Source organism: Rana temporaria, chromosome 4, assembly GCF_905171775.1.
Source record: "Rana temporaria chromosome 4, aRanTem1.1, whole genome shotgun sequence".
Classification (NCBI taxonomy): Eukaryota; Metazoa; Chordata; class Amphibia; order Anura; family Ranidae; genus Rana; species Rana temporaria.
In genome coordinates this window covers 240,875,857-241,020,035 of record NC_053492.1, presented here as the reverse complement: position 1 = coordinate 241,020,035, position 144,179 = coordinate 240,875,857, and the positions used below count along the sequence as shown (strand labels likewise).

At 43.1% G+C, this 144,179-nt stretch overlaps 3 protein-coding genes across 3 annotated transcripts in view; all 3 read right to left on the bottom strand.

The window, feature by feature from the left end:
* SLC35A1 (solute carrier family 35 member A1) overlaps positions 1–36,140 on the bottom strand; it is a 42,678-nt gene extending 6,538 nt beyond the window's left edge. The window contains exons 1-5 of the mRNA XM_040350078.1: positions 36,036–36,140; positions 25,683–25,860; positions 14,295–14,454; positions 13,553–13,705; positions 4,381–4,447 (exon numbers count right to left, since the gene is read on the bottom strand). Of these exons, the coding sequence (XP_040206012.1) occupies positions 4,381–4,447; positions 13,553–13,705; positions 14,295–14,454; positions 25,683–25,860; positions 36,036–36,048 (571 nt within the window). The 5' untranslated portion in view covers positions 36,049–36,140. The remainder of the gene's footprint in view (positions 1–4,380; positions 4,448–13,552; positions 13,706–14,294; positions 14,455–25,682; positions 25,861–36,035) is intronic.
* A 9,558-nt stretch (positions 36,141–45,698) lies between these two features.
* On the bottom strand, positions 45,699–104,034 carry CFAP206 (cilia and flagella associated protein 206). The gene is made up of 13 exons (XM_040350077.1): positions 103,922–104,034; positions 93,606–93,714; positions 90,650–90,733; positions 86,736–86,826; positions 84,999–85,187; positions 84,523–84,681; positions 79,858–80,066; positions 77,036–77,155; positions 75,363–75,561; positions 70,780–70,920; positions 66,301–66,494; positions 55,525–55,668; positions 45,699–46,139 (listed from the first exon to the last, which is right to left on the bottom strand). The coding sequence occupies exons 2-13, from the start codon at positions 93,711–93,713 to the stop codon at positions 45,906–45,908; spliced, it is 1,872 nt and encodes a 623-aa protein (XP_040206011.1). The 5' UTR covers position 93,714; positions 103,922–104,034; the 3' UTR covers positions 45,699–45,905.
* An 11,755-nt stretch (positions 104,035–115,789) lies between these two features.
* Positions 115,790–133,745, bottom strand: LOC120937099. Its single transcript, XM_040350076.1, has 7 exons — positions 133,651–133,745; positions 132,614–132,685; positions 130,455–130,538; positions 126,778–126,860; positions 124,795–125,235; positions 119,099–119,150; positions 115,790–116,940 (listed from the first exon to the last, which is right to left on the bottom strand). The coding sequence occupies exons 2-7, from the start codon at positions 132,677–132,679 to the stop codon at positions 116,848–116,850; spliced, it is 819 nt and encodes a 272-aa protein (XP_040206010.1). The 5' UTR covers positions 132,680–132,685; positions 133,651–133,745; the 3' UTR covers positions 115,790–116,847.
* Between the last annotated feature and the right edge of the window lie 10,434 nt (positions 133,746–144,179).

Below are 144,179 nucleotides of genomic sequence, written 5' to 3'. Positions count from 1 at the left end.
TTACCACTGGTTTCTGATCTCTAAGAAAATCCAGGACTGTCTTACAAGCCGGTAGGTATTTAAGGTAGAAAAGACTATGGGGTTGATTTACTAAAAAGCAAATTCACTTTGCACAAGTGCACTTGAAAGTGAAATAGGAAGTGCAGTCACTGTAGATCTAAAATGAGGGGAAGCTCTGCTGATTTTATCGTCCAATCATTTGCAAGCTAAAATGCCTTTTTTTCCCCTGTATGTCCCCCTCAGATCTACAGAGACTGCACTTCTAAGTGCATTTGTAGTACAAAGTGGATTTGCCTTTACAAGTAAATCAACCCCTATGTCTCTGTTGCCATAAAAGCTTTTTCCCGGTCTGCGGTAATTTATCGGACAACCCTGGCATCTGTAGAATAAAAATAGGATGAAGTAATTCCCATGTGCATCTATGGGATTTAGATCATCCAAGTCCAGTTGACTGGAAACAAAGAAAATTCCAGACCAAGAAGACACACTGGAGGAGGCAGCGGGAAAGAAGAGCATCGCATGGAAATAAGTTAATAAAGCAATTTGTAAATACACTGATGCCTGCACATTATGGCAAGAGCTCACGGGAGCCCCAAACAGTAAAGTCCCACTTTAGAGGGAACCTATCAGAATAAAATGGTGGGATTTACCATTGCTAACCCCAATATTATTATTCTGATCCTGTTAACTGGTTGTGTCAGACTTTTCAAATTTCACTGGTTGCACACTTGTTCAAGTTATTTTTTATTTAATTTTTTAAAACAAACCAAAATAAAGAAAAAAAAAGGCATAACACCACAAAACAGTCAAAGACACAGGTTCATGAAATAAACATAGTATAAAAAACATTTAAAATCCAGAGGAGTTCCACATTGTACATACAGGGCCAGATCCTCAAAAGAGATACGACGGAGTAACTGCTGTTACTCCGTCATATCCCTGTTCCTAACTATGGAACTGATCCACAGAATCAGTTTTCCATAGTTAGGCAGAAGATCCGGCATGTTAAGGGACTTACACTGCCGGATCTTAGGATGCAGTACCGCATCCGCAGCTGGGGGCATTTCGTGTCGAAATGCCGCCTCGGGTATGCAAATTAGCACTTACGGGGATCCACAAAGCTTTTCAGCTTCGTTTTTTCTCCGTAAGTTTTAGTTTGCAAACGCAAAATTAGGGCTGCTTTTACAAAGTGTAAACTGTTTACACCTTGTAAAAACAGACCCTTCTGTCCAGCGACGCAATTTATTTTTTGATTTGAATTTTTTTTTTCGCGCCGTATCTTTTTTTTTTTCCCGACGCAACTTTATTGACCCGTCTCAATCCACAAAGCTCGGCGTAACGTAATTTTGCGCTATGCACGTCGGGAAAATGACGTCACGAGCATGCGCAGTATGGCCGGCACGGGAGCGCGCCTAATTTAAATGGGAATCGCCCCCATGAAAATAGGAACGCCTTGCGCCGGCGGAATTTAAGTTACACAGCCCAAAATTTCTAGGTAAGTGCTTTGTGGATCGGGCACTTAGGTAGAAATTTTAAGGCAGTGTAACTTAATTTTTTCCATCTAAGTTACGCCGGATCTTTGTGGATTACTCCCACAGTTTCCAGCTTTCATTGCATAAAAAAAGGGAAAAGAAAATATAAGACAAACCCCAATCTTTAAAGCATGGATACCTTTTCCATTTTTCCTCCTGTGTTCAAAAGTCTACCAGACCTCTCAATAAAAAGCTGCATTCTGTACCTCTGCTTTAATATTTCCCTAATTTGATTATTAGACAAAACTTTTGAGGTTTTTCTTTTCCAAGAAAGATACGACGATTAAAAACACTTTTGTTTCTGGCCCTTCTCTTATCCACACCTTAAGATCAGCTTACTGTTGAATGAAAGGCCACAGAGTCCGCCTTTGGAAGCTGCTTTGCCTGCCCAAACCTGAATTTACTAAGGCAGTGGTACAGGTGACCATGCATACTGTCTCTGCTGTGGCATCCACAATAAATGCTTCTGCTTCAGAGATTAACCAGATAGACTTGCTCTCCTGAGGAGGCTTGGGAATGATGCGCTTGCTCACTATAGAAATTAAACTTCCTAGAGATGCAGGCACTGGCAACTATCTGTTTAAAAATGAGGCGGAAGCTTCCCATGCATTTTTTTTTTTAAACAAAGAACGTCCACCTTTCTGTTTATTGGATGTTTAAATTATCTAAAGCCCTCAAAAGGAGGGATCAAATGTTTTAGACACCATGGTGATGTAGGAAACCAATTTGGGGGCACTTGACTTCTTCAAAGACAAATCTTTCCACAACCGTTGGAAAAATGTGCCTATTTACTGGGTCTTTCCATTCCCTGAAATTATTATTTTTTTTTACATCAGGCGCACAGTTAAATATCGATCTTTGGTTTCCTAGAAACCTCTTGTCTGCTTTTGGATCTGCTCTCTGGAATATATCACTTTGACATAGAGTCCACCTCTACTTTGGCTTACTCAGGTTCCTAGGCAGTGGCGCTTGCGCAGGTCCCACTGCCTGCAGAAGATGAGCATGCCAATTAAAGTTTTCAGAACTCAACAGAAAGACTAAAATGAAGAGGGAATTTTCTGATTTAGAGAGCCTATCAAACCCTTAAAGCAAAAAAGTCTCTGTCCACACAACTTTTTCGAGACACAACTGGCACAGGCATTTCTTCCACAAGCTTGAGATCCACAACTTTCACGTCTCTTTTTGGTCTCCTTGATGGTCTGTAAGACAGCAAGGAGACACAGCCAAAACAGCCCTTGGTACCCAACATGCAGGGGTAGGATGGGGGAATGGGCCAAGGACACTACCACAACATAACCTCCACTCTGTGTACCCATGCCAGAAGGGAGTGCAAGATTATGCAAAGGGGGAGTCTTACCAGTATGGAACCGATGCCCTGCTTTGCAGGAGCTGCTGCCTATGATTCCTCTATAGCAAAGATTATAACACAGTGGAGGAGATCTGGACCATCTAATGTCCACTGATCCTGCACAGTCACTTAAGGCTAGAAGGCATGTGTGCCTCAACAAGACAGGACCGACGGCCAAATGGACACCACCTACCTCCCTCCTGTCCAGTTGCACTGGAAGTGCATCAGGTGCACGTGCCTATGCACTCCAGCCTGGACAGCAGTATCCCACAGACATCACTTCCAGGCACCATTACCCTCAGTCGTAGGACCCACTGGCAGTGCATCATCGGCCCACGTTAATGTTGTCTCCTACTGCTGCATGATTTCAGGGCCCGCCTATGGCAAGGAGAGACCAGGCCACCATTGTGCGCTCCACAGGAAGACTGCTTTCAAGGATGAGCACTGGGTCAAGGCCAGGTACCTATGCAAGTTAAAACCCTATCCCTCACACAAGCGCCCACAGTATGGGAGCTGGGAGAGCTTAATGGGACAGAGGTCCATAAGCCCTGAGAAGACCATGTGCACAAGAGCAGGCACTACCAACAAGAAGGTAGACAGAGTCAGGAAAAGGTCATAGAAGAAGAAAAGTATAGGTTGTGACCTCCCTTCCTTCATTCCCACTGCCTTAGGATTGCTATGTCCCCATGGCGTGCAATTCTAGTCTTCAGCTGTCTGGCCTCTGCAGCTCATCCACTGGAGAAAAAAGAAATCAAACCAGAAGCTGGTACATGGAGTGTTTGCAGGAGGCAAGAAACACAAGAGTGGAATGTGATGGCTATAGGGGGACTTATAAACTCCCTGATCTTGTGTTTCTTATAGGTGAGTGGAGCTATTTCTCCAATGAACTGTCCTGGAGGATCATTTGGGAAATCGTAAATGTGGTATGTGAGGTTATGCATTTGCATATGATACACAAAGACTACCAAATTATGCAGTGTACGCTTTTGTTAAAATAAGTAAAATAATTTGGTTCACACCAGAAGAGGTGGGACTGCGTTGGGTGGCTATTCTGGCACAGCTCCACCGCAAGGACAAGGCAAAATGATTGTCTCCTAGGTGCCTCTTTTTTTTCTTCAGCTCAGCGTGAGGCTATCCACTGCCTTGCACCGCGTAGCTCGGCGATTAAACTGTATGAGTTGTTTGTGTGACATCTCAATAAAGATTGTATTAAAAAAAAAAGAAAAAAGGAAACTGTGCGATCCACTGAACTCAACGCATCATCACGGCACTAAACTCAGCCAGATCACGCTGCACACCAGCCTTAATGTTCAGGAAAAAAAATTATATGATAACGGGGCAACATTCCACTCAAGCTTTTTCCCTGTACAGGGGACAGACAGATAAATGTCAATACTAAATATAAATTCATTACATGTATGAAACAAAATTACACCATACCATGGAATCAACACACAAAGTCTTACAGTTACAAGAGATAAAACTGCAAATGACATATACCGGCAAATCCTGAGCACAGCACCGCAACAGCCACAGCAGCAAATCCCAACATATGATTTTGTTCAATCTGTGAATTGACAAAATGTAAAGTTCACTATACTAATTATTCTGTTAGGTACGCTAACTCCTATCACCATGACATCACTGCTTTCTTATGACATTTTTTTAAAATACAGTGGCTATAAAAAGTCTACACACCCCTGTTAAAAATGTAAGGTTTCTGTGATGTAAAAAAATTAGACAAAGATAAATAATATAAGAGCTTCTTCCACCTTTATTGTGACTATATAAACTGTACAACTCAATTGAAATAAAAAAAAGTAAAAATAAAAAAATAAAAACAATGTGGTTGCATAAGTGTGCACACCCTCTTATTACTGGGGTAGTAGCTGTGTTCAGATTCAAACTCATGTTAAATAGGAGTCAGTACACACCTACCATCATTTAAAGTGCCTTATTAACCCCAAATAAAGTTCAGCTGTTTTAGTAGGTCTTTCCTGACATTTCCTTAGTCGCATCCTACAGCAAAAGCCATGGTCCACAGAGAGTTTCCAGAGCATCAGAGGGATCTCATTGTTATCGATGAGAAGAAGGGTACAAAAGAATTTCCAAGGCATTGGATATACCATGGACTGTCATCAAGTGGGGAAAATATGGCACAACAGTGACATTATCAAGAACTGAACGTCCCTCCAAAATTGATGAAAAGGCGAAAGGAAAACTTGTCAGGGAGCTGCCAAGAGGCCTACAGAAACATTAAAGGAGCTGCAGGAATATCTGGAAAGTGTGTGGTACTTGAGACAACAATCTCCCGTTTTCTTTATATGTCTGGGCTATGGGATAGAGTGGCAAGGAGGAAGCCTTTTCTTACAAAGAAAAACATCCAAGCCCGGATACATTTTGCAAAAACACATGTGAAGTCTCCCAAAAGCATGTGGGAAAATGTGTTATGGTCTGATGAAACCAAGGTTGAACTTTTTGGCCATAATTCCAAAAGATATGTTTGGCGCAAAAACACTGCACTTTACCAAAATAACTTCATACCCACAGTGAAGCATGGTGGTGGCCGCATCATGCTTTGGGGCTGTTTTTCTTCAGCTGGAACAGGGGTCTTAGTCAAGGCAGATGGAATTTTGAACAGTTCTAAATACCAGTCAATGTTGGCACATCTTTCAGCATTACAACGACCCAAAGCATACATCCAAATCAACAAATGAATGTCTTGACCAGAAGAAGATTAAAGTTTTGGAATGGCACAGCCAGAGCCCAGACGTGAATCCGATTGAAAATCTGTGAGGTGATCTGAAGAGGGCTGTGCATAGGAGATGCCCTCAAAATCTGATAGATTGGGAGTATTTTTGCAAAGAAGAGTGGTCAAATATTGCCAAGTCAAGATGTGCCATGCTGATAGACTCATACCCAAAAAGTGCTGAGTGCTGTAATAAAATCAAAAAGGTGCTTCAACAAAGTATTAGTTTAAGGGTGTGCATACTTATGCAACCATATTTTTATTTATTTTATTTTTTTACTTTCCTACAACTAAAAGATTTCAGTTTGATGTTCATTTGAGCTGTACAGTTTATAGGTCACATTAAAAAGGTGGAAAAAGTTCTGAAATGATTTATCTTTGTCTCATTTTTTTATATCACAGAAACCTTTTATATCCACTGTATGTAGATTTGCTATATACATACATTATACATTTTTAGGAGTTGGCAGAAAGTGCAGGTTAACCTAGCAACAGCCAAAACTTTTATATTTTGGATACAGCTGATCATAACAAAAACACACTCCCATCTATGTAGTACCCAAGATAAAAAAAAAACATACACATCACAGTCCACACATAGCATGCCTTTCTGCATCACATCTGCCACACTCCCCTCCAATAATTTACATCACACAGGAAGACCCCCTGTGAAGGGGACAGAAACCTTTTTAAATGTTTGGCCCTCCCCATTAAATGCTTTTGTAACGCTTCACATAGCAGGTCAGCTGTGCTTTGAAAAGTCCAGGCATGCTGCATCTTTGGTGCAGTTTTTCAAAAGTGCACCAAAAAGGCACCTTTTATTGTGCGTCAATGGGAACACATCAAAAGAGCATCAGTGTTAATGGGCCCTAACAGATTCCTCCATCCATGCTAAACAGGACACATGGACAAATCTCTCACTGCAGCTTTTGTATGCTGATAGCTAGTCCCGCCCTCAACAGATTGGATGCAGGCGCCATTAAGCTGTCAATTTTCCAGCAGTTCCTTCAATTTCTCAATAAAATGGTGTTGGACAGAAGGGTGCCGATAGGGCCACCCACCAAGAAAATTCTCAGCAAGTTCATCAGTATGGCCAGCTTAAGCAGCAACATAGTGAACGTAGTCATACTTCTAGATTGTAAGCTCTAACAAGCAGGGCCCTCTGATCCCTCCTGTATTGATTCGTATTGTGACTGTACTGTCTTCCCTGATGTAAAGCGCTGCGCAAACTGTTGGCGCTATATAAATCCTGTATAATAAAAATTAGGGTTGTCCCGATACCACTTTTTTAGGACCGAGTACAAGTACCGATACTTTTTTTCATGTAGTCGCCGATACCGAATACCGATACTTTTTTTAAATGTCATGTGACAGTTTTCAAACCACAATACAGACTAAGGATATTTTCTTTAGAATTATGAAGAACTCTAACTCAAGACATTATAAAAGAATAAAAATGAGTAAAAATGAATAAAAATGTTTTATTTGCTTGTCACGCAGTAGTAAAAAACTCAAAGAATTTTCATAGAACATGTTGATAAATACAAAAAAAGTATTCTATTTAGGTATCGGGAGCATTTGCGCGAGTACGAGTACTCCCGCAAATACTCGGTATCGGTCCCGATACCGATACTAGTATCGGTATCTGGACAACCCTAATAAAAATACACATTCAGGTTTACCAGATCTGATAAGAAGCAATGAGAGCTATTAAATTCATAGTATGACCGTCTACTCAGCATTACATTCCAAGTACAACCTAAAAGTCGCATATGTATATACAGTACCTTGAAAAAGTATTCATACCCCCTGAACTTCTCCACATTTTGTTACAATCAAAAAAATGTAAGTATTTTATTTGGATTTTTTGTGATAGACCAACACAAAGTGGCACACAATTGTGAAGTGGAAGGAAAATGGTAAATGGTTTTCAATTTTTTTTTACAAATAAATATGTGAAAAGTGCGGCATCCATTTGTATTCAGCCCCCGAGTCAATACTTTGTAGAACCAGCTTTGCTGCAATTACAACTGCAAGTCTTTTTGGGGAAGTCTCTACCAGCTTTGCACATCTAAAGGGTGACATTTTTGCCCATTCTTCTTTGCAAAATAGCTCAAGCTCTATCAGATTGGATAGTGAGTGTCTGTGAACAGCAATTTTCAAGTCTTGCCACAGATTCTCAATTGGATTTAGGTCTGGACTTTAACTGGGCCATTCTAACACTTGAATATGCTTTGATCTAAAGTATTCCATTGTAGCTCTCGCTGAATGTTTAGGGTTGCGTTCTGCTGGAAGGTGAACCCCCCACCCAAGTCTCAAGTCTTTTGCAGACTCTAACAAGTTTTTTTCTAAGATTGCCCTGTACAGTATTTGGCTCCATCCATCTTCCCATCAAAAGAAGAGAGAAATGTGATTGGGACTTTGGTAGCATACAGGTCTCCATCCCCGATAATATGGACAAAAAGGGGCAAATAGGGACAGGCGGACAGTGGGACTTTGAATGAAACACAGCACTTGGGTTGGATGAGACAATCAATATACAATAAATAGCTTGTTCATTCATAACAGACTGGAGCATAATGCATATAATGACATTCATGTTAACATCAATAAATATAGTACAAGATAAACTAAAACATGATTGGTAAATCACAATAGAGATCATAAAGTTGATGGCATGGTAGACAATATAACACATGATTAACGTAAATGTCAGCAGAAAACCCAGGAGTGTATGATATAGTAACATTGCATGATGAATTGATAACTCAACCAATAATTAAAACCCATACGGACCACGTAGTTGCTGTAATAAAACATTGAATAAGAGGCTCTACGCGTTTCATGGAGTAATATCCACTCATCAGGAGCTAATTGGGGATACCTATAATATAAAATTATTTAATTAATGGTAATTAATTAAAACAGGAAGAGAGGGAACAAGAACTATAATCGTCACACTCTTACCTGAAGATAAATTGAGAAATAGAATAGGAGGGTTACTGCCAATGTTAGGAGCTAAAAATTATTATGAATAAACAAGCTATTTATTGTATATTGATTGTCTCATCCAACCCAAGTGCTGTGTTTCATTCAAAGTCCTACTGTCCGCCTGTCCCTATTTGCCCCTTTTTGTCCATCTTCCCATCAACTCTGACCAGCTTCCTCGTCCCTGCTGAAGAAAAGCATCCCCATAACATGCGGCTGCCACCACATGTTTCACAGTGGGGATGGTGTGTTCAGGGTGATGTGCAGTGTTAGTTTTCCACCCCACATAGCGTTTTTATTGTAGGCCAAAAAGTTAATTTTGGTCTCATCTGACCAGAGCACCTTCTTCTGCATGTTTGCCGTGTCCCCCACATGGCTTCTCGCAAACTGCAAATGGGACTTCTTATGGCTTTCTTTCAACAATGGCTTTCTTTTTGCGACTCTTTCATAAAGGTCAGATTTGTGGAGTACACGACTAATAGTTGTCCTGTGGACAGATTCTCCCACTTGAGCTGTGGATCTCTGCAGCTCCTCTAGAGTTACCATGGGCCTCTTGGCTGTTTCTATGATTAATGCTCTCCTTGCCTGACCTGTCAGTTTAGGTGGACGGCCATGTTTTGGTAGGTTTGAAGTTGTGCCATACTCTTTCCATTTTTTGATGATGTATTGAACGGTGCTCCTTGAGATCTTCAAAGCTTGGGATATTTTTTATTTTTTAAAACCTAACCATGCTTTAAACTTCTCCACAACTTTATCCCTGACCTTTCTGGTATGTTTCTTGGTTTTTCATGATGCAGTTTGTTCACTAGAGTTCTCTAACAAACCTCTGAGAACCTCACAGAACAGCTGTATTTATTTATACTGAGATTAAAATTACTCACAGGTGGACTCTATTCACTAATTTAAAAAATATATACATTTTCCTTCCACTTCACAATTATGTGCCACTTTGTGTTGGTCTATCACATAAAATCCCAATAAAATACATTTACGTTTTTGATTGCAACATGACTAAATGTGGAAAATTTCAAGGGGTATGAATACTTTAAGGAACTGTAAATAATGCACCTCTTTGCTTAATATAAAATTACTGGTTCTGACATTGTGGCTATGCTGAATGTTACATCATCATTATTCCATGAGTCAACTATGTAAACAACTTATTTTGAAATTAGTGGAATATGTGTCCACCCTATCCCAAAAAAACTTTGGGAAGCAGGCCAAAACTATGACATTTAATACAGTAGTGTCACTGTCCCAATACATGGAGGGACAAAGCTAGGCAGAATACACCTGGAAAATTGTATTCTTACCGATTAGTGTAATACAGCTGAGAACAGAGTTCTAAACAGTTATATTTTGTCGTGTGTGGTTTAAGTTACAGTTGTGTCCCAGAGTTAATATTTGGCTTCATGCAATATGCACAGTATACTGTGATGTGACATGGCTAAACGCATAAAACATACACAGAATAAACGAATAAAAGGTTCATTTGTTAAAGGTCAAGTGTTTTTTCTGCCCTTAGTTAACAATTCAGTTCCTGCTATGGAACAGGACACCTGGGAATAGTCACCACACCTTCTATATAAACATGGCAATGTCTATACCTAAAGGAATCAACAAATGCTTTGCACAGGTATTTCAAGTACACCTGTCATCAGAACATATTTTTAAGCTGCCATTGCTGGCCTTTACTGTTGAGAATATTAGTTCCCTGGCTTTCATACTTTGATTAAATAAACTAGGACAAAGGGAACAAGAGTTCTGATACTTTTCTGAAAATCATTTACAACATGCTTGTTCAAGGATTGGGACTAACACACATTAAAAGCTAGGCATAGACAGGCAACTAGTATTTTTAGGAGGTCAGCAATGGCAGCTCGTGTCTCTGATGACAGGTTTACGTTAAAGTGTATGAAAAATATAAATCGCGCTACCTCAACCACCCTTCTTGCCGGACACAAGCATATGCAAGTGGGTGATCTATGGTGCCCCTGGAAGAAGTACGTTTATTACGAAACGGACGTAGGGCGAGCGGCGCGCTGTCGTCACCCATGAAGCTCCTGACGTTCCCCCAGTGGACGGGTGCCTGAGAGTTTTGTGTACCGGCCGGCACATTAGATTCAAGGCAAATTTTAATCTGCATAATTGTAAGTGCAATTTTAACCTTTTTAAATACATTTCTACACATTTAATGCACTACGTGGAGCTGTCACTGTTTTTACATGGTGGGCATTGATACTGCTGAAATTTCCTGAAGAACGAGATCCAACAGGACTGCATATCCGAAACTGCGAGATTGGGACCTATTACATGCCGTTTCTGATCCCCTGTAATAAGGGATCGTGGGAATTCGGTAAGAGGCCAATTTACAAGTTTGGTGGAGGAGATATCACGTTTCCCTTTGGACAAGTTTACAACCAATCTGCAATGTGGCACAGATACCAGGGCTGTGGAGTCGGTAGATAAATGTTCCGACTCCTCAGTTTTATGTACTTCCGACTCCGACTCCTCTGTATTAATATGCAAATGTATTCTATACATTCCTTGAGGGAAAGAAACGCAACCTACCACAGGACTACTGGCTGGGAAGCCAACAGTCTACTGTATTGCACAGTTTAAGCAAAAGACAAACACAATGAAAACAAAGTTTTTTATTCTAAAACATGATTTTCCTAGGAGAATCCCATAGTCATGTTTAAAGTTTAAGCTAACAATCGGAGTTTACAAGTTTTTATAGCCTTAGCTAAATGACAGCAGTTTTTTCCAATGGTTTACAGCTTCAGTCTTGAACTATTGGCCCTCCATTCCCTTCACTTATACAAGTGTCTCACTCTCTAGTCCTGCAAAAAACATATTTATTTAATCCCTTATCAGTGAGAGGCTAGGTTACACATGGACGCTGCGTTCCCTGTAAAAGCAGAACACAACACTATGGAAAGTATAAGTATTGCAGCTCCTAATTGTGCGTTGCGTGCCATATAGTGAAGCACATGAAAAGCATGCTTCTTCACGGTCACTTAACATGTTCGTTTTGCGGTTACGTGAGGCACTACATGCATTGGTCTTTATTCTTACAGTAGAGAAGTCATTAATTATAACTTTTTGTGAATTGGGACATTTAAACTTGCTTTTTTTTTTTATTCCAATCTAAATTTAGTAGGAGTCGGAGTCGGTGCATTGTTTGCAGACTCCGACTCCAGGTACCCAAAATTTCCCCCGACTCCTCGACTCCGACTCCACAGCCCTGACAGATACACAGGTGTTTGACATACTACCTGCCATCTAATGGACTTTCTGCGGTTAACATTTTGGACTATTAACTAATTCATAGCCAAAGTTCATATCTAGCTAATGTCTTTTTTAATTTAAGTGTTTTTCGTTTGTTTGGTTTTCACTTGTAAATCACCATCACTGGTGTGGGATTCTGAGGTGGCTGCATGCTGCACCCTAGTGGCCAATATAGGTCGCTCCTGACATAGCAGCCAGCTTTTATATCACCATAAATCACCCACTTGCATATGCTTGTGTCCGGCAAGAAGGGTGGTTGAGGTAGCGCGATTTATATTTTTCCTATGTTTGTTTCTTGTAGTTATTGTTTACATGATAATCGCAGCACCTAGAGGGATTAGAATGTGACTACGTTGCAGTTCTCTTTCCCCTTTTCACATTTTTTGGTATTTTTTAGCGCAGTTTCTTTCCATTTTTCCTTACTTTAAAGTGTCACTAAACCCATAGCATAAAAAAACTATCAATACATGGTGTATTACATGCTGTTCATACTCAGTCACTATGAGATACCTTTTCTGTATTCTGCAAAAAACCTGGTTGATTCTGCTCTTCTCTATCTCCCACTTCTGTCCAAGTCATCTAAGGATTTTGCAGAGCAGTGTTGGCAACTCTGCACATGCTCAGTTTTCAGTGAGATTCTATTCTGAGCATTTCCTCCCTCCCTCTCAGCAGCCCATATGACTACAGGTATACATAATTCTACTTTAGCATTACACTACTTTTTTCTGCGTTTTTGGGAGCACATAGTATGCGCTCCCAAATATAATATTAATTAGTGAATACAATTTTTTTACCCCTAAAAATTTAACATTTTGCAGTTGGGATTCATTTAGGCCCTGTTTACACCTATGAATCAAAACACATGTTACTTGGCATCCCACTGTTTGCAATAGGTCTGATTCACATATATGCACTGTAGTATATCATGTAGAATATCCAGGTACATTTTTTATAGCAGTGTGCAGCAAGGAGTTTGAAATTGGAAGACAATTGGAGCACATGAAAAAATGCAGAATACAAACTTTATCATGAGCTGCAATGTATGTCCTCGGAACAGCCACATCCTCTTACCCTAGCTATGTTTGGAAAATGATGCATAATGCACCTAAATGCATGAAAACACATAGGTTTAAAGACAGCTTACATAAAATGGGAACATAACAGAACATAATATTATTCCAATTCTCACATTTATTATTGTAATTTAGTCTGAGATGTACACCAATGAAAGCATATGTCACAAACATTTTGGGGTCCCATTGGATCATCACTATGTTGGGCATATAAGAATGTCTGGGAGGCAGAAAGGCAAGCTTTGACGCTACCAGGAACTTAAGAGCTTTGCCCACCAGAAAGGCCTGGTATTCTTTTTATCTCTGGATAAGTGTAAGTTAATAAACATGAACAGGTTATACATTTTGCTGATCTAGTATATTTGTGCTCTAATATACAGTATATTTGTATTGTCTGTCTTCTAGCTAAAAACACTAAACAGGTTTAGTCTAAGAACCAGGGACAAATAAAGCAGTCTATCAATTGTGGGCAAAGTTTGTAAAAAAAATTAAGTCTATAAAGTTTCATTCAGCATATTAAAAAGGAAAGAAAAAAACATTATAAATACAAACAACAAGTGAAGATACTTGCCTGAACCTTGGTAGTCTCTCCTGGACCATATTGGACTAGAGTGACCCCTCCACACAGAATGAAAACAGAAAGCCACTGAAGTTTGCTTAAAGTGCGGTTTAACATTAAAACTGTACATAAAGCTGTGCATGGGATTTTCAACTGATAAGTCACCTAAAAAGATGGAAAAAATACATGGGGGGTGAACAAGTTTAGGATTTTGCTGCATACATTCTTAAAGGACAAGTTCACCTTTTTGGAACGTTACATGTTCCACCCTTATTTAAGGGTAACACGTCCAGCTGCTGTAGCCTCTCCCACCCACTTCTCAGTGACCACGATCGGGCATATTTAAGGGTGCCCGCTGTCACAATTTGAAAAGAACACGGCCTTGCACATCATTCATTCACAGTCCTCAGTAAATGGGAAACTACAAGTTGTGCTGTTGAGCGCTCTGGTAGTTCATCCACTCTTCCTGACAGTGTGCATCTGTCTGCCCATATGAGATACGAGCAGACAGATACACTGACAAGTCTGTAGGAGTCCTGCATGGCACCAGCGATCTGCTGACCATGGGTACAAGGCTTTCCAGGTTCCAAGTAAAAAAAAATTATATAAAAAAAAAAGGCCCTTTTTTTTTACCTACAAAAATATGTACATTTATATTATTTCTTTAAAAAGGTGAACGTATCCTTTAAAGGTCATATAGTATTAGAAAATGTATTTATTACTCTCCTAAGCACTTTCTATCACTTCTACTTACCTGGTACACAGCTGCATCAAGATTACTAAGAGCCAAAAAGGCCATATTGTTCTGTAAAGCATACACCAGGGAAGGTATAGCCAACTTCATCATCTCCATTGGACTTTCCAACACATTCTCCTTTAAGGAACTGATCAGTCTACTAACACTGCCAGTTTCTCTATGGAAAATAAACAGTATATTATTTCATTTTCAAAACATTAATTTATTTATTAAACAATATTAAACAATAAATGGAAAATAAAACTCCAGTTTACTAAACTATATGTGGCGCTCATATTCTATAAGTGTTTAAATGCCCAGAGAAATGTTAAATTATATTTTTTCAAAGAGGGACAGATTTGATGAAGTGAACTTGCATGAGGGCCGACCATTTTGCCTGACATTCTTTGAACCATTAAAGTTTGGTCTAAGTGTGTTAGTCCGCGCACTAGATAGATAGATCTCTCTTTTGTGGCCCCCAACGAATCCCTGAGCCAGCAGATTACATACATGAGAATCTTCCGTTTACTCAGTGGCCTCTTTAATACAAAGTCACTTTACTTAATCAATCATCGGGGGGGCTTATTAAACCAGAATGCGGGCCGCGATTGGCCTGTGGGCTGGACTGCTCACAGGCCCATCACGGCCCGCATTCCGGATTAGAACATTGATTAGGGTTTTTTATTGCGTTCTGTGCTTCTGTTAGGGAGATTCACCTTAAACATTATGAGTGAAAGTAAAAGGAAATCCCAAATTTTGGGTTGTCCCCAGAAAAGTAATAGGGGGGAAATATTCCAATGGGGACACTAGTTCTGGTGACCTTGTGGACCCCAAGGGATTGCTTTAATTTGCAGGGATTTCCTCTCACTTCCTGTATTAACTATAGGACAGGAAGTGATTGGAAATCGCCCCAATGGGACACAGATGTAAAAAAAAAAAAAAAAAACACGGACAAGGTTTTTAAACCTATCCTTAATCCATCGAAAATGTTTTGCATATAGTTCTGCTTTAAAAAAAAAAAAAAAGGTAAAATATATTGATTTTGGGTTTACTTTAAATACTGATGTTTTCTTTGTTCCTTTGTTTTACAGAAATAATTTTTTTTTTTTTTATAATTCTTTATTTTGTATATCTTCTTTTCTCTTTTCCTCTGTTCCTTCCACAGACATGACACAATAGGTACAGCTTTTACAATCTCTACATCATTATAACATTCATTGAGATCTTCACCTTAACATCTCATAAACTCTATTTTACAGCCTTATAACATTCCTTGTAATCTTCACCTTAGCATCTCATATACTCTATATTTCCGCCTCCTATTACATTTCTAATCTCCTCTGTACTGGCCCAGGTCCCCTATCCTTGGTGAACCCGCTATTTTCGTCTGCTATCCTCCAAGGGGGTGTTCTAAGCCCGAGGAAATGTTAATCGTCCACCCAAAAATCCTCCCTCCCTCCCCACCCAAAAATAAAAAAAAAAAAAAATATAAAAAAAAAAAAAAAAAAAAAAAACAAGAGAAAAAAAAAAAAAAAAAAAAAAAAAAAGAAGGAATGCATCTGTCCCCGGTCTCTCCCCCGTCTCTCCCCCCTCCCCCCCCCTATAAGCTCCGCTCCCTATATTCAATGAATGGAGTCCAGGTCCTCCAATAGGTCTCCTCTCGTTCCTGTATTCCCATTGTGAGGTTTTCCATCATCTGTATCTCATTTATTCTGCTAAGCCATTGCAGTTTTGTTGGGGAGGCGGTACTCTTCCATAGGATAGGTATACACGCCTTTGCGGCTGTTATCAAGTGACGGATTAGAGATTGTTTATAGTTTTCCATTGATATGGGAATGTCGAGTAGCAAGAACGCCGCAGGTCTGTCTCCTAAGTTTATCCCGGTAATTTCCCGGATTGTCTCCGAGACCATCCTCCAGAATTCTCTTATCACCAGACATTCCCAGAATATGTGTACCATGGTGCCCTCCTCTTTCTGACATCTCCAGCAAATTTTTGACGTAGTGGGAAAAAAACGATTTAGTATTGTTGGTGTCCTGTACCACCTTGTCATAACTTTATATCCCCCCTCCTGGTACCTAGATGCGATTGAGGCTTTATGTATAAATGCAAAGATCTTATTTTTCTGAGTATCTGAAAACTTAACGCCCAGATCCCTTTCCCATGCCTGTATGAAGACAAGCTCTCGTGGCGCCTTTGATTCGATCAATAAGGTATACATATATGATAGCATATGTCTCGATGGTTCTTTTTTTAAACAGATTTCCTCAAATTTGGACGGAGTCCCTATTTCTGCCTCGTGGGTCTTCAGAGATCCTAAAAACGTTCTCAACTGATTACGTCTCCATATATCTAAGTCTTCCCCATATACCAGTTCTAAATCTTCGTTCTGCATTACGTGGTTCTCTCTCATGAAATGTATCAGCCTGCAGGCTCCCTTCCGTCTCAAGTTATTGAAATAACGGTCTTTTAACCCTGGCCCAAAGCTCGGGTTTCCTAGGATAGGTGTCATAGGGCCGATACACTTCACCAGATTCGTATTCTTACACGCCCGCCTGGTAACTCTAAGTGTGGCCCTTATCATCGGGTGTTTCTTTGCGCTCTGAGGTATCTTATTCTCCCCCAACCACGCCAGACCTTCTATAGGGATACTACTGGCTTCTTGTTCCAGATTGACCCAGGGTTTGTCAGCCTGTTGTGTGCACCAATCCACTACTCGTGCTAGATGAGAGGCATCATAGTACCCCATTGGATCTGGGAGGCCCACCCCTCCTTTATCTTTGGGTAGAGTCAGTATATTTCTCCGGACTCTGGCCGGTTTTCCAGCCCAAATGAACTTCATAAACTTTGCTCGTATATCTCTCAGGAATCCCATCGGCAATGTTATGGGAAGGGTCTGCAGAAGATAGATTAGCCTTGGCATCGTGTTCATTTTTATTATATTTATTCGGCCAAACCATGAGAATGTTTCTTTATCCCATTTTTGTAAATCTAGCTTTATTTGTTTTATCAGGGGTATAAAGTTTAATTCAAATATCCTGCCCAATTTCCTGGGTATCTTCGTCCCTAAATATTCCACATGGGAATCTGTCCATCTAAAAGAGAAACTACCGGCCAACTGATGCCGTAATCCACTGTTCACCTCAATTCCCATTGCTTCCGATTTGTTGTAGTTGACTTTAAAATTGGAAATTTTTCCATATCTTTTTATCTCTGCTAATAAGCAGGGGAGCGATGTTATCGGGGACGTTAATGTGAACAGTAGATCATCAGCATACGCTGCCACCTTATAGTCGTCTTCCCCAACCCGTATACCCCTTATATCGCTGTTTGCTCTAATAGTTCTTAAAAAGGGCTCCAGGGAAAGAATAAATATAATTGGGGATAGGGGGCATCCCTGTCGGGTTCCATTATGGATAGGGAAGGGATCTGATTTTTTCTCATTAATCCTCACTCTTGCCGATGGGCAGGAGTATAGGCTTGTGATCCAGTTCAGTAAGCCCTTCCCCAAACCAATATGTGATAGCATGACTTTTAGATATCCCCATTCCACCCTGTCAAAGGCTTTTTCCGCATCAGCGGATATCAAAACTACGGACTGGTGGCGTTGTTGTGCTAAATATATTGTGCTTATTATCCTTTGGGTATTCTCTCTCCCTTCTCTGCCCGGGGTGAAACCCACTTGATCTGGGTGTATCAGGGCGGGGATATACGGCAACAGTCTATCTGCCAGTATCTTCGCCAGGATTTTTAAATCGACATCTAGCAAGGATATTGGCCGATAACTTGAACACTCGGCGGGATCTTTCCCATCCTTGGGAATCACCACAATCTCGGCCATTAAGGTTTCCGCTGGCATCCTCTGTCCTTCGCGGATCGAATTAAAAGCCGCAACGAACCTAGGTGCCAGTTTTTCCGCAAAAATTTTGTAATACCGCAGGGTATAACCATCAGGACCCGGCGCCTTTCCCGCTTTTAATGCTCCTAAGGCTCCCAGAAATTCTTCAACTGTAATCGGGCCATCTATCATTTCTGCTTCTTCTGTAGGTATCTTTGGCATCTTTGAAGACAATAGATATTCCTTGGCCCTTTCCTCCCTTTCTGCAGTATTAATTCTTCCACCCTGCCTCTCCAAATTATATAAGTTTAGATAATAGACTCTAAATGCTTCAGCTATTTGCTGTGTTGAGCTCACCAGTACATTCCCCTGCGTTCTAATTTTTTCGATCTGGTTGCGGGATCTCGTATCTCTGAGTGCGTTCGCCAGTAACCTGCTGGGTTTATTCCCGAATTCGTAAAAAGTTCTTTTACACCTGCTCAATTTGGCTTTTGCTTTGTCCGTTAGCATAAGATTTAATTTTTCCCGCAAGCCCGCCAACTTTTCCCCTATCTGATGTGTCTGTAATTTCTTATGTGCTGTTTCCAGAAGTTGGATTTCCCCCAGCAGACTATCCAGTTTAGCACTCAGATTACGTTTTCTATGTGCCCCCAATGAGATTAGTACCCCTCTTAGGTAGCATTTATGTGTTTCCCAGATATTCATAGGCAGTGTTTCATCTGAGTCGTTAATAGAGAAGAAATTGTCTAATTCCCTAGCTATCTGCTTCTCATAATCCGGATCTTTTAAGAGTGTCTCATTAACTCTCCAATTCCATTCTCGTGGCCCCCTTTCTCCCCATTCTATACTGCAATTGGTTGGCGCATGATCGGATATCGTAAAAGATCCTATTGCTGCTCCTCGTAATCTTGAAAGAATGTTCTGATCTATAAAGATATAATCTATCCTTGTGTATGTTTTGTGTTTCGCAGAAAAAAAACTATAATCCTTGTCATGCGGATGGGTCATCCTCCAGCTATCTATTACCTGAGTTTCTTTCAATAGACACCTAGCTTTCCGTAGTTTTGTGTTGGAGATATGAGACACTCCCCTTGATACATCTATCACTGGGTCTAATGCTATATTTAGATCACCCCCCATGATAAGGAACCCCTCTTTATGTTGTTGTACCATTTCCAGATATTTTCCCAATGCGACTGTAGGGTCTTCATTGGGTAAATATAAGTTCACCAGAGTAACTTTTTGATTCCCTAACTCCCCTTTTACGATTAGCATCCGGCCTACATCGTCCGTAATTACATTTGATTCCTTCCAAATCATTTGTTTTGAAAGCAAGATTGCCACTCCATTCGCCTTCGATGTCTGCGAGGCACCATGGTATACAGTCGGAAAACTTTGATTTCCCAATCTGGGTATTTTATCTTTTCGAAAATGGGTCTCTTGTAAAAAGGTTACTTGTGCCTTAATCCTGCTAAGTTCTGCCAATAATTTAGTACGTTTTTCTGGGCTATTTAAGCCTTTGACATTATATGAAGTAAAATTAATTATATCCGTTTTTGTCATCTTTCTACTCTAGTGTAGGGGATTACCCTTTAACCTCACAAGGGGGCTCGAAGATACCAAGGAGGATGGGAGGGGAGAAGGGGGAGAGAGAAAGGCCGCGACCCCAATTTTAGACAGACAGAAAAAAAAAAAAAAAAAAAAAAAAGAACCCCCCTACCCCTATTCCCCGTATCTCGAGGACTGGTCACACGCCCCAATGCCCGAGTAATTTCACTTCCTTTCCCCTCCCCCGCGGCTCCAACCCGCGTCCCCTCGCTACTCTGGAGGCGGATCGCTGTTGGACCTAGACGGGACGGGGAACGAGAGAGAGAAAAAAAAAAAAAAAAAAAAAAAAAACCCCAGGGAGAGGGGAAAATCCCCTTTCCCTTTATTTAACGCCTCCGGTCTACCTCCAACTGGAGGGGAGGCGTTTTCGGTGGGGAGAGTGTATGTGCAGAAAAGAGCGAGGACAACGCGTCGGGAGCTCCCCCGCGTTTGCCCGCGCGCACCCCTTCATACGTTTCACATTGACTTTATGTTAACCATGTATCTCTTCACCCCAGCTTTAAGGATACCCCTTTATTCCGAAGATCCCCCTCTGACAATCTCCGCCCCTAGATTTCCCAAAGCATGCCCCCCCAAAAAAAAAAAAAGAAAAGAGGGGGGAAACATAGAGGGACGAGGGAGGGGGAGGAAGAGAGAAAAAGGCGAACCTATAGAACCAAAAGAAAAAAAAAAAAAAAATGGCACATGTGCCTTTCCTCCCCCCCTCTGGGCCCGCTCCCCCCCCCCCCCCCCCCCCCCATGAAAAAAAAAAAAAAAAAAAAAAATATAAGAAAATTCCTATATACTGTTGAGGGAAAATATACATTTTGCATCTCATCCTTCTGCCATATTAGCTTCTTCTGGCATATATAAATTTCTGTAAGCATTTCCTCATCAGTATCATGCAACATAGCTTACAACCCTGTTTCTACCTTATTCTATCTTATTCTTAGTCCTCATTAAAAGGTATAGTTCCATGGTGCATTGCTATACAACATCATAAAAAAAAAGACAACATAATAAAAAAAAAAAAAAAAAACCCAGATATTTTACTACCGTCTGAGAGCTTGGCCTTCAAACCTTTTAATTTCCCCCCTACCTACCCCTTCCTAGCCCCACTTCGGCCCAAGCCCCTTTAACCCTTATATCCTATCTATTCCCTATCACTTCTATCCCCGTGTCCATGCTTCACTCCGATGTGTTTTTAGTGAAGGCTTAAAAACCTGCCTTATCTCCAAAAAAAAAAAAACAATACACACATAGAAGGGGAGCACAGAAAGGCCCCATTTATCCTTGTGATTATATTTAATTTAGTTTTAATATCCCTTTTGTATAACACTTATTTTATAAACCCTTTATACCCCTATGGTGCTATTTAACCTACCCCCACCCCCCCTCTCTCCTCCCCCTCCCCCCCCCCTCTCCACAAGCCTTTAACCCCCCCCCTTATTACCCACCCTAAGATACCCCCCAGACCACACACATCCCCCCCTCCCCCCCTCCCCTAGAGAAAAAAAAAAGTATACATTCCTATTACCCCCCCCCCCCCCCTCTTAGGCCTCAGGCGGGGCATCTGATCTTCTACTAATTTTTATGGCACCAGGGCGCCCCTTAATGGGGGGTCATTCTAGCATTTTCCTCTACTTTTTCGCTCCCACCACGCTTCCCTCCAAAAAAAAAAAAAAAAAAAAAAAAGGGAGAGGGAGGGAGGGGGGGGACGACCCCCGCCTATCTCTCCCAGACACCTTGTTTGGATCTTAATCCCTCATTCCATTTTCACTATCATTTTCACTTTTCATTTTCACTTTCACTTGTATCAATTTGTATTTAACCGGTATACAACAGTATTCTGGGTCCCTCCCCCCCCCCTCCAAAAAAAAAAAAAAAAAAAAAACACTAAAAAGAAAAAAAAAAAAAACACAGGCAGAGTCCCGATATTCTAGTTCAGACCCCCTGAAAAAAAAAAAAAAAAAAACGTATGGGGGTAAGATGTCCAAATGCCCTCCATTTCTCTTCACCCTTTCCAGAGGGATTTCTCCTCTTGTCTTCACATAGGCCCATTGTTACGATCCCCAGTCTCCCTTTGTCTTTTTAGAGCTAGTATCGATCCAACAGTATGGGTGATTCTAACCAATTTGGAACTTCAATAGGATCTGTTCCCAGAAACTGAAAAAGTTCTGTTAGTTGTGCGGGGGACCTTAGATTGAAGTTCTGCCCTGCTTTTTTAACGATCACTGCCAGGGGGTACCCCCATCGGTATGTAGCTTCTTTAAGGCGTATGTATTCCAGCAAGGGTTTTAACATTCGTCTTCTCCATTTTGTGAGCCTACATAGATCCGGATAGACCTGTATGTCGACACCCTCCCACTTTATCACTCCCTCATTCCATGCAGCTCGCATTATATCTTCCTTCACCCTGAAAAAATGTACTCTGCACACCACATCTCTAGGGCCTCCTTGGGCTGGGGAACGAAAAGTAGGGACTTTGTGGACCCGGTCCAGTTCAATTGGTGTATCAACAGGGTTATTCAGAATTTGATTAAATATGGACATGGCCGCCTCTCTCAGAGCGGGACCCTCCAAATTTTCAGGGACCCCCTTAATTCTGATGTTATTCCGCCTGCTTCTGTCCTCAGCCTCCTCAGAATGTAGCTGTATCATAGCCAACTGTTGGTGCTGTCTCGCATGCTCCTCTTCCATATTCCCCATTCTCTGCTCCAGTCTACAATTTAGCTCTTCTAAGTATGTAGCTTTAAGCTCAGCCTTTGCTACCCCAGCACGTACCTCCTCAATTTCCTCTCTCAGTGCCCCCATAATGCCTTTGATCAGAGACTGTATGTCCTCCTTTGTGGGGAGAGCCTTAATAAGTGCTCTTAGCTGCTCCATGTCAGTTCTGGACTCTTGTCCCTTCTCCTCCTGTATCTCATGTAGTTGTGGGGGCATATTGTTATAACCCAGACATACCTCTGTCACCAGCAGCTTGTTAGTCTCTGCTTCCGTGGAGCAATCTCTCCCCCTGGACATACCTCTGTTCTGTGTGGGTGTCACCGCCGCCGCTGGAAGCGATACCTCTGATAGAGAATCTCCTCCACACGCCATCGTATTTCCAGCAGCTGCCATCTCCTGCAAATCTCTCGTGCTGGTGGTGTTCCCGGCGACCGCCGCTGACTGCAACGCCGCGTCCGTCTTCGCCCTGAGATAGCGGGTGATGTATGAGTGAGCTTGAGTGCTGGGTGCTCGAGTAGTCCTTCCGGGTCGTCTTCCGCGACGCGACATGTGCCGCTGCAGGCTGCCCTCCCTGGGACACACGGTCTGCTTAACCTCAGCGCGCTCTAAGCATATACTGGCCGCTCTCGCTGGGTTGCTCTGCGGTGGACGCTTCAGTCCACTATCAGTCGGTCAGCTGTTGGGTGCACGCAAGGATCGCGCTAGGGGCTCCTCACATTCCTCCTCACTCCTCCATACTCAGACCACTCCCCCCGGAAGCGGAAACCACCGACTTCATGGGTATGAGATACCTTTTCCCAGAAATAATTTTCAACATGAATAAAGCAATGGATTGTCATAAGCTTTGAATCAAATGTAAAATTAAGAACGTTTAAACCAAACCTACCAGCCTTTTTAATATTTCAAAACTAAAAAGGTCTGTTTAAGTAAAGGGCATGATCACAAGGTTCCCATTCTGGAGCAAAGCTCAGCCCCCAGCCCCACTATTTGTACAAGCTGGAATTTTTTGTATATACCTGAGATCCCAGCTTCACCCACATTGGGCTATAATTAATCCCAATGTGGGTGGAACATGTCAAAAGAGTGTAACCGATGGGCTGGGATCTGATCTGAAGCCCGTTTTTCTTAGTCTGGAGTTCAATACAGTGTGTGGCAATACCTGAATGTCAGATTATATTTTGGCAAGAGATGTGCTCTATCTCTGCCAGCACCTGAATACAGAATGTAAACCTGGGAGATGCATACTGCAGGCTTGGAGCAGCGCAGATCTTTTATTGTATTGTATAGTGTATTTCCAAACAGAAAATAAGGGGCACAATATTGATTGATTGGGAAGGAATACAAATTGAAGGACAAGTTATCCTTTAAGTGAGAGCCATGGAGCTCATTGAAGTGAATTGTATGTAAAGGAGTAGTACACCACTGACTATTTAATGGAAGGGTACAGTAGTATTACATTGAACAGGCATGAACATACTAATTATCGACACCAAAAATCTGTAGCCATTTTACAAATTAACATATTCAGTATGTGTTAAAACAAGCATTGTTGTATGAACAAGTCCCTATTAACATGCTGCATGATTTCCAAAATATAATGTTAATTCAAGAGAACCTGCTGATATATGGGTTAATCACGTTCCAAGGATGTAGGTTATTAGCATTTAATTTAATCAAATGATCTGTAGGAGGCTGGAAAGTAATATGGTTATAGGTTACCTGCAGCAGCAGTAAGAAGTCCAATCAGCTCAGGTATATTAGCAGAAACTGACCTTTGAACCGACATACCAGCTGATCAGTATTTATGAAATATCGCATGTGTGTGCAATTATTGATTTCTTTCCAACATTTGAAAATTTAATTTCTAACTGCAAAATGTGCAAAGAGATACACTTCCCAAATGTATAAATATGCCAATGAAGGTGCAGTAAAAAAAAAAAAATCAAAAATGTAAATATGGGGGGCACCCCTCAACCAAATAAATACCATTGTGGAGCATATGCTCATGGTATTTTGACTCCCATCGTATGGATGATGATGAGTTCCCTATGTGGTAAAATCATCCGTTTCTATCTACATATTACAGGAGACATAAGAGAGGAAACCGCACACATTATGGGGTATACACAATGTACAAGTGTGTCCACATCATATACAGCACTGCACTCATATACACTCTGAAGGGATGGCATATGCAAACCTGTGCAGTCCCTTCAGAGCTCCGTGCCGCAGAAGTGACATCATCATGGCTCAGCCAATCAAATGAAGGATGCCCGCAAACCCACAACGAAGACTGGGTAAAGATGGAAGCCCTGACAGCGCGCCACTGGAGGTCTTCGTTCTAAGGAAAACATTTGATAATGTGCTAGTATGTGATGCAGGGTTTTTTTTTTTTTTATCTATAAGACTGTGGTTTAATACAGATTTAACATAGCTTGTAGGCAATCTGCAAATGTAATTTTACCCAGGAGTGGCTGCTATTTTGTACGCTGCCAATGATATGGTCAGAGGAGCAGGGCATAGGGTATACACCCTAGAAATTTCTAGGGCTGAAACTAATCGATTATGGAAATAGTGGTCAACTATTTTCATAATCGATTAATCGGCCTGCATACAGAATACATTATTTGTTTACATATCAGGAAATACAGTGCAGAACACATACAGCTCAGTACACCATCCATAAATGTCAGCAAGTGCCTGAGAACTTGTGAATGTGAGAGGAGCAATGCCTCATGGGAGTCCTGGGCAGGTTACCACTGCATAGAGATTTTTAAGAATAAATTGCCTTTTTTTTTAATATACTTTACATATTAACTAAATTATACATCACACTTTAAGGTAATTATCCGATTCATCAATTAGTTGGCCGATTAATCGAAACAATAATTGATTATCAAAATAATCATTAGAAATTTCATTTACACACATATACAATAGTACATACAGCTACTTTGTGATTTACACACTCCTCCCACACCGCACAATTCAGAGAGTGAAACTATTGATGTTAGATACGGAATATCTTTCTGGGCCACTGACCTAGAACAAACATGCCTCCTCTTCCATCAGAAACTATAGCAACATTTTTAAAGCATTTATAAACCAATTTTCTAACTGTAGTCAAACACACCCAGGTCAAGCTAAATCATTTTTTCGTTAGCAAAAAAAAAAAAAGGAAAAAAACATTTTTGCGCACAGTGTTGTCACTTTTTTGGATAGCATAACAGAATAATAAGAAATGTGGGACTTACTTTCCCAGGATAACCACACTCACTGATAACTTTATAACTTCTGTCACACAAACAGCCGTAGTAGAAAAGTACATTTCCGTTGTTACTGTTCTTGTGTATCGTAGAGCTACAGTATATGCAGCAGCCACCAGAGTCATTACCAACAAACAATACAGCTTAAAAAGCAAGCTGACATTCTCTGTGGAAAAGAAAAAAAAAGAGAGACAAATTAAATAATATCACATTACGGTGAATACATACTTGAGTTGTAAATTCAAAAGTACAAAAGGTATTTTCTTGAATGAAGAACCTTCTGAGCTATAAATCTCCAAAGCAGAAGTTGATCCAAAAAGATTGAGAATGGGTATTACTGACTCCGACCTTGCTTGGGAGATTACCCCTATGCTTGGTGTGACCGATAGCCAGTAAGGATGAGCTCCGGCGTGTTCGCACACCCCACGTGCACAGCCCGCCAGGAAGTCGGCACTGCGCTAATCACAGGCAGTGAGACATTTACTGATCTCTGCAGCCGCGCATCGGAAAATGTCTCAATGCCTGTGATAAGCGCAGTGCCGACTTCCTGGCGGGCTCTGCACATGGGCTTTGCAAACATGCCGGAGCTCCTCCCTAAAAACCCTCCTACTGCCATGTTTGGCAACCCGTTGTCCGTGGGCGGGCCGATGGGTCCATTGCAAACACAGCTTTGCCGATCCTTCCCTCCAGCCTCCACCGCTCTCATCTTAAAAGCAGAGAGTGGGAACACAGTGGCAGCACAGCCCTGAATGAGAGCAGGAACTGCAGCGGTCAAAGGATAAGGGAACATTATTATTATTATACAGGATTTATATAGTGCCAACAGTTTGCACAGTGCTTTATAATGTAGAGGGGGGACAATACAATTACATTACAGTTCATACAGCAGGGCCCTGCTTGTGGAGCTTACAATATAAAGGGAGGGGTAGCTGGTATAAAAGGCAATAGCTGTGTGGCTGGATCTGAACTGTCCACAGCAATTACAACTTCAAAAAAACTCACCATGCCTCTTACTAAATACTTTGGAATGTCTACTTTCTAGAAAGGTGTCATTTGGGGGGTATTTGTACTTTCCTAGCTTGTTAGGGTCTCAAGAAATGAGATAGGCCATCAGTACATCAGGTGTGATCAATTTTCAGATATTGGCACCATAGATTGTGGACTCTATAACTTTCACAAAGACCAAATAATATACACTGATTTGGGGTATTTTTACAAAAAATATGTAGCAGTAAAAATGTTGGCCAAAATTTACGAAGAAAAATTATCAATTTGCAAAAGGTTATAACAGATATAAAGAAAAATACTTTTTTACAACATTTTTGGTCTTTTTTCATTTAGAGCACAACAATTTTAAAACGCATAGGTGATTAAATACCACCAAAAGAAAGCTCTATTTGTGTGATAAAAAGGACAATTTCACATGGGTACAAATGTTGCATGACTGAGTAGTTATTCAAAATGTGAGAGTGCTGAAAGCTGAAAACTGGTCTGGTTAGGAAGGGGGTTTAAGTGCCCAGTGGGCAAGTGGTTAATGGATTCAAAAACCAGTTACATTCCTGGAATGCCGGGACTGCCAACTTGCTTGTGTACTCAACCAAACTGTCAAACCATCAAATGGCTGGTGTCATAACTGATCACATGGGCAGCATCATGACATTTGAAGATCAAACCGAAGCAGCTTCCTTGGGTGTAAAGGATAGGTGTGTTTAATTCCGCTTTAGGGGCTGTCAGCAGATTGACCTCTACAAACTCAGCAGTGCCTAAAAATGGAAAGCAACTGAGCATGGGAAGAGCAGGGTGCAAGTGTATCATTGGCGCTTATTTTTAATGTTTTACATAGCTATACCTGCAAAAGGAGCCAACCTGAAAGAATCTAGTAGAACTTATTGTCTGACTTAAAGGGTCACTAAAGGATAAAAAAAAAAAATCTTTAAAATAACAAACATGTTATACTTACCTCCACTGTGCAGTTCGTTTTGCACAGAGTGGCCCCGATTCACTTCTTCTGGGGTCCCTCGGCGGCTGTCTCTGGTCCTCCCCGCAAGAACTCATCACCTTCATGCGAGAGAGCTCGCATGGTGATGAGTCCTTGCGGGCGCGCTACCGTGATACAGCGAGCGGCCATAACGGCTCACTGTATCACTCGGCCCCGCCCCTTTGGCGCGCCGCGTCACTGGATGTGATTGACAGCAGCGCCAGCCAATCGCTGCGCTCAATCCATCCGCTCTAGCCAATCAGCGGCCAGGCTGAGTGGCGAAGAGGATCTCGGGACCGAGCGGGGGACTTTCGAGGAGTCAGGTAAGTAAACGGGGGCTGGGGGGGGGGGGCGGTATCATCAGATGTTTTTTCACCTCAATGCATAGATTGCATTAAGGTGAAAAAAAAATTTCCTTTACAACTCCTTTAACTGCTTGCCGACCAGCCGCCGCCGCAATTTTACGGCGGCAGGTCAGCTCTGCTGGGCGAGAGCACGTAGCTATACGTCACCTCGCCCAGCAGCCAATAGGGGCGCGTGCGTCCCCCGGTCATCCCTGACTCCCATGCCCGGCGGGCGCGATCGCCGCCGAGCACCCACGATTGCTCGTTACAGAGCGAGGACCGGGAGCTGTGCGTGTAAACACACATCTCCCGGTCCTGTCAGGGGAGAAATGCTTGACCGTCTGTTCATACAATGTATGAACAGCGATCAGTCATTTCCCCTAGTGAGGCCACCCCCCTACAGTTAGAACACACCCAGGGTACATACTTAACCCCTTCCCCGCCCCCTAGTGTTAACCCCTTCCCTGCCAGTGGCATTTTTATAGTAATAGTTTTATAATATACTACAACAAAAATAGGATTTTTGTACTCACCGTAAAATCCATTTCTCTGAGTTCATGGATGGACACAGCAGCAATTGACCTTAGGGTATTATCCTCCCTTTTAGGAGATTGACTAGGCAGAAACATGTTAAGTGTTAAACACATGTTAAGTGTTAAACACTCCACACAGTACAGTACCTCCCAGGGGGCGGTTCCCCCGGGTACATTCCCCACTCTCTGCTCTGGAGCCCCAGTTCGTAACAAGCAGTACAAACAAAGGAGGGGTTGGTGCTGTGTCCGTCCATGAACTCAGAGAAATGGATTTTACGGTGAGTACAAAAATCCTATTTTCTCTTCCGTTCATGGACGGACACAGCAGCAATTGACCTTAGGGACGTCCCCAAGCAGTGTCAAAAAAAATCGAGGGGTGGGAAAACACAGCAAACCAACTTCACCCCAAACAACCCAGAGCTCCTCAACAGAGGAACTCCAACCTTAAACAGCCGCCTGCAAAACCTTGCGGCCGAAGGAAGCATCTGAAGATGCACACACATCCACCTTGTAAAACTTTGAGAAGGTGTGGACCGACGACCAGGTCGCTGCCTTACACACCTGTAAAACAGACGCTTGATGGCGGAAAGCCCAAGAGGCACCAATTGCCCTGGTCGAATGCGCCGTAATCGGGAAGGGGGTGCCCGCCCCTTTAGGGCATAGACCCGAAGCACGACCTGCCTGATCCACCTAGAAATGGTGGCCGACGAGACCGCCAGACCCTTCTTAGGACCAGTCACCGACACAAACAGTAAATCCGACCTCCGAAACGGAGCCTTCGCAGACAGGTAAACTCGTAGGGCTCGAACCACGTCCAAGGAATACAACGCAGCCTCTTTTGAGTTCGCCGGCCAAGGACACAGGTATGGAAGAACAAATGTCCTCATTAAGGTAAAAGGCCGAAACAACGACGGCTGCGGACGCAGCACCACCTTATCCCTGTGGATGACCAAATAGGAAGTTTTGCACAAGACAAGGCCGCCAATTCAGACACCCCTCAGACCGATGCAATTGCCACCAGAAAAACCATGTTCTGGCAAAAAACGGATTTCCCTAATGCCCTCAAACAGAGGCTTTTGAAGCACAGAGAGGACTAAATTCAAGTCCCATGGAGGCAGTGGAGGACGCACAGGAGTGCGCCGCCAAGGGTCGCTGAAAGAGAACAGCCAAGGCCGAAATCTGACCCTTAATCGTACTTAAGGCGAGAGCCTGAGCCACTCCACGCTGTAAGAACAGCAGAATCCGGGACATCACGTATGTACAGGGGTGCCAATTCATCTCCTCACATCTAGAGATGTAAGCCTTCCACGTAAGATGGTAAATCGTCCGGGAAGTAGACTTCCGCACTCGCAGCATGGTCGAGATTACCGAATCCGACAGGCCCCGGTCCCTTAGCACCTGGCTCTCAATAGCCACGCCGTTAAAGCCAACGACTGTAAAGCAGGATGAAAGATAGGACCTTGCGACAGAAGATCCTCTCGCAGTGGCAGGCGCCACGGAACATCTGCCACCAGACTCAACAGATCTGCGTACCAGGGACGGCGAGGCCAATCCAGAGCAATTAGGATTGTTGATATCCACTCGGCTTCCAAGGAAGAAGCTTCAGAGGAGGGAAAGCGTAGATTAAGCGATAGTGACCCCACGGCGCCACCAACGCGTCTGACGCGTCCGCTTACGGGTCTCTTGACCTGGCCACGAACCGTGACACCTTCCGATTGAGTCGGGATGCCAGAAGATTTACGTCTGGATTACCCCATTTCAGACAAGGACTCTGAAACACCTCCGGGTGCAGCGACCATTCTCCTTGGTCTAGCGTTTGACGACTTAGGTAGTCCGCCTGCCAGTTCTGTACACCCGGAATGTAAACAGCCGAAAGAGCCGGAACGTTCTTTTCGGTCCACCGAAGGATGTGAGCGGCTTCTGCCGCTGCAGCCGAGCTCCGTGTGCCCCCTTGATGATTGACATACGCCACAGCCGTGGCGTTGTCTGACTGAATCCTGACCGGGCGGCCCTGCAGTCTCAGAGACCACTTGGAGATGCACAGCCTGATTGCCCGGAGTTCTAGGACATTGATTGGCCGGCGGGATTCTTACCGAGTCCAGCGCCCCTGGGCTGACTGAACACCCCAGACACCCCCCCCAGCCGGAGAGACTGGCATCCGTCGTGACCAGCGTCCAATGGCACTGCAGGAACGACTTCCCGGCCCGAAGCACCGGAGAGGTCAGCTACCACACTAGGGAGGACCTGACCAGGCGACTCACCCGGACTTGGTAATACAGAGACAAAGGGAGCTTGTCCCAATGCGACAGAATTTCTCTCTGCAACACACGAGTGTGATATTGAGCATACGGAACCGCCTCGAAGGAGGCCACCATCAGACCCAGAACTCGCATGCAAAAGCGAAGCGACGACCACTTATGGGTCGCCAACTGCTTCACCGCAATTTGCAGTATCTGTAGTTTTTCCGTGGGAAGAAAAACTCTTGCCTCCGAGGAATCCAGGACCAACCCCAGGTATTCCAGGCGCTGAGACGGTACCAACACCGACTTCTGAACATTTAGCAGCCAACCGAATTCCCGGAGAGTGTGGCAGGTGATAGACACATCCACCTTTAACTCTGAGCTTGAAGAAGCTCTCAGGAGCAGGTCGTCCAGGTATCCTACAATAGCGATCCCGCGCTGCCTCAGCAGGGCCAGAATCGGAGCAAGCACCTTGGTGAAAACCCTTGGCGCCGAGGCCAGGCCGAAAGGGAGGGCCACAAATTGAAAGTGGTCCTCTCCAATCGCAAAGCGCAGAAATCTCTGGTGCTTTGCGCATATTGGGATATCCAAGGACGCCAGGAAGTCCCCTTGATAGAGTGCCGCTACTAGAGAGCCGACTCCATCCTGAACTTTTCACTTTGACAAAACAGTTGAGGGCCTTGAGATCCAGGATTGGACGGACCCCTTCCTACTTGGGGACGACAAACAGATTGGAGTAAAACCCCTGAAACCGTTCCAGTAAAGGAACCGGCACGATCACCCCCCTGACCAGCAGATCCTAAACAGCCCCAAACAGGGCCTGCCGACGACCCGGAGGAAGCTGGAGGTTGGAAGGAAAAAACTGTTTGGCGGACAAGAGAAAAATTCTATCTTGTACCCCGAGGAAACTACTTCGCAAACCCACTGGTCGGAAAGAAGAGACATCCACCGAGCCGCAAATTCGCGAAGCCGGCCACCCACCCGAGAGACGGGCGGGGGCAGACCTTCATGCGGAAGCAGGTTTTTCCGCAAGCTTGTTGGGCTTGCGGAACCAGGGGTGCTTCTGCCCTTCAGCAGGCGCCTTAGTGCCCTGGGAACGTTTACCTGCCGCACCGGGCGGACAAAAAAAACGCTTGGGGGCGGTAAAGGAGGGCCCCTGCCTACGGCGAGGCTACTTACCTTTACCAGATTGTGGGAGCAGAGTGCTCTTACCTCCCGTTGCATCTTTTATGATGTCATCTAGAGAAGCCCCAAAAAGCCATTCACCCTTAAAGGGTAAGTCCACCAAGGCCTTCTTAGAAGACTGGTCCGCAGACCAACACTTCAGCCAGACAAGGCGGCGCAACACCACCGCGTAGGCGAAGGCCCTGGAGAGCAAGGGAAGCGTATCCAGGGCTGACTCACAGACAAATTTTAAGCGCTGACCCTGATGCAGAGTCATCCTCACTGTCCCTGTGGACTAGGCCTGCATCCTCTGACACCTTGGAACCAGGGCCGGGAGCAGTAGCTGGGCCCGATTCCGTGTCAGAGGCATCCCCAGAAGAAGGCGGGGGGAGGGGGCGCTTTTTACCCCCCCTCTGGCCACACGCCGCTTCAATCCTGGCAACAAACGCCTCAAGGACTGCCGTCATAGCATCCACAGAGGCCGCAGGAACAGACACACTAAGGGTTAACTCTGGCATGTCTGGGGGAGAAGCATCCGAATCGGACGCCATGCTGACCCACTCCAATGCCACCCTGGGACTGGGACCGGCCGCTAGGGGTGTCAAATTTAATCGCTGCATCGATGCATCACGATTCGGGGGTGCCCGATGCGGCACCGATGCATGCGACTGTGATAATCGATGTTTAGCCCCGCCCCGTCCCTCCCGGGAGAGCGCTCCGTACAGATGTTACCTTCTCTGTAACAGCCGACATTGAAATCGTCTCCGTGTTCTGAAAGAGGAAGAATATTCCCTCCCACCACCAGGTGGCGCTGTGTGTGACCGTCCTGCTCCGTGTATGTGGCCAGGGAATGACGTAGTGGGTTAAAGCTGATGGCAGCTTCCTTAACATGTGTATGGAGATAATACGGGATGCAGGGCAGTGTGCCCAAATCTAACAGGACCTGGGGCTCAGTTCAGTCTCTTTGGTGGCATTGAAGCTGGAGGAGTTTGCAAAGTGAGTAATAGTCAGCCAGTGCCGTATAGCACCATTCCCTGCTCACCCTGTATTCATATTACACATACTGTATATAGCTGCTGTGTGAGGCAAGTTCCATAGTCAGTTATCACTAATTCTATAGAAGACAACCAGCAGGACCTACTACAAATCATTTGAACAAATTACATTTAGGTAATCTATTAAGGCTAGCTTCACATTTGTGCACTGTAGGAACGCATGCAAAATCACACAATGCATACAAAAACATAGTATTTTTTCAGGCACACAGCATCCCCCATGCACACAAAGTGTGTGATAAAGTGTCATGTGTTTTGGTGTGCTACGAATTATAAAGCATCATGCACTTTTGTGCGATTTTTCAAGCTGCCCTAAGCGTGATCCACAAAACTACTCTGTTGCACCTGCATAAGTGTGAGTGGGGCCTGAAAAAAATCAGTGGGTAAAGTGCAGCGGGCAGTGTTACCCATCAGATTTCAGCTTCCTGGGACTGAATCTGGGAACTATTGAAGTAGAACTGAACTGCACCAATTTGGGTTCTTTAACATGTGTGACCGTCTCCTGTAGCATGTCGGCAGTCTCTGATCGTCTCCTGTAGCATGTCGGCAGTCTCTGATCGTCTCCTGTAGCATGTCGGCAGTCTCTGATCGTCTCCTGTAGCATGTCGGCAGTCTCTGATCGTCTCCTGTACCATGTCGGCAGTCTCTGATCGTCTCCTGTACCATGTCGGCAGTCTCTGATCGTCTCCTGTACCATGTCGGCAGTCTCTGATCGTCTCCTGTACCATGTCGGCAGTCTCTGATCGTCTCCTGTACCATGTCGGCAGTCTCTGATCGTCTCCTGTACCATGTCGGCAGTCTCTGATCGTCTCCTGTACCATGTCGGCAGTCTCTGATCGTCTCCTGTACCATGTCCGCAGTCTCTGATCGTCTCCTGTACCATGTCCGCAGTCTCTAATCGTCTCCTTTACTATGCCCGCAGTCTCTAATCATCTCCTTTACCACGTCTGCAGTCTCTGATCATCTCCTTTAGTATTTTGGGGGGGGGGAAGAGCCATACGCACTCGCGCTGCAATCGTGATGCATCGCGGAATCGAATCGAAGACTTGATAATCGTAATCGCATCGAATCGTGAGACCGGTGAAGATGCGCAGCCCTACCGGCCACAGCAGAGAACAGGGGACCCCCCAGAGGACTCACCACCCGACCAGGCCTGTATGCTGCTGTCTGCCCCAGAGCGCTGCTCCCTGCTGTGCCGTCCCTCAAGAAGAGTGCTTGAGCCATTTGCGCCGTTATTCTAGCCACTAGGTGCAAAAAAAAACGTCCAAAATGTCCGACATGCAAAAAGAGCATGCGGGCTACAAGAAAATGGCCGCTGAACTCTAATAAAGGCGCCCGGCACCGCCAAAATGGCGGTCACGATTCACAGTAAAAACACCACATACAGTGAACACAGTGCAAACACCCAGGACCCCCGGGCATGCCCCACCCCCCTGCACACACGGCAGAAAAACAGCACCCCCAAGCCACTGGATGGAGCCCCCCAGGCGGACCCCCCACCTCACGGCCGACCCCGCCTCCCAGAACATGGGGAAAGAAGGGAGAGGAAGGGAGAGAGGAAAGCAGGGCGGACCCCCAATCGACCTCCCCAGGAATGCACCAGCCGCATCACCCTGCAAAAGCAAGGGGACTGCTACTTACCCATCCTGCGACCACCGGCTGGAGGCATCCCGGACAGAACCAACGTCCGCTTACGGCATGGCTGTCGGCCCGGCACACTGTGACACAGACGTAGAGCCCGGTCATATGCGTGCCCTGGAGCGTATAGCTCACCGGCCACCCCTGGAGCAACGGGGTATGTCGTGGACGGCCCAGCGCGTAGCTAAAGGCCGGCACACGCTCAATGGCCAAACTTGGGGGGACTACAAGGATCGAGGATCCAGCCTGTCACCCAGTCGCCAGTTGATTGAAGATCCAAAAATGCAGGAAAACAAAAAGAAAAGCAAGAACATTGCAAAAGAAAAACCCCCAGAGCACATGGGCCCAGAGGAGCCATGTCATCTCCTTGCTAGGCAGAAAAAAACTGGGGCTGCAGAGCAGAGAGTGGGGGATGTACCCGGGGGAACCGCCCCCTGGGAGTGTGGAGTGTTTAACACTTAACAAGCTGTTTTTTCTGCCTAGTCAATCTCCTAACAGGGAGGATAATACCCTAAGGTCAATTGCTGCTGTGTCTGTCCATGAACGGAAGAGAAAAGAGAATTTCATATGGATACAGTGTTGTCCGACTACGCAATTGTCATTCAAAGTGTGACAGCTGAAAATTGGCCTGGGCAGGAAGGGGGTATATGTTCAGCAGGCAAGTGGTTAAGGTTACCATATTAGCTCTAGATCTCTGTACCATACTATGCAATCTGCTTTTGATCTACCCTCAAGGGCTTACCGGATATTACACAAACTGAATGGATTATTTAGGTGTGTACTCCTATTATAGTCTTAGTAAATGTAAAGTGGACTGTGTAATCAGACAGTATATTGTATAGCTAGCTTTACATTCGTGGCCACTATGAAGATCAACCTGTCACTGTTCGGGGTAACCTCTGGCATAACCCTGATTGATACCTGTAGGTTTGGCAGATGTTCTCAGTATTATATCTGTAAATAATGATCCCAGTACTGACTGTGGAACACACACTACTCCCCCCTGGTATAAAGAAGCACATATACTTAGGATAGGAGTCCTATGATGAGATCTGACATCTCTCACCCACAAAAACAGATCAGCCATGTATACTGGACACCAATAGAAGTCTCTACTGGTCCACAAGACTGATACCATCCCAGCACCAAAGAATTACAGTAACACTTCACTGCACCGCAGTACTGCCAGTCTTATCTATGAAGAAAGCTCATTGCACCACAAAGCAGCAGTCAGCCTTCTCTTCTGTACGCCCAGCCATTCACACACACTACTTTCTATGGAGTGTATACTCCCATTAATTCCATGTCTCACACACTCTATAACGAGACACTACAGCTACTTCCCATAGCCTGTTCTGTCCCAGCACTAGGAGTATAGGTAGAACTCACCCCGGGCTGCCATAGCAATGTGTACACCACGGCACTCAATTCCATATGCACACACTCACATCAGCGGAACCCGGAAGTGACGTTCCCTGTCCTGCGAGGCTGGGCTCTGCCTAAGAGGCGGAGGGATACTCTGCTGTGGGCGGAGGGAACACTTACTAGAAATGTAAGCGGATGTGGAGGTGTCTGACAGTGCGTGAGAAGATGTACTAAGCTTCTATACAGGTCTTGGGGGCAGCTCACGGATTGTCAGTTTAATGGAAGCAGTGAGTTGTGGATGTGATAAAAGATTCAAGAACAAATCGCTTTATTGCACAGTGACAACAACACTACATTTGCTCTGGTGCACAGTGACACTAATGCTACATTTGCTCTGGTGCACAGTGACACTAATGCTACATTTGCTCTGGTGCACAGTGACACTAATGCTACATTTGCTCTGGTGCACAGTGACAACAACACTACATTTGCTCTGGTGCACAGTGACAACAACACTACATTTGCTCTGGTGCACAGTGACACTAATGCTACATTTGCTCTGGTGCACAGTGACACTAATGCTACATTTGCTCTGGTGCACAGTGACACTAATGCTACATTTGCTCTGGTGCACAGTGACACTAATGCTACATTTGCTCTGGTGCACAGTGACACTAATGCTACATTTGCTCTGGTGCACAGTGACAACAACACTACATTTGCTCTGGTGCACAGTGACAACAACACTACATTTGCTCTGGTGCACAGTGACACTAATGCTACATTTGCTCTGGTGCACAGTGACACTAATGCTACATTTGCTCTGGTGCACAGTGACACTAATGCTACATTTGCTCTGGTGCACAGTGACACTAATGCTACATTTGCTCTGGTGCACAGTGACAACAACACTACATTTGCTCTGGTGCACAGTGACAACAACACTACATTTGCTCTGGTGCACAGTGACAACAACACTACATTTGCTCTGGTGCACAGTGACAACAACACTACATTTGCTCTGGTGCACAGTGACAACAACACTACATTTGCTCTGGTGCACAGTGACAACAACACTACATTTGCTCTGGTGCACAGTGACAACAACACTACATTTGCTCTGGTGCACAGTGACAACACTACATTTTTAACCACTTAAGATCAAGCCTATTTTTTAGACTCAGTGGGACAGATCCACAAAGAGAGTACGCCGGCGTATCTACTGATACGCCGGCATACTTTAAAAATTCCCGCGTCGTATCTTTGTTTTGAATCCTCAAAACAAGATACGACGGCATCTGGGTTAGAGTCCTCAAAACCCAGATGCCGTCGTATCTTGTTTTGAGGATTCAAAACAAAGATACGACGCGGGAAATTTTAAAGTACGCCGGCGTATCAGTAGATACGCCGGCGTACTCTCTTTGTGGATCTGTCCCACTGAGTCTAAAAAATAGGCTTGATCTTAAGTGGTTAAAAATGTAGTGTTGTCACTGTGCACCAGAGCACTGTCTTAGATGCAATTCTTCGGCGTCCGCTGGGTGGCGTTCCCGTCATTTTCCGCGTCGAGTATGCAAATTAGCTATTTCCGACGATCCACAAACGTACGAGCGGCCGTCTCATTCTTTTACGTCGTCTCTAGTCGGCTTTTTTCGGCGTATAGTTAAAGCTGCTATCTGGTGGCGTACGCAATGTTAAGTATGGCCGTCGTTCCCGCGTATAATTTTAAAATTGTTATTTTGTTTGCGTAAGTCGTCCGTGAATCGTGCTGGACGTAATTTACGTCCACGTCAAAACAATGACGTCCTTGCGACGTCATTTAGCGCAATGCACGGCAGGAAATTTAGGGACTGCGCATGCGCAGTTCGTTCGGCACGGGGACGCGCTTCATTTAAATGAAACACGCCCCCTACTCGCCACATTTGAATTGCGCGCCATTACGCCGCGAGAGATACACTACGCCGCCGTAACTTACGGCGCAAATTCTTTGTGGATTCGAAGCTGGGAAAAGTAAGTTACAGCGGCGTAGCGTATCTCACATACGCTGCGCCCATGCAATTGTTTGTGAATCTGCCCCTGTGTTTACAAGTTAAAATATATATATATATATTTTTTTTGCTAGAAAATTACTTAGAACCCCCAAACATTTTATATTTTTTTCTAACACCCCAGAGAATAAAATGGCGGTCGTTTCAATACTTTTCAGTCACACAGTATTTGTGCAGCGGTCTTACAAGGGCACTTTTATTGAAAAAATTAATAAAATACATTTTTATTAAATAAATAAATAAATAAGACAACAGCAAAGTTAGCTAAAAAAAATTATATTGTGAAAGATGATGTTACGTCGAGTAAATTGATACCCAACGTGTCACGCTTCAAAATTTTGCCCGCTCGTGGAATGGCGACAAACTTGCTCTGGTGCACATTAACAACACTACATTTGCTTCTATGGACATTTCACTGTGATGCCACTACATTTGCTTCCATGGACAGTGACAACATAGGATTTCAGACCCCATTAGGCCCCCCAGATCCTTTTTCTCTCAGCAGGGGATCCGTTTACAGATTCCCTGCAGAGCAGAGCAGCCAGATGACAGGTCCATGTCCACGCCACTTATGCAGTGGGGACACAGACACAGCCCACTCTGCTTTATGGGCAGTCAGATGTAGAGTCAGACTAGCTGTCTGTTCACTGCCGACTGCCCCCTGATGCAATCCAGCCAGACAGAGAGGAATAGATCCTGTTCAGTTTGTTTTTGCTGGATCAGATTGGAAGCAGCCAGGTGTAAATGGACACAAGTCCTTATACATTAAGGTAACCAGATTTTTAAAAAGAAATCCGGGGACATATTTTATTTTTTACTAGTATTGGCGGCAATCAGCGACTCTCTGCCCATCGTCTGTCTGCCTCACAGCCTGTCAAGTCTTACTCTCCGGGCCCCGGCTACTACTTGGTAGGGAGTGGAGGAAAATCGATCCACCAGAGAAGGCAAGGAGATAAGCAGGCAGACGGCTGGCCGGGACTTGAGCCAAGGCAGAAGAACATGCGAGCGGTGCTAAATGGGCATGCACCCGAAACTGAAGAAATATTCCCTCTGCTCTGACCAGCACATGATCATCAGAAAGGGGCACAGATAATGGAAAAAAAATACACCCCCCTAAGCTAGTAGGTGCGGGGGTGTGTAATTCTGAATTTATTTATTTTTAGTCTACACTGACTGTATTTGAAATTGTCCCCAGCCCCTGTTCAAATCCAATCTGGGGACAGACTTGGTCCGGTGACAGTGTCCTCAAACCAGGGACTGTCCCCTGAAACTGGGGATGTCTGGTCACCCTATTATACATCCCACTGCCTATAGAGAAAAATTGAGGGTCTGCCTAAAAAAAAGCGGACAGGAGGACCTAATCGGATCTATTGTATGAAAGGGGCCTAAGGCACCCAAACGACAGCAACAAAAACAACCTGAAATGAAAAGCAAGTAATGAAATAAACAAGACAAGAATATTGGAAAATCTTAGGCCTTCATTGGGGTAAAAAGCAGATACATTTAACCAATAACTGTATTTAAAAAAAAAAAAAATGATATCCATGACATTGCCCACATGGCTTCTCGCAAACTGAAAACAGGACTTTATATGGTTTTCTTTCAGCAATGGCTTTCTTCTTGCCACTCTTCCATAATGGCCAGATTTGTGGAGTGCACAACTAATAGTTGTCCTGTGGATAGATTCTCCCACCTGAGCTGTGGATCTCTGCAGTTCCTCCAGATTTACCATGGGCCTCTTGGCTGTTTCTCTGATTAATGCTCTCCTGGCCCGGCCTGTCAGTTTAGCTGGACGCCCATCTCTTTGTAGGTTTGCAGTTGTGTCATACTCTTTTCATTTTCAGATGATACAGTGCTCCGTGAGATGTTCAAAGCTTGGGATATTTTTTTTATAACCTGACCTTTCTGGTGTGTTCCCTGACCTTCATAATGCTGAGATTAAATTACACGCAGGTGGACTGTATTTATTAGGTGACTTCTGAAGCTAATTGGTTCCATGAGATTTTAGTTAGGGGGTATCAGAGTAAAGGGGACTGAATACAAATGCACTGCACACTTTTTACATATTTACTTGTAAATAAAATTGAAAACCATCTATCATTTTCCTTCCACTTCACAATTATGTGCCACTTTGTGTTGGTCTATTACATAAAATTCCAATAAAATAAATTTACATTTTTGGTTGTAACATGACAAAATGTGGAAAATGTCAAGGGGTATGAATACTTTTTAAACGCACTGTATAGCTAGGAGCTGTCACATCTAAAGGAGCACATTCACTTTTTTTCTGGGCTCTGTCTATAGCTCAGGCCCCGTACACACGTCCGAGGAACTCGACAGGCAAAACTCATCGTTTTGCTCGTCGAGTTCTGTGTGAAGCCGCCGAGGATCTCGGCGAGCCAACTTTCCTCATTGAACAACGAGGAAATAGAGAACATGTTCTCTATTTGGCTCGACGAGGAACTCGTCGGCTTCCTCGGCCGAAAGTGTACACACGCCGGGTTTCTCGGCAGAATTCAGCTCTGATCGAGTTTCTGGCTGAATTCTGCCGAGAAACTCGGTCGTGTGTACGGGGCCTAAGAGTAAGTTGAACTTTGCGTCGGACCGGAGAGCTTGTGGTAGTTACAAACGTAATAGGCTACTTTGACCACCTCAACGCTGGACACTTTTACCCCTTCTTGGCCAGGCCAATTTTCAGATTTCAGTGGTGTCACTCTTTGAATGACAGTTACCCAGGTCTTGTTCACATCTGGTGATTTGGGATCTTGGGCAGAATCACTGCGATTCAGCCCGCAATTCTGAATTGCAATGCAAAAGTGGCAATATGCATCACGTGTGTTTAAGTACCATTTATTTTATTGGCACCTAAACGTGATGCTGTGATTGTTGTGCCACAAATCACATGCCAAAACAGCATCACGCAACGCTTGTTGCCCAAAAGAAGTTCCTTCTCCCTTTTGGGCAACAAGCTACATGCAATGCAGTCTGCTGTGTCATTTATTGCACGAAATTCATAGCAAAAGTAAACCGAGTAAATGGCACCCAACCACTCGTAGTGTCATTTCGAATTGCAGAGATTCTGCCTGAGATCCCAAATTGCCAGATGTGAACGGGGCCATAGTCATGCAACACTGTACCCAAACTAAATTTTTATAATTTTTTGAGACAGATAGAACTTTTGTTTGGTGGCATTTAATCACCACAGTTTTTTTTTTCTTGCTATACAAATGAAAAAATATTGACCGTTTGGAAAAAATAAAAAAAAGTTTCTGTTTGCAAATAAATAACCTTTCTTCATAAATTCAGGCCAAAATGTATTCTGGTTAATTTTTTTGGTAAAAATAACCCAAATCAGTGTATATTATTTAATCTGTGTGAAAGTTAAAGACCCGGAATTACATACATCGGCACATATTTATGCCACCGTAGCGTATCTCTTTTACGCTATGCCGGCGCAGCGCACAGATGCAAGCACTGGATTCACAAAGCACTTGCTCCCACTCGCTGTTAAAGATACGCTGGGTTTCCTCGGCGTAAGCCAGCGTAGGTGGAAGTGGGCGTGAGCCATGCTAATGAGGCGTGACCCCATGCAAATGATGGGCCAAGCGTCATAGAAGTACTTAAAATGAACGGCGCATGCGCCGTCCCGTGGCCGCATCCCAGTGCACATGCTCAGAATCACGTCGAAACAACTACCCAAGATACGTCGAATCACTGCCTACGACGTGAACTTAACCTACGCTAGTCATATTCACGTACAACGTAAACGACAAAAGATACGACGGCTTGTGTTCCCTGGTCCATACCTTTGCATGAGTTGCGCCTACTATATGGAGAATAACTTTAAGCCGGACCTACGACTTACGCAAACCGCGTATATTATGCGCCGGGCGCAACTACGTTCGTGAATCGGCGTATCTCCCTCATTTGCATATGTGCATAGAAAATCAATGGGAGCGGCAAATGCACCCAGCGTAAATATGCGCAGACGATATGCCGGTGTAGGAAAGTTACGTCGGTCGGATGAAGCCTATTTTCAGGCGTATGTCAGTTTATGGGCACGGCACATAGATACGACGGCGCATACTTACACTTACGCAGCGTATCTGGAGATACGTCGGCGTAAGTGCTTTGTGAATCCGGGCCATAGAGTCTACAATCTATGGTAAACCAGGTCTTTTCTGACACTTTTTGTATAGAGAAAAACAGCATTTTTGCAAAAAAAAAATTACTTAGAACCATAAACAGTATATATTTTTTAGCAAATGCCCTAGAGAATAAAATGGTGGGTTTTGCATTTTTTTTTATGTCACGTGGTATTTACAGAGCAGTTTTTCAAATGCATTTTTTGGGGAAAAATACACATGAATACATGAATTTTAATGCATACAAACGCAGTATATAAAAAAGGAATAACCCCCTTAGGATTGGGAGTTTATGGGCTCAAGGAATGTACAAAAATAAAGTATTGTAGTAATAAATATTTATTGATATCCAAAATGTGTTAAAGAAGAAGTCCAGCCTGAGCTTGTTTGGCTGGGCTTCTCCTATGGGTCACAGTAGTGCACCCATTTTCAGCAGAGAGCGGACTGAAGTCCACTCTCTGCTGATGTCACAGGAATCAGTCCAGGAACCGCATTATCACGACAATAAAGTCTGGATTAGCCAGGTGCCTGGACTGATATCCATCTCAGCCTCTCAGCGAGCCACGAGAGCCTGAGATGGCTGCTTCCCGCCCCTTCACAGATCAGCGCTCCAATGAAGACGGGGGGCAGAGCGGGGAGTTGCTGAGTGGGGACACTCTAATACAGGAGGTGTGTTACTGGCCAGATCACAAGGTGAAAACAGTGAGCTCCCACCCTGTCCCAGGGACTTTATGTGGTATGTCAACCTTGATTCAAGGGAACATTTGTTTATGATTATTCTTCATTATATTTCGCTTGAGTTCTGTGACTAAGCGGATATGTGTTTAATTTTATTATATATTTCAGTGTTTATTTGAATTTAATAAAGATTTGTTTATTCATCTTTAAATCAATAAAATGCTGCAGCCATTTATATGATTATTTGTGTGTGTTTTTTTCTATTTATTCAAATTTATTAAATAATTGTTATATTCGAGTTACTATAATGGTGCAGCCTTCTGTCCCATGTATAGTAATAGGACTTGAATGCAATAAATGAAGTCTTGAGAATATACCATAAGTTTTATCTGCAAAGGTGGCTTTACAACTGTCTGAATCACTTCTATTGACCAGCTGGGAGCTTGCTAAAGCATATGTAAACGGCCACAAGTTTGTTTATGCTTTACTGTGCACTCCCTGCGCTTCATTTGTCTGTTGGAATTGTGGGTTTAAACTCAGTGTAAAGTCTCTATAGGTCAGTGTTGGAGCTTGCACGACATTCTCTCCTTTACCATATCAGTGTTCAGGCTTAATCACTGCATCCTGGAAGGAAGAGGACATCCTCCCCTATCCCCATGAAGCACCATGTACAGTATTTTAGAGGTCTGTCCGATGAATAGATACAGTAAGCAGGGAGCATGGGAAAAGCAAGTATCAGTGAGTGGTGGAATTAGAGAACCTGCCACTGCCTATTTGCCCTCAATAGAACAGTAGTTTATAAGAAGTAAATGCATCAATTGGCAGACTCGGTATGTGGAAGGCATATGTACACTCCTACAAGTAGACAAAAAAACACATAGGCAGTTAAAATATATACTGCATGGAGTTTAATACATGTTCTTAATGCACAAAGTCACCAATGTTATCTTTGCATCTTTTAAAGTAGAAGTCCACCCTAAAAAGTCCACCCTAAAACTAAAATCCCTGCATCTACAGACACCCACGATCTAATACTAACCTATCTAGCCCTGTAAAGCAAAAAATCACTATACATATCTTTTCTGCAGCCGATCCAACTCGATCCCGCGCTGAGCTGTCAGCCGCAGCTTCGCTGTGGAGGCGGTTGCAGAGGACATGTCCAACAACGGAAGCCCCATAGTAACTCTATGAGTGACGTCACTCCCCATTAATTTCACAGCTGCTGCCACTGGAGATCGGACTGTAGCAGCTTCAGAAAAAGCATGTATACTGATTTCTTCTTTACAGGGCTAGATAGGCTAGTCTAATGCCCTGTACACACGAGCAGAATTTCCGTCGGAAAAAAGTTGAATGGTTTTTCCGACGGAATTCCGCTGAAGCTTGGCTTGCATAGACACGGTCACACAAAAGTTCTCTGAACTTTCTAGCGTTACGAACGCGGTGACGTACAACACTAAGATGAGAAAAAGCAGTTCAATGCTTCCGAGCATGTGTCGAATTGTTTCTGCGCATGCATGTTTTTTTTCCCCATAGGAATTGCATACAGACACGCGGATTTTCCGATAGGAATTTTTTCCCGTCTGAAAAATTGAGAACCTGCTCTCAAACTTTTGCTGGTGGAAATTTCGACAGCAAAATTCTGATGGAGCATACACACGGTTGGAATTTCCGATGAAAAGCTCACATGAGACTTTTGCTGGCGGAAATTCCGCTCGTGTGTATGGGGCATTAGAATGTGGATGTCTGTAGATGCAGGGATTTTAGTTATAGGGTGGACCTACACTTTAAAGTAGTCTAAATCAGCCAGACTCTCTTTGACAGTCAAATACCAATTCTATGTTACAATGCTATTATGATTAATTTACAAGAAAATACACAGCGTTTGTGGCTTATAATGACCTAATAGGAAATACACTATATTACCAAAAGTATTAGGATGCCTGCCTTTACTCACACATGAACTTTAATGGCATCCCAGTCTTAGTCAGTAGATTTAATATTGAGTTGGCCCACCCTTTGCAGCTGTAACTCTTCTGGGAAGGCTATCCACAAGGTTTAGGAGTGTGTGCACGGGTGGAATGGGAAGGGGCCACCCCCAAACGTTTCCCACAAAGTTGGAAGCATGAAATTGTCCAAAATGTCTTGGTATGCTGATGTCTTAAGAGTTCCCCTCACTGGAACTAAGGGGCCAAGTCCAACCCCTGAAAAACAGCCCCACACCATAATCCCCCCTCCACCAAATGATTTGGACCAGTGCATAAAGCAAGGTCCATAAAAACATGGATGAGCAAGTTTGGGGTGGAGAAACTTGACTGGCCTCAAACCGATAGAACACCTTTGGGAGGAATTAAAGCGGAGACTGCAAACCAGGCCTTCTTGTCCACATCAGTGCCCGACCTCACAAATGCGCTTCTGGAAGAATGGTCAAACATTCCCATAGACACACTCCTAAACCTTGTGCACAGCCTTCCCAGAAGAGTTGAAGCTGTTATAGCTGCAAAGGGTGGGCCAACTCAATATTGAACCCTACGAACTAAGACTGGATGCCGTTAAAGAATATGTGCGTGTGAAGGCAGGCGTCCCAATACTTATTGTAATATAGTGTATGTATCACATGAGTGGCTGCATTCTTACTTGAGGCGAGTGTCGTTGGTCGTTTTTACAGGCTTTTCTTAGCGTTTGTAATAGATTTTTTTTTTTTTATGTTTTTGCAGGGGTTGATTTACTTAAGGCAAACAGGCTATGCACTGCAAGTGCAGTTGCTCTAGATCTGAGGGGAACATGCAAGAAAAAAAAAAATTATTGGACGATAGCATTCAGCAGAGCTTCCTCTAATTTCAAAGCTTCCCCTCAGATCTAGTGCAACTGCACTTGCCTTTAGAAAATCAACCTCAATATGTGCATTTTTCAGGTGTTCCCAATGAAGTCTATTGGCGCCAAATTGCATAAAGCTTGTAGCTCGAAAGAAGCTCATGTACTTTTGTTTTGAAGCTTCAAGCTACAAACACTCGGATGCGAATGGGGCCTTAGGATTCTTCAATATCTCTGGTTAGATTTACTTTAACCATGTTTGTCGGCTTTAATAAACCACATCCACGAAGACCAGCTAGAAAAACTTGAGGTTTAGGGACGTTGCTTGAATTGTCCTGTTTTGTCTGAGTGCTCACTTGCTTTGGAAGATACACCTGTGAAAAGTTCTCTCTTCTCATGTGGCTACCATGAGTCTGCATTGAGTGTGTCACTTTCTGTCGCAAATTGGTCTGCAAGAAACAAAATGGAAACAGTGTGATCACAACAACTTTTGAAGAAATGATATCCAAACTCTAGCCAGAAAAATTGTATCTGCTCCTGTGAATACCCCAAAAATACTAAAAGAAAAGACTAGGAGGTATGGCTTCTCAGCTCATAGTGGTAGTAGTTCTGCAAGACTGCTTGTGTCATCATGTATCAAGGCACACAATAGGGGCCAGATCCACGTACCTCGGCGTAAATATAGGCGGGCGTAGCGTATCTCAGATACACTATGCCGCCGTAACTTAGAGAGGAGGATCCTTATCCACAAAGAATAAGTTACGGCGGTGTAGTCGAAATGCGTCGGCGTAAGGGCGCGAAATTCAAATGACTAAGATGTGGGCGTGTTTTATGGTAATTCAACTTGACCCCACCCTAAATGCCGTTTTTTTTTAATGGCGCATGCGCCGTCCGTGGGGCTATCCCAGTGCGCCTGCTCGAAATCACGTCGCAAATAGTCAATGCTTTCGACGTGAACGTAATTTACGCAAAGCCCTATTTGCGAAGGTTTTACGCAAACAACGTAAACGACGGAAAATTTGACGCTGGCCCGACGTCCATACTTAACATTGCGTACGCCTCATAGACCCAGGGGTAACGTTACGCCGAAAAAAGCCTTACGTAAACGACGTAAAAAAATGCGCCGGCCGGACGTACGTTCTGAGAATCGGCGTATCTAGCTAATTTGCATACTCTACGCGAAAATCAACGGAAGCGCCACCTAGCGGCCAGCGTAAATTTGCACCTAAGATCCGACGGCGTACTGAGGCCCCGTACACACAAGAGGATTATCCGCTGGAAACGGTCCTCCGGACCGTTTCCGCGGATAAATCCTCTGGCGGATTTGGATCTGATGGTTGTACTAACCATCAGATCGAAATCCGCGTGGAATACATCCGCGGTGACGTGGCCGCGCCGTCGCCGCAATGATGACGCGGCGACATGCGCAACGCTGTAAGATAAAGACTTCCACGCATGCGTCGAATCATTACGACGCATGCGAGGGAGGGAATCGGACGGATTGATCCGGTGAGTCTGTACAGACCACCGGATCAATCCGCTGGACTGGATTCCAGCAGATGGATTTTCTAGCATGCTAGAAAATTTTTATCCGCTGGAAATCCATCAGCCCGAAAAAAATCCGCGGATAAATATCCGCTAGGCCGTACACACCACAGGATCTATCTGCTGGAACTGATCTGCAGATAAATACCAGTGGATAGATCCTCTCGTGTGTACGGGGCCTAAGACGTACGTCAGTCGGATCTAGCCCCCATTCAGGCGGATCTTGTTTTGTGGATTCAAAACAAAGATACGCCGGAGCATCCTAGAAGTTACGCGGCGTATCAATAGATACGTCGACGTAACTTCTTTGTGGATCTGGCCCTAGGAGTCAGAAAGCACAGTAGTAAAGATGTTGTAAATGAACACACATTTCTTTTGTTAGTAAGTTGTTTTAACTAGTGATCTATAGCTGAGTGAAACAGTCAAGTTGCTCCACCGTAAACAAACTCATCCATGTCTTTATGGACCTTGCTTTGTGCACTGGTCCAAATCATTTGGTGGAGGGGGGATTATGGTGTGGGATTGTTTTTCAGGGGTTGGGATTGGCCCCTTAGTTCAAGTGAAGGGAACCCTTAAAGCGTCAGCATACCAAGACATTTTGGACAATTTCATGCTCCCAACATTGTGGGAACAGTTTGGGGACGGCCCCTTCCTGTCCCAACATGACTGCACACCAGTGCACAAAGCAAGGTCCATAAAGACACGGATGAGTGAGTTTGGGATGGAGGAACTTGACTAGCTTGCACATAGTCCTGATTTAGCAAGGTCTAAACTAAACTGTATTGTTAAAGATTCCCCTGCTTTTAAGACTTGAAGCAACAATCTCAGTTAGGAAGTTCAGCTTCTTTGGCACTACCTAAAACCTACAATCTGTGCTGGATTTTTAACTTTTCTAATCTCCACACTCAGTTTCTGTGGGATTATCTACTGCTTAAGGGTTGAGCGTAAACAGGTTTGCAGGTATTTGCTGACAAATACCTGCAAACCTGTTTACGCTCAACCCTTAAGTATACCTAAAGGTTCGTACACACGGTCGGACATCCAACAAAATTTCCCTTGGATTTTTGACTTAATTGATTTGTCCGATCACACCCATAGCATACACACGCTCTGACTTTTCTGCAAACTTTTCTAACACTTTCCCAACATCACGTGGTTTTACTTGCTCTTTACCGCCACCCTTTGGTTAACTTCTGCTATTGTTGGTTGAGTTTAACATTGGTTCTGAGCATGCGCATTTGTACTTTTTCCAAAAGTCCGATGGTTTGCTGTACACACGGTCGCACTTTGCACAATCGGACTTTTCGGAACAGAAAGTTGGTCCGTTCACAGACCCAACTTTTTGTCCGATTGAAGCCAAAAAAGTTGGTCCGATGGAACGTACACACGGTCGGACAAATACGAAAAGTGCCGGATTTTGAAGTTGGTTGGGCAAAAGTCCGACCGTGTGTACGGGGCTTAAGGCTCCTATCATTTTTTTCTGACTACCATTCAGATACATCACAGCTTTTGCTGTGGAATTTATTTTAAATTGGGTCATGGAGGATACTTATATGTCCTGTCTAATCTGGTTGACAATACACACTCAACCATACTTGAATACATTTCTTATCACCTTAGGCTTAGTGGATTATGTGATTTTCAGTTAAACCGGCTAAAAATGTAATTTCATTTTTTGACCAACTTATTGTAATATAGTGTATATATCACATGAGTGGCTGCATTCTTATGCCGCGTACAGACGGTCGTTTTTTGTGATGAAAAAAAACGACATTTTAAAAAACGTCATTTAAAATGATCGTGTGTGGGCAAAATGTCGTTTTATGTCTTAAGAAAAACGACAAAAAAAAAATTCGAACATGCTTGAATTTTTTGTGTCGTTTTTCAAAACGTATTTTTTTGTTTCACAGAAATTGACAGTGTGTAGCAAAAAATGACGTTTAAAACGACGTTTTTAAACCCGCGCATGCCCAGAAGCTAGTTATGAAGCGAGCTTCAATGGAAAAAAGTGGTGCACGTAACCGCGCTTTGCTAGAGCATTGTGAAAAACCGATGGTGTGTAGGCAACGTCGTTTTTGAAAATGAAGTTTCAAAAACGTTGTTTTATTTCATGATTTAAAACGTCGTTTTTTTTTCATCACAAAAAACGACCGTCTGTACGCGGCATTACTTGAGGCGAGTGAAATGAAACAAAAACTTGCATCCACACAAGTGATGTGGATGCAGGAATATCCACCTCTGTACTATTGTATTTTGACAGCGGGACCCCCCCCCCAAGAATACACTGTTTGGCACTGCAGCTATTGGTTGCATCAGCTGATTGAGAGATGGGTTTACAGCAGGACTGTTCAATAGAACAGAGGGGGCTACACACAGTTTGAAATTTGGCCAGTTCCAGCTGAACCGGACACAGTTTGATACTTGTATACCCAGCTTTAGAGTCCTTGTTTAAAGCGGAGTTCCACCCTAAAAATGAACTATTAACAGCTTGCCTTTAATTTAAAAAATAAATAAATTGTTTTATTGACTTCTATCTGGCTGTTACTAGGCAGTATTTGTAATCTGCCTAGTTCCTGGTCCTAGGTGGTTCAACTTCCTGTCCTAAGACCCCATTGCCATGTGTCTGGGCATAAACTGTGCATAAAAATCACCCAGCATGCACCTCTCCCTGAAAACCAGGAAGAAAGAGGAACTGGGCTTCACATGCCCACACATATGAGCTGGAGGATATAAGGTAAGCGTTTTCAATGATTTCTGGAACAATTGGGGAGCTATTAATATGTTTTAGGGACTATTTAATGTGCTTAATTTTAGCTTGCAAAAAAAATAAAAAATTATGCCCGGAACCCCGCTTTAAATCCCAAATTGAGTTAACTAGAATTACTCTCGGCCCTCTTGTCACAGTGACTTTATTTTGTGAAACCATGTGACAATGGCTCACATCTTTTAATTCTGATTAACTAGAATTTTCTCTCTCTTACTTTAGGGTTTATTGATCTTAACCACTTGCCGCCCGCCAATGATAGATTGACGGCGGCAAAGTGGTTGTAGAATCCTGACCGGACGTCATATGACGTCCTCAGGATTCTGAGCCGCTGCGCGCCCCCGGGGGCACGCATCGCGGCGATCGTTGTTGCGGTGTGTCAGTCTGACACCCCGCAACACCGATCTCGGTAAAGAGTCTCTCACGGAGACTCTTTACCATGTGATCAGCCGTGTCGAATCACGGCTGATCACGATGTAAACAGGAAGAGCCGTTGACGGCTCTTCCTCACTCGCGTCTGACAGACGCGAGTAGAGGAGAGCCAAACGGCTGCTCTCCTGACAGGGGGGGTTCGCGCTGATTGTTTATCAGCGCAGCCCCCCCTCGGATCGCCACATGGACCACCAGGGAAGCCCACCCTGGACCACCAGGGAAGCCCACCCTGGACCACCAGGGAAGGGCAGATCAAAAAAAAAAAGGCTAAAAAAAAAAAAAAAAAGGCTGTAATAAAAAAAAAGGCCAGATCAAAAAAAAATAAAGGCTAAAAAAAAAAAAGGCTGTAAAAAAAAAAGCATTAAAAAAAAATGATGCCAATCAGTGCCCACAAATGGGCACTGACTGGCAACATAGGTTAATCAGTGCCGCCCCAGTGTTCATCAGTGCCACCCTACAGTGCCCATCCATGCCCAGTGCCCACCTATCAGTGCCCATCTGTGCCACCCATAAGTAGCCATCAGTGCCACCCATAAGTGCCGCCCATGAGTGCCCATCTGTGCCGCCTATGAGTGCCCAGTGCCGCCTGTGTGTGCCCATCAGTGCCGCCTATGTGTGCCCATCAGTGCCGCCTATGTGTGCCCATCAGTGCCGCATACAAGCGCCGCCAATCAGTGCCACCTCATCTGTGACCGTCAGTACTACCTCATTGATGTCCAGTAGTGCCATCTCATCGGTGCCCATCAGTGCCGCCATATCAGTGCCCGTAATTGAAAGAGAAAACTTACTTATTTACAAAAAATTTAACAGAAAAAAAATAAAAAAAAATTTTTTTCAAAATTTTCAGTCTTTTTTTAGTTGTTGCGCAAAAAAAAAATCGCAGAGGTGATCAAATACCACCAAAAGAAAGCTCTATTTGTGGGAAAAAAAGGACGCCAATTTTGTTTGGGTACAGTGTAGCATGACCGCGCAATTGCCATTGAAAGTGCGACAGTGCTGAAAGCTGAAAATTGGCTTGGGCGGGAAGGTGTATACGTGCCCTGTATGGAAGTGGTTAAAGTATATGTAATCCCTCTTCTTGTAAAACAACCTATTTAGTTTAAAATAGCAATAAAAGGCAAAACATTTGTGTATAGATATAAAAAACATGATAAATACCATTTTTCCCTGTTTTTAAAAGTGATCATGTACCCTCCGTTCTCAGCTGCATAAGAGCCGGGGAAGGAGAAACAGCAGGGCACTGAGCTTCCCAGCGAAAGGCTGTGCAGCGGGTGTGTGTCAGGACAAGTGTGATCATTGGAGGAGAGCAGGCTGAGTTCCCAGCATAACTAGAGAACTGACCATGCTGTGCTTTTTCATACATGGTACAGCAGGCACATATCAGGAATATGAAATGTTGAGTTTACATATTCTTTAAATCTTGTTTCCTCTTTGTATTGCTTGCTTTGTGTGAAATACCTGTTGATCCTGCCAGCTCACCTGCTTTCCTACTTCAAAATGACCTGACTAGCAACAGAAGCACATCCATCCCAGCATAGTCAGTTTTCTGGCTGCACTGGGAGAACAGCCTTCCTGTCCTCCAATGGCCAAGACTTGTGCTGACACTCCTCCCTTTCCCAGCCATTTACTGGAAGGTTTGTGTGCTGCTGTTTCTCCACCCCTTACCTCTCCAAGCCCCTTCGGCAGCTAAGAACAAAGTAATCGCTTTAAAAAAGATTTCAGAATGAAAAGATTGAACCAATCCCATTTTTTGATGCTGTTTTCTCTATCTAAAGACTTTGTCTATCTGAATGTATCCATTTTTCTATTCTTGAATCTGGTTTTGTGAAACTTCCAGGTAGTTAGGAAAATTTATTTATGAGTCAGTCAAAAGCCTCTAACACACGATCATGCTTCCAACTGACTTATCCGTGGATTTCGCTCTGAAGGGCGTTGTCCGTGAACTTGGTATGCATACACACGGTTTTCAGGCCACAAACACGAACGTAGTGACGTAATAGACGCACTATGTGTTTTTTTCTGCTCTTTACCGCCACCCTTTGGGCAATTTCTGCTATTGTTGTCAGATCTTTAGCATTGGTTCTGAGCATGCGTGTTTGGACTTTAGTCCAATGGACTTGTGTACACACGATCGGATTAGCCGACGTAGGACTTTTGTTGCCGGAAAGTTTGTCTGTTCACACAGCGAACATTTATCCGATGAAAAAGCAAAAAAGTTTGTTCGATGGAGCGTACACACGGTCGGATTGTCAGCAAAAACAGGTCCGTCGGCAGTTTGTTGTCAAAAAGTCACATAGCCTTTAAAGTGTTACTAAAGTCCAATTTTTTTTATAAAATAACAAACATGTTATACTCACCTGCTCTATGCAGTGTTATTGCACAGAGTGCCCCAGATCCTCCTCGCCTCAGGTCCCCAACAGCAAACTTGGCTTCTCCTCTTCTTTTTCTATCCCTATAGCAAGCCCATTGCAAGCCGTTTGCTATGGGGACATGCTGTGCATGCTCGCTCCCAGGCCTGTGTGTCTATGGAGCCACGCTCCATAGACTTAAACAACGGGACTTAGGCTCACCCCCTTTCTGCATTTGATTGACAGCAGCAAGAGTCAATGGCTCCTGCTGCGGCTCGTATGCTGTGTGAAGAGGAATTAAGGGGAGAATAGATGCAGCTGTGCACAGCGCTGATCTCTTCTCCCGTCTCTTCCTCTTCATTAAGGCCCCTTTCTTACACGGAGAAGCGGAGGTGCGGTGGCGGTATAGCGGCGTGATTTTTAGCGCTGCTATACCGTCGTATTTACCGCGATATTTGGCCGCTAGCGGTGCGGTTTTAACCTCCGCTAGCGGCCGAAAAAGGGTTAATACCGCCCGCAATGTGCCTCTGCAGAGGAGCATTGCCGGCAGTATTACCGCGGTTTCCCATTGGTTTCAATGGGAAGGAGCGGCATAGGAGCGGTAAACACCCCGCTCCGATACCGCTCCAAAGATGAGGCTAGCAGGACTTTTGGAGCGGCTTTCAAATTGAAGACTGCAGGGCATAATTTTTTCAGGCGGTATAGCAGTGCTATTTTTAGCGCTGAACTGCCTGAAAAACGTATCAGTGTGAAAGGGGCCTTAGGTACAAAAAACTTAACAGTGCGTGCACTATCTTTCTTCTAGAACAGTGATCTCCAACCTGCGGCCCGGGGGCTGAAAGTGGCCCTTTGCTTGTCTGCATCAGGCCCTTGGGACACTATTCCTCCCACTGATACACTATTACCTCTACACCAACAATGGGGCATAATTCTTGTCACTCATACCAACAATAAGGAACAGGGCGCTATTCTTTCCACTGACACCAGTGATGGGACACTCTTTCTCCCACTGACACCAACTGCAGGGCCCTATTCCGTCCCTGACACCAATGATGGAGCACTATTCCTTCCCCTGATATAAACAATGGGGCAATGTTCCTCTCAATGACACCAATGATTGGGCACTATTTCTTCCCTTGATACCAACAATGGGGCAATGATTCGCCAACCAATCAATGATGGGGCATTTTTTTTACTCCTGTTGATATTGGGACATTTTCTATTCACAGTCTTTTGGCCACAGTCTAGCCCCTTCAAAGTCTGACGGACAGTAAACTGGCCCTTTTTTCAGAAAGTTTGGAGACCCCTGTTTTAGAAGAATTCTAATATTTTACCTATAACCATTAAAGTATACCTAGAGGCAAAACTTTTTTTTTTGTTTTTGATAGAGTGCAGAGGGACTAGAACACCTATCAGTTTTTATTGCGGTATGTGCCCCCATTAAGGAGATCCATCCTCTCTATTTGTCCTGTTTACCATTATCATTAAAAGTGAAAGTAAAAGAAAATCCCAAATTTTGGGTTGCCCCCAGAAAAGTAATAGAGGGAAAATCTTCCAATGGGGGCACTAGTTCTGGTGATCCTGGGTCCCCAAGGAATTCCTTTCATTTGCAGGGATTTCCTCTTACTTCCTGTTTGGTTATAGGACAGGAAGTGATGGGAAATCTCCCCAATGGGACACAGATGGCGAAAAAAAATTTGACAGGGGTTACAACCCTCCCTTACTCTATTCAAAATAAAAAAGTTGTTCCTATAGTTCTACTTTAATGCAAATGTACAGTGAAGTTCAAGCATCCTGGCACTTGGCTCGACTCTTCAACATCTGATTGATAATGCGAGTGCACACCTCACTGCACATGTACAGCAGGTAGTGTTAGTTTAAAACACTTTTTAGGTTGGTACAAAAGCAAAGGCGTTTTTTTGGCAGAAGACAAAAAGAAAATGGGGTAGATTCACGTACCTTTAGGCGGGCGTAGCGTATCTCCTATACGCCACGCCGCCGTGACTTTGAGAGGCGAGTTTGGTATTTTCAAAGATTTTGCCCCCGAAGTTACGGCGGCGTAGCATATTAGGGCCGGCGTAAGCCCGCCTAATTCAAATGTTGAAGCTGTGGGCGTGTTTTATGTATATTAACTGTGACCCCACGTAAATGATGTTTCGATTTGAACGGCGCATGCGCCGTCCGTGGACGTATCCCGGTGCGCATGCTCCAAATGATGTCGGCAAATCGTCATGCTTTCGACGTGAACGTAAATTACGGCCAGCCCCATTCACGGACGAGTTATGCAAACAACGTAAAATTTGAAAAATTTTACGCGGTTCCGACGTCCATACTTAACTTTGGCTGCGCCATGTTTTTGGTGGTTTATCTTTACGCCTGAAAACCCCTTACGTAAACGGCGTATCTTTACTGCGACGGCCGGGCGTACGTTCGTGAATAGGCGTATCTAGCTGATTTACATATTCTGGGCGTAAATCAGCGTACACGCCCCTAGCGGCCAGCGTAAATATGCAGTTAAGATACGACGGCGTAGGAGACTTACGCCGGTCGTATCTTAGCAATATTTAAGCGTATCTCAATTTGTGAATACGCTTAAATATACGACGGCGGGGATTCGGACTTACGACGGCGTATCTACTGATACGCCCGTCGTAAGTCTTTATGAATCTACCCCAATGTCTTCTTCCAAAATATCGGTCCTTCTAGCAATTTCTGTTTAATTCGGCTTTAATAATCAATACATACCAGTTTAATTGCTTTCCTACGCAGTTCCCATTCATTCCATTCATATGATTTGACAATGTTGCTTTCCATGAAGTGTGTATCAGTCTGGGTGCCACTATTACATTTCGTGATTGGTTTCATCAAGAGTTTTTCAGTAGCTTGAGCCTGCAGTATAAAAAGTAATACCATTAGAACGCATGCATGGCTAGTAGCTAATTGGCCAAAACACTGTTTGTTTTTTATTCTTACAAGCACTAATAAAATTGTTGATAAACATATTAAAGATCATGCATGAGCGGCTCTCCAATGGGGCACTCAAAAACAGGAGGAGCCAGGAGCGCTGCTGAGGGACCCCAGAAGAGGAGGATCGGCACCAAGTCTGTGCACAGAGAAGGTAAGTATACCATGTTTGTTTAACCACTTCCCGCCCGGTCAATGGACAATTGACGTCCAGGAAGTGGTTGTGAAATCCTGACTGGACATCTATTGACGTCCTGCAGGATTTCATGCCGGCGCACACCCGTGGGGGCGTGCAGCATGGCGATCGGTGATGCGGGGTGTCAGTCTGACACCCTGCATCTCAAATCTCGGTAAAGATCCTCCGGCGGAGGCTCTTTACCACGTGATCAGCCATGTCCAATCACAGCTGATCACGATGTAAACAGGAAGAGCCGTTGATGGCTCTTCCTCACTCGTGTCTGACAGACGCGAGTAGAGGAGAGCCGATTGGCTGCTCTCCTGACAGGGGGGGTTCGCGCTGATTGTTTATCAGCGCAGCCCCCCCCTCGGATGCCCACACTGGACCACCAGGAAAGCCCACACTGGACCACCAGGGAAGGGCAGTAAAAAAAAAAGGGCAGTAAAGAAAAAAAAAGAGAATAGATTCCAATCAGTGCACTGACTGGCAACATGGGACTGGCACTGGGATAAACAAGTGATGCCCAGCAATGCCATCAGTGCCACCCCTCAGTGTCCATCAGTGCCACCCCTCAGTGTCCATCAGTGCCACCCCTCAGTGCCCATCCATGCCCAGTGCCCACCTATCAGTGCCCATCTGTGCCACCCATAAGTACCCATCAGTGCCACCCATAAGTGCCACCCATGAGTGCATATCAGTGCCACCTATGAGTGCCCATCAGTGCCGCCTATGAGTGCCCATCAGTGCCGCCTATCAGCGCCACCTATCAGTGCCGCCTGTCAGTGTCCGACAGTGCCGCCTCACGGGTGCCCATCAGTGCCGCCTCACCAGTGCCCATCAGTGCCACCTCATCGGTGACCATCAGTGCCACCTCATCGGTGCCCATAATCGAAGTAGAAAACGTACTTATTTACCCAAAAAATTAACAGAAAAAAATAAAAACGTAATTTTGTTCAAATTTTTTGGTCTTTTTTTAGTTGTTGTGCAAAAAATAAAAATCGCAGAGGAGATCAAATACCACCAAAAGAAAGCTCTATTTGTTGGAACAAAATGATAAAAAAATTGTTTGGGTACAGTGTAGAATGACCGCGCAATTGTCATTCAAAATGCGACAGCGCTGAAAGCGGAAAATTGGCTTGGGCGGGAAGGTGCGTAAGTGCATGGTATGAAAGTGGTAAAAAAAATAAAAAAAAACTGAACCTTTAGTTACCCTTTAAGTCAGGGGTGCCCAACCAGTGGCCCGCGGAGCCTTCTGATGTTGCCCGCGACCTCCTGATCTGGGATGGTGTTTTGGCAAGCTCAGATCGCAGGTTGCCGACCCGCTATCACAAAGCATCAGTGTTGTGCATGAAGCCGACGACAGAGAAAGCAAGCAGCTGCAGAGCAGCGCCGCATAAGCTGATGCTTCCTGTATAGCACCAGCTCCTGTCACAATCGATACCAAATACACTTTGCCTGGGACAGCAACAGCCGGGGAAAACTGAATGGAAGACTGGAATTAAAGGTGTGTTTATTACTTAAATCAGTGTACATATGGGCATTTCTGTTCTGCAGTGGTTACTGGGCTGCTTTTAAACGAGCCCTGCACCTGCGGGTTACCTGCACTGAGCCATAGACTTGTGTTATGACCTGTGGGTTTGGTGAGCTTTCAGAAAGTGCACTATACCATCAGGATATAATAGAAGTCTATGGCAAAGTGCAGTTAACCTGCAGGAAAGCCACAGGTGCACGTGGCACAACAGTGTGAAAGCAGCCTTAGGACCCAATCAGACCCTACATTTACCTCTATGTCCATTTACCCCCGCTAACCTTCAATCCGATACGCAAAAAAAACAGAAGGGGAGGCATGGCGTCACTTCCGCATTCTGGCCTTAAAGCGGGGGTTCACCCGAAAAACAATTTTTTAACATTAGATTGGGCCTAATTACGGGAAGCACAATCGGGTGTTTTTTTTAAAATCAATGCAGTACTTACCTTTTTAGAGATAGATGTTCTCCGCCGCTTCCGGGTATGGTCTGCAGGACTGGGCGTTCCTATTTGATTGACAGCCTTCCGACCGTCGCATACAGCGCGTCACGAGTTGCCGAAAGTAGCCGAACGTCGGTGCGCAGGCGCCGTATAGAGCCGCACCGACGTTCGGCTTCTTTCGGCAACTCGTGACGCGCTGTATGCGATGGTCGGAAGGCTGTCAATCAAATAGGAACGCCCAGTCCCGCAGACCATACCCGGAAGCGGCGGAGAACATCTATCTCTAAAACGGTAAGTACTGCATTAATTTAAAAAAAAAACACCCGATTGTGCTTCCCGTAATTAGCCTCAATCTAATGTTAAAAACATTTTTTCGGGTGAACCCCCGCTTTAAAGAGATGATTTTTTTTATTTCTTAAAAGGGAAAAACAACTTTCTTTTTTTTTGCTTTTAAGCGTAAATGTAAAAACGGAGGTCTTTTTGACCTTAGATCTCGCAATAAAGAGGTCCGTCATGCTTATTTCTATTACAAGGGATGTTTAGATTCCTTGTAATAGGAATAAAATTCATCATTTTTTTTTTTACATTTAAAGAGATAGTGTAAAAATAAAAAAATAAAATTAAAGAAAAAAATATATTTAAAGTGCCTCCATCCCTCTGAGTTCACGTGCAGAAGCGAACGCATACGTAAGTCATGCCCACATATGTAAACTGTGTTCAAACCACACATGTGAGGTATCGCCATGATCGTAAGGCCTTGTACACACGACCGGATATGTCCGCTGATACAAGTCCGAGGACCAGTTTCAGCATACAAGTTCGGTCGTGTGTACGGCCGACCGGACAAGTTTCCAGCGGACATTTGTCCAGCCGACCGTTTTCCAGCGGACAAAAATTTCTTAGCATGCTAAGAAACCTGTCCGCTGGAAGCCTGTCCGTCGGACATGTTCGGTCGTCTGTACAGACTCACCGGACACGTCCGATCGGCCGCCATCCCTCGCATGCGTCAAAGTGATTCGACGCATGCGTGGAAGCATTGAACTTCCAGGGTCGCGCACGTCAGCGCGTCATCATCGCGGCGACGGCGCGGCCACGTCGCAACACGTCACCGCGTTTGTTTTCCGCTGGGATTTTGGTCTGATGGTGTGTACAGCCATCAGACCAAGCAATAATTCTAGCACTAGACCCCTCTGTAACTTTAAACAGGTAACCTGTAAAAAAAAAAACGTCGCCTATGGAGATTTTTAAGTACCGTAATTTGTCGCCATTCCTCGAGCACGCGCAATTTGAAAGCATGACATGTTAGGTATCTATTTAAGTGGTGTTACATCATCTTTCATATTATACAAAAAAAATGGGCCAACTTTACAGTTTTCTTCTTTTTTTTTTTTTATCAAAAAAGTATATTTTCTCCCCAAAAAATTGCCCAAATACGATGTGACATAAAATATTGCAACGATCTCCAATCTATTTTCTAGGGTCTCTGCTAAAAAAATACAGTATATATAATGTTTGGGGGTTTTCTAGCAAAAAATTCAGATTTGAACTTGTAAACAACAAATGTCAGAAATAAGTCTGGTCCTTAAGAGGTTAACATTTCTGCTGCCTTGCTCCTGGCTTATGTCAAAATAATGTCATAAATCACAAGAGTCTCTTTTTTTTTCATCTCTGTTTGCTTCAGGGTGTGGTAAAAAGTATGATTTCGTAGACGTGGCTACAAATGAGGGCGTGCTTTTGGTTAAAACCAGGCATGGTCAGTAGAGTATCCTTGAATTTAATTTAATTTAATTTGAAAATATGGTAACCTTAATGAAAAACAGACATTCTTAATTATAACCTGTACCAATTTGGCATATGCAGGAATCTGATTGTTCAGCCTATACAGTAGTATCTTGGATTATGAGCATAATTCAGAAGTATGCTTGTAATCTAAAGCACTTGTATATCAATGCGAGTTTCCACATAGGAATCAATGGAAACTGTGAAAATGTATTCCAGTGTCACTGCTAGTGTATGCAGTACCATATGTGGCCAGAAGAGGGGGCACCGGAGACACTCGGAAACAATCAGAGTGGTCTTTGAGCATCTCAGAGCGTCTCCGAGTGGTCTTCCAGTGTCTCCAAGTAGTCTCCCAGTGTCTCCGAGCGTCACTGGCGCCCCCGCACCTCTGGCCACATGCGGTACTGCACACCCCAGAGGCTTGAATCCTGCTCGTCTTGCAAGACAACGCTCACAAATCGAGTCAGGATTTAAAAAAAAGAACAGCTCGTATTGCAAAACTCGCAATCCGAGGTTTTACTGTATTTATTATAACTGTGCAGGCTTACCTATAATACATTTATATTTTCAACTTTTTTGCAACATAGCTTATTTGCTTTATTTCAGCCTGACATTTTAGCATTAGTATCAGGATAGTTGCTGCCTGAAGATGAGAAGCATTGTGTGAAGTCATGCAGCTGACAGGCCAGTGACTTTCAGACCTTAGCAGCTATCATATATGCATATTGACAGATTTATTTTTATGACTGTATATTTGTGGCCAGCACGTCTGTCTATTGGCAAGATCTGCAGTCCACCAGGGTTTTCTGGAGAAAGATATAAGTTTAAAGAACATGTAGTGTGCAGATTCCACCTACTGGAGAGGCATCAGCACTACAGGTTTTGTTTAACCTCTTCCATACAGGGCAGTTATACACCCATCCATACCAGGCCTATTCTGGCACTTCTCTCCTACATGTACAAATCATAATTTTTTTGCTAGAAAATTACGCAGAACGCCCAAACATTATATATGTTTTTTTAGCAGACACCCTAGGGAATAAAACGACGGTCATTGAAACCTTTTATCTTGCACGGTATTTGCGCAATAATTTTTCAAACGCCTTTTTTTGGGAAAAAAATTGTTTCATGAATTAAAAAAATTTAAAAACAGTAAAGTTAGCCCAATTTTTTTGTAAAATATGAAATATGATGTTACACCGAGTAAATAGATACCTAACATGTCACGCTTTAAAATTGCGCACACTCATGGAATGGCGCCAAACTTCGGTACTTAAAAATCTCCTCCATAGGCAACGATTTGAATTTTTTTACAGGTTACCAGTTTAGATTTACAGAGGAGATCTAGTGCTAGAATTGTTGCTGGCACTCTAACGCACGTGGCGATACCTCACATATGTGGTTTAATCGGCGTTTACATATGTCGGCGGGACTTGCGTGTGCGTTCGCTTCTGCGCGCAAGCTACCGGGGACAGGGGCGTTAAAAAAATAAATTTTTATTTCTTTTTTTTTTATATATATTTATTTCTTTTTTTACACTTTTTTTTTAATTTTTTTTTTTTTTTTATCACTTTTATTCCTATTACAAGGAATGTAAACATCCCTTGTAATAGGAATGTGTGTGACAGGTACTCTTTATGGAGAGATGCGGGGTCAATAAGACCCCACATCTCTCCTCCAGGCTGGAAAGCATGAAATCGGTGAAAAAAAATTCACCGATCTCATGCTTGTGGTTGCTTAGCAGCCGCAATCGCGGCTTTGTTTACTTACGGGGACCCGGGCGTGACGTCATCACATCGCGCCCGGGTCCTCCGACGGTCATAGAGATGACTGGTGACCATCTGGTCACCAGTCATCTCTATGCTTCCTGCGAGCGCCGGACGATTCGTTCTCCGGGCCCCCGATGGCACGGGAGAGCCCGGAGAAGCACCGGATGGCGGCGGGAGGGGGGGATGTCCCCTCCCGCCGCCTGTAAGAACGATCTAGCGGCGGAACCGCCGCTATGATCGTTCTTACGTTGTGCAGAATCGCCGGCAGTTTAGAAGGATATCTGAATGATGCCTCTAGCTGCAGGCATCATTCAGATATCCACCCGGAAAGCCCAGGACGTCATATGACGTCCACTCTGAACGGCAGAAGTTCTTTGTGGACGTCATTTTACTATGGGCCGGTAGGGAAGTGGTTAAAAAAGCTTGCTGGAGCTCAGGGTGCAGGGGAAAACAGTAGCAGCATCGGACACTGCCTTATATAGTGCCTCGAAAAAGTATTCATACCCCTTGGAAATTTCCACATTTTGTCATGTTACAACCAAAAGAGTAAATGTATTTTAGTGGGATTTTTTGTGATAGACCAACACAAAGTGGCACAAAATTGTGAAGTGGAAGGAAAATTATAAATAAATATTTGAAAAGCGTGGTGTGCATTTGTATTCAGCCCCCTTTACTTTGATACCCCTATCTAAAGTGGAATCAATTGCTTTCAGAAGTCACCTAATTAGAAAATAAATACTTTGCCTTAACCTCCCTGGCGGTATGATTCCTTCATAAAAAAGGTACTGATAGCGGTACCATTATTTGCAAGGAAATTTGGCGTTTTATATTGTAGGCCTGTAATTCTTAGGAATAACTCACTTAAATCTGACCAAACAAGAGTCTAGTAGGCATCCCGGGTATGACATTTTTTTAAAAACAAAATTATAAATTATAATATAATAAATAATTATAAATAATTATAACAAATAATAATATAATTATAATAAAAATTATTCAATAATGTAATCAACTCATAATCACTGAAATTTGCTCAGTTGCAGAATTGTCGCTGTCATTACTTTTATTTTTTTATGACGAATTTCCCCACAAATCGCTATAGCACAATTCTGCAAGTGATTATAATTTATTATCGCTGCTCTAAAACCATTTTTGACATAAAGGGACACTTTTGGTTGCTATGGACAATCTACAGTTTGCAGGCAGAAAGAACAGTTTTTATTATATAAAAGTACATGTAGGACACTGGGCAGACCACTAGGGACAAGGGGTGTGTGTATTTATTACATACAGTACTGTAATCTATAAGATTACAGTATACTGTATGTATTGTGTTTGTTTATCTTTTTGAATTTGGCGCTGTTCTCCGCTCCCGTACGTCGTAACGTCGCAGGGAACGGAGATCGGCGGCACAGGAGGACACTGTGTGAATCGAGCGAGGTCCCGCTCGCTCACACAGCGTGGTGGCATCGCTGGATCCAGGGACAAGGTAAGTAAACCAAGCCTGTGGATTCAGCGAGGCGAGCCCGAGTCTGACTCGGGGTTACCGATCGTAGCCAAAAAATCTCACCCCGAGTCAGACTCGGTAACACCGCCAGGGGGGTTAAAAGAGAAGTATGTTTTTTTTTTAAATTAAAGATTCATACTTACCTATGTGGATGCAACATCAGACCGATGCTGCGGCAGTCCCCCGCCCAACACCGATGATGGCTCGCTTTTCACAGATCCCCAAGGGGAGAGCTGCTGAGAGTCAGCATCTCTCCTCTCTGCTCCACCATGCTCATTGAAATGATGAGCTGTGGAGGGGTGGGGAGCGGTCGTCTCAGTGTCTCAGAAGCACGCTGAGACGCTGAAACTGCCATCAATCAAGGCAGCTGGTGGATCCAGACTTGGAAGTCGGGATGATGCGGTGCCTCGACTGATGGCAGTCACGTCAGCGGAGACCGGACTTCAGACTGCTTTCCGCTGAAAACGGGTCACAGGAGTGCAAAAATAATTGCAATCCTGTGACCCAGAGGAGAAGCCCAGCCTAAAAATCTCAGACTGGACTTCTACTTTAAGCCTCCACACAACATTTCCAGCTATAAACCTTTGTATCCCCAAGAAAGAAATGTGCACACATGAAAATAGTTTTTCTGCACTTTACTTGTGGAGTTTAGGAAACAGCATTACAGCCACATCACAAGGACATACATTCCAGAGTCACCTGACATTACACAGTTAAAGCAGTTTTAAAGGCAGAAGGTTTTTTATCTTAATGCATTAAAATCCTTCTGTGTGAAACAGCCCCCCTAATGCTTACCTAAGGTCCCTCTCTGTCCAACAATGTCCCTGAATGTCTCAGCCGCCCAAGATTCTTTTTCCTGATTGGCTGAGACACAGCAGCGGCTCCATTGGCTCCCGCTGCTGTCAATTAAAGTCAGATAGCCAAATCAGGGGAGAGGGGGTGGGGCTGGGTCGCGGCTCCATGTCTGAATGGAAACAGGGAACTGTTTGCTGTGGGGGCACTAAACAGGAGGGAAGGGCCAGGATCACAGACGAGGGACCCCAGAAGAAGAAAATCCGGGCTGCTCTGTGCAAATCCACTGCAACAGAGCAGGTAAGTATAACATGTTTTTTTTTTAAGGAAAAAAAATGACACAATCACTTTAATCACATTTAGTGGATGATCTGCATCAGTCACAGATGAAAGCTAGTGCAGCACTTTAGAAGCCATCTCCCTTTTATGCCCTGTACACACGATCGGATATCTGATGGAATCTAATCCGATTGATTTTTTCGTCGGATATCCGATGAAGCTGACTTTCATCAGGCTTGCCTACACACCATCAGTCAAAAATCCGACCGTGTTCAAACGCGGTGAAGTAAAACACTACGGCGTGCTGAGAAAAATTAAATACAATGCTTCCGAGCATGCGTTGACTTGATTCTGAGCATGCATGGATTTTTGACCGATGGACTTCCACACAGACGATCATTTTTTTCTATCTTTTTTTATCCATAGGAAAAATTTAAAACGTTCTATTTTTTTCACCGATGGAAAACAAACTGATGGGGACCACACACGATCGGTTTGACCGATGCAAACAGTCTGTTTTTATTGGACAAACCGATCGTGTCTACAGGGCTTTAGTCTCTCCTTTGCCCAGGGTCACTAGTACTCACAGGACTGTTCTCTCTGTAGTCACCTCCTTGCTAGGTACATCTGTCCCAGGAACCCTTCAATGAAGCATTCTCACACAGGGGTCTCCAGCCTGGCCTAAAAGGACTTTTGCAATCTGCCCTAGCCTCCACCTCCATAAGGGACAGAATGACTACAGCTAGCTTTTTCTATGTACAGGTCCACTCCCCCCACCTCCTGCCCTGTCCAGGGCCTACATGTGCTTATTTTATCTTCATAGGTGTGAGGTATTTGTATTTGGCTCCCATGCCCCAAGAGAGAGTGTGTCCCTCCCTACCTGACTTATATATAGGTGCGGACTCACCCTCTGACATTACTGTAGGAGGGCTCTGCCTAAAAGGCACTAGCACCCAAATACACTGTCTGCTGTAAGCAGATACTATTCTGGTACAGAGTCACCTAGTGGCAAAGTAGCTAACTGCACCTGCCTACAGACTAATCACTGATCCACATCTACCGCTTGTTTAAAGTATTGATTGATAACCGATAACTGCTTGTTGAATTTAATTCTTACCTACTTCTCTGCTTACCGCTATAAATTACAAATGGTTTGGTACCTACAAATACATACAGTAACTGTATTTAATTAATGTATTGTATTTAAATGAATTCATTAATAATTGTAATCACTGCTGGACTGTTTGGGTATTCTTGAAGGTTATATTTTTACCTTTAAACATTTTTATTACATTGAAATTTTTAAATATCTTACTTTTTCTTTTTTTACACTTTACAACTGTAACACAGTGACATATAAAACCAATCTACATGGGTTAGCCTTAAGCAAGTCTTATTGATCTGTAGGTCCAAAAGACGGATTTGGTGACTACAAGTCTTTTAATTTCAAGGGAGGTGAACTTTATCACAATTAATTCAAACTTTCACACATAACCAAGCCAGGCCTAGATAGCAGGGCCGGCCCTACCATGGGACCCGATGGTACCATTGTACCAGGCAGCACTTTCAGGGGGGCAGCAAAATGTCCTGCCTGCACGCCATCCCATTCCGCCAGCTTCACTCTCCACTCCACTGTGGGGCTAATTGCCGCCCGACCGCTCTTCCTGTTCCGCTCTCCGCTCCACTGTGGGGTTAATAGCATGAATAGAGCCATAACAGGTCCTTTTTATACTTCTATATACATGTATAGAGCCATGATAGGTCCACTTTAGTTATCATGATATAAAATAATGGATGTGGGGGCATTTTGGTGGGCGTAATTTTTTTTGGGGGGGGGGGGGCAGCATTTCATTCTTGGTACCAGGCAGCACAATATCTTGGGCCAGCACTGCTAGATAGACTCTATTTTCTCCCAAGTTGAGTTAAGAGTTTTCCAATCCTATCTTCATCCTGCTCTTGGCAGAAAAATAGCTCAATCCTCAGTCCATTTATCAAAAGTAAAGATCCAGACAGGTACAGCTATGAACATATCTTTTTTTTTTTTTTTTATAAATACAGCCTATAAAAGGGATTAATGCTGATTCAATATTAGTCTTGAGGTTTACCGGTGCGGTTTCCCACACCACATAAGACTCAGATATCAGAAAAAGTGTCAAAATTGCTAGCATAATGTATAAAAGTATGTAACAACCCTGAGTATCTGTTTAAACATGTACTGTATATCATTTGTATTGGTTGTACTGATGGTAGCATCAGGTCTTAATCTGTGCTATACATTTCTTTACCTGGGAATAGGGTGTGATGGATGCAAACTGCTGATGCAGCTCCAATAACTGTATGAGCTCTGCGCACTGTTTTGCTTTCTCTCCAATTAAACTGATATATTGATCTGGATCTTGAGCAAACATGGAAGCAGCTTCCTTGGAGCTGAAAATATAATAACTTTCTCTGTGCTTCAGAATGCCAATGCTCGAGTTTCCTGTTAAAAAATAAATACATGAGTAATGCAACAGCAAATATGAGTAATGCAATGGCAAACATACATTGTAAAATTTAAATCAACTACACACAAACACATTTACGTAAGTAGATGAATTATACAATATATAACACTGTGTTTTTAATGGCTGTTTATAAAACTGTATTTTATAATGCAAAATCAAATTTCTATTGTAAAAGATGATGTAAAATTTTCCATAAACAGCAAAACATAACACGTAGGCCGCGTACACACGATCGGTTAAACCGATGAGAACGGTCTGGTGGACCGTTTTCATCAGTCCAAAGCGATCGTGTGTGGGACCCATCAGTTATTTATCCATAGGTTAAAAAAAGCAATCTTGTTTTAAATTTAACCGATGGATACCTAACCGATAGAAAAAAAAGATCGTTTGTAGGCACGTCCATCGGTTAAAAATCCACGCATGCTCAGAATCAAGTTGACGCATGCTTGGAAGCATTGAACTTCGTTTTTTTCAGCAGGTCGTTGTGTTTTACGTCACCGCGTTCTGACGCGATTGTTTTTTCCATCAGACCGTTTTCATCGGATAGACCGATCGTGTGTACAGGGCTTTACTTTGAACCTTTTTCTTGCGCCAAGGTTAAATTAAATGGATCAGCTATATTACGTTACTGACAAATGATGTATTTACTGATGAGATTTGCAAATCATTGCATTCTGTTTTTAAGTCGATTTTACACAGCATCCCAACGTTTTTGGAACAGGGATTCTATATGGCACAGTGAGAAATGGTGGAATAGAGGCACTAAGCTAATAATTACGTACATTAAAAAAAAAAAAAAAAAAAAAAAACCCCACCTACATGCTATCTATTATAGGGCAAATCAAAACAGATTTCATAATTCTGTGAATAATGAGGGTTAGTGCTAAATCCCCCTTCTGGCCTTCGCTTTTGCCCATGACTCTATAATTAAAATCACCACTCACTCTAGTATGGCTTTGTTGTGTTGATACTGTTGTCGCTGGCCTAAGTAATTTCTCCATACAGATCTACAGTTGAGTGAAGAAGTATTTGCCCCTTTCTGATTTTTTATTTTTTTGCATATCTGTCACACTTAAATGACTCAGATCATCAAAATGTTTTATTATTACACAAAGAAAACACGAGTAAATACAAAATGCAATTTTTAAATGATGGTTTCATTTATTAAGGCAAAAAAGCTATCCAACCCTGCCTGGCTTTATGTGAAAAAGTAATTGCCCCCTAAACCTAATAACTGGTTGTGCCACCCTTGGCAGCAACAACTGCAATCAAGCATTTTCGATAACTGGCAATGAGTCTTTCATATCGCTGTGGAGCAATTTTGGCCCACTCTTCTTTGCAGAATTGTTTTAATTCAGACACATTGGAGGGTTTTATAGCATGAATGGTCTGTGTAAGGTCATAATACAGCATCTCAATTAGATTTAAGTCCAGGCTTTGACTAGCCCATTTCAAAACATACATTTTGTTTTGTTTGAACCATTTGGAGGTGGACTTGCTGTTGTGTTTCGGATCATTATCCTGCTGCATAACCCAAGTGCGCTTGAGGTCATAAACTGATGGCCATACATTCTTCTTTAGGATTTTCTGGTAGAGCTCAGAATTCATGGTTCTATCAATTATGGCAAGTCATCCAGGTTCTGAAGCTGCAAAGCAGCCCCTACCACCTATCACACTACCACCACCATGTCTGACTGATGGTATGATGTTCTTGTTATGAAATACTGTATTAGTTTTATGCCATATGTAACGAGACGCACACCATCCAAAAAGTAAAGTTTTTGTCTCATCAGTCCACAGACTATATGCCTAAAAGTCTTGGGGATAATCAAGATGTTTTTTGGTAAATGTGAGATGAGCCTTTGTGTTCTTTTTGATCAGCAGTGGCGTTGGCCTTGGAACTTTCCCATGGATGCCATTTTTGTTCAGTCTCTTTCTTATTGTTGAGTCATTAATATTGATCTTACCTGAGGCAAGTGAGGCCTGCAGTTCTTTCGATGTTGCTCTGGGTTCTTTTATGACCTCCTGGATAAGTCGTCGTCATGCTCTTGGAGTCATTTTTGTAGGCCGGCCACTCCTGGGAAGGTTCACCACAGTTCCAAGTTATCTCCATTTGTGGATAATGGCTCTTCCCGTGGTTCACTGGAGTTCCAAAGCCTTAGAAATGGCTTTGCAACCCTTCGGAGACTGATACATGTACATTACTTTGTTTATAATCTGTTCTTGATTTTTTTTAGATTGTGACATGATGTGTGGCTTTTTGTGATCTGATAGCATGCTTCACTTTGTCAGACAGCTTCTATTTATGTGATTTCTTGATTCAACAGCTCTGGCAGTAATCAGGCCTAGGTGTGGCAAGTGAAATTAACTCAGCTTTCCAAAAAAATTGTTTTAATCACAGTTCATTCATGATTCAATATTGTAGAGGGTAAAAATTGATGATCTGAATCATTTAAGTGTGAGAAATATGCACTCTTTAAGCTGTTCTTGTCTTCATAACAGTATTTTATTGTGCTTTTTGCCCCAATTACTGAAAGAATTGTACAATTATTTTTTTTAAAGGTAAAAGAAATGGTAAAAAGAAAAGGTTAATGAATTCCTAAGGCTTGAAAAAATATGTATAAATGTAAAAAGAGAACTGTGCTGGAAACAAACCTAATAATGATAGCAGCAACTCAAAGTGAAATACACACATAAAACAATAAATATAGTCCCAAACATTGAAATATATAAATTATATAAAGTCCTCCAATAGGCATTGAAAACTTTAAAGGGTCACTAAAGGAAAAAAAAATTTGCCTAAAATTAATGTCTGCAAGGTAGACAGACAGAATAGTGTAATGATTCTGTTAAAAAACGAGTAAATACCTATTAAATTCCTTAATCTATATCACCTCCAGCATTCTAGTTTCTGTTCTCTCATTCACTTCCTGGTTTGCATCGTTCGTTCATGTAAGAACTACATTTCCCAGTATGCATTGCGGCCTGCCCAGTAATTCACACCTCCTTGAAGTCTCTAACACGTAGAGAGCGTCCTGCCACACAGATGTAGTTCCCAGGAGGGGGTGAGCACGTTACTGAACACCGCAGTAAAGCCTCCCATCACGGTAGTCAGTAAAATCAGACAAGCAGGAAGTGAACAGAACAGAGAAGAAATAGAGCAACTTCTGAGCAAAAACGAACAATGAGGAAGTGAAAAGAGGAATGTCTGCAGGTAAAGGATGTTCCTTTTATGAAAAAAAATGTTTTCCTTTACAACCGCTTTAAGGATTCCTCCAACGGAAAACGGACCAGGCAGCAAAAAGTTGAGTGAAAATCTTGTGACTTTTTCTAAAACAAACACAGCTAATCCACCACCACACAGGGTGCACACTTACCAGCTGCACAAGTTTAGACACTTGTGGTTAATACCCTGCCAGGGCCTATTCCTCCAAATACTACAGATAACCGATTTGGTCACATGACACAGTAAGCCAATTGGTCAGGAAGGTGGTTGGAGGTACAACTTGTGAACCCACACACGGTGCAAGAGGCGATGAGGTGATGTCAACGATGTCGCCATAGGTAAAACCAAATGGTTGTTTATTCTAAATAAAAAACACTATCGCTTACAAAGCGTGAATGAAGTTCATAAAAAAATGAGGCCGGCTGGCAACAATACAAATGTCCATGCAAACGGGACGTAAACAGCGCAGTGACATCAGCACGTCACTCCTCCCGACGCATATCATCACTAATCTGGGTTATGTTTGCTTATTTTGCTAACATGTCACTTTAAGAGTGCCACACACTTATTTATTGAAAACATTTATAGGCCTTTAGGCTTTGTTACTGTTGAACTTCTACCTAAATTGTGAGTTTTGCCTTGCTGAGCATATTACCCCTACAGATTTCAGATGGTCACCAGTCACTCATGGATGATCCAGCCAACTGAATGATCTTTCATATGAAAGTTTATACTACAATCATACACACTCCCATCAGGAATGTACTTGTAAATATGGAGACAGGAAGGAAAGTACTCACTAGTCTATCTTGGAGGAAACTAATAGTGAAAGATCCAACCAATCTAACCTAGCAAGTCAACACTCCTCTTGAAAAGGCTCAGCCATGGCATATCTGTAAAGGCTGAGGGAACTGATCTTAATATCTGTACATCTTAAGAAGTTTTCTCAATTAAATGCAATATTTATTCATAGTGTACAATGTGAATCCATAAGTATTGAATAGTCAGGTTTATCACATTAAAACAGTTCACACCTGGCAACAAGAGACCATCTTTTGTAGCAACAGTATAGCCACAAAATCCACGATATTGAATTGGGAGCCGTTCATAATTAGCTGTGTTTTCTGGGAAATACCACTCCTGTGTTGTAAAATCTGATGGAGTTATATGAATGCCTAAGTAAAGAAATATATTGTATCATTATTTCTTGAAATAAATAAAATAGCATTGTCATATACAGTGGCCATTGAACCTATCATAAGATTTTGTTTACAACTGGTCTGTCATAAATGGGTTTTTGAAAAGATATTTTATTTCTCTTGATATATACATTAAAATGTAGTTATTTTTAAATTGTCTATTTAAAAAGTAAATTTTAAATACACAAAGTATAAAACTAATAACGGACCTCCATTTGCTATCAGTATCCCATCAACACTAGTTATACTGTATATAACTGACGAATTGCACTGAAAGGTGATTGTTCTGTAGTACAAACAAACATATAATTTTATATATTATGAAAAAGCATTACATTTATTTTATCAAACTATTGCAGTTTGCATATAAAATATTATAATTATACAGAAAATGTTGCCATATACAGTCATGTGAAAAAGTTGTTACAATCCATTGAAATGATGTGAATAGGCAAACATATCTTCACTTATACAGTGCCTACAGATAAAGGCGCTAGACCTGAATAAAAACACAAGGAAAATTGCCTTTTCAATAATTCATTTACCAAAAATATTAACAGATATAATGATGTACCATGGAAAAAAATAACACCTCAGATGCTGGTATTGCTCCCTTTATCAAAAAAAAAATGTTGTTGACGTTTTGCACACTTGCCTACCAGTTTATGATATCATAATTTTTTACCACTATTTTGTGCAAAATTCCTTTGGTTGGAGATGTTAAATGGGCTTTCTTGCATGAGCTGACCATTTGAATCCCTTGCCCCAACAACATTTTCAATTCATATGATTCAATGTATGGCTTTGACTAGGTCAATTCATAACCCTTCATTTTTTCTTTTTGAGCTATTCCGTGAATTGAATATTATTATGGTAAATAATCAATTTCCAGTTAATCCTACAATTTTACACAGATGGACTCATATTTTTATAAAGCACACTTTGATATATTTCAAAATTCATAGTTGACTTGATGGCTGCCACTGCCCGGGCCCTGAGGCAGCAAAACAAACCCCAAACCACAACATTTCTACCACTACACTTAATAGTTGAGCTTCTTCTCCTGCTGTCTTTGGTTTGCAAGAAACATGTCTACTGTAACTGTGGCAAGCCAACCCTATCTTTAAACCAGCGCTCACTGTTGTAGAAGGCCTGTTCTTTATCTATATGTTCAATTGCAGTCTTGCACCAATGTTCTTTTTCAACAGCGAGGGTTTGTTCTTTGTACACCTCCTATGCAGGTTAGATTTGGTGCAACCTCTGATTGTACATACATGCACTTTGCCACCAACTGTTGCAAGAGTTACAGTACCTACAGATCCCACAATTGACCTTTGGGGTTCTTGGAGAATTTGTTCAGCATCAAATGATCAGCTCTTGGGCTTAATTTGCTAGGCTGGTCAGTCCTGAACAATTAAAGCGGTTGTAAACCCGCGATTATTTTTTTTCACCTGAAAGGTAAAAGCCATAATAAGCTAGTATGCACCGCATATTAACTCATTATGAAATACTTACCTCGGAACGACGTTAGAGGAACTTACCTGGTCCACGCCGAGTGAGATGTCACCTTGACTCGGCGTGTCTTCCGGGTATTGCCGCTCCAGCGCTGTGATTGGCTGGATCGGCGATGACATGGCATGCGCGCGGGAGACTTCAATTCGGCAAGGTCCGGCGGCTGCCGGTCCTTTAGACGAGGATCCCTGCTGCGCATGCGCCACTGCAATCAGCGGCGCATTGCGGGGGGAATATCTCCTAAACCATACAGGTTTAGGAGATATTCTTTATACCTACAGGTAAGTCTTATTATAGGCTTACCTGTAGGTAAAAGTCATAAAGTGGGGTTTACAACCACTTTAAGCAGTTGTTTGAAATAAACACTTAGACAATTTTTTTTACAGTGGATTGATTGATTAAAAAATAATATAGTGATCATTTTAAACCCCTTACCAGACTCATAGGCCTTAGATTGCTTAAGAGAACACCAGACCCGAGATATGTAATGTTTATATAAGACAGGTTCCACCTGCATACTCCCTTTGGAAGTTCTAATCATTGGCACCTAATCTTGAACGTCTGATTTTGATTTGGTTATACATGCAGGGGCGTGTTTACTTTTTCCAGATTTGACAGACTTGTATTTTCAGAATTTAGATGATGACAATGAATACTACATGATGTAAATTCTGTGAGTCATTTATTTGTGTGTGTGTATATATATATTGTGGTAGAGTGGTACCCCACCAGTGTCTGAATACAGGATTCTCAACCAGGCAGGTTGAGGGGCTCCAGGGTATTTGCTTGTTTGGGAGGAAACTGGCTTTTCAGTTTCCTCATTATTTACTAAAGTCCACTTTGGGACCTGGAGCCTGGGGATTTCTTAGAGATCCGGGTGGGATGAAATCCCCAGTCCTGCATCCGGGTTTTGAGACTCAACGGCACACTGATTGTTCAGGTGTGTGTGGGCCTGATAGTAGAGTCAGGATCAGGGTTCTGGGCTCCACCCTCCTGACAAGTGCAAGTGTGCACAGGGGAAGCCATAGAGTGCTTGTCTGCACACTGGAAGCCAGAGACCAAGTCTGAGGATCAGAGCAGTGAGGGGCTTCTATCTAAATGGACAGTGTTGGCAAGGGTATAGTCTGTAGGAGACAGACGAGAGCCTGAAGTGGAAGGCCTGAGCAGCACTGTTGTATGTATAAACCAGGAGGCTGAATTTATCACTGCCAGTATGGATGGTGAAAACCCCTACGAAGGAAAACCTTTGATTTTGTTTTGAACTTCTGTTCTGTTCTGTCAAAGCCCTTAAAAAGAAGAACCAGTGAGTGGTGGTGTCCTTCAAGCTCTACCCTTGATGCTAGTCCTTCACATGTTATATATATATGACGTGCAGAGAAGGGCAACCAAACTGATAAGAGGCATGGAGGAGCTCAGCTATGAGGAAAGATTAGAGGAACTGAATTTATTCACTCTTGAGAAGAGGAGAATAAGGGGGGATATGATCAACATGTACAAATATATAAGAGGTCCATACAGTGAACTTGGTGTTGAGTTATTCACTTTACGGTCAACACTGAGGACAAGGGGGCACTCTTTACGTCTAAAGGAAAAGAGATTTCACCTCCAAATACGGAAAGGTTTTTTCACAGTAAGAGCTGTGAAAATGTGGAACAGACTCCCTCCAGAGGTGGTTCTGGCCAGCTCAGTAGATTGCTTTAAGAAAGGCCTGGATTCTTTCCTAAATGTACAGAATATAACTGAGTACTAAGATTTGTAGGTAAAGTTGATCCGGGGTAAATCCGATTGCCTCTCGGGGGATCAGGAAGGAATTTTTTCCCCTGCTGTAGCAAATTGGATCATGCTCTGCTGGGGTTTTTTGCCTTCCTCTGGATCAACTGTGGGTATGGAGTTGGGTGTATAGGATTTTACTGTGTTTTTTATTTTGTTTTTTTATTTTTTTGTGGTTGAACTGGATGGACTTGTGTCTTTTTTCAACCTGAATAACTATGTAACTATGTAACTATATATATATATATATATATATATATATATATATATATACTTTATCAACTCTAATAAAGATGCACCCTCCTACCTTACGAGACAATTTTATCCATATATACTGTATAATATATGTCAGAGATGATTACACTGCCTGTCTTTCCCAGGTCCACCAGAGTATTTATTTGGTATTCCCAGCAAACTTTAAAATCCACCATAAAAAATAATGTCCGTTTCTTCAATTTGCTTTGCATGTACACCAGGTACATACATTTTTAAAAGCTTGATGGAAACACCAGAGAACAGAAGCAGTATCCCAGCCCTGGCAGAAGGGGGAGCTGATATGTTCCACCATCTTCAGCTTGTATTAACAAAATTCCTGTGAAGGGTAAATGGGAAAAGGGCTAGGGGGGTGCAATTCCCTGGGGTGAAATCCAGATCAAGGTAAACTAGAAGCAGATACTAAAATTTGTTTAATGAACCCAGGCTTTTGTTTGAGCCACTGTGCAGAAAGTACCCAATCATCAATCAAGAAAAACTCTTTACAGATAATATTCCACCTTTCCATGAACCTTACACACTGTATACTTGGGAACCATAGCTCTCATCAATTCTTCCTAAAATCAGCCTTGCATAGCGCTAGCCCAGATTCTACAACAATCTTTTCAGGCAGACGCAGGGATACATGATTTGTTTTGCTTTTGAGTACAAAGCATACCAGGTTAGTGCATATCTGACAGATACTCTTTAAATTATATGTATATTTTTACATATTGATTTTTTTTAGATTACCAGTGAGCTTAGTTTATCAGACTTGAAGCAAGGAAAATAAAGCTGTTTTCTTCAGCAATTAATCAGAGTTCGTGTTATATTATCCAGATGTATTTTAGAGAAAGCTGAGTATTGATTGATTGATTTCTCACCTTCACTTTCTTTATTCCTTTCCTCGTCAGTTTTTATTGTTAAATCACTTAATAATGGCTGAAGGATGTGATCAGGAAAGAGCTCTTCATGGAGTCCTAGAAAGGGCTGCAGGTTTGTAGTCATATTGCTAAGGACACTTAATAACACAATTTCATCCTGGAAGCTGTTCCACAGGTTAGATAGTAAAATAAAGAGTGGCTGCAAAAGACACATATAACCTTTATATTCCAAGAGTTTTTGAATAATTTAGTCGTGTTCTCTACTGTACATTCCACATAATAGGACTAGAGTTATACTAGGTCATACAGCATAAATAAATTGTTTCATGAGACCAGTTTTTAATTCTGATTTCAACATCGTGTTTCACCGATTTGGCCAGACTGGACATTTGGGAATTAAACTAATCATTAAACTTCATTTACCTAAGAAATCTACAGTTCTTTTTTAAAGAAGTCAAGGAAAATATGAATATGATGCTGGTCACAAGTCAAATTTGATAAGCTATGAGAACCAAGGTCTTATTTATGCTTTTTTTGTCTTTGAACTTAGCTGCATTTGATGGGGAAACTGGCTGCATTTGATGGGGCAACTGGCTGCATTTGATAAGGAAAATGGCTGCATTTGATGGGGCAACAGGCTGCATTTGATAAGGAAAATGGCTGCATTTGATAAGGAAAATGGCTGCATTTGATAGGGAAAATGGCTGCATTTGATAGGGAAAATGGCTGCATTTGATAGGGAAAATGGCTGCATTTGATAAGGAAAATGGTTGCATTTGATAAGGAAAATGGCTGCATTTGATAGGGAAAATGGCTGCATTTGATAGGGAAAATGGCTGCATTTGATAGGGAAAATGGCTGCATTTGATAGGGAAAATGGCTGCATTTGATAGGGAAAATGGCTGCATTTGATAAGGAAAATGGCTGCATTTGATAAGGAAAATGGCTGCATTTGATAGGGAAAATGGCTGCATTTGATAGGGAAAATGGCTGCATATGATGGGGAAACTGGCTGCATTTATGGAGAAACTGGCTACATTTGATGGGGAAACTGGCTACATTTGATGGGGAAACTGGCTGCATTTGATGGGGAAACTGGCTGCATTTGATGGGGAAACTGGCTGCATTTGAGGGGGAAACTGGCTGCATTTGAGGGGGAAACTGGCTGCATTTGAGGTGAAACTGGCTGCATTCGATGGGAAAACTGGCATCATTTGATAAGGAAACTGGCATCATTTGAAGGGGGAAACTAGCAGCGTTTGAAGGGGCCAACTGGCAGCAATTGATGGGCACAGTGGCTGCGTTTAATGGGCACAGTGGTGGCAATTGATGGGCACAGTGGCTGCAATTGATGGTTTTTTTTTCAGTTTGTTTGCGCCCCCCCAAAAATTATGAGCACCAGCCGCCACTGCTTCCTACCCTTTCTCAATCTATTCTCTCTTCACCCTCTATCCTGCCCTCCCTGTTCTTCTTTTCTGGACCTACCTTTCCAACCAGTGGTTTAGGCCACCTATGCATGACTACTGGCCGCCAAAAGAACCACTAGCATTATTTTTAAATAGGTCCTGAATGTTTAGTGATGCAAATGTTTTCTAATCTTTCTCATTGTCGTTATCTTTCATTATTAACGTGTGACATTGTAACATCATGTGATACTGACTGTCATTACTTACATAGACCTGTGCTGTGGGAACTGCAGATTTTGACCGGACTGTATCCCTTAATTGTTCCATTTGTGCCCAGTACTGCTTATCAATGACATCAACTTGTTTGGCACATGTGATGATATCTGACTAAATGAAAAAAATAAACATACATCACTGTGGCATAATAAGTGGCCATACACTAGTGCAATAATATGGTACATTTTATTGTTTCAGAATTAACACAATGCGGTTTTTGTGTCAAAGATCTGTGCAAAGTGCATTCATTCACAGGAATCCATTTTTCTGTGGTGTGAACACAATAAATTAAAAGCTGAAGTTTAAGTATGGACTATTTTTGCACAGTTACATTGGTCTGGTTTGGGCAATTGTAAGTATGCAAGTACCATACCTGGCCAATCCCCATGGAAGCTGGAAATCATTGTAGTAGTCACCGCTACTACAGTGATCTCTGTTGTTTTCTGGAAACCATGCAGAGCTGCCTCAACGTTGTTTAGTGAACATGGGAGGTCGCTTGGCACATGCACCATTCAGAGAACACTTTGCCTTTTCTCAATGAATGCAAAGTGTTGTCTTATTGGACTAGGGGAAGATTGTGACATCACTGTCGTCCACCTTAACCAATCAAAAAATGCTTTGCTTTCATTGAGAAAATGCAAAGTGCTTTCTGAATGATGCCCATGCAAGGGACCCGAGAGGACAGCAGAGATCACTTTAGTAGCTTCCACAGGGATCCCAAAGGCATGGAACGTGCATCCGTACATTGGTTCAAGTTATACCAATGTAACTCTGCAAAACAGTCCATACCTCAATACCTAGCTCACTGCAATCTATTACCTTTTTGGGAACATTTTAGAAGGACTATCTCTGTGCTGACTTATACAGCGTATACTAAAGGTTTAGTACAAAAATGAGGGTTTTATTAGTACAAAAAATTATAAAGAAGGATATACAAATACATCATAAAAGGTGCATGGTAACAATCCATGTATATCACCAACATTCATGTCCTTTACTAGGGAGGATCAAGATATGGTGGATTCCCACAGACATTGTTCTCTTGAGATCAATGATATCCATGGGAATGCATCATATCTTGATCCTCCCCAGTAGGGGACATGAATGTTGGTGATATACTTACTGTACATGGATTGTTACTATGCACCTTGTATTTGGATATTCTGCTTTTATAATTTTTTGTACTAATAAAAAACAATTTTTTTTACAAAACCTTGAATGTAGGCTGTATAAGTCAGTATCGAGAAAGTCCTTCTAAAATGTGCCCTTTTTCTGGGTGACCGGATGGGGACCGATCTCCCAGTCCCTTTTTCTCTTTCCAATTGGATGATGGTAAACCATACTCAGTTTGTATTTCATTTACATCAATAGAGGCTGCAGCTTTCTATTACCTTTTTGTTTTAATACTGCTTTAACAATAAATCAATCAATCTGATATGACTTTTTAAAAGGCATTCTGCAATATAGCCACCAGTAGTGCTGACTTAACATAAAAACGGAACTGTAAATAGACTTTTCAGTAACTTTACATCTCTATATGAACAATTCTGTACACACAATGATATACAGCAATATGATAAAAAATGTTATCATTAAAAGTAGTCCTTGAGCTCTGGTCAAGTGAGTTTGCCTAGGCTGGGGAAATGTCATTGGTCTGCTGCAGCCAAAAGAACAAAACAAAACACTTAAGCCTCATACACACGACCGGTTTTCTCGGCAGGAAAACTGCCAGGAGAGCTTTTGGCCGGGAACACCGGACATGTGTATGCTTCCTCGCAGTTTTCCCGTCAGGAAAACAGCTGGGAATCCCGTCAGGAAAATAGAGAACCTGCTCTCTATTTTCCTATCGGGATTCCCAACGTTTTTTTTCTTTTCGCCAGAGCTACTACTTACCTATGGGAAAGACTGTGAGGCAGTGCCAATGGAGCATACACACAGCCGGGATTCCCAGCCAAAGCTCCATGGCAGTTTTCCTGACGGGTTCTCGGCTTTCCCCTCAGTTTTTTCGGCTGACTTTTTACTGCTGAGAAAACCGAGCGTGTGTACAGGGCTTTACTCATCTCCATTTCCCCAGTGATCAGACTGCAACATCATAATGTTGTAGCAAGTCACAAAGTGAGAGACAAAAGCTGGGGGCTAATCTGCGTTAGACATTTATGAACACAGCCAATGACTATATCAGAATTTACATGACTGTTTCATCTCTGAGCCAAATTTTAACTCCAGGAGATAGACGCTGAGCCTTAAGGATGCTTAAAGAAGAACTCCAGATTGTTTCCCCCCATGCAGTGGGGCTGTGCCTGCATGGGTTAACTGCTTGTTTTTGTCTAGGGGATTTCGGAGCAGAGATACAGTATACTTACCTAATCCACGGATCCTCCAAGCACAAGACTGGTCCCCTTGCTTCTTCCCCCCCTTTGCACACTAGTGGTCTTGTTAATGGATGGTTCCTGACGTCATTACGCCCATAGACCGACTCTGGACATGAGGATGGCAGTTTTCCAGAGGATAGAAGGACTGGGTAAGTACAGCTTTTCCTTGCACCCCTAGACAAAACGAGCAGTTAACCTATGTAGTGCGAACTGAGCCCCATGGGAGAATACATTTTTTTTCATTGAGTTATGCTTTAAGCAAAGATAGTGCTGTCCTTTTGGGAAGAAAAGCAGATGAAGTAACTGTCAGGGAAAGTACTGTGATCTTTGTGATAGGAACTAAGCGTGACAAAATGTAACTGAAGCTAGGTTTACTTTAATCAAAAGATTTAAAGCAAATCTATGATACAAACCCAACTCTAGACCACACGCAGCACTTACCAAAATAATGTTTAAAAATGCCTCATGTTGTCTTGCATTGTAAAGTGTTTCTTTCATCTGGGTTAAACTGACCAGATTGTTTTTTGCTTGTTTTCCATACATCTCCTCCAAGATAGCTGTGTATTTGTATATCATCTCCCGAGATGACTGGAGCTCAGAATCTATGTGCTTTGTTGTGGCCGGTATTGCCTCCTTCAGAACAACTGGTACTATCAAGGCAAAAAGTCAGTTTAATGATAAACAAATATTCTACACTCCTCTAAATAATATAAAAAATATCCCACTAAGCAGCTGTATAGTTATCAAAAAGATATATTAACCACTTTATTACTGGGCACTTATACCCATTTCCTGCCCAGGCCAATTTTTAGCTGAGTGGCTCAATGATATTGAGGTCAGGAGACTGAGGCCAGAACCTTCACTTTATTCTACTTTAGCAGAATGTATGTCCCATGCGCAGCTTCCTGGCTGATGAATGCAAATGTTCCTGCAGTATTTTTTGATAAAATACTGCATTCATCTTGCCATCAATTTTGACAAAATTTCCTGTGCCTTTGTAGCTCATTTCCTGTGGCATTTGTGTAGTAATGGTGACTCGACCATGCAGCCCATCTTTCTTCAAGTGCCTCCTTATTGTGCATCTTGAAACAGCCACACCACATGTTTTCAGAGAGTCCTGTATTTCACCTGAAGTTATTTGTGGGTTTTTCTTTGCACCCCAAACAATTTTCCTGGCATTTTTCCTGAAATTTTAGTTGGTCTACCTGACCATAGTTTGGTTTCAACAGAACCCCTCATTTTCCACTTTTTGATTAGAGTTTGAACTGCTGATTGGCATTCTCAATTCCTTGGATATCTTTTTATATCCCTTTCCTGTTTTATACAGTTCAACCACATTTTCCTACAGATCCTTTGAAATAACTTTGACTTTACCCATGACTCAGACTCCAGAAATGTCAGTGCAGCACTGGGTGAAAGATGCAAGGGTCTGTCAGGCGTCCAGAAACTCATTGACCTTTTATACACACACACACTAATTACAAGCAAACAGATCACAGGTGAGGATGGTTACCTTCAATAGCCATTCAAATCCCTTTGTGTCAACTAGTGTGCATGTTATCAGGCCAAAATCACCAGGGTATGTAAACTTTTGATCCGGGTAATTTGGGTAGTTTCTGTTGTGATTATGATTTAAAAAGAGTAAACACAGTTTATTGATAATAAATGGTTTCAGCCAAACACTAACCATGAGTGAAAGAAAGGGTTTTGTGTTATTCATATAATCTGAAAAATGGCCAAGAAATCATAAATTCTGCCAGGGTATGTAAACTTATGAGCACAACTGTACCCCATCTTAATATTCTCCTAAACATAAAAACCATAACCAATACAAATAAATGACTAACAAGTGTAGGTCATTTACAAAAATGTAAAACTAAAAAAAAAAAATCAATGCATGCACAGTGAAAAAATTCACCGTCCAAAAAAAAATTCCCTTACATATCCCCTGGTGTAAGAAACATGTGCAAGGGAAAACAGAAATATCGTTCTCAAAAATTGGGGCAAATCCTTCTAACCTTCCCTGGACGGTGGCTGTGGAAAAATGCTAAATGCAGCAAAACCGCATGTAAATGTGGTACCGCGTTTACATGCGTTTTTGTTGCATTTAGTGGTCTTTGGCCAAACATTCCTCTCCTGAAACTCACGTTAGGACCAGCCAGTGTACATGAAGCCTATGAATGAACAAACTGAACAATGAAAAAGCAATACAGGAAAAGTATTGACACCCTTAAACTTTGGTGGTGAAGAGTTTTAAGAATAATGTGGACGGCAAGGACAGCTAGATTAACAAACAAATGGATCCTTCAACAAATCAAGCCCAACTTATCGCTAGAAGCCCAGATGACTGGGGTGACGCTGTCTTATTTTGGATATGTTATAAGAAGAACCAACTCACTGGAAAAGACTAATTATGTTTGTAAAAATTTAAGGGAAAAGAAAAAGAGGAAACCAGCAGAATATGAAAAATTAAAGCGGAACTTCACTCTCACAATCATCATTGACTATTTTTTATCCTTATGTTGCTAGCATAATGCAGAGCCGACACGGACACAGCCCGCTCTGTTATATGGGCAGACAGATATAAACGGCCTTAGTAATTAGTTATAAATTGGCACCTTTGCTGATTGGGGATCAGGCCGCGATGTTTTAATTATTTATTTATTTGCTGTAATTGGCTCCTACCAGAGTTACCATTTTCTTGATAGATTATTAATCACAAACCTCAGTGCCTGAGATAAGAGCATTTCTGGATTCTGTCGAATCTAGATTGTTGTGCATGTTAACATCCATATGAGTAAATTACTTGGTTCAAACAAAATAATTATTTGAAAATGAATGTGGATCTATTTAAATACGGTATTTTACATGTTTTTTTCTTTAAAGGGGAATTGCTCTTTCATTAAAGAAATAATATACCATATAAAATTGCTACACAAGCCATTTTGTGTCTTAAAGTTATTAAGAATTCCCTTTCCATTTCAATCTGAAACTGTTGTGATTTTCTAAAACTGCCCAAAAATATGTCTAGTGCCCATAATGCAATATTTGTTTTCAAATTCCTTAACCACTTGCACTGAAACCACTTTAAGTGGTTATACTGGGATGATGCCCGGTATTTTTTTTTTCCAGCTGGTGGAGCACTTTCATGAAAAAGCAATCCCAGTGGCTAAATAGCCACTGGATTGCCTTTAGAAGTGGTGGTAAGGCCTGATTCACACCTATGCTTTTTTTAGTGCTTTTTGCATTTTGAACTACAGTCCATTTAACATGGTTTCCAATGGAACACGTTCTGTAGAGCAAATATGCAAAAAACACTAAAAATGCATAGGTGTGAATCGGCCTAAGGGGTCCTTTCCTACCGTCTACCCGGGCTCTCCCCTCCCACCAGGGAATCTGGGTCTGTAGCCGGTGGTTCCGCCCACTGACCTTAGAGATGACCGGGGAACGAAACAACTCTGATCATCTCTATGGTCTAAGAAACCGGAAGTGATGTGTATTCTGGTTTTGCCAGTTGTACACAAACCATTACTGCTTTGAAAAAAGCATCTTGTTATAAACTGAAGCTTTTAAGGGCGGAGGAGAGATTTGGGGTCTAATAGAGACGTCTCAGTAAAAAGGACCTGATACATTCATTATGATAACAATAAAAGTGCTTAAAAAAATGTAAAGGTACAGTGTAAAGGAAATATAATACAATTATTTTAAAAGCAACCCTGTCCCCCTGTGCTTGCACGCAAAGGTGAATAAATTCTTCAGTTCCACATCATCGTGTAAACAGCAAGCACACCACACCATTGAGGTATCACCATGAAAGTCACATCAAGCGCAATAATTCTAGTGTGAGACCTCCTGTGTAAATCTAAAGTGGTTACCTGTAAAGGCTTTTAAAGCGTCGCATATGGATAATAAAATGTACGTAGTTTGTCGCTGTTCCACGGGCGTATGCAATTTGAAATTGTGACTTTAAAGTGTACATTTTAAAGTGGTATCTGTTTACTCAGCATAACATCATCTTTTATATTTTACCCCAAAAAATGTGTATTAGGTTGTGTTTTTGTGAATTAAAATTAATTAAAGTGTATTTAAAAGTAAATAAATAAATGCATTTGAAAAACCGCTGCGCAAATACTATGTGATATATAATGTTTGGGGGTTTTAAGTAATTTTCCAGCAAAATTTTTTTAGGCATGCTCTGCAATAGGAATTTCATTTTTATTTAGATACTCCCTAAGGGTTAAATACTTCTAAAGGGATGCAGACACTGCAATTTACCTCGTTAGAACACTTAAAGTGCACCAGGTGATTATAATCAACCCAACCCTACCGTTCGGGAATCAGCCTGTAAAGGATATAGTGGCCCAAATAGCTTTTTCTTCAGAACAGAAAATGGTAGGAATCTGTTACAAAGTTTGTTAAAATGCATGCAACGTACACAGATCACCCAGTGTCACGGTCAGGCTCAGGGGCCAGTAACTATAGCAGTGGAAAGGCTCACCAGGAGCCAGTAGGATAAATACACACGCAGGTCCCTCTGATGGGTGACGTGGGCACATGCAAGGCATGGGTTCTAAGCACTACCTTCACCAAAGCACCTGATGGTGGAGATGGGCTTCGCTGTGTGCTAGTACCAGGTGGCAATTCTCAGGATCACCCCAAGAAGTTGAGAAAGCTGGGGTGCCATAGCAGATATAGCATATGGGAATCAAGCAGAAATATAATTGGTAAATTAGCCAAAGGTCTGGTTGGGATCAAGCGGAAGCGTTGTCGAGGAACAATCCAAAGGTCGATAACAAATGGTAATGAATATATAGATGGCAGCAGAAGTGAAAAGAGCAATATATTGGATGGAGATGAGCATAACAATCTGCTAAACAGGAAGTGCAAGGCACGGTACTGTGAGACACAACAGAGATCAAGGTTCTGACACCCAGAGGTTTTTTTTCTTGACAGAACTGGAGTCACACTTTAAAATGTTTGCAAATATCCATAGCCTTTTCTTTTATTAGATAACATTGCAATTTAATTATGCTGATGTGTGAAGGAGAGTCAAAAATATTAGAGTCACAGAACATTTACAGTAAATATTATCTCCTGAATACTTACAATCATCGATGCCCTCTCCACCTTTTCCACAGTCTTTGTTAAACAAACGAATGCCAGTGACTATCATAGTGAGTTCCTTCAGCTGACGCTCTTTATCCCTCTTTGCTAAAGACAAAAAGGTGCCTAGTTCTGTGTGTGGGAAGACACTCTGAAGAGCAGCTAAAGAAACACAGGAATTCAAACCATAAATAATAATATATTTATCATGACACTTTTTCATTGACACATGTCACATGTACTCCAGTGGGCTCTGTGGCAAACCAGCTGAACTAACATTCTTAACTAACTACTAACAACTCAATTATTACACTTAGAAATATATTGGTCAAAAGCCTCCATACTATTACAAAATAAAATACTGGATTTAAATGTATTTTGCAGCTTAGTTCCTTCTATTCTACCATGCCATCATCACTTACCAGGTTCTTAATTTTAGCTTTTGATAAACCTATTTATGTATCTTTTATTTTACTGACCTGTGGCTTCTCTAACAACTTTGATTTCAGTCGGGGAGCCGAGGCCAGATCTGAGGAGCACATAGCTAACAATTTTGCGATACAGGCTTTCCAACTCTTCAGCTGTACGAGCTCTGCTGTCAGTGATCTCCCTGCTCACAGGCGCAAGTCGAGATTCCAGGACGTTATGGTGTTCATCTAAAAATTCTCCTACAAAATTTAAAAAGTGTATTTTTTTAAGGCATGTTTTATTAAGTTTTGTTAACAATAACATAGAAACCGGAACAACTGAGAAACATATAGTGACTTTAGTCACCCTGTATTAAGATCCAATACAGGATAATATTTATGTTTTCGGTAATATTCTTCAGTCGAGATCCACCAAAGATATCATGGCATATCTTTTTTAATATGCATTGATTTTTAGGACAGAAGTACAATATATATATATATATATATATATATATATATATATATATATATATATATATATCACTTTTTATACATTATTCGTTAGCGGAACTAAACCCTCCTGTCCTATACAGTCAAGGAAGCTGCCATCTCAGCCTCTGTTTGATCTTTAGTTACCATGGTACTGCACATGTGAACAATTATGACAAAGGCAATTTGATCACTTGACAGTTTAGTTAAGAACAAAGGCAGCTGTGCTTGTTATCATTTAGGGCATTCCTTGAATATAACTTCTTTGGGAATCCATTAAATTGATGGGTTTAGTTCCACTTTAAGGGGAATAAGTCAGGATAAAAATATGGGTACTGCCTTTGCCTCTAAAAAGTTGTTCTGGCCTACAGACGCTATATGTAAATCATTGTAATTTTACTTGCAGTCAGTTGCCATACTAACGTTGCACTATTACCAAAGAAAAATATCACAGATGATAAGAATTCTCTATATTGCGCGCGTACATGTTTTCCCACATTAATGCCGCGTACACAGGATCGGATTTTCCGTCGGAAAAAGCTTGGCTTGCATACACACACGGTCACACAAAAGTTCTCTGAACTTTCGACCGTCAAGAACGCGGTGACATACAACACTACGACGAGCAGAGAAATTTAAATGTAATGCTTCTGAGCATGCGTCAAATTGTTTCCAAGCATGTGTCGGAATTTTACGCGTCGGAATTGCTACAGACGGACAGAATGGACTACCATGCAAACAGCATTATGCCTCGTACACACGACCGGTTTTCCTGGCAGGAAAACTGCCATGAGAGCTTTTGGCCGGGAATCCCGGCCGTGTGTATGCTCCATCGCAGTTTTCCCGACAGGAAAACCACCAGGAATCCCAGCGGGAAAAAAGAGAACATGTTCTCTTTTTCCCGCCGGGACTCCCGGCGGTTTTTAAGCCAGCAGTTTCCCTATGGGGAAAACCTGCGGTGGAGCATACACACGGCCGGGTTTCCCGACCAAAGCTCTCATGGCAGTTTTCCTGGCAGGAAAACCGGCTGTGTGTAGGGGGACAAAGCTACCGAGCGGGTTCTCGGTTTTCCCCTCGGTTTTACGGCGGACTTTTTACCGCCAGGAAAACTGATTGTGTGTACAAGGCATCACACAGCTATGTGGTTTGTGTATTTATAACTGTGCAGGAAAAAGCTACTCAATAATCTGATAAAAAAAAAAAAAAACGGAGTGCATCATAGCTATTTGCAATATATTTTTGCAATATGTTTACAGTGAAGCTACCATCTTCTTTAGCAGTATGAGTAGTATATGGCAGGAAAAGTTTAATGCTTACCTCTACTTGTATAATTCATGTCAAAATACAATTGCATTTTTATTGTTTCTAGTGAAGGACTTCTTGTGTCCAGCAATCTGTCCACACAAAGCTAAAAAAAAAACAACCAACTAAATCTTAGAACAAAACACACAGAATATTTCAGATATGTCTGAAAGGTTGTTCCACATAAAACAAGACTCTGGGTGTTGGAGAACATAGTGGATTTTTTAATTTCTCAATAAACAGAGTCAAGATGGATATGCCAGAATTTTGAGACCTGCTACTTTGCTCTGATTTTCTTTAATGTTTTTACTGATAATGGCGGTGATCTGTGACTTTTAGCAGGACTGTAACATTGTGGCGTACAAATCTGACCCCAAGTGACACTTTTTGGGGACCAGTGACACCAATACAGTGATCAGTGCTAAAAAAAAAAAAAAGAACTGATCAATGTATAAATGGCACTGTCAGGGAAGGGGTTAACACTAGGGGCAATCAAGGGGTTAACTGTGTTCCCTGGGTGTGTTCTAACTGTGTGGGGATGTGCTCACTGGGACAACACAGAGATCGCTGTTCCTGACCACTAGGAACAGAAGATCTCCATGTTGTCCCCTGTCATAACAGGGATCCGTCTTGTTTACATAGGCAGATCCCCGTTCTGCCTCTCTGTGGAGTGATTGTGGGTGGCGGGCAGACACACGCCCACAGTATCTATTGCATAAAATGACGTACAGGTATGTCGTTACGCACAATAGAGCCCGCCGCAGTATATTTGTGGTCGACGGTGTCAAAGTGGTTAACTGAACAAGTTGAAGTTAGAAGCCAATTGGCTACCATGTACAGCTGCACCAAATCCTGAGTGCCCCATTTTTAGTAAATCCCCCCCAGTGTGCTCTTTTCCAACGATCAGATTAGTCCTGATAACCAACCCCCCCACAGCCATTTACTGGGAAGAGCACTGTCCTGCTGCTTCTCCTCTCCCCAGCTCTCATGAAGCTGAGAACAGAGGGAATGTGATCACTTATAAAAAGGGGAGAAAAGTATTTATAATGTTTTTATATCTATACACAAATGTTATGCCTTTAATTTCTATTTTAAACCTTTGTTTTACAAGGTGAGGGATTACAATCACTTTAAGGGATGCTACACTCCTCATTAAATTTTTTACCAAGTAAAGTCTGCAGACTTTGATAGGCTACTTAGTATTGCGTGGTGAATCTGAATGATTTTATATGAAAACAGTCCAATGTTATTCCTAGCAGGCCAGATGCCTAAAGAACAAGAAGTACTTGTGGCAACATTCCCAGAGCCTTAGCCAAATGCTCATCAACTTCCTACATCCACATGCATGCTGTCACTTTAGTTCCCAATGATCCTGGACATTTGTAGGTGTTCTTCACATGACTGAAGGGCTGTGCAGAGGGACAATTCAAACTGTGCAAACTGCTGAGAGCCCAAGAGATGTCATGCCCAGTTTCAAAATAATATGACCCCTGTTGGTGCTGCTTTCTACTGACTTGTATCAATCATTCCAGTGAGAGAAGCATGATGTTTGTGTAAGACATTAAATCAATGAAACAAGGCTGAAGAAAATAATAATAAAAAAAAAAAAAAAAACTAATATAATATTTTTTTTTAGCTATGTAACCAGCGCTAGAAAATTATCAAGGCCTCGTTTACACTTGTGGTTGGGGAGCAGTACCAACATGCTATTGAGTTTTGTATACCTTTACCCAGTGAAGTGACTGGCCTCAGGTGATACACAGAGATAAAGAAGAGATGAAGCAAATACTCCTACATAAGTTGTACATGTGTATCTGCAGTCTTCTCTACATCCATTCAAAGTCTAGAATTTACAAAGCTTGTCTGAGCGTTCAGAAAAAAGGGGGCAGAGAGCTGAAATTACACTCTGCAGTGCTCAGTGATGAGAGCTCTGAGAGCCGATTGGAGGGAAGGAACACACCCCTTTTACACAGCTCACAGAAACAGAGCTGATGCTGTCAATCAGCTGGAGCTCACTCCCCATCACCATTTTTTTCTTGGTGTCAGGAAAGCTTGTCAGAAGTGATGCTGATAGCAGAGGAACGAAGCAGCAGACCGATATTACACTGAGGCCCAGATTCTCAAACGAGTTACGCCGGAGTATCTCCAGATACGCCGTCGTAACTCTGAGTCCGAGCCGTCGTATCTATGCGCCTGATTCTTAGAATCAGTTACGCATAGATTTGTATTATATCTGACCGGCGTAAGTCTCTTACGCCGTTGGATCTTAACTGAATATTTACGCTGGCCGCTAGGGGCGTGTACGCTGATTTACGCATAGAAATATGTAAATCAGCTAGATATGCGAATTCACAAACGTACGCCCGGCCGACGCAGTACAGATACGCCGTTTACGTTAGGCTTTTCCCGGCGTAAAGTTACCCCTGCTATATGAGGTGTACATGCGGCGTACCAATGTTAAGTATGGACATCGTTCCCGCGTCGAATTTTGAAAATTTGACGTTGTTTGCGTAAGTCGTCCGTGAATGGGGCTGGACGTAATTTACGTTCACGTCGAAACCAATACGTCCTTGCGGCGTACTTTGGAGCAATGCACACTGGGATATGTCCACGGACGGCGCATGCGCCGTTCGTAAAAAGCGTCATTTACGTGGGGTCACATAATATTTACATAACACACGCCCACATCTTACACATTTGAATTAGGCGGGCTTACGCCGGCCTATTTACGCTACGCCGCCGCAACTTACGGAGCAAGTGCTTTGAGAATACTGCACTTGCCCGTCTAAGTTGCGGAGGCGTAACGTAAATAGGATACGTTACGCCCGCCCAAAGATACGCCGCTGTACGAGAATCTGGGCCTTAGTGTTCTGGATTGAGACAAGTACATACTATAGAGAGATGTGCTTTGTTCATATTTCATGTCTGAGGTTTACAACCACTTTAACCATTTCCCGCCCGCAGTACGTCCTATGACGTCCTTGACTTTCAATGGGGATATCTGAATGATGCCTGAAGCTGCAACTTGACTATGCAGTTAATTTTTGTTCAAGTATCATGGTATTGTGCTCCTTGAAACAACCACACCATCTTTTTCCAGAGCAGCCTATATTTCTCCTGAGGTTACCTGTGTATTTTTCTTTGCATCTCAAACAATTCTTCTGGCAGTTGTAGCTGCAATCTTTCTTGGTCTACCTGACCTTTTGTATCAAAGGATCCCTGAATTTTCCACTTCTTAATAAGTAATTGAACAGTACTGACTGGCATATTCAAGGCTTTTTTGATATCTTTTTATATCCTTTTCCATTTTTTAAAGTTCCATTACCTTGTTGCACAGGTCTTTTAACAGTTCTTTTCTGCTCCCCGTAGCTCAGTACCTAGCCTGCTCAGTGTATCTACGTAAGAACTAACAAACTCATTAACTATTGATACACAGTCACTAATTGCAATTTAAAAAGCCAAAGATGTGGGAAATTAACCTTTAATTGCCATTTTAACCTGTGTGTATCACCTTGTGTGTCTGTACCAAGGTAAAACATTCCAGGGTATGTATACTTATGATAAGGGCAATTTGGGTGATTTCTGTTATGTTATGATTTAAAAAGGAGCCAAACAAGTATGTGATAATAAATGACTTCATATGATCACAATCCTTAAATAAAAGACAATTTTGTTCAGCGTGATCAGTCGTATTTTCAGTATCAATGCCAAAATTTCACAATGTCTGCCAGGGTATCCAAACTTTTAAGCACATCGGTATGTGAAATTTCATGTTTACCTGTCTAAAAAATAATTGTTTCTTCTAATCCCATCTTTAAGTCCTGACCATAATAAAGAATGACATTTACACAAAACAACAATGTAGTCACTCTGACCAAAGATTACGTTTTCTAAAAAAAGAATATATATATAACTGCTACAGTTGTTACCTTAATGAGCTTTTGTACATCATTCTTTGTGAGAACGCGATCCACATTAAAGCCATTTCTTGTGTCTAATACTATAGCCTTTACCTAAAGAATGTCAAACACCAAAAAATAAAATAAAGTAACAGAGAGTTGAAAACACAATACCAAACGTAAGCTCTAGCTGTACACTGACATTTTACTAAAGACACTGGTTGGGTGACAGGGGTAATTAGGAGGGTAATCAAGGGGTTGATTGTTTAAAGTGGGGTTCCACCCACAATATTTTTTTTTTAATAAAGGACACTTAACTGTCCTAGGGGCCCCGCGATGTCGGCCGCCGAGGCTGATCACTCGATCGTGTCAGGTCCCGGTGCAGCTAGCCTCACTAAGGGAAACAGGAAGTGGAGCCTTGCAGTTTCACTGCCCGTTTCCTACTGCACATGCGCAAGTCTTGCGGCGCTTTGTGAATGGGCGGCTGCTCTCTGGGATACACACAGTTCCCAGAAGGCACCGCTCCCCATTCCCCAGAAGACAACGTGAGGAGGACGAGGAAGAAGACCTGCCGCGCACTAGGAAGAGAAAGATTAGCAAGATCCGCATAGCAGGCGCAATTTCTGGTAAGTAAAAAAAAAAATTCACATTTTTTTTTCACATTTTTTGTAGGATTTTGGTGTAATTGTTTTTTTTTTTAGGGTGGACCTCCACTTTAAGTAACAAGTGAATACAAGTCTATGTGTGCTGCTTTTACTCACTGATATGGCTGGGTTTCACTCCTTGTTTCTATTTCTGAACATCAGGGGGAAATCTAGCCAGAGCCTGTGTTTACAAAAACAGAGATCTGTGCAGTGATTGGCCACAGCCGATCAGCAGGTATACAGTCTAAATCATGGGTCTCCAAACTTTCCAATCAAAGGGCCAGTTTACTGTCCCTCAGACTTTAGGGGGGCCGGACTGTGGCCATTGGAAGTAGAAAATGTTCCGGCATCAGTGGGAGTAAACAAATGCCCAATTTTTGGTGTCAGTGATAGGAATTGTGCCCCATCTAGGGTTGCCACCTCATCCCTTTTAAACCAGAACACATATTAATCACACAGGTTCTGTGGCTGATTAACCGGTTGCCGACCGCCGCATGTACATATACGTCCACAGAATGGCACGTACAGGCATATGGGCGTACATGTATGTCCCCGCCTTTTCGTGGGTCGGGGGTCCGATCGGGACCCCCCCCCCCCGGTACACACGGCGGTCAGAAACCCGCGGGGAGCGATCCGGGACGAGGGCGTGGCTATTCGTTTCTAGCCGCCCCCTCGCGATCGCTCCCCGGAGCTGAAGAACGGGGAGAGCCGTATGTAAACACGGCTTCCCCGTGCTTCACTGTGGCGGCTGCATCGATCGAGTGATCCCTTTTATAGGGAGACTCGATCGATGACGTCAGACCTACAGCCACACCCCCCTACAGTTGTAAACACACACTAGTTGAAGCCTAACTCCTTCAGCGCCCCCTGTGGTTAACTCCCAAACTGCAACTGTCATTTTCACAATAAAGAATGCAATTTAAATGCATTTTTTGCTGTGAAAATGACAATGGTCCCAAAAATGTGTCAAAATTGTCCGAAGTGTCCGCAATAATGTCGCAGTCATGAAAAAAATCGCTGATCGCTGCCATTAGTAGTAAAAAAAAAAAGAATTAATAAAAATGCAATAAAAATATCCCCTATTTTGTAAACGCTATAAATTTTGCGCAAACCAATCGATAAACGCTTATTGCGATTTTTTTTACCAAAAATATGTAGAAGAATACGTATCGGCCTAAACTGAGGAAAAAAAATGTATATATGTTTTTGGGGGATATTTATTACAGCAAAAAGTAAAAAATATTGAATTTTTTTCAAAATTGTCGCTCTATTTTTGTTTATAGCGCAAAAAATAAAAACCGCAGAGGTGATCAAATACCACCAAAAGAAAGCTCTATTTGTGGGGAAAAAAGGACGCCAATTTTGTTTGGGAGCCACGTCGCACGACCGCGCAATTGTCTGTTAAAGCGACGCAGTGCCGAATCGCGAAACCTGGCTTGGGCATTTAGCTGCCTAAAGGTCCGGGGCTTAACCGATTATGGTGGTAATTAAACTCACTTGGTGCTTTATCTGCATTAAATTAGCCACAGAACCTGTGTAATTCATATGTGTTTGGGTTTAAAGGGATGAGGTGGCAGCCCTAGCCCCATTGTTTGTGTCATTGGGTGGGAAGAATCATGCCCCATCATTTTGTTGTCACTAGGCAAAACTGTGTCTCATTGTTGGGGTCATTGGGAGGAATTGTGCCCCTTTGTTGGTGTCAGTGGGGGGGAATTATGCCCCATTGTTGGTGACAGGGGATGAAATTGCCCCAAAGTCGAGATAAAAGCAAGCAAAGGGCCACATTCAGCCCCCAGGCCACAGTTTGAGGACCACTGATCTAAATGGTTGACTGTAACCTCCTCACAAATGTGTACGGTGTCCAATCACAGCATAGGTCGGCAGGGGGCTCGCACGACCAAAAACCAGGAAGTACACCGCAACAAACAGCTATGTCGCAGTGCCTGGGTGGGCTGCCTGCTCACAGTAAATGTACTGTGGGCGGCAAGCAAGTGGTTAATCTATTAATACATTGCACACTGCTATTTAACATTGTTAATATGTTTACAGGAGTGGAGATCAGAAGAAAGTCATCAGTGCTTCATTGCCTAATCACAGTGGACAGGGCTGTATTTCAGGTGATCTCTGACAGGTGTGCATAAATCACAAGACAGGCAGAACAAGGACATGAATCTTTTGGCTGGTTAAAAAAAGGTCACATACAGTATATGTATTTCAACTGTACGTTCAGCTGTTTGCTTGGAGTTCCACTTTAATTATTCAAAATGAAAAAGTTTGGCAAAATTAGTTTAAAAACAAAAATGTTTTTTTGACTGCAGAAACAAAACACAGGTATAACTTACCACAAAAGCTACCATGGTTTCGGATACAGTGTGCCCTTTTTCTGCACATTCTTGGGCAATTTCCCGTATAATATTTTTTATCACACTTTCAGCCTGAGTATGCGACATTCTGATAAGAAAAACAAATATTTTAATAATTAGATCAGAGTCCATAACAAATGCCATATTTGTATATCATAATTATGGTAGCTGGTGGGAAACAAATAAAGTTTGGAGCCAAAAGGGTAAAAAAATAAATAAACCAAACAGGGTTGACGGTTGAGGAAAAATCATAAAAAAGATGGTAAATAGTGTGGTGCCGACAGAGGGAAGCCTCTTTTTTACCATATGCATTCCAAAAGACCTATGACACAATACAAGAGATCTTAGGGGTCACCAACATGTCCAAAGAGAGTGCAAGAAGCCACTAGTCAACCAAGGTTCATGTGCAAAAGCAATTCTTGGGTCCGGCTCCTACATTCCATTACTACCCAAGTACAAACACATATTCGCTGTGTATATACAGTATATATATATATATCATCTTTTTGCCCTTTTTGTATTTGTTTTTTTCTTGACAGGGTCTCTTAAAGCAAGTGCTAGCAGGTATTTCATCCATGGGCCATAAGTGTCAAATGCAATTGAATAATGTTTTTTGTCTTATTAAAGGATCTTCCAGCTTCAAGTAGCTAAAAGTCTTTCTTCAATCAATCTTGTAGCATGTATGCATCCAGTTAAGTTTAAAGGGGTTGTAAAGGTTTGTTTTTTTATTTTCTAAATAGGTTCCTTTAAGCTAGTGCAGTGTTGGTTCACTTACCTTTTCCTTCCATTTCCCTTTAAATGTTTTTTTTCTTTGTCTAAATTTCTCACTTCCTGTTCCTCCTCAGTAAGCTGTTCACTAAGCTGTTCTGGCTGACTAACCACCGCTCGGATGATGGGGGAAAGCTTACTGAGGAGAAACAGGAAATGAGAAATTCCGACAAAGAAAAAAAAACATTTAGAAGGGAAATCAAAGGAAAAGGTAAGTGAACCAACAATGCACTAGCTTAAAGGAACCTATTTAGAAAATAAAAAATGAACCTTTACAACCCCTTTAACATTACCGTCATCCCATTGCAGTGCTACACTTTATCTGCATTCTGTCTATATATATTCATATATATATATATATATATATTTCTGGCAAAAGCATAGAAAAAATATATACCTCTCCCACTGCTCATGCCACGAACACCTCTCCCTTGAAGAGCAATACTCCTCTTAATTTCCTCAGCAACCAACACTGTTGGGAGCATGTCCTGGTTTCCTGATGTACTCAGTGGTTCCTCCTGCCAAATTCCTCCAGTATTTACTCCCTTTTATATGCTTCCTTTATGCAAATACTGTATTTATTGGCGTATAACACTCACTTTTTTACCCTGAAAATAGAGGGTAAAATGTGCCTGCGTGTTATATGCAGGGGGGCGGTGGAATGTTTTTTCCTGAAAGTTCCCTTTTTAAAGTTAGGGTGCGTGTTAAACGCCTGTGCGTGTTATACGCCGATAAATACGGTATATAAGGTTTGGAATATGATGGAAACCTCTGCTTACCATTTTAAGACTACATTTTATGTTATGTAACAAGCAAAACAACAGGAAAAATAAAGATTTCTTTGGAGTCAGATAGAGACGATGGTTAGTACAGAAAAGCATCGGTTCAAAACCCGCGCATGCTCAGAATCAAGTCGACGCATGCTTGGAAGCATTGAACTTTGTTTTATTCAGCACGTCGTGTGTTTGACGTCACCGCGTTCTGACCCGATCAGTTTTTGGCACATCAGGCCACTTCATCGGTGAACCGGTGAAAACGGTCCGTCGGACCATTCTCATCGGTTTTGTCCGACCGTGTGTACGGGGCCTAAGACTGCCTTTGCAGGTTAGGGGAAGCCGTAAAAACGTGGCTCAACTGCATGTTTTTTCCGCCCCCAAAACCGCAAGTATAAACTGATCTATGGAGTTATAGCGTGGTAGATTTATTGTGTGGAAAAGGTTCATGTTAGCCTTTGCCTCAACACCTCCCTCATAAATACGCCCCCCCCCCCCCCACACACACACACACACACTCCAATGTTACATACATATTTATATCTATATTCTTGTGATTGCCAAGTTGCCACGTAACTTGTAAAATAAAAATAAGTAGATATTTAAAAAAGAAGCATTAGAAGCAAAAGAAGTTGTTACTTTAGAGTCCAAAATAAAAGCAAGGCATCTTTAAGATAGAGATGCTGTATAATTACTTTCCTAGTAGTCCCTGTCTTAAAATTATGCAGCATAGCAGATCCCCGCTGCTGCAGAAGTGTTGAATACCTGCTGCTCTGCATGCTGTGATCCCTACTCCAGCTTGCACATCCTATGGTGATGCAAGAGAACACCTTTCCTATCGTGAAAATGGAAAACCATGCCTGCAAATGGCGGCTTTACCAGGTATTATTTTAGTGAAGGCTGCATATTTAAGAAAAATTGAAAACAATATTTTTTTTAGCCCAAAACTAGCAACAATAAAAACTTGCAGTGCCCCCACCAGACATTTTTCGCAATTTTTGGATTTTTGGTGTGGTGGCTTTTGAAAGAATTTTACACACCTTATAAATTGTGTGTTTTCCTTTAAAGTAGTACTAAAGTCTATGTTATTTTTTTTACCTTAATGCATTCGCTGCATCGAGGCAAAAGCCCCCTACTACCAGTCCTACCCCACATCCTTCCCTAAACACTCACCTCCTCAGGCTTGTCATAGGCACCTACTGCCATCAGTCAAGCTCCTGTGAAGAGGAAGTGGGGGGCTGGCTTCCTGGCACTTTGTGTGTCAATGGATGTACACAGCTTTTTTTTTTATCCAACAAAAAGTTTTTTATTGATGAAAAGGTGGTATACAGCTTTTGACAACGATACATTGATCAACATGACCACACAGACAGCCATTAAAAACATAATACAGCAGTGTTAGTATTACTACAATGTCACCACTTCTACTACCCTCTAATTCCCATACTGTGTTACTCATCCCACATTCAGTCCCAACAACCTGTCAATGACCAGGTCCACCGGGGAAAGTCCCGGTGTATCTAGCCACGGAGCCCAAAGATTCTCATATTTCCATGTACTCCCCCTGTGTTGGTAGATACGTTTCTCCATATGTAGCATATCTCCTATCTTACCAATCCATTCCCTCAAGGTTGGAGGGTTCTCCGATTTCCAGTAACACATATCAACTTCCTAGCCTGGAATAGCACTCTATGAACAGCCTCCCTTTTGTACACCTCTATCACATACTCCTCCAATACACCCAATAGACATACCCTTGAGTCCACAGGTATAGATACCCCAAATACCGAGTTGACAGTACTCACCACCTCGGCCCAGTATTTATGCAGTTTGGGGCATCTCCACAGGAGGTGAATAAGATCTCCATGGTCATGCTTACATCTGGTGCAAGTATCTTCAGTCTGCACCCCCATCAACTGCAATCTATGCGGCGTATAATTTACCCTGAAGATGATATATAATTGAGTGAGCCGCTGGGCCACATTCAGTGAACAAATGCTCACCCCTTGAAATATCTCTTCCCACTGTTCTCCATCCATTTGGCCCATGTCCCTCTCCCATTTTTCCCTCACCAGTATTGGATGCTGCCCCAAGAAGTTCTGTAATAGGATGGCGTAGCATTGAGAGATAAATCCCTTCGAAGACACAGCATTCCCAATGAGACTGAATACCGGGGTTGGCGACAGATGCCACTCAGAAGACCTACTCTGAGCCCGAACTGTGTGCTGGAGATGCAGGTACTGAAAGAGCATTGAGGATGGAAGTCCATATTCCATCCGCAGATCTGCAAACGGTCTAAGCCTTCCATGTTTAAAAACGTGTTTGATATGCGTGATCCCATATGGTTTCCACCCAGTCCCTATCTGTAGTTTAGCCAGCTCTGTGTAAGTATCATTAAGCCATAGGGGGCTATATTCAGTGTATCCATCAGCCTGTTGAATATATTTGCATTTATTCCACACTTTTTGTATGAGATTGTACGTAGGATATTTCTTATTCGGTTTGGCAAAAGCCAAAGCTTCCAGTGCCATGGGGATGGGCCCGTCACCCACCATGTGGAGCATTAGCATCTGAGAGGAGCGAGTCGGCTCACTCCCGAAGCACCCTACCAGGTGTTGTAACTGAGCCGCCAGGTAGTACAAACACGGGTTGAGCAGTGCCAACCCGCTGGTTTCTTTGGGCCTCTGAAGATGCTCCAATTTATTCCTGGGCGGCTTATTCTTCCATATCAAAGATCGGAATATGAAATTCACCTTTCCTGAAATTTTTTAGAGGGATCACCACCGGGGCATTGTGAAGACAGTAAAGCAATTGCGGCATTAGAATCATCTTCACTAGGTTCACCTTGCCTGCCACCGAGATGCGGAGATTGTTCCACGATTTGACACATTCTCTAAACCTCTGAAGCAGGGGGGAAATGTTCAAGTGGCTAAAATCTCTCGGGTTGGCCGTCACATGGATCCCTAGGTATTTAAGGTGGCTGTGACAGGTATGGGGCAGGACGAAGTCACCGTTTGTGTGGCAATAGGGCAGATTTTGACCAGTTGATCCGTAGGCCAGAGTACACTCTAAACCTCGTAATTGTTGCCATGGCCTCCCGCAGGGATGTGTCATTATCCCCCAGCATAAGCAAGGTGTCATCCGCAAAACCCCACAATGCTCGGATTAGCTCTAATCTCCATGGCCAGGGGTTCAATGGCTAATGCAAAGAGGAGAGGGGACAGTGGGCAGCCCTGCCTCGTCCCCCTCCCCAGCGCAAAACCATGGGAAAGACAACCAAAGGCCCTGATAGCAGCCTCCGGCCGACTGTAAAGTAGGCGTACCTATGCTATATAAGTGTCACCGAACCCAAATCGCACCAGCACTGCCCACAAGTAATTCAAGTCAATACTGTCAAATGCCTTAGCGGCGTCTAAGGACAGCAGAGCCCTGCTTCCTACATTATCCGTGTCGGATTGCATATTCAAAAATAACCGCCGCAGATTAATGGCAGTGGATTTATTCGGCATAAACCCTGCCTGATCGCCATGTATAAGGGAAGTTATAACAGTATTCAACCGCATTGATAGCACCTTCGCCAGGATCTTTATGCCACATTGCAGCAATGAGATTGGCCTGTAAGAACCTGGCTCAACCGGATCCTTGCCCGGTTTAAGGAGCAGTACAATATTCGCTTTTGCCATGGAGGGCGGAAGCTCTCCAGCCCCAGAGCTGCTTTGAATACGCAAAGCAAACGCGGCAGCAAGTCAGCCGCATGTTGCCTATATACTTCCATGGGGATCCCATCCTCCCCTGGTGCCTTACAATTAGGGAACAGTCCCACTGCCTCCTGAAGTTCCTCTACTGTGAGGGGTGCGTCCAACCCCATCCTCTGCTCTGATGTTAGTCTAGGAAATGTCAAGCCATGCAGATACTGCTCCAGATCCGCCCATGTATAGGCAGTGCCAGGGCAGTACAACTCCTCATAGAACCCAGCTAACTCCTGCATAATAAGTTTGGGTGAGTTGACAGTGGGCCCAGCTTTGGATTTTATTGCCCCTATAGTAGGGGACAGATGTACACATTTGATGTGGGACCAGACAGTTGCACCAGACATGTGGGACCAGACACATGCATGGGTGCTCTTTAGTAACCAGCATGCTACAGGAGGCACCTAAAGGAGGAGCCCACATCAGCGGTGAAGACTACAAGAAGATGAGGAAAGTGACGTTTAAAGCAGAGTTCCGCCTAAAAATGGAACTTCCGCTTTAAGTGACGGTGACCCCCTGACATGCCAGATTTAGCATGTCATTTTTGGGAAAGGGGCGGATACCCTCTTTTTAGAAGCAACCAGCTCCCACTTCCTCCCGCGGCGCCGGAAGGAAGATCACCTCTCCCCCCTCCGTGCAATCTTCTGGGACACGTCACAGGTCCCAGAAGATTTCCCGGCCAATCACAGTGCGTAGCACAGCTCGCGCATGCGCAGTGTGTGCCTGGCTGTGAAGCCACAGCCAGGCACTCAATCAGAATGTCAGAATTATTGTTTGTCCCAAACCACCCAATCTGAAATATAACAGCATGTGAAATAAAAAGAAATTATTAAAATACTATAAATATTTATGCATTAAAGCAGAACTACACCCAAAAGGGGAAGCTCTGCTTGTTTGCACCCTTCACTGCCACATTTGGTACTTTTTTGGTGGGAGAGGGGAGTGGACACCTTTTTTTGTTAGGTAGTCACTCCCACTTTTGGCTCAGATTGCCAAGGGGATCTAAGCCGGAAGTCCAGCCCCCCCCCCCCGCAGTCTTCTGGGATGACTATTGGACCAATCACAAGACTCAGCGCAACTCGCGCATGTGCCGTAGGAAACAAGCTGTGAAGCCGCAAGGCTTCACTTCCTGTTTCCCTTACTAGAGGTGCTGGAGTCTGCACTCAAAGCCAACTGAAGAATCAGTTCCGGTGAGGACATCGCTGGGTCCCTGGACAGGTAAGTGTCCTTATATTTAGTCAGCAGTTTCAGTATTTGTATCTGCTGACTTTTATTTATTTTTGGGGGAGTCTGGAGCTCTTCTTTAACTACATTTTTATCAAGGTTTATGATTTTCTAAATAGTGATTCTTTGATCTGGAGAGACAGCTATGTGTTAGTACTTCACCCAGGGCCACTGATAAAAATCATGGGGCCCTGTACAGCCTACCTGATGGGGCCCCCTTCAGCTCCACCCCTGGTCCCGCCACTGGTCACTCCTTTAGCCCCACCCCTGGCTCTGCCCCTGGCCCCTCCCCAGATGCCATATTGTGCTGCAGACAGTGCCACCTATGCCCTGCAGCCCGCCAATACCATATTGTGCTGCAGACAGTGCCACCCATGCCATTGGCAGCATGGGTGGCACTGTCTGCAGCACATTATGGCATTGGTGGCATGGGTGGCACAGTGTGCAGCACATTATGGCATTGGTGGCATGGGTGGCACAGTGTGCAGCACATTACGGCATTGGCGGCATTGGTGGCACTGTCTGCAGCACATTACTGCATTGGTGGCATGGGTGGCACTGTCTCTGCAGGCTATAACGCATGTGCTACCTGCAGACAGTGCCACCCATGCTGCCAATGCCATATTGTTCATCAGACAGTGCCACCCATGCCGCCAATGCCGTAATGTGCTACAGACATCGTCGGACAGACGATGTTCGGTCATGGTGGCTGGAGGATATATATATATATTTTTTACATTAATTTGTTTTCTGTTCAGGCTGCCCAGGCCCGTACTGGCCTATCAGTGACCCTGACTTCACCTAGAATTGTATCCTAAAGTGTACTAGATGGTGATTTACTTTGCACTACCTTCTGTACTGAACATCTGGTCTTTACTCATGTTATTTTATTCTGTTAAACATAATAAAAACATATTTGACTCTAAATAGGAAGATCCTTTTGGGAAGTATTTAATCCAAAGGCAAACATTTATTAAATTGCAGCTTACCAATTCTTAGATGTGATGGCTGCCATCTGTTTTCTTTTTTAGCCTTTCTTTCTTTTATTTTTTACCTGGTGATCCAGCAGGTGAGGCTTGGTTCACACCTATGCAGTTTGCTTTTGATGCGTTTCTGCAGCTCTTTTTGCGGTGGATTTTGCAGTGTTTGCCCATGCTTTTATGTTGCATTTTTTGATGCGTTTTGTACCTTTTATGCTTTTTTTTTTTCTTTGGCCAATTTGTTGTTGGGTGGATTAAAAAATGCAAAATTGCAGCAAAAACGCACTACATGCTTTTCTGAAGCTTCTCCATTGAAGTCTATTAAACCAAAAAAATGCACCGTTTTTCTTTTAAAAAACATTAAAAAAAATGCAGCAGCTGAAAAAAACATAGATGTGAACGTATCCCATAGGAAACAATGTTAAACGGACGGTAGTGCATTTCTGCAAAACGCATTAAAAAACGCATAGGTGTGAAACCGAGCCTTTAGCAGTTATGCCGCATACACACGATAATTTTTTCGGCTCGTAAAAAACAACGTTTTCCAGCCTCTAGTAAAAACATATTTTTTTTCCAACTTCATCATTAAAACGATGTTGCCCACACACGATCGCTAAAAAAAAATGCTCTAGCAAAGCGTACAACACGTACGACGGCACTATAAAGGGGAAGTTCCATTCGGATGACGCCACCCTTTGGGCTGCTTTAGCTGATTCCGTGTTAGTAAAAGACGATTCGTGCTTTTTTGTCTGTTACAGCGTGATGAATGTGCTTACTCCGTTACAAATGCTAGTTTTACCAGAACGAGCGCTCCCGTCTCGTAACTTGCTTCTGAGCATGCGCAGGTTTTTCACGTCGCTTTAGCCCACACACGACATTGTTTAAAACGATGTTAAAAAATGGAGCATGTTCGAATTTTTTTTTTGTCGTTTTTCAGAACTCGAAAAAATGCTGTGAAGCCCACACAGAATAGTTTTAAATGACATTTTTTTAAAACGTTGTTTTTTCCAAGTCGAAAAACGATCGTGTGTACACGGCATTAGGCCTCGTACAGACGAGAGGATATCCGCTGGAAACGGTCCGCCGGACCATTTCCAGCGGACATTCCTCCTCTGGATTTTGATCTGATGGCTTGTACACACCATCAGATCAAAATCCCCGCGGAAAACATCCGCGGTGACGTGCCGCGGCGACGTGCGCGACCTTGGAAGGTAAATACTTCCACGCATGCGTCAAATCACTTCGACGCATGCGAGGGATGGGGATCGGGCGGACTTATCCGGTGAGTCTGTACAGACGACCGGATAAGTCAGAGGGACTGGATTCCAGCGGATAGATTTCTTAGCATGCTAAGAAATTTTTATCCGCTGGGAATCCGTCGGCTGGATTTTTATCCGCTGGGAAATGTTCGCTAGGCCCTACACACGACCGGATCTATCCGCTGGAACTGATCCGCAGATAAATCTCAGCGGACAGATCCGGTCGTGTGTACGGGGGCCTTAGAGTGTTGAGGCAAACCATTTACCACTGACAGTGGTGCTTACAATGATCAGCTTTTATTTCTTTATGTAAAATCTTTATCCAAAAAGAAGAAGAAGAAGAAGTAGAAGAAAAAAAAAAAAAAAGCCTAACCCATTAAAATCTGCTAGTGCATCTAACACTACCCCCCTCCAGACTGACAGACATTGCTGCTGTCCAAAGGTATCTCCATTTCTCCTCCATCCAGAGCAGGGACACTAATACAAGGGGTTGGTGTGTTACTGGTCAGATCACCAAATACAAAAAAGCCTAAGGGCTAGTTCACACCAAATGCAGTCCAGTGCGGGTTTTTTTCTGCATCACAAACGCATTGAAAGTAGGTTATATGGTTTTCAATGGCATAGTTCACACCAATTCTAGAAAAAAAGTAGAACGTGCTGCATTTTTCCTGCACTGGACTGTACTGGAACGCTGTAAAACGCACAAAAAAACGCACTGGAAAGCACCAAAAACACATATGTCTTTTTTTACCCTGGGTTCACATATGTGCAATGTGGGAACCAGTGCAATTCCAGCACGGGTTTCCGCATCGCATCCCTCCCACAGGCAGTTCACACTGCCTTCTGCAAACCGCTGTGGGTGTCAATAACAGTTAATGACACCTCCAGTTTAGTTCACAGATCGCAGTGCAAACTGTAAACTCGCACAGGAATCGGATCACATAGGTGAGAGAACACCAATGCGATCATATTCTACTGCGGGGAAAAACAAGTCCCTGCACTATTTTCCGTGCGAATCTAATGCGAGTTCCGCCATACTATATGGCGGAACTCACATTGCTCGAGATCGCATGTGATCGACACCTGCGGTGCGGGTGAAAATCACATGCGATCTCTGAAATCGCACTAGTGGGAACCCAGGCTTAAGGTTAAAAAAAAAGGAGGAAAATGCACTGGACTGCATCAAAACGCATCAAAAACGCGCATTAAAAAAAAGCATCTGGAACGGACTGCGTTTCTATAGTATGATCTGGTCCTCAAAAAGAAACAAATGCAATTACTACATCTAATGATTGGTAAACTGCAATATATTACTCTTTTGGCTTTGTATGTAATACTGCTTTGAAAGGGAAAATAAACCAGGTTATTTTAGATTGCATGAACGCATTTAAAATGTAAGCAAATACATTTAAAGGAGGCAACATTTAGGTATATTTCTAAAACTGGTCCTTTTGTTTTTCCCTCAATTAGGTTTGCCTAAAACACTGGTTTGCTTTGCTGCCATACTGAGCTACCTGCGATAATCCTTCGCACAGATCTTACCTTGCAAAGTACAGAGGAGCCTTCAGTATATGGACGCTGCTTGTTTACATGTTGTCATGGAGACACTCCGGGCTAAGCTTCCGCCGTCCTCTGGTTGGAGGACCTTAGGCAGTGGCAGTGTCATGTGACCGGCTTCATGTGGAAGCAAGGGAGAGTCTCTGCAGCTTAGTTTCCTCTACAGAAGTAGCAGGAATGTGCTTATGGTCTTGCTTTTGTTTTTTGTTTTTTTATATACTTTACTGTTCCACTTCCAAGCTATTTTTTAAAGAGGAAGTAAACTCTGATTGAAGGGCAGATAAAAACGAAGTAAAGGCATTATGTGCTAGTATGCGACAATTTTGAAAAAAATACAATATTTTTTACTTGTTGCTATAATAAATATCCCAATTTAAAAAAAAAAAAAAAAAATTTTTTCTCAGTTTAGGCCGATACGTATTCTTCTACATATTTTTGGTAAAAAAAAAACGCAATAAGCGACTGGTTTGCGCAAAAGTTATAGCGCCTACAAAATAGGGGACAGAATTATTATTTTTTATTATTTATTTTTTTACTAGAAATGGCGGCAATCTGCGATTTTTATTGGGACTGCGACGTTATGGCGGACATATCGGACACTTTTGACACATTTTTGGCGCCATTCACATTTATACTGCGATCAGTGCTATAAATATGCACTAATTACAGTATAAATGTGACTGGCATTGAAGGGGTTAACACTAGGGGGTGAGGAAGGGGTTAAATGTATTCCCTGCATTGTGTTCTAACTGTAGGTGGAGGGGGGGTGACTGGGGGGGGGGGTGACCGATCTGTGTCCCTATGTACAAGGGACACAGATCGGTCTCCTCTCCAGAGACAGGACGCTGTCTCTGTGTAAAACGGCAATGAGAGATGATCTCATATGTTTACATTTGAGATCAACTCTCATTGGCCGCACAGATCGCATCGCAAACGGCCACTCTGATTGGCCGTTCGCTGCGATCTGTAATTGGCTGTGTCCAAGGGACATGGCCAACACAGAGTTTCCCCGCTGCGCGCTCTGGAGCACGCGCAGGGAACGCCCTAAGGGGCGGACGTCAATTGACGTCCAGTTGGATTTTCAGGTCCGCGCTGTAGCCGTCATTTGGCTATAGCGCGGGTCTGAAGAAGTTAAAGCACCTCCTGGCAAAGTTTTCACCCCCTTTTATCTGAACAGTGGGTCAAAAAAATATAAATGCCCTCTTTCCTTACCATAGGCAGGCCATACACGGATGTAAATTTCTTTCCTGCAACCACGATCCCCCCCATCAACACAGACAGTGCTGACAGGGGAATTAGCAATTCTCTTCTACCGGCAGGGGGGCAGGCGAGGGAAGCCACCCCCCGTCAGGAGAAAGACAGTGATTATTGCTAGCTATAGCAGCTAGGATTAATAGCAAGAGAATCAGGCAGACTGATTGTTCCCTAGTTGATCGATCGATCAATCAACTGGATACATTGAGCCTAGCCATTAACGGTTCAAACCTCGGCCAGTTTAGCATTCGAATTGTGTATGGCCGGCCTTAAGACTCCATTCACTGAGCATGCAAGTGTAGCACCCTGATGTTTAGGCAGGGCCGCTATTAAATTTAGTTGCCAGGCGATAATTGCCTTGGCCAATTGTTAGGAGATCAATTGATTTCACCTTAAAGCGGTAGTTCACCCTGTTTTACAACTAGTCATCACTAGCACTGTTTCTAACGAACAAAGAGCAGACGAATTTTTTTTTTTTTTTTTAGTCGCTCCTTACCTGTTTCCTGGTCGATCGTCCCACCTGTCAATCATTTCCTCCCGCGGGAAATGGGCGTGTCGGTCCGTTCTCCCCCGTCCTGCCACTCAAATTTCTGTAACTCCTCCGTCGACGCGCTCTTCTGTAATCGCGCGACATCTCCTCGTGAACTTCTGACGCCAGCCGTTGCTATAGCAACCATGCAGTGTTGACGGCGACGCTCGCCGTCAACACTGCACATGCGCGGGATCGAGCGGTGAATGCTGGGAGGCCAGCATTCGCCCGATCCCGGAAGAAGACCCTGTCGGCTTCAGTATGCCCACAGGCAAGATGGAAACGTCCATCGCATCAAAATCAAACTTCTCTTTTTCCGAAAAAGAGCGCATCGGACGGCTGGACGTGTGGGACACCCTGTTAGGGAATGAGGAAAGGTAAGTGCTGCACATTACTTACAAAAAAAAAAACCCACATCCCGCCGAACTACCGCTTTAATTCTGGACTTGCTGCATTTTTCTCTTCTGCCACTAGGTGGCACTGTAGCTGGTGACATTAGATAAGACAAGGGCAGATTAGAAAAGAATGGGGTGTCTCAGCTAATGGGCAGGGATTTTATTGGGTCACTTGGCCAGGTCAGAATGTTCCAACCCGTTTCTTCAATTTTTTTTTTTTTTTTACTATGCTATTATTTTCTGGGCAAAAAAAAAAAAATCCATGACAGATTTTTAAACAATTTTTCATCTAGTATGTGGACCATTAGTCATCAGGGAATACTGGTACTGTACACTGAACTGCAAAAACATACACTAGTGACAGAGGTCAATAGTCCTTTAACCATAAAATTATACTGGGCAGCAGTGCCCAGTATAAGACATACATCCTAGCTGTGTGCAAGAAGTCAGGGGGCCTTAATTTGTGTGTATATATATATATATATATATATATATATATATATATATATATATATATATACATAACACTATCTTTTAACTTGATTACTAGCACAAGGGGGCTGGCAGGACTCCTAAGTGGTACTTCGGTTGGTGACAGACCATTTTGACTAAAATACTGTTTCTCCTATTACGTCTCCAGTAGACCTCAGCATACGTACCTTAAAACTTAATGGAGGGACACCTTTGAGAGCTTGAGACCTGTGGGGCTCATAACATGCTGCAATGGAAAAAATTAGCATGGGTTATGGATACAGATTTTTTGGCATGGTCCAGCAGTATGTGTGGGAACAAGCTTGTTTCAGAACTCTGCTGCAGGACACGTCCTAAATCCACGGGACACTGGCATTGTGTTAAAATTCCAGGACAGTCCTGCAGAATCTAGGGCAGTTAGAAGATTCGAATTAGGAAACCAATAGGGTCAGGTGGCAGCAGTGCCAAGTACTAACTCAGTCATATTTCATAATACTCACAAGGTAATAAATGAGGAAAGGGCAATGATGCTGCTGAACTTGCCATAATCCATGGCAACCAGCTTCCGGTTTAATCCCAGCCTCTGTTTTAGTATGCCCTGGCCAAGCTTGGATGTGATAACCCTGTTACCCTCAACCTTTTTCAGTCAAGGCACTCTTTAAAGTTACGGACAGTCTCATAGCACCTAATACACCTTTGCACCAGTGGCGGTGCATCTATAAGGGGCACATGGGTGCCGCCCCCTCTCTCCTGGCACTGCATGAATCTATCTATGACCCCAGCTGACACCCCCTATTCAGGTGCCGGGCACCTGAATCACAGCGGCGGGGGTGTTTTTTGGAAGCACCCGATATGAGCTGTAGGCTCTAATAGGCTCCCAAAAAGGTGAGCCATGCTGGCCGATTGCTGTTCACTCAGTGTTGTGTTAGCAAAGCGAAGGAATTTGCTTTGCCAACACTGAACCGCATTTTAGCCAATCAGGTACTCGGGTCTGTTACCTGTCACCTGATTGGCTGAAACATCAGGCACTGTGATTGGACGCTTGATAGAGAGGACAGAAGAAGTCATCGAGGACGTGCAGGACACCGGCGCTGACCCACTGCGAGACAGGTAAAGGGCAATGCACAATGGCAGCAATTGATGGGCACACTGGCAGCAATTGATGGGTACAGTATCATTTGATGGCACAGTGGCAGCGATTTATGGGTACAGTGGCTGCATTTGATGGGCACAGTGGCTGCATTTGATGGTCACAGTGGCTGCGTTTGTATCAGGAAAGCTTCCATCTGCTGGTAATATTTATTATTTGGCTTGCAGTACTGTGGTCCACCAGCAGGTGTCTCCTGGCAGTTTGGAACTGTCAGGAGAACTGTTATATCATCTTTGGGACACAGTACTGGTCTCCACCAGCGGATGGATCCTGGCAGTGTGGAGCGTACTGCTCTTCCTGCGCTCAGGTGTGACTTGAAGCCAATTACAGCCATTCCTAGTAATACCCGGCAAGTGTAAACACACCTCTCTCCCTGACTTCTGAGCCTGTATCTGACCTGATCCCTATCCAGAGCCCATCCTGGACCTGTCCCTCCTGCTTCCCCATTACCTTGGATACCTGTCCCCTTGTTACCCGATTACCTGGATCCCTGCTCTGCAGCCCATCCATCCGTCATCCCCCTGTTCCTATTTATCTCCCGGCCTAACCTATCTTCTGATCTCCCTGTGTATGACCTCGGCCTGGCCTGTTTACAATTACAATATCTCCCATCATTGTACATATTGTCTATAGTTATTTTTGGGTCACTGTTTATTGGTTTATTTATGTGTCCCATTGGAGGTGGCTGTGTGTTTGTTCCCTTATCTTAATAAATTATTATATTTTCACATATATGCGTTTTGGGTCTCCTCTATGCAGTCACACAGTCTAGTCCACTAGCTTCTCGGACAGTTTGATGGGCACAGTAGCTGCGATTGATGGGCACAGTGGCTGCAATTGATGTTTTTTTTTCAGTTTCTTTGTGCCCCCCCAAAACAAATTGAGCACCAGCCGCCACTGTTTTGCACACTAGTACCAACTAGTATTCCAGTGTTTCTTCTCTCCCTCAGTTTCCATCCATCACTCAGCTAATATGACCCCAGTGTTGAGGGAGAGGGGCTAGGGAGGGTCCAACAAGGATGCTATGCAGGTGATCAACAGCCTTCTTAACACTGACGACATCACTGGTTGTAAGAACACAAATGGCTGGAAGGTTGAAATGGTGCACAATAAAAACCTGTGGCTTTGTGCAACTAAAAGGCATGCTTGATACACCTGCTGACTAACATTTTTGGGCATTTTGCCAAGACACCCTGGTTGAAAAAGGCTGTGGTAATCTCAGAATAACATACATACGTAGAGTAAAAACACCAAACAAGGGAAATGCTATCACCATACTCAGCATGGGAAACCTGACATTTGAGCAGGACTACAATACCCTTTCCTCAAACACACCAGTGCTGAATCAAATGCTGCAGGACATCTTCAGACAAACATTGTTAAAACCTAAATGAAGTAAAGTATTGGGCAAATCTTGTTTGAAGCCCTTTTCAATGGGCAGCAAAAACCAGTGATAAAAAACTAGAGGGGGACCAAAGTCTTGGGCACATTTACACATGGTCACACTAGCATTACAAGCAGTAGTAAATGTCAAAGGCATATAGCAAGTTTGATGCTAAAAGTATGCTGTAAGACCAGGTCATACTAATGGCTAAGAAATAAAAATCAAGATATGTGTCAGTATAATGCGGAGGCTAATAGTTTATTAATAGAGCTAGAAACATGTATAGTGGGGACATTTTATCCCCTAAAGAGTGTAGGTTTGTCCACTTACAAAGAAATGAAGGGTCTATCATTTATCATAGGTGCATTTTAAATTATATTTTCTCTATCAACCAAAAATCTAGAAAAAAAAAAAACCATGATACAAAAGGTTATAAATTGAGTTGCAGTTCAGTGAGTAAAATAAGTATTTGATTCCCTACCAACCAATTCTGGCTCCCAGACTGGCTACAGTATGTGCTTAATTGCTACACAGATTAGTCCTGTCAATTTAAAAAGGTACTCCTAAGGAAAATGTAGGTGTGTAGCTGCGGTACCCCCGTGGGGGCTGTTCATAGACTCTATACCCCACCATTTACCTTGACTCTGCAAATCCTCTCTTACCTCTGACACCTTGGGTTCCATTCTGAAATGTTGCGTTAGTAACGAAAAACTCACACAGTATCACTGAACCACTCAGAGATGTTTACTGAGATAAAGAATGAACAAGAAATGATATAAGTAAAACACAACTTATGTTTAAAAAAGAATATCACTTGCTACTGATATACAAGGATGTGTACCTTAAAGCGGGAGTTCACCCATAAGAATTTTTTTTCAAAAAATCCCCTTAGATGGATGCTCGTTTTGTCTAGGGGAATCGGCTAGTTGTTTTAAAATATGAGCATTACTTACCCGTTTTCGAGATGCATCTTCTCCGTCGCTTCCGGGTATGGGTCTTCGGGAGCGGGCGTTCCTTCTTGATTGACAGTCTTCCGAGAGGCTTCCGACGGTCGCATCCATCACTTCACTAGTAGCCGAAAGAAGCCGAACGTCGGTGCGGCTCTATACTGCGCCTGCGCACCGACGTTCGGCTTCTTTCGGAAAATTGTGACGCGATGGATGCGACCGTCGGAAGCCTCTTGGAAGACTGTCAATCAAAATAGGAACGCCCAGTCCCGCAGCCCATACCCGGAAGCGGCGGAGAAGATGCATCTCGTAAACGGTAAGTAATGCTCATATTTTAAAACAACTAGCCGATTCCCCTAGACAAAACGAGCATCCATCTAGGGGGAAAAAAGTTTTATGTATGGGTGAACCCCCGCTTTAATACCTCCACAAGACCTATGTGTACAGGTACCCAGAGAGATAAATATCCAACACCTTTAACACCTGTATTGGATACCTTTCCTCTGAGGCCTCAGCACACAGACCAGCAAACAGTGTACAGCAAATACACACAGTAGCATATACATACATATAAGTAAATTGGATAATGTCTCACAAAATGGCTCCCCCAAGGTTGGAGCTCAATGATTAAGCATTAGAATACAGAGCAGTGAAGCATAACAAAGAGGAAAATTATAAATGTCCTTTCAATTCCAGATATCTTCAGCTAGCCTGTTGTTTGTACTGCAGTGTAATTTGTAATCCAGGTAGGTAAAAGTCAAAAGAACTGAAGAGCAAAGATGAACTGATGCTTAAACTAAAGAAGTATTATGAAATGTATATTCCTCTTTGATTATGATAATGAGTTGAATACAGTACTGACTTTACAGCACAGTGGGGAAAAGTAGGCCCCGAGCGCACTGCTGTATGTGGCATTTGAAGAAGTATATTCACATCCATGGAACTACAAGTCTCACCAGCCAGTCTGTAGAAAAACCACTCAGCAATAAGGTCATCTTTATCTGGATGGGCTGTGCCTGCTCACTACTATGGACCCAGTCAGATGAAGGGCTCCAGCCGGAATCCCTCCTGGTGTCTCCTTCCAGTGGATAGGTGCTGCCACACCGCGATTCCTGGTGGGCTGGAGTGCAGGGGTGTCCAGAAGCTCTGGAGTACAGGCCGGGCAGCTTTGCTGGAATAGCGATGCTGTCCTCTGAGGCTGGTGATCCGGCTCTATGCTGTGTAGGCTGCAGACTCTCACACCCTGTCACACAGACCTCCTGCTGGCAGGTTTAGAATGGCGTCCAGAGAGGCTGAAAACAGGCCGCTAAAAAAGAAGAGAAGGTGCGCCAATCTAAGTGCAGTAACACTGAAAGTTTAATTGAGGTATAAATAACACTCAGCCAAATGGCTACTCACAGGAGATAAGACGTAAAGAGGCATATATAACAATATGGTCTGGTGTCACTCGATAATCCAGATGGATATGGCAGCGATCAATATCCGCAACAAAGTCCTCGGCATGCAGGTGAGCTGGTGATGGCATTGGTGTACACAACCGCCCTGAGAGACCATCAGATGGATCTAATGAAACAGCGGATGCTGAGAAATGCATCGTCCTATTGGTCCGTTCCGTTCCACACGTCACTTCCGGTCCATAAAATGTCCATCCACAAATGGAAGCCTTCACAAGAGGATTAGAAGCAAAATCCAGCAGGAGCTACAGTGTAGAAAATAGAAGGGAGGCGCCCCTACATGTAGCAATATGGTTACATTTAATGATTTAGCAACTCACATGGTTGATGAGTAAAAGAAGCACATCTAAGTATGAAGGCATCCAAGGTAAAGCTGTCCACATAGACCATCCCCCGCACCGCTGGCTCTCTACGCTGTCAGTCTGCAATCGTGACCAGGAAGACCACCCCGATGTAGAGCGATCTGAAAGTGTGGCTTAAAGCAGCGTGAAAGAAATGACATTGATAGTGGTGCAGAGGACGGTCTATGTGGTCTAAGTATGCCTGCATACTTGGATGTGCCTGTTTTAATCATCAATCATGTGAGTTGCTAAATGGTGTACCTTCATTAAATGTAACCATATTGCTACATTTAGAGCCAGTTCACACACAGGCGGCACGACTTTGGGGGGCGACTCGGCAAGGCAATCTCAAGGCAACCTGAGAGGCAACTTGCAAAATGACTTCTGTATTGAAGTCAATGCAAGTCGCCTCGAGTCGCCCCCAAAGTCGTACAGGAACCTTTTTCTAAGTCGGAGCGACTTGCGTCGCTCCTATTAGAATGGTTCCATTAAATACAGCGGATCACGACTTGTCAGGCGGCTGAGGCGCCTGACAGGTCGCCCCTGTGTGAACCGGCTCTTATTCGCGCCTCTCTTCTCTTTTATACTCAGTTGTGACGTGCCACTAATTTTATATCAAGACATCGCTTGTTTATCAAGTCAAAATGTATTTAACATTTTCTTCTCGTCTTGCAAAACGCTCTCAAACCAAGGTTTTACTGTACAGTCCTCACCCACCCTTTCATACACCATACAAAGTCCTCAAACCCCCCCCCCCCCCGATACACATATACAGTCCTCACCCCCCCTCTTAATACACCATACAGTCCTCACCCCCCCCTTCATAGACATATACAGTCCTCACCCCCCTCCTGTACATACCAACTGCCATACACCCTCTAATACTTTTGACGTTTTTTTTCTCCATCTTATCTTCTTAACATTTCCCCAAAAATTCTAAGAAGTATCTTTTTCTTTTTTTATCTCATTGATGAAATGTGAGTAATAACTTATATATCACACATTCATAAATTACATACACTGCATATATCATTTGAGGAAAACATGCTTATAAAATAGTTTACTATTTGCCAAAAATAAACAAAAAATTTCCCCAGATTTAATTAAAAAAAAATCTAGTCACCTTACTGTACATGTCTTCTTGAAGGGGGACCTTGCAGACGCTGCAATATTTCAATACATGGGCGCGTATTGTTACCAATGGTTTGCCTTGAGATTGTTCACAAGCGCCTCTTGCATGGAGCCCCAGGCAGAGGGCGATTGATGCTTATTTTGTATTGCTTTCATTTGTGAGTAATCGCTCCAGGTTGTCTCCTCCTGACCACGCTTCTTGCCGTTGGCCTTGTAGCCCATTCCATCCTTGTTGAGGTCTACAATCTTGTCTCTGTTCTTTGACAGCTGTTTGGTTTTGCCCCGTGATGGTGAGTTTGAATGGAAGAGATTCCGTGGACGTGTTTGTTATATAGACCTGTAGCCAAGGGGTTGCTACTGTAGTTATTATTAAGGAACAGTTGATTGTATGTATGGGTTTGGCTCCTCCTGGACCTAGGGCATGCTGGACTCAGAGGGTTTTTTCCTCCTTGGGAGTGAACAGAGCAATGCATTATGGGACATGTAGTTTTAATGAGGAAGTGACACTGTTGGCCGGGCCAGTCCTGGACTACAGGACACAACGCAAAGTGCACAGAACAGCCTGCTGGGAGGGGGGGGGGAATAAAAGGCAGTACATTTTTTTTGTAAATAAGGTTAGATGGCGCAAAGATTATTAGGGTATAATCTAAAGCAAGCTAGATTGACAATTAAAGGGTGTGAGGGCTGGATAGTGTATGATACAATACACCAAACACTTACTGTACAAGTCTCCCAGCACGATCTCCGAAACAAAAAAAAAAAAGTGTAAGATGGAGGCTCTGCTTGCAACCCCACCTCCATGTGCCTTTTGCAGCCAACCAGACCCCAAATCAAGATGGGGCTCCACCTCCATATCCCATCTGCAGCCAGAGCACTCGGCTCCGTCTCCATGTCCCATCTGTAGCACACTGAGGTGTCGATTGCAGGGGGGGGGGGGTAAATGGGAGGGAGAAATTTTGCCCAGCAGGAGCGGAAATGTCAGGTGAGGCACTGTCCGGGTTACAGGCGGCCAGAGACATGTCTCACAAACCCGGACAGATGGCAACCCCAAGTACGCCCCTGCAATCCAGGGACAAACAGGCTCTGGGGACAGTGTGCTCAGTCTGGGGACTGTCCCTGGAACCTGGGGAATGTCTGGTCACCCTAATGTACAGGCACATCTGTAGTTTGCCAATGAACTTCTAAATGATTCAGAGAAGTATTGGGAGTCAGTGGTCAGATGAGGCCAAAATTAAACTATTTGGCATCGACACTACTCGCCGTGTTTGGAAGAAAAAAAATGCTGACCATGACCAAAGAACACCATTACTACAGTCAAGCACTAAGGTGGAAACATTATGCTTAGGGGGCCGTTTCTCTGCTAAAGGTACAGGCTGCCTTTGCCGCATTGAAGTGGCCATTAATTGTATAATCTTGGATGAGAACCTTCTTCCCTCAGCCAGAACACTTAAAATTGGTCTTCCAGCATGGCAATGACCTAAAACATACTGCCAAGGCAACAAGAAGTGGCTCAACAAGAAGCACATTAAAAGTTAGAGTGGCCTAGCCAGTCTCCAGACCTTAATCCTATAGAAATTTGATGGAGCTGAACCTTTGAGGTGCCAAACAGCCAAGAGACCTAAAAGTGGATGTAAACACGATTCAAGAAATTTGAGCTGGGCACATATCTGCAGTGTTTGGTTATTGCTTCAAAACACTTTCCCGTAGCGGTCTCATGCCCGGTTCTTCTGTTATCAGCCTGGATAACTCCAGACAAGTTCTTCGTTGTACGATATAAGCAGCCAGAGTTGTGTTGGGGTAGATGCTATAAATAGCATTAGCAGAGCCCTGAACTATACAAACGGAGCTGAAAGTCTCCCTATGACGAGAGGGGGTGTGCGCACGCCTTTCCTCCAATCAGCTGTATGCCCAGGCTTCACTGCAGTGCTAACCAGGTAGAGAAAAAAAAACCCCACACACAATGTGCACTTTCTAAACAGTATACAAAGATGACAGATATAAAACATGTACATAGGTATTACATGTACTGTATGTTTTATCTCTGTGTACCATCTGAGGCTGTTCACTTCACTGGGTATATGTGAGGGGTTACATCCAGGATTAAAGATCTGAAGAGTGGACCAAATCCCTCCTGAGAGGTGTTCAAACCTGGAACCAACTACAAGAAACGTCTTACATCTGCTTGCCAACAAGGGTTTCTCCACCAAGTCATGTTTTGCTTGGGAGGGGATGGCCCTCGAGAATCAAATACTTGTTTGACTCACTGAACTACAAATGCAAGTTATAACATTTGTATAATGAGTTTCTGTATTTTTGGTTGATATTCCATCTCATTTAAAATACGCCTATGATAATTATAGACCCTTCATTTCTTTGCAAGTGGAAAATTTTCTGCAGGGATCAAATATTTTCCCCCCACTGTAAGTTAGAACACCAAATACATGTCTGTCCATCCACCAGGAAGTCATATGGACAAAAAAAAAAATTAAACACTTTATATAAAATATTTTATTAAAAATAAAATTGCTACGATAGGATACAGAGTCAGACCACACAGATTTAAAAAACCCTAGGGGCTCACATGTTTAACAATCGTGCATATAAAAAAAATTGTCGTCAACTACTTAAATAAAAATAAGTTAGTGTAGTAAATGTGCAATTGTACATATGTGGACTTGGTACAAACCATCATTTTTTTAGGTTGGGGGGTGTGCATTCGTGCAATGGGGAGGTGAAAAGGAGAGCAAACCAAATTCACAAAAAAAATTAAAATATAAAAAAAACACAACCAAACGTGAGAAAGTCGTAGTACACTTATACCACCTGTGCGAGTGAAAAAATACAAACTGTAAAATCATTGTGCATGCAATCAAACTTCAGTGAAATGTGATAATGATGGTATGACTTAGTAGAAATGTACATTTTCTGCTACATGTCCCTGGATCAGCCTGAAACCAGACTTCAGGAAAAACACTGGTTTGCTTTTAAAGACCAGTCTCCCGGTACCTTATAATCATGTTTTCTCCCTGCCGTGAGTAACTGAAATCCCCGATAGTTACAGCTTGACAGCACTGATCCTTTACAATAGGGCCAGTGCCATCACTTGGGAGCATAGTGACAAAAATGTGCAAGCTCTGACTAGGGATCATACCCAACAGCCAAGCAGGGAGTGGGCTTTAAAGTGACCCCGTTGCTTTGCCCTCCATGGACAAAGCACAGTTCATCCTAAAATGTCCAGGTAAACAAGAAGAACCATGAAAATGTAATTCTGCAATCACTTGACAGGTTAGTGCAAAATTGCAGGTTCTCTGAAACCTAAAAAAAATATTCAAAGGACATGCACAGTAGAGGGAAATAGAACTGGTTAAATCGTGTTCCCATAATAAATATTTAAAGTGATGGGGGGGGGGCTCAAAAACAAGTAGGTAAACACCAATCAGAAAGGTATAGACAGGATCAGGAGCAATCTGCTGTGCTTAATCAGTGATCTTTTGTGTGCTTTTATGTGTCAGATAAGTGAGGAGAAAGATAGATAAGGAGTAGAATGGGGTTGATTTACTAGAACTGGAGAGTGCAAAATCTGGTGAAGCTCTGCATAGAAACCAATCAGCTTCCAGTTTTTTTGGTCAAACCTTAATCAGGCTGACAGGAGATTGGCCACCATGCACAGCTGCACCAAATTTTGTACTCCGGTTTTAGTAAACCAACCCCAGTGTCCTTAGTGGAGTAAGTGGTGTTAATAGTAGGTCTGACGGTAGCTGTGACTTGGAACTTGTAGATATAACAATTCTAGATATTGGCTGCAGCTAAAGGTCTCCTTTACATTTAGAGCAATGAGACATTCATAGCCGAGTCCTAAAACAATTCAAGGCACTTTTTTCTTCTTCTACAAAGCCATGGTGTAGAAGACACTGGTTTCTCCCTATCTTCAAATAGCGTGGATGCATCCTATATATATATAAAAAAAAAAAAAAAAATTGGCAACATTTACCAAACAGCAAGAGGAAAATGCAATTAGTTACAATTTTGCTTTGTTAAGTTTGTCTGTCCATAGACAAGCATCATTAATGTAAACTTAAAGGATCACTAAAGGAACATTTTTTTTTGCTGAAATGACTGTTAACAGGGTATAGAGACATAATAGTTAACTGATTCCTTTTAAAAACTATTAAAAACAGATAAAAAAACAATCATATAATGTGCCTCTTAGATGCAAAAACGAAACTGAATCTAGTTTAGTCTTTGCATGTTATTTTATGCCTCTGTGCTGGACAGTGCCATAGAGAGTCATGGCTAGGAAAACGAAACTAAACTCTCCCATGACTTTTTTCATAAGGAGCCAGACAACCAGGAAGTGTCCAGAACAGAGTAGTATTACAGCAACATCAGAGAAAAAACTAGCAATGAGGACATGAGACCAGGACTGTAAAGGAAGCTATTTAGCTAAAAAGAAAAAACATTTTTTAGTGATCCTTTAAGACAGAAAAAAAAACAAAAAAAAAAAAAAAAAAAAAACACGCGAAAGATCCTAATATCCAGGAAGTTATTGTATACAGCATTACAGATTTTTATCATTTATAGCAATGCAATGGCGCTACATTCTAGGGAGCACCATTATGCAAAGTCTACACCACTATTGCAGCAATTCCAGTCTCCTGAAACCCATGCCGAGGGGCCGTTTAGTAACCACGCAGTGGAAGGGAGCTTGCTCAGCATGGGAACCATTCATGAAACATCTTACATTTCCTCAATGATTTCAAGGTTCTTAGATTAGGCGAGGTGGAAATGGGGACACACCCCCTTACTTCCCCACTTTGCATTCATAAAATAAAACCACACAAGTAGAGATTCTATGAATAGTGCCCATGCCAAGCACGCAAACCCTATGGTACTACGTAGCAAGACAGCCACTCAGCACATGAGCCAGAATGAAAGGTTCACATTTAGATTTAGTATTGGCCTCTACAGTGGTTCCCTCTTCTGCAGCCATCTCATTAGGTATGGCATATGCATACTTAAAGTGGATGTAAACCCAAAAACTGACCACGCTAGAATGGATCAGCTTCTGTATGTCACCTGGTCTGTTAAACTATCGTCAGGATCAACCAGGTAATAAGAGTACAAGCACAACCGACTGATTTATAGAAAAATCATAGACAATCCTTTAGAGACAGATGTATTGCATTTTATTTTTAGGTTTACAAACTCTTCAAGCTGAACTCCAGATATTGATTTTATTGTGTGGGCACAGATGATAGGAAATCTTATTCTCTACATTGTGACAAAAAAAAAAAAAAGTAAGTGGTATACATCCACTTCAACCTAAATTGGTTCAAGCTGGACCAATGTACAGCAACTATGCAATAAAATCAATACCTGGAGTTCAGCTTGAAGTGTGTAAACCTAAAAATAAAATGCAATACATCTGTCTCTAAAGGATTGTCTATGATTTCTCTATAAATAAGTCGGTTGTGCTTGTACTCTTATTACCTGGTTGATCCTGCCGATAGTTAAACAGACCAGGTGACATACAGAAGCTGATCATTCTAGCGTGGTCAGTTTGCTTCTCTTGTCATCCTGTTCTGAGATGCAGGTAGGCTATGCAAGCACACAACAAAAAACCTAGGGAATGCCCAGGGAATAACCAAGCCTACTTACCGACCAGCTCGCAGAACATACAGGCAAGCACACAGCCTGCATGTTCCAAAATTAGTATGTAGCTATGCCCACACCCATCCTACCCAGAATGCAGGTCAACGTGATCGTGGACTTATGGGTGTGCTTGAATTTGTTCCCCTTGAAAATGCTAATGCTCACAAGCAAAGGGTCACTCCCGGAAGTGACACACATGCCCAGCAATGTGGACACTCCCACCCACAGGTCTGCGATGCGCTGAGCTGAGCTAGGAAAAGCCATCACATGAGTTGCGTCTTTCAGGATACAAAAAGATGCAAGGAACTTTTGCAATTACAGATTATGCAAAAAAGGTACATTTGCTATTGGGAAATCTATATCATAACTCAACTACTTTAATGTCAATTGCATAATAGAATGGATCCCTAGATGATTATTATTACAGATGTGTGTTTAGTAGTGGTTACTATACCATGAGCATCAAATCATCATAGCTGCAGAATTCTTCATGCGATGTGCTCCAGCTAAAATTGGGGGGAAAAATAAATATAAAAATATGTAATAAAAACAAAAACAGTTTAGGGTATGGCCCAAATTCTTAACAGTACATTTAAATCATTCATGAAGTCTTTCAAAAACCAAAGACTGCAGTCAAGTTACAGCTAAAGCCCATTTACTTAAAGTGGTTGTAAATCCCACACATGAATTCTGAACAAAGCACATCCCTGTATAGTGTGTACTTGTCTCAATAAGATCACCACATGTCATTTCTGTCTGCCGCTTTATTCCTCAGCGATCAGCAATCAGCACAGGGGAGAAAGTGCCAGCTGACTAACAGTCTCAGCTCAGTTCTTGTATGCTGTGAAGGATGGGGCATCCCTTTCCTTCAATCTGAGCTCTGCATAGTAACCAGCTTTCCACCCCTTTTTCTGAACACTCAGACAAGCTTTATAAATTCTGCACTTTAAAAAAAAAAAAAAAAGCAGAAGAGAAGGCTGCAGGTAGAGATTACACAAATCCTCCTACATAGACAGATGCAGCTCATCACCAATTAACCACGTTAACTGAAGCTTACAGAAGAAATCAGATTTTTCTTCATTGTTCGAGGCCTCAACATGAACCCATGTTTTACCTCTTAAAGTATCAGGTTTGCTTCATCATAGGCTTAACTACTTAAGCCCCGGACCATTTTGTTGCTAAATGATGGGCCACTTTTTGCGATTTGGTATTGGGGTCGCTTTAACTGACAATTGCGGTCATGCGACGTGGCTCCCAAACAAAATGGACATCCTTTTTTCCCTTACAAATAGAGTTTTGGTAGTATTTGATCACCTCTGCGGTTTATTTTTTGCGCTAACAAAAATAGGGCGACAATTTTGAAAAAGTACATTTTTTTACTATAATATCCCCAAAAAAAGAATTAAATAAATGTTCCTCAGTTTAGGCCAATATGTATTCTACATTTTTTTAACAAAAATATCGCAATAAGCGTTTGGTTTGTGCAAATGTTATGGCGTCTACAAAATGGGGATAGTTTTATAGCATTTTTATTATTTATTTTTTACTAGTAATGGCGCCGATCAGCGATTTTTATTGTGACTGACATTATGGCAGACACATCGGACACTTGACATTTTTGGGACCATTGTCATTTTTACAGCGATCAGTGCTATAAAAATGCACCGAATTACAGTAAAAAAAATTCACTGGCAGTGTAGGGGTTAAGTGTTCCCTAGGGAGGGATTCTGAAAGGGAACACAATCAGTGACAGTGTCACTAGGCAGAATGAGGAGGTGTGTTTACACCAACATCTCCACATTAAACGATTGCAGGTATGCCTACGGTGATCAGAGTCTGCGGGACCCGCGGGCGGGCTCATGGAGATCACTGCACGTGCAACAACCACTTCTTAAAAGGGGAGATATACATCTCCATCACAACTCAGGTTGGTTACTTTCCTCTCTTCCAATCAAATAAAGTTGAAGGCTGTCAGAGTGGGCTCCCAATCTTTCACCAAATGTAATAGAAAAAAACAAATGGACAGGCGCTTCAGTTGAAAAAGATTTTTACTCACGTCTTGATCATGTTATATAAAAACAGCAAAAACGGCAAAGCAAAAGTGAGGCAGCTACTGTACAGTTGCAAGCATCCCTGCTCATTGTCAGGCTTTGTGTGTCCCAAGCCTATTAGCCTGACAGAGCAGGGATGCTCGCAACTGTACAGTAGCTGCCTTACTTTTGCATGACCTGATCAAGTAGTGAGTAAAAAAAATAAAAAATCTTTTAACTGGAGCGTCTGTCCCTTTGTTTTATATACAACACACAATCTTCATAGCGTTGGTCATATTTGAATGGCGCTTACAACACCCTGCTGCAGTTGTAAGCAACACACCAGGACTGGTATGATTTGTTTGCACTTGCCAGCCCAAATTTTTTTTATTAATGGACCGCTTTAAGGCCCCTTTCACATTGAGGCGTTTTTCCATGCGGTACAGCGCTAAAAATAGCGCTGCTATACCGCATGAAAAATCATGCCCTGTAGTGTTCAATGTGAAAGCCCGAAGGCTTCCACATTGAAGCGGTGCGCTAGCAGGAGCGCTCCAAAAGTCCTGCTAGCCGCATCTTTACCGCGGTATAGGAGCGGTGTGTTCACCGCTCCTATACCCCGCCTTCCCATTGAAATCAATGGGAAAGCACGGTAATACCGCGGTATTAACCCTTTTTCGGCCGCTAGCAGGGGTTAAAATCTCACCGCTAAATATCGCTGTAAATACGACGGTATAGCCGCGCTACAAATAGCGCGGCTATACCGTCACTGCACGCCTCAATGTGAAAGCAGCCTAAGGCAGTAATATACCCAGAAGCAAATTATATTGCAGTTTACCGATTCCTACATGTGATGGCAGCATTAGTTCTCTTTAGGCTCTTGATTTTCACCTGGTGATCTGGCCAGCAAAGTTGATTTTCAACAGGAAAGCACTCCTGCAAATGTATCAGTTAACTACAGGCCAATTTTTTTTTATATAAATATCCAAACGATGCCACCGTCTCCGATTGCAGAGATTGGCCTTCCATTTCCTGCCCCATTGCCAAGCAGAAAGTGCAAATTCCTGCAAATTAAGGCATTCCTTGGGATCCCCAGCATGCAGTGATCGCTGTGGTCTGGGTAAACAGCCAGCAGCTGCAAGGCATAGAGCAGCGTTTCCCCAACTCCAGTCACAACAGGTCATGTTTTCAGGCTTTCCATTATTTTGCACAGGTGATTTGATCAGTTTCACTGCCTTAGTAATTACCACAGCCGTTTCATCTGAGGGAAATCCTGAAAACATGACCTGTTGGTGTGCCTTGAGGACTGGAGTTGGGAAACACTGGTATAGAGGACCCGCTCATGGCAGATGATCAGCAGCTTCGCTTGTCTTACTCCTGCCAACAGGAGATGATCAATTTACAAGTACAGCCAACACACCCATCTTCCCAGATTAAGGCATGGGAGGAACATTCCCACTGAGCTAATGTACTCGACAGTGGGGAGACTTCCTCGCTGTCAGAATACACCAATTAATGCTGCTGGCTATAGATGAAGTCTATATAAAAGATAAATGTAAACTGTAAAAAGCAATATAGGGCTTAGAACACACCAGTTAGTGGCAGGGGCTCACCCACAATTGGGGGGGAAAAAAAAAAAAAGTAGTTTGCTCCTAGCTCCCAAATGTCCTTTATGCCCCATTTAAAGCAGAATTAAAATCAGTTTTTAATTGACCTTTGTCAAATCTCCCTTGCCTGTCCTGCGCAGTTCAGTCCAGCACCAGAGGGCATTGTTTGACAAAGACATACAAGGACTGGCACCACATTTTTTGTTTCTGGGTTTTAATGTCCAAAATTGTTATACAGCACTTAAGGTACACATTAACCCAATAATTGATTACTGCTTACCAGGACTTGAGGGCTACATTGCATTTACCTTCTCCCCTCAGGCTTTCACCCGACAATCCTGCCAGCAACAGCACTTCCTGTTCTAGGGTGACATCCCATCACTGTTCTGTATCTACGACGATGCTTCTGCTCCACTTTAGCTAGGCGTTAGGACTACTGGACATACATTACCCCCCCCCCCCCTTTCCCATAACATTTTGTTTCTGTAGTCCAAAATGATTTTGGAACAATGTGAACAGATAAAACAAGACTGTAGCTGCTTTTTCTAATGCATCTCAATGGCCTCTACATGGCAGGTCCTGGGAATGGCATTAAGCAGGCTTTTGCATGCTGTGTACATAAAAGCCACAAGTGGTACATTTATAGCTACAGTGGCTTGAAGTATTCCTACCCCTTGAACTTTTCCACATTTTACAACTAAACCTCAGTATAAATACAGCTGTTCTGTGTAGCCCTTAGGTTTGTTAGAGAACTTTAGTGAACAAACCGCATTATGAAGGCCAAGGACCACACCAGACAGGTCTGGGATGAAGTTGAAGTTTAAAGTGGGGTTAGGTTATGAAAAATGATCCCAATCTTTGAACATCTCATGGTTCAATCCAAAAGTTAAGATTATGGCACAACTGCAAACCTACTGAGACATGAACATTCATCTAATCTGACAGGCCGGGCAAGGAGAGCATCAGAAGCAGCCAAGAAGCCCATAGCAACCCTTGAGGAGCTGCAGAGATCACAGCTCAGGTGGGAGAATCTCCACAGAAAAAAAAATATTTGCACACTCCACCAATCTGGTCTTTTTAGAAGAGTGGCAAGAGGAAAGCCCTTGTTGAAAGTCATTAGTACAGTTTGCAGTTTGCGAGAAGCCACAGCAAACATGTGGAAGAAGGTGCTCTGGTCCGATAAGAATTATTTTTTTCACTTTTTTGGCCTTAAAGCAAAATGCTATGTTTGGCAGAAACTGCTAGAGAGAAAAAAAAAAAGAAGAAATAGGATTTCTGCAACGTGGGAAAAAAAAAAAATGGCTGCCGACACAAACTGGTATACACAACCACTTGCACCTCTGGTGCTTACCGCAAAAAGCGGCAATACTTTGATGATCTATTGCTGGATTGGCTTGCAGGGTATATTCTTCACTGGATGAGACATTTAGCTAATGTGTTTGTAATGGCAGCAATCTTTTCTGGTGAGTGCCCATTTCACTGGGACGCAGTGGCTGCCCTCTGATCACTTGATTTTAAACCACTTGTTCACTTCAGATGGTAATGGATTTTTTGCAGTTTCTCATTGGACTTCCTTATGAGCCTTCATTGTCTCACTGGACTTAATTGTTTGTCTTTTATCACAATGGACTATTTATTAGGTTTTTCACTTATACTTTGTTTTTATAAAAAAAACACTGCAAGTCACCCTGGACACCGTCCCCCACTGTGAAACATGGTGGTAGCATCATGTGAGGGATCCTTTTCTTCAGACGGGACAGGGAAGCTGGTCAGAGTTGATGGGAAGATGGATGGAGCAAAATACAGGCAATCTTAGAAGAAAACCTGTGTTTGTCTGCAAAAGACTTGACTGGGTGGAGGTTCACCTTCCAGCAGGACAACGACCCTAAATATACAGCCAGAGCTACAATGGAATGTTTTAAATCAAAGCATATTCATGTGTTAGAATGGCCCAGTTAAAGTCCAGACCTAAATCCAATTGAAATCTGTAGCAAGACTTGAAAATTGCTGTTCAGATGCTCTCCATCCAATCAGACAAAGCTTGAGCTATTTTTACAAAGAATGGGCAAAAAATGTCACTCTAGATGTGCAAATCAGGTAGAGACATCCCCAAAAAGACTTGCAGCAAAAAGGTGGTTCAACAAAGTATTGACATTTGAAAAAAAAATGTTGAAACCCATTTATCATTTTCCTTCCACTTCACAATTATGTGCCATGTTATGTTGGTCCATTACATAAAATCCCAATTCACTACATTTACATTTTTGGTTGCAACATGACACAAATATGGAAGATCAAGGGGGTATGGATATTTTTCCAAGGCATTGTAAATCTGGGAGTTTAAACTGCTCCATTTCACACCAATGCATTCTCATGCTATCTGTAGAAAACGCAGGATTACATCCTGCATAGATTTAAATTGAACCTTACTCTATGGTGCATGCTCTTTGTACATTTGTATAAAATTGGTTTATTACATGGTTACAAATTTTGAAAAAAACAAACACCATACTCACTTATTTTCAGGTGCACAACTCATTTCCTGGTTGGATTCATGGAGATCATAACTGTCCCAGAAGATACTAGGTGTAGCATCTATTCCATCTACATAGCTCAGTAAATCATTCAAGGAGAAGGAGATTTCTGCATCGCCATCATCCAGGGTCCATATGGTTTCATTTCCAAGCACACAACTCTTTTTCTTGTTTGATTCATGGAGATCATAACTGTCCCAGGCGATACTAGGTGTAATATCAATTTCTTGTACACAATTCAGTAAATCATACACAATTTCTGTATCACAATAGTCCTGTAAGACTACATGTGAAATTAAATCTACAGGAACCAAGAAATAGAAGATCTGTTGTGTAACCTGTGGCTCAGTATCAATCATTGAGTCATTATCTGCAGCCGTGCATGACAAGGCATCCCTTTCTAAATTCTGCAAGGTGTCCAAGCTGAAAGAAAAAAATTATATAAAAATACAGGAAATAAAAAAAACACATTTAATACTTTCCAAAACAATCGATGGAAGGTGATGTTAAAGCACAATTTCCCTTTCACACGTGTGCGTCATGCAGCAGACAAAACCAAGAAGTCTAAAGTATCCAGTTTATTTTCCTCTGTACAAACTACAAGACAACACCGGAACCTGAAAAATGCCCTAGGACTAGCAAGTCATCTAGCATAACATGTCACTCATAGGGAATCGTATGGGACTGCCACAGCTCCCACCAACACTGGTGGTCTGTTCCCTTCTCCTTGTAAGTGGGGGCACTCACTCCTGAGCATTTGCAACACACACACACACACACACACACACACCCCCCTTCCCAGTATACACCATATTTTAATTTTACAGTTATGGCTCCAAAAATGTATACCCAAAGCAGTGTTTTTTTTTCTTAACACTTATTGCTGTCAAAATGTAAGCATCCCTTGTGACAGCAATAGCAGTGACAGGTACTCTTTATTAGGAGAGATATGGGGGGAGGGGGATTCTAAAATAAGGTGGCCAGATTTTTAAAATGAAAATCAGGGGACATTTTTTTTTTACTAGTAATGGTGGCAATCAGCGACTCTCTGCCCACCACCGTTCCCTCACAGCCTGTCAAGTCTCACTCTCCGGGCCCCGGCTACTACTGGGTGGGGAGCGGAGGAAGATCATTCCACCAGGGAAGGCAAGGAGATAAACAGGCAGGCAGCTGGCCAAGACATGAGCCATGGCAGAAGAACATGCAAGCGGAGATGAATGGGCATGCACCCAAAACTGAAGAAATATTCACTCCATTCCGACCAGCACATGACCATCAGAAAGGGGCACAGATAATGGGAAAAAAATACACCCCCTAAGCTAGTAGGTGCGGCGGAGCAATTCCGATTTTTTTTTTTTATTATTTATTCTGCACTGACTGAAATTGCCTCAGCCCCTGTTCAAATCCAATCCGGGGACAAAACTGGGGACAGACTTAGTCTGGGGGACAGTGTCCTCGATCCAGGGACTGTGCCCTGAAACCATGGGGGATGTCTGGTCTCCCTATTCTAAAAGGCTCCCCAATCTTAGAAGAAAATCTGTAGAGTCTGCAAAAGACTTGACTGTGGAGGTTCATCTTCTGGCAGGACAACGACCCTAAATATACAGCCTGAGCTACAATGGAATGGTTTAGATCAAAAGCATATTCATGCGTTACAATGGCCTAGTCAAAGTCCCGACCTAAATCTAACAGATCCTGTGGCAAGACTTGAAAATTGCTGTCCAGACACTCCATCCAATCTGACAGATCTTGAGCCATTTTGCAAAGAATGGGCAAAAAATGTTCACTCTAGTCGTACAAAGCTGGTAGAGACATCCCCAAAAAGACTTGCAGCGAAAGGTGGTTCTACAAAGTATTGACTCGGGGGGGGGGGGGGGGGGGGGGGCTGAATACAAGTGGACACCACACTTCACACATTTGTGAAAAATTGTGACCATCATTATCCCAAGTTTTTTGCAGGCATACCTTTCTGTTGATAAAGCGGTGTCAGTGAATTCAGGAGATTGTGAGTATGCACCTGGTAGTGTAGGATAGTGATCAAAGTTCTCCTAGAAAGAATAGCAAAATGACAATTTTATAGCTCCACTACAATTTACAATATAAATGTCCTTGAATTCAGATTTTGCTTGCAGTACAGTGAACAGGTCCCTAGAGTCATTGTGTTGGTTACCTGAAGCTAGTCTGAAACCATCTATGCAACCATATTACCTACTACATCCCAAGTGTATTCTGGTCAAAATTGACATTTATTCTGCTTTCATAAAGTAGCCTCTTGTTGCACCGTTACCACCTGTCTCTTTACCTCAACACATTCCATGCAGCTGCCACCAAGATCCCCCTTATACTTACCTAATCTCGAAGCAGCGATGTGCCCGAGGCTCTCTGCTCTCCCCCTCAGACACAGACATAGCAGGAGCCAAGGGGGGGGGGGGGGGGGCCATGCTCTGTTATGTCTATGGACACAGAGCCTTCTCGTCTCGAGTCTCCTGCCATCACTCCCTCATTCACACAAAGCATACTACAGGGTTTGCCTGTGTGAGGCCAGGTTTACCTGAATGGGGATGCACAGGCGTTTCACGAATCCCCATGCAGGCAGTCCCATTCATGTCAATTGGGAAGCATCAGCTGCTCAGACAGTCGCTCTCCCAATTGACATCCATGCAAGTGCCGGTGCATCTCTAAAACACACTGTCTGCATTTGGGGGCTGTTCACCCACACAGATGTCAGATTGGAAGCGGCAACTGTTTTTGTGAAAGCGCTGCATCCCAATTGACATGAATGGGCCTTACTGCATGGGGATGCCTTACTGCATAGGGATGCACAGAACACCTGGGCCTCACAGGTGTACACCAAGCCCCCTTTCACACTAGGGCATTTTTCGAGTGAAGCCACAGTGAAGGGCGTTTTTGCAGTGCCTCAGTGTGAAAGGGTAAGGCGTTTTTACAGCGCTTTCAATTAATTTCAATGGAGAGGGGCGTTTTAGGAGTGTTTTTTTCAGCGCCCAAAAGCTGCTCCAAAGATGCTGCTTGCAGGACTCCGTGTGAAAGGGTCCATTGAGATGCATGGAGAGTGTTTTATTTTTTTTATTCTTTGTTTATTTCAAGAATTAGAGAGAGAGTGTTTTATGAGCGTTTTAATAGCACCCATTTTAACGCTAAACTGCTGTAAAAATGCTTCAGTGTGAAAGGGGTCTAAAGTATGCCCCCATATGAACAAGGCCTTAGTAGAAAGCTACCAGGATTTTTGTTGTTACACAAACGCTGCATAACGTACAATTTTATTATATATTTAGCTAAATCAATGATTTGACAAACATGTGCTATTGTGGGGCCTAAAAAATGCACTTATCGCAGGAATTTGTGGGGGGGTGGTTAGTCTGTCCTGGGGAGGGGGATTATATCAGGGGACAGATTGACCTGGGGGAGCGGACAGGACTGCTGTTAGAAATCATGGGGCCCAATAGAGTCTACCCGTCAGCACACCCCCCGCCCCAGACAGTTTACTATGCTTCAGTGATGACTGGACACAGGTGCGATTGCTCACTGTTCATTCAGGAAAGGAAGGGGCCAGTAAATTAAATAAAGTTAAATTGTAAGAGCAAGCCCACGCATGCTCAGAAGCCAAAGAATACATTACAAAACAATGAAACACATCACTTCCAAAGTTGTATTCAGATGTATGAGAATTTGTACGTTGAGTAACCGCTTAGTTTGATAGGAGACTAGCATGCCAAAAAAAAAAAAAATAGATTAGTCCGATAAGCTCATCATCGGTACCAGGCTTTAGACTAGGGCAGTATGGGGTCATGCTACCTCATGGCTTGTAGTCAGACTCCCCAGGCTGCTGTATCCTCCCACTTTCCTCTTAAGTGGTAGGATTGGCCACAATGAAGGAGTCTGGAGCAGAGGCAGCTACACCCCCTGGCACCAACCACCAACTCCAGCCATCTCAAAAGATATTGTAGACCCCCACAGGACAACCCAACTAGTTTAGATGGCTGGGAAGTGTTAATAGCAGCCAACCCCAACCTGCTAGGCTCCCTGCTCAGCCAATTTTTAAAATTGAGTTTCTGAGTTTACAAAGCAGGACAGGCAGGGAAAGTTCATCTGTCTGAAGTAATTGTTTTGGTGGCCAGGCCCAGTTTCCAGGGTGGAGGACAGTGGCTCACCACATCACCCAAAAGATCCAGCAATGGAATCAACCAGCCTCCATAGGAGAGCTTACAGCAGCCAGACAAATATGTATACCCATTCCCATAATGCACCACTGGCACTGGAAACTGGCCTGGGAAGCGATCTGAATATTCATATTTCAAACTTATGGGAATCTCACCAATACCAGATGTGACGGTGGCACCTACTAATAGAAGGCTAGACTTTGGGAAGGCTGAAAATGGCACAGGACTGAAGGTTTGGCATTGGCTGACTGCAGCCATGCAGAATTCAATTTAGACATTCCTGCTTAAGGCAGGGTGGCTACACTTATAGTTTTCCAAAACAAAGTCCAGCAGAAGCCACTTTTTAGTCTAGCATGATTACATTGGATAGTTTTTGAGGAAAGCTTGAAAGCAGAGGCAACTGCTGGAGGGGGGAAAAAAAAAAAAACCACATAGTTAACTGAATAGAAACACCCAATTTTCAAGTGGTGACAGTTCATGTTTTACTGTTCTGTTGCATACATTAGGGCAAATAGATATAGTGTTTGTGTGCCATTGACCCCATAACAGTATGTTTGAGGACCTTGCCTATGCCTTTTCACTTTCAAGTTCTTCAGTATGCCCCAAGGATTCTCATTCTATTGTAATATTACATTTGTTTGAGGATCGAGATCTTCAAAGTGATAACTATGGCAATGTAGACGTATCTAGATGGAAAGGAATTTGCGAAAGAAGAAAGAAGAATTTGCAAAAGAAGAAAGACGAAAGGAAGAAGCCAAGTAAGGGTTCAGCTTCTTGTGATCTTGTAACTCCTCCTGAAAGTGTAATGCCGCGTACAGACGGTCGTTTTTTGTGATGAAAAAAAACGAAGTTTTTGAAAACGTCATTTAAAATGATCGTGTGTGGGGGAAAACGTCGTTTTATGTCTTCTGGAAAACGACAAAAAAAAAATTTCGAACATGCTCGAATTTTTTGTGTCGTTTTTCAAAATGTCGTTTTTTGTTTCACAGAAATTGACAGTGTGTAGCAAAAAACGACGTTTAAAACGACGTTTTTAAACCCGCGCATGCCCAGAAGCTAGTTTCAATGGAAAAAAGTGGTGAAACGTAACCTCGCTTTGCTAGAGCATTGTGAAAAAACGATGGTGTGTAGGCAACGTCGTTTTTGAAAATGATGTTTTAAAAAAGTCGTTTTATTTCATGATTTAAAATGTAGTTTATTTTTCCATCACAAAAAACGACCGTCTGTACGTGGCATTAGTTTCCTGGCTAGAATGCTGATCCAGTGGCTTCAGAACTTGAGCCACTTACCTAGAACACGCAACCTTATCAGGCACTTCCACTTGCTAAATGTTCTGGGTGAACATGTACCGATGCCAAAGACCACCCAGGCTTTTCAAATAGGCATCATAAATCACTCTACATTTGTTAGAAGACTTCCTTTAAAGCAAATCTAAAGATGGCAATTTTAAAATCCGCAACTTACCCAATAATAGCTTTGATTTGGTGTAATAAACGAGGGAGAGTTCATACAACCAAAGAGTTCAACTGCAGTGTTCAACAAAACACACTAAGTCAAAAGGAAACAAAAAAAAGAAACACAAGTTAGGAGTTTTCTTCTCCCCCTCACATACAGTATAAAGAGCCAAGAAAGGAAGAGAGCTGCGGCCCTCTGTCCATTTGTAAGCAGCTGTGCTTAACACAATTTGGTTATAGATTGGTACTTGTCCCTTCTAGCTGGGTCAGAAAACAATTGTAAATCTGATTATTATTATTATTTTTTTTAAAGGGGAGTTTCCAAGAATTAGGGACAGAACTGAGCCATGTGACACATAGGGCTGCTGCTGTACTGCACCCAAACCAGAGACTATTAGGCATGTATTCCTATAGTTTAACTGTAGCCACTATTAGCTTCAAATGTGTACAGTATCTGAATTCTGGGGACAGGTGCATCTGTCCTATTTTCTCACAGAGTGCCAGATAGCTAGGTCTGTGCTACTGTATGGTTCATGGCATGGGTCACCTTTAAGTATATATTAGCAGGTGAACCGGTTTATTGCGAGACAGTTTATTTGCAGCTCCTGTTTTATTAAACACGTCCCCTCTGGTCTGGGGTTCTATAGCTAGTTTTTACTCCGGACTCAATAACCAGCATAGCCTAGAGCCAGGTTAGCCACATGATAGAGGTCCGATTGCATGTCAGATTAGAATCTACTAGTGACGAAGACACAGCGTAGATTGGTTAACTCCCAAGTTCCAGTGCCACACCAGTTTCTGCTGGCAATAACCTGCGTTCCAGGCTGGTTGGAGGATTTCCCCTTCGGTAAGAAGACGTACGCCGCATCATGATCATCCTCAGGGGCCCCGCAACATTCACCTGGGCTACAACCATATATACCTAGGTACATTATAGTGTATGTGCACAATTCCACCAGGACTTTTATTAGGCCCTTTGCTGACAACACCTGTTTGTGCATTGAATGTACATACTACTACGCTTCATCCAAAGCGATTTTCATATTGGCATGCATCTATATCAGTGGTCCTCAACCTTTCTAGTGCCGTGACCCCTTGATAAAATTCCCCAAGTTGCGGGGACCCCCAACGGTAAAATTATTTTCATAGCGTGGGTTGTCAGCATCCAAGGCAAGTAATTTGTGCCCCTAACCCATGGACATTTAGCGCTCCCTTCCACTCATACAGTATTAAAACCCCTTATGATACATTTGAGGATGTACCTCCCTTTGTTCTTTCCCCCCCCCCCCCCCATCCCTCTCTCTAGCCGTCTGTCTTTCGCTCCCTTTTTCTTTGTTCCTTCCCCTCTTCTCTCCCTTCCATGTAGTCTCCATTTGTATTCCTTCTATTATTTCATGGTGGGGTTAATAGGATTAGTGGCAGTGCTGGTGGGAGTTCAAGGTCATCTGCTGATCTGAGAACTATAGTGGGGACTTTTAATGGCAAATATAATCACAGGTAGTGTTACTCCGCATTCACGGTGTCTCAGACATTGTGGTGTCTCGAAGCAGTGACACCTATGCTGAAATCAGGAGATGGGGTCTCCTCCAGCCTCTCCCACATCAGCTGACTTCTAGTCTCTTCCCCCAGCCATGCCGTGAACTGAATGGGCGACTGCAGGCTCCAGGAACAGCCCGGGAGTTGGTGACCCCCTGGCAAATCATCATTTGACCCCCAAGGGGGTCCCGACCCCCAGGTTGAGAACCACTGATCTATATGGTTATATGCAGGGCCAGCTCTAATTTTGATTTGACACTGGGCAAACATTTTCTTTGGTTGCCAGGGGTTACAGCATCTTATTACCACTCACCAATTGGTTGCTAAAGGTTACTGTACATCACAACCACTTATTGGTTGCTAGAGGTTAATGTAGCAAGCTATGGAGGGGCCCCTGGACTGGAATTAGAAATCTCTCCAGTCCAGGGCCCCCACCAATTGTACAGTGGGCGACCAAGTTTACTGCCAATTCCCCAACCCCATACTTTACTAGGAAAGTAGAATTTTTTTTTTGATGGGACATGGAATTCTTTGGGAGATTTTGCTGTCTTGGTCTCAATAAGATTGGGAACCACTAGAGCTGGAAAACACCTTTAAGACGCAAAACAAGAAGTTTAAGGTTTAAAATGTTACCTTTAAGAGCTTGTTTGAGGACAAACGCTTGCCAAGTTTGTTTATCATTTGCCTTAAACGGTCCATGATTTCCTAGGAGCAAGAAATGCTGCATCAGTATTCTATAAACAGAAAATGCAAACAGTTTAAAGAAAACCTGTAAAGAGAAATGGTAGCTTCCTCTGCGGACTGCATTCTTTCATATACATGCAGTAAAACCTTGGTTTGAGAGTAACTTGGTTTGAGAGAGCGTTTCACAAGACAAGCAAAAGGTTTTAATAAATTTTGCCTTGATATAAAAGAGTAGCGTCATGTCACAACTGAGTATAAAAAAAGAAGAGAGGAGCCTCTAAGTGTAGCAATATGGTTACATTTAATGAAGGTACAACATTTAGCAACTTATTGCTACACTTAGAGGCACCTCTCTTTTTTATACCCTGTAAAAAAAATACTTTGATATACAAGTGCTTTGGATTACAAGCATGTTTCTGGAACGAATTATGCTCGCAAACCAAGGTTTTATTGTACTGGCCTCTGGAGCTGTAACTAAAAGGATTGCAGCCATTGGATCAGTAGGACACCAACTAGCACTTGTAGAAGAGATCACCAGAAGCAACCTACTAGCATTATATGGCTAAGCTACACCTGCAATTTTAACAACGTTTAACCTCTTGCTAGCAGTTCTCATCAAGCTGGAACTTCACAGGTGGTTTTTAGGAACATACATGCAACATAAATTACTAGGTGTAGTAATTGATGGCTTAATAAAAGTAGCAAATGGTTTCCTAAACAGTAAAGCTAGATACCAACTGTACAACTTTTGTTGTTCCATTTCCTTCAACTTTGTGGTCTCTCTGATTACATGCAAATTGAAAGCATTTAGGCTTGACCTCATATGGTTTTGGTAAATCTTGGGGTACTCAAGAAACAAAATAATCTCAAATGACCAGATGCTCCAATCATGTGCAACTGGTTACAAGATCCTACTAACTCAATAGAGAGCAAGTCATTCAAACTGTGTTACCAAGATTAAAGTATTATGCTATTGTTGTTCTCACCACCACCTTCAATAATCTGTATCTGCCAAACAGCTCCTTCTGACTGTCTCTTATATATGTGGAAAGCTGATAATTCACAGAAATGCATACAGGTGCCCTCTGTTATCTTGATGAACACAGAAGGGAGAATTGGGTCATTAACTATCATAGGCAACCTGATGTCTAATAATAAAACAAAAGATTTGGCACAATTGTCTGCTGTTTTTGCAACTTGGTGCAGTGATATGATCAGGAGGATCTTAAAACTGTCTGCAACGCTTATACCTGTGTATATGCTCAGTCTATAATAACTGGATCTGTTTTTTTTGTTTGTTTTTGTTTTTAAACAGGATAAACTTATGTATTTTTTCAGCTGCAATCCTACTTTTAACCACAAGAGGGTGAGATGTATCACTACAATGTGCTGTCCTACTAGAGCTCATTTACACTTGTCTGTTTTGGCAGATGTAATTTGTATTAAAATCAATAGGAAATGTCAAAAACAGTGTGAATCTTTCCCTATTTACAGTGAGGGTCAGATTCCTTTCTTGCCTAAAGCCATCTAAATTAGAAAATTATCTTGAGCCCTGGTTCACACTAATGCGATGTGGGAAACGCACAAGATTTGCTGCATTTGCCGGCATCGCACTCCAAAGCAATCGCATGTTGTCCATGCGATCTGCTGCAGGTGTCAATGTTAGATTAACGACACCCTAAAAGAGATCGCAACATGCGATTGCCAGAATCACCCCTATGTGATGCGATTCAGGTGCAGGGGGAAACAAAGGGCCCTTCGCCATTTTTGTTCGGATGGGATGCAATTTGAGCTATACTAAATGCATGGCTCAAATCGCACCGCGTAGACATCGCTTGTGATGTGCACAGGAGTGGGGTGCGATTCCCGTGCGAATCACATGCAGTGTTTTCTACGCACCAGTGTGAACCCAGGCTGAAACAGAGTACATTGCCAGACAAAAAGACTTGTTACGAGAAAATAATTCACAACTGATGTGTTCTTTAAAATGATCCTGCCATCATCATTTTAGATAGGGAGAATCATTTTTACATGGCAGCTAAGAGTATTGTAAGATTTTGATGCAGGCAATGCAGCCGCGGATCAGGAAATGTCTCACTGCCTGTGATTAGAGCTGAGAATAGTCAGCTTCCTGGTGGGCCTGGACACGTGGATTTGCGAACACGCCTGAGCTCGTCCTTAATCGCAACTAATGTGCAATTATCATCCAAAACAAACAGAAGTGAAGGAGGAAAGGAGAGGTTGAGGAGCTCAAGGAGGACATTACACAGTAAGAAACAATTTTAAGAAAAATTGATGAAAAGGTCAGTAAGTAGTGCATGTGTATAGATCTTTTTTTTTTTAAATTAACCACTTAAGACCCGGACCTTTAGGCAGCCAGTTTTTGCGATTCGGCACTGCGTGGCTTTAACTGACAATTGCGCGGTCGTGCGACGTGGCTCCCAAACAAAATTGGCGTCCTTTTTTTCCCACTAATAGAGCTTTCTTTTGGTGGTATTTGATCACCTCTGCGGTTTTTATTTTTTGCGCTATAAACAAAAATAGAGCGTCAATTTTGAAAAAAATACAATATTTTTTACTTTTTGCTATAATAAATATCCCCCAAAAATATATATAATTTTTTTTCCTCAGTTTAGGCCGATACGTATTCTTCTACCTATTTTTGGTAAAAAAAATCGCAATAAGCGTTTATTGGTTGGTTTGCGCAAAATTTATAGTGTTTACAAAATAGGGGATAGTTTTATTGCATTTTTATTAATTCTTTATTTTTACTACTAATGGCGCGATCAGCGATTTTTTTCATGACTGCGACATTATGGCGGACACTTCGGACAATTTTGACACATTTTTGGGACCATTGTCATTTTCAAAAATGCATTGTTTACTGTGAAAATGACAATTGCAGTTTGGGAGTTAACCACAAGGGGGCGCTGATGGGGTTATGTATGACCTCATCTGTGTTTCTAACTGTAGGGGGTGTGGCTTTAGGTGTGACATCATCAATTGTGATTCCCTATATAAGGGAACACACGATCGATGATGGTGCCACAGTGAAGAACGGGGAAGCTGTGTTTACACACACCTCTCCCCGTTCTTCAGCTCTGGGTACCGATTGCGGGACTCCAGCGGCGATCGGGTCCGCGAGTCCCGCGGTCACGGAGCTTCGGACCGGGTCACGTGCACGCGCCCACAGCCCCACGGCTGGGCTTAAAGGGCAACGTACAGGTACGTTGATGTGCCCAGCCGTGCCATTCTGCCGACGTATATCGGCGTGAAGGGGTCCTTAAGTGGTTAAGGATATCGCTTAGTGTCACTTTAGGTCAGGTAAGGCAAGGGGAAGGATTACATTAGTAAACATGTAAAGACTGTCATTGCTGCACTTCCTCTTAAAAAATCAATTGGCCAGCTATTATTCTTGCCTACTAGCTGTAATATTCTCAGTTGTTGGCCTGGATCAAGCACGCAGATCAACAGTGTCAGAAAACTTTATTGGAGTATATGTTTGTTAAAGGAGAAGTTTGAAAAAAAAAACAAAAAAAACACGTATACTCACCTAGGTAAATACAGCATTGACCTGATGCATCTGTTCCCCGCCGTCTCTACACTGAGAACCAAGTGATCAAAGACCACTGCTCTCTGCTCTGCCCTTCCAGTGTTCACTGGGAGTGCTGGGCTGTGGAGGGGGTGGGAGCGGCTGGCACAGACTCTCAGTGGTACTTTGAGAGGCTGAGCCAGCTGCCAGTCCAGGCATGTGGGTGGATCCCTCCAGAGGCTGGACAGTCACAATGATAGCAACCAACAGCGGGCTTTAGCACTAAGAATTATGTGCACTCCTGTGACCCACAGGAGAAGTAAGGCCAAAAGAGCTTTGGTCCTACTTCTCCTTTAAAAGTACAGAATGTACTACTACTCTCATATCCTTTCTTTTAAAAGTAATTAAGCCATTTAATTAATAATGGGGTGGACATCTACATGGCAAATGAGGTTTAATGTAGAAAAATGTTAAATAATGCATTTGGGTGGCAAAAATATGAATGCAATCTATACACTAGGGGGAGAACCTCTGGGGGAATCTAGGATGGAGAAGGACCTGGGGGTCCTAGTAGATGTTTTTAAGGCTGAATAAAGGCTGATTTAAAGTGTTAGTTCACCTTTACAGAAAAAATGTGAAGGCAAGCTAACATAGAACACCCTCCCCAACCCCCTCATCCCCAATTTTCTGACCTCCAGGGTTGCCAAGTATTCAGCACCCCTGGGTGGGGCTGGGGGCCTAGGGTAGGCTGTATGTAAGGGGGGGCTGAGTGGGGGCCCAGTCATATAGGCTTTATGGGGCCCCGTGATTTCTAACAGCAGCCTTGGCTGGGATTGCCAGTTAAGTGCCATGGAAAAAGTTACTCATTTATCTTTTTAACAACAAATTCAGTTTTACAAGCTTTTCTTTTCCAGAAAGCAAAAAACCCCATACCCTACTACTGTGTAGGGATAAGCTTCGAGTTCTATATAAGAGCTGTCAGGCTAGCCACGGTCATTTCCGGGGTGTCTCCGGTGGAGCATCGTGTGCGTGTTCCTCGCTTGACATCATCGTCGGAGAGTGGAGATCACCCATCGCTGGATACCAAGAATGGATTCCATCGCTGAAGTTGAGATTGAGAGTGGATTTACGCTGGAATGTTTTCTTTGTTTTTAGTTTTTACATTTTTAATAAAGGACTTATAAAGCTGTGTCTGTGTGGTTTTTAACAATTTGACTTTTTTTTGTGAAATGATAGGGGTACAATATACCCCTTATCAATTCACATAGGGGGGGCCGGGATCTGGGGATCCCCTTTGTTAAAGGGGGCTTCCAGATTCTGATAAGCCCCCTGCCCGCAGACCCCCACAACCACCGGGCAAGGGATGTGGGGATGAGGCCCTTGTCCCCATCAACATGGATGTGACCCCCAACGCATCCTCCCCATGTTGAGGGCATGTGACCTGGTACGGTTCAGGAGGGGGGGGCGCTCTCTCGTCCCCCCCTCTTTTCCTGCGGCCTGCCAGGTTGCATGTTTGGATAAAGGGTCTGGTATGGATTTTGGGGGGACCCCCACACATTTTTTTTTTCATTTTGGTTCCCTGAACAAACTTAATTTTTTTAAGGAAAAAAAGTAATTTAAAACTACTCCCGCTATTAATGAATTGTCGGTCCCGGCAATACAGACAAAACTCATTGAAAAAAATGGCCCCTGTCATTTTTTTCAATTTCTTTTCTCTGTATTGCCGGGACCGACAATTCATGAATAGCCGCTAGTAATTTTAAATTACTTTTTTCCTTCAGAAATGACACGGGAAACATGCGCTACTTCACAGGCATACTATTTAGCTCCCCCCTAGGTACGAAATGTATCACTTTTATTGTTTCACTTTAAGCATTATTAAAATCACTGCTCCCGAAAAAAATTCAGTTTTTAAAACTTTTTTTTGCATTGATACATGTCCCCTGGGGATTTTTCATGTTCGTGTCCCATAGACTTTAACGGTGTTCGTGTGTTAGAACATATACAATACAATACAATACAAGAAAAAATCCCACTGGTAGCGCTACACCATAAAAACGATAATACACAGTGTTCTGTGTAGTAAAAAGATAACACAGAAACCCTCCCGTGCAGCTGTCAACCACTTGAGAACATGGGCAATACACACTAAAACAAAAAATACAGCGCTCAGGGGTAGGGTAAATATCACTTTATAGTCTTAAAATTGGTAAAATGCGTATACATGAACTGAAAAAGTAATGGCAAACAGTTAATAAAAAATAATAATAAAATCTAATGAACAGTCCCCAGCACATGTACAGAAGTCGTGTGGTGATAGTGGGATAGAAACCAAAAATCACTTCTGGGAGGATGTTGAGAAAACTTCCAACTGGTGTACATACGGTGGTATGTGGAGGTGATACAATACCTCAGCAGCCGTTTATGTGCCTCTATGCAGGGAGATGGAATCAAGCAGTGGATGGGTGACATCCACGCTGGAAGTAAACGTTGGTGCTGTTCATATGCAGAGGGAGATATTGCTGTAAATCCAAACCAACAGGGAGGCCGATGAGAGCGGGATATCTCCTCGCGACGAAGGTGTAGGGCAGCGGGGAAGATCCTGGATGGGAACCACCGAGCCAGTTCAAGGACGCCGCCGCGTTAGAACACATTTTTAGCCTGTTTGCATGTTCTGGTGCGAACCGAACTGGGGGGTGTTTCGGCTCATCCCTACTACTTTGTGACAGGCACTGTATGTGTTAATCGGAACCCCCCACTGATCAGCGGTAATGCCAATACTTAGCACTGGCACTCAACAGTGCTGTTTTGCTATCTTGAGGCTTCACAACTCACCTTAAAAGAGACATTCAAGATTTTTATTTTTTTAAAGAATCATACTTACCTAGGTGGATGCAGCATTGGTCTGATGCAGCATCTGTCCCTTGCTGGCTCTAAGACTGAGCAATCAAACAAAATCCGATCGCTCGGTTCGCAGAGCTCCCTGAGCAGAGAGCTCGGCACTGTCAATCAGCAGCTCTCTGCTCTGCCTCGGATCGCCGAGAGGCTGAGCTGGGTGCCAGTCCAGGCATGTGGGCGGATCCTGACTCCATTGTAGCAATCTTGCCCGAGACTGGATCGACTCTGTGACTTCAGCCCGCTCTCTGCTGAAAACAGGTCACAGGAGTGCAGAACATACTGCACTCCTGTGATCCACAGGAGAAGTACAGCCAAATGAGCTTTGGCTGTACTTCTCCTTTAAGTTTCAGTTGCTGTGTGCTATATAGTGCTAAGGAATATGACGGTGCTGCGAAAATAAAAGTTAATAATAATAGTCAAAAGCTCTGCTATGCTCTATAAAGGAAATCCGTAGTGAGATAATATGCAAACTGTCATTGTTGAACTTTTCAACTGAAATTACTGGACTCTGGATTGTCTTGACAGTCCATTGGTTTCAATAAATTGTAAGGCACTGAATTGGCACAAATACAGTTATGCTCATAAGTTTACATACCCGGACAGAATTTATGATTTCCCAAGGCGTCTTGAGAGATAGTGACTCCACCCACAACCACAGGAAACACCTTCCTCCAGATCTTCAAAGGGAGGGACCTCCCTAGCATACCTCAGTTTTTATGTTTCCTCCGGCTGGAGGGAACATCTTCGGTGAGGGGAGTCAGTATCTTTCAGGTGTTACTGGAAGACGGGCTTCCCTCTTACTGTTTTTTCCTCCATTCGAGACTGTCGGTCCTCTCAGCCTATCTGAACGGTAGCGGTGGTGTCCGGGCTCCTCTTCCTCCCTCAGTGCTCGGGGAGAGCTGAAAGACTCGGTGGCCTAGCCGCGATCGCGCGCATCGCCGCCATTTTGGTGTGGCCAGAACAGGTCTCCGGGTCAGCGCAGCGTAATTTCCGCCGTGACCGCAGGGGGAAGAGGCAGGACCGAGGCTGGGGCCTACTTCCATTTCCGGTCCGGTGCAGAGGCACTAGGGGAGTCCGGAAACGGCGTGGAAGCCACTGTTTTGACGCTGTACACTGCAATGGAGAACGCAGAGATTACGGCGGTGGGGACAGGCACAGACACAGGCACCGGCAAGGTTTAGGTAGGAGGCAGCATTTTAAGTCTGCCTTTCCCTTACCTGTATTTTTTCCAGTCTCTCTCCTTTTTCCTATACCCCCTAGTGGCAAGGGGCCTGTCTGGGCACTTGAATTTCACTTTCCCTTCCTAGTGCACCTGTTAGGGGGGTTCACCTATGGAGACTAGGTCTCACTAAGGATTCCCCTGCTTTCTTCCCTCCTTTTTTTTTCTCTTCTCTCCGGGTCAAGAGCTCTGACCCAAAAAAGAAACGTGTAGGGCAAAGATGGGAGAGAATTGGAAGAAAGCACTATGCAGCACCTGCATATCTTCTTTAGTTCAGGAGGAATTAGCCTCTGTACAGGAAGAGTTGATGGCCTCTGTAAAGAAGGAACTATTTGCCACGATTCAAACCTTTCGTGACTCTTTAGTTACCCCGGCTGACTCTCAGGCCTCCACTTCACAGTCCTCCCAGGGGTCGGTGACCATACCAGCGGTAGAACCTTTATCTGATGAACCTGTCACCAGGGAAGGACAGTCCCAGGTACCTCCTAGTGAGGATTCAGAGGACTCAGGAGAGGAGTCAGCAGCTTCCCCTTCCAGGTTTAAATTATCCCTAAAGGAGGTAGATAGCTTACTTAGGGCTATTCATGTCACGTTGGGCCTAAGTGAGGAGAAAAAGGAGTTGAGTTTACATGACCGCATGTATGCGGGTCTAAGTGAGCCCAAAGGGCGGACATTCCCGATCCATCCGGTCATTTCTGATGCTATAAGGAAAGAATGGCAGGATCCAGAGAAAAAAAAAGTTTTCTCAAAAGCCCACAAAAGGCGTTTCCCTTTTGAAGAAGATCCCTCTGCAGTGTGGAATAAGGTCCCTAAACTGGATGCGGCCTTCTCTCAGGTCTCCAGGTCCACTGATCTGTCTTTTGAAGACATGGGGGTCCTAAAAGACCCAATGGACAAACGCAAGGATCTCTTATTAAAAAGATCTTGGCAATCTATTATGAATAATTTAAAACCCGCTATGGCCACTTCGTGTGTAGCTATAAACTTAGGCCCAGATTCTCAAAGACTTACGATGGCGTATCTCCAGATAGGTGGCGCAGCCCATGCAAGGTATGGACGCTTAATTTAAATACAACACGCCCACGACCTGCCTACTTTGAATTACGCACGCTTAATGCCGGCAGATTTAAGCTACGCCGCCGTAACTTAGGACGCAAGTGCTTTGTGAATACAGCACTTGCCTCTCTAAGTTGCGGCGGCGTAGCGTAAATAAGATACACTACGCCCGCACAACGTTATGCCGCCCTACGTGAATCTAGGCCTTAGAATTTTGGACTAACCAGCTGAAAGCCCATATAATGGCGGACTCACCTAAACAGGAAATTTTAGACTCTTTTTCCACCTTATCCTCTGCAGTTGCTTACATAGCAGATGCTTCAGCTGAAGCAATCAAGATGTCGGTGAGGCCTTGACTAACACTGCAAGAAGAGCATTGTGGTTAAAGACCTGGCCAGGTGATGCAGCTTCAATAAATAAGCTTTGTGGAATTCCTTTTTCGGGGGACCTTCTTTTTGGGCCTGATCTAGAAAGTATCCTAGACAGGACAGCTGACAGAAAAATATCCTTCCCAGTAAAAAGGAAGAAACAACCCCCAAGACATTTTTTTCTACCTCAAAAGGCTCAAGAAAAAGACAACAAACCCCAAGGAGGCAGGAGGAATTGGGCCGCACAGAAGGCAAAAGGGAAAGGTGAAATCCTTTTCCATCCTCCTATGCAAGCCGGGAAATCCCAATGACTCAGCCGTGTGGGTAGGCGGAAGACTACAAAAGTTCCTTCTGCAGTGGTCAGTGGTAACTTCCAATCAGTACATCCTGACCACTCTTGCCCAGAGTTCTCTGAGACACCTCCAAGCAGGTTTTTGATAACAAATACCCCAAAAGACCCAGAAAAATCCCTGGCCAAGTCCTCTTTAAAAGAGCTGATGCAACAGGGTGTGGTCGTCCAAGTACCTCCAGAAGAACAGCAACTGGGGTTCTATTCACACATCTTCCTGATAAAGAAACCTACAGGAAAATTCATAATGATCCTAAACTTGAAGCCTCTAAACAAATCTGTCAAATACAGAAAGTTCAAGACAGATTCAATCTTTTCGGTCAAGAATCTATTGACGCCAGACTGTTATATGGCGTCAATAGATTTGAGGGATGCATATCTACACATCCCAATCTCCCCTCAGTCACAGAGGTACCTCAGGTTGGCAGTAAGAATGGAGGGAGTAGTTCATCATCTGCAATTCAGGGCCCTTCCATTCGGGCTGTCATTCTCGCCTCAAATTTTTACCACAGTGATGGCGGAAGCCCTAGCCCCGCTTCGTCTACAGGGGTGGCAGTTATACCCTACCTAGAAGACCTGTTATTCTTCACCCCATCGAAAGAAAGGTTACTAGACAACCTATCCAAGGCGCAGTGCCACCTGGAATCTCTGGGCTGGATTTTGAACCTACAAAAGTCATCCCTAGTTCCATCTCAGGAGATCCGTTTCTTGGGTTACCAAGTCGATTCGGTGAACCAAAAATGTTTTCATCCACAGGAGAAAAAGGTCAGAGTTCAGGACGCCGTGTTACGGCTACAGTCCAACCAGCCTATAACAATAAGGCAGGTAATGTCGGCATTAGGAGTCCTGACTTCAACAATGCCGTCCATTAAATGGGCAAGGCTACATTTCAGATGCCTATAAGCCTTTCTCCTGAGGTCATGGGATCACAATCTCAGATCCCTGGACACTCAGATAAAAATTCCATCACGAGTGAAGAGGTCACTTTATTGGTGGAAAGATCAGGGGGTCCTTTCAAGAGGTCTGGAGTGGTCCTTTCCAGTAGAAAAGAGACTGACTACAGACACCAGTGCGTGGGGATGGGGAGCCCACTTAGGAAAAAATTTCATCCAAGGGTCTTGGATGAAAGAAGAGTCAAAAAGATCCTCAAACTGGAGAGAGCTAAAGGCGATCGCATTGACCCTAATAAAGTTTGCTCCGTATCTCCAAAATCACCATGTTCAGATGCTAACGGACAACGCCAAGGCAGTGGCATACCTAAACAGGCAGGGGGGCAGAAGAAGCAGACCTCTGCAAATTCTTGCTGCAAAAATTCTTCTGTGGGCAGAAAATAACTTGCTGTCCCTTTCAGCTATTCATTTAAAGGGGTCCTCCTGAACAGGGTGGGAGTCAGAGTGGTCTCTGAACCCAGAGGTCTTTGTGGAAATTTTCAACAAGTGGGGTCGGCCAGAAGTGGACCTGTTTGCCTCAAGGCAAAATGCTCAAGTACCTCAATTCTTTTCCCTAAACAGACTGGACGGGTCTCTAGGAATAGACGCTCTGGCGCACCCTTGGAGGTTTCGCCTGTGCTTTCCGTTCCCCCCGTTCCAGTAAATCCCTTTAGTACTAAGGAAAATTCAGAGAGAGAAGGTACCGGTCATCTTGATCACCCCGTACTGGCCCAAGAGAGCTTGGTTCTTGACGGTCCTGGGAATGGCGACCAAGCCATGTTGGCATCTTCCTCTCAGGCAGGATCTGTTAATACAGGGTCCTGTGACTCATCCAGATGTGTCCAGTCTCTCCCTTGCAGCCTGGTATCTGAAAGGCAGCTCTTAAAGATGGAAGGGTTTTCAGATCGTTTAGTTTCTACACTACTAGAAAGTAGGAAGAAACTGACGAGGGCCATATACACAAAAGTGTGGAAGGTGTATACTTCTTGGTGTAACTCGTCTGGTCAAGACCAAAACGATCTTAGGTCCATTTTAGAGTTTTTGCAAGAAGGAGCAGATAAGGGTCTGGCAATCAGTACTTTAAAGGTACAAAGTATCTGCTTTGACAGTGTTTCTGGAAAGATTCGTGGCCTCAGAGCCGCTAGTAGCTAGGTTCTTCAAAGC

Excerpts from the sequence above, each read along its gene's own strand:
- LOC120937099 (XM_040350076.1), bottom strand. The coding sequence starts at position 132,679 with ATGGACCGTTTAAGGCAAATGATAAACAAACTTGGCAAGCGTTTGTCC. Across the intron at positions 130,539-132,613 it reads CCTCAAACAAGCTCTTAAAG|TGTGTTTTGTTGAACACTGC; the intron begins GTAACATTTTAA and ends CTTTTGACTTAG. Across the intron at positions 119,151-124,794 it reads AGTTGTGCACCTGAAAATAA|CTGGAGCACATCGCATGAAG; the intron begins GTGAGTATGGTG and ends CCCCAATTTTAG.
- CFAP206 (XM_040350077.1), bottom strand. The coding sequence starts at position 93,713 with ATGTCGCATACTCAGGCTGAAAGTGTGATAAAAAATATTATACGGGAA. Across the intron at positions 70,921-75,362 it reads AAGGAATAAAGAAAGTGAAG|GCATTCATATAACTCCATCA; the intron begins GTGAGAAATCAA and ends TTCTTTACTTAG. Across the intron at positions 46,140-55,524 it reads GTAGGAAAGCAATTAAACTG|ACCAATTTGCGACAGAAAGT; the intron begins GTATGTATTGAT and ends TGTTTCTTGCAG.